The sequence below is a fragment of the Dipodomys merriami genome, unplaced genomic scaffold, assembly GCF_024711535.1.
Source record: "Dipodomys merriami isolate MVZ:Mamm:240054 unplaced genomic scaffold, mDipMer1.0.p SCAF_3, whole genome shotgun sequence".
Lineage (NCBI taxonomy): Eukaryota > Metazoa > Chordata > Mammalia > Rodentia > Heteromyidae > Dipodomys > Dipodomys merriami.
Genome location: NW_027204492.1, coordinates 17,348,075 through 17,492,253, shown reverse-complemented (window position 1 = coordinate 17,492,253; position 144,179 = coordinate 17,348,075). Strand labels below are relative to the sequence as shown.

Below are 144,179 nucleotides of genomic sequence, written 5' to 3'. Positions count from 1 at the left end.
AAGGAAAAGAGATTTGAGAAAACACATATGACAGTGAATGTAACCTTTATAAAAGACAGTTAAGTCACTAAAGAGTGAAATCACAGAAAACAAGAAATTTAGAGGAGGAGAATCTGATTTCCAGAGTTACTGCATCACAATATAATGTCCTGTTTCCAACCAAAAATTACGAAGCTTTCAAAAAAGCAAGTAATTATGACTGATTCATAGAAGCTAACAGAAAGTGTTGTGAAGAAACATATATATAGGAAGCTTATTAAACAAGGACTTTAAATCAACTGTCTTTTAAAAACTGGGCTGGCTTTGAACCAAGATCCTCAGAGCCTCTGGTGTAATTAGGATTACAGGCATGAGCCACCAGCTTCTGACTTAGAAGATTTTTTAAAAGTCTAAGACAGAAAGCAATGAGAAAATAAAAGGGAGCAACTCATGCAGACTTAGCAAATAGATAAAAAGAAGAGGGAAAACAGGATAAACTGTTGGAAACTCATCTGAATACTTCTGCAGAAGAACATATAGCAATTCAAACCCTGGAAATGAAAAAAAATTAGACTATAATTTACATCATCAGGGAAAATTTCTTCTGATCAAGTTTTCATTTATCCCCTTCTGTCCTTTATGGTTTTGTTGTCATGCCTTTTACTTGTATATATTTTAGAGTTAAATAATAAGAAAAAAGTCTTGTATATCTCCCTATTTATTTACCTTTTTGATGTTCTTCATTCCTTTGTGTAGGCCCATATTTCCATCTGGTATCATTTTTTCCTTGTGCCTAAAGGAAACCCTTTAACATTTCTTGTAGTGTCAGTTCTTTGATTGATGGATTTTCTTTTTTCCTCATTATGGGTAGTATTTTCCTGATTTCTTCACTCACCTGGTAATTTTTGATTGGATGCCAGTTCTTGTGAATTTTACCTTGTTGGGTAGTGTATATTTTTGTACTCCTATAAATATTCTTGAGCTTTGTTCTAGGAGACTGTTAAGTTACTTGGAACAGTTTCATCCTTTTGGGTCTTGCTCTTATGATTTGTTGGACAGGTTCAGAGTACTGTTTAGTCTAGTGCTAATTCTTCTCCATTACCGAGACAGGACCTTTCTAAGTACTTTACCCAATGCTTCATGAATTATGAGGTTTTCCAATCTGGTTAGTTGGGATCAAGCACCATTCTAGTCCTTTGTGACCACCAAGCATTGTTGTTTCTAACCCTTTGGGGTTACCTCTTTCCCTAGTCTTGTTATCTGCCTCTCTGTCTCTCTCTCTCTTTCTCTGTCCTGGTCTCTGTCTCTGTCTCTCTCTCTGTCTGTCTGTCTCTCTCTGTCTCTGTCTGTCTCTCTCTCTGTCTCTCTGTCTCTCTCTGCCAGGCTCTGAATATGTCCTTCCTGTTATCTCTATCTGGAAGTTCTCCCAAGACAGTGAATCAATGAAAAAATACTCATCCTCACTTACTTGCCACCTTAGGAACTCTTGTACATTTGTGCCTGATTTCGAGGACCATATGAAAATCATTATTTCATATATTATGCTTGGTCTTCTTGTTTTCTCAAGTAATAGAGTAAATACAATCCTTGTAGTGGTGCAAGTATCAATTGAGCTCAGTCATCTAAGTACAATTTTTATACATTAGCTCAGGAAAGCAATATATTCTAATGATGGCTAATTTGAACTCTTATGTGACTACTTCCTTATACTGTTTGGGCTTTTCCTTATGCATTTATTTATTTATTTATTTATTTATTTATTTATTTATTTATTTATTTATTTATTTATTTATTTATTTATTTTTGGGTCCAGTCGTGGGGCCTGAACTCTGGGCCTGGACGCTGTCCCTCAGCTCTTCAGCTCAAGTCTAGCACTCTACCACTTGAGCCACAGCACCACTTCCGGCTTTTTTCTTTTTGCTTATGTGGTGCTGAGGAATCGAACCCAGGGCCTCTGGAATGCAAGACCTTCCCAGCCCTCCTTATGCATTTTAGACAGAACTTTTGTAGGATTTTCCCATTTGCAAAATTTGCATTCCTGTTCAGAGTATATCTGTGCTGTTGGCTCTTTATTTTGATGCATAATCTCATTGTAGAAAATGGTGAACTACATTGCTTAACATGACTGAACATAATTCTTAGGGAAAATAGAAGAGCTATTGAGATTTTATGGCTTTGGGGCTTTAACCATTGGATTTATCCTTAAAACATATAAGTATTATCTGCAGTATGCTACAAACACTATAGAAAAGCGAAGGTCCAAAGGAAAAAAAAATGTGTTCTCATGTGTCAAGTTGCTTATATATTAGGAAGAATAAAGAAGAAAATGTTAATAAGTGGGGTGGGAAGGTGGCTCAGTGGTAGAGTGCTTGCCTTGCATGCCTGAGGCCCTGGGTTTGATTCCTCAGCACCATATAAGTAAAAAGAAAAAAGCCGGAAGTGGCGCTGTGGCTCAAGTGGTAGAGCGCTAGCCTTGAGCTGAAGAGCTGAGGGACAGCGCCCAGGCCCAGAGTTCAGGCCCCACGACCAGCCCCCCCAAAAAAGAAAATGTTAATAAGTAAACAAATGAGTAAAATACATAATGAATTAGATCATAAGGACTATGTAGAAATAAGAAATGGAAGGAAGTGGTGATATTTTTAGATTATGTGGCCAAAGCCGCCATAGTATTTGACATGGGAGCCAAGATCTGGAGATGAAGAAGTGAGCTATGCAGAGATTTGGATGAATAATGGTCTAAGCAAAGTGATTCTATGTACAGAAGTGAAGAGGAGAGGAACAACTTGTATGGCTGGAAAGGAATGAGCCAGGGGAAGTACAGATGGAGATAAGGGCAGAGATAGTCTTCAGTTCATAAAGAACCTGGTTCTTTTACACTGAGAGAGATGGCAAGCCACTGGAGGGTTTGAGCAGAAGAGTAAGCGCTATGACATCATCATCTTAAGTTTTAGCAAGATCATTTGGGCCACTGGTGCCTTGCCTGTAATCCTAGCTACTCAGAAGGCAGAGATCTGAGAATCTTGGTTTGAAGCCAGCCCAGGCACGAAAATCCTTGAGATTCTTTTTTTTTTTGGTCTGGTTGTGGGGCCTGAACTCTGGGCCTGGGCGCTGTCCCTCAGCTCTTCAGCTCAAGGCTAGCGCTCTACCACTGAGCCACTCTCCTTGAGAGTCTTATCTTCAGTGAACCAGCAAAACAAAAACGAGAAAAACAGCCAGAAGAGGAGCTATGACTCAAGTGGTAGAATGCTAGCCTTGAGCACCAAAGCTCAGTGACAGCAAATCCCAGGACTAGAACACACAAAAGAAAAATGCACTAACAGGCAGTTTCAATAATCCAGGAAAAGAATGACACGTCGAGCAGGATAGTCACAGTAAAAGTGGTGTGAAGTGATTGGATTATTAATATCTTAAAGGAAGCCGGGCACTGGTGGCTCACGCCTGTAATCCTAGCTACTCAGGAGGCTGAGATCTGAGGATCACGGTTCAAAGCCAGCCTGGGCAGGAGAGACCGTGAGACTCCTATCTCCAATAAACCACCAGAAAACCGGAAGTGGCACTGTAGCTCAAGTGGTAGAGCACTCGCCTTGAACTGAAGAGCTGAGGGACAGCGCTCAGGTCCAGAGTTCAAGCCCCATGACCGACCAAAAAAAAAAAAATAGTCAGTCAGGAGTTCTGGACATGTTAGATTTGAGCTTATAATTAGACATCCAGCTGGAGGTGTTTATTCAGTGGTTGGATACATGAGTGTAGAGTTCTACACAGATTTTTGGATGCAGAAAAAAATAGGAATTATCAGCATGAGTAATGGCACTTATAAAAAAGAAGAAGTCCCAGGATTGAACCCTGTGGAACTCTAATATTTAGAAGCCAGAGAGATAACAGGGGAAATTAGCGAAGGCATTTGAGAAACAATCACAAAAGAGGAACATAATGATGTTCTGTATGCCAAGTTTAGAAAGGAGAAATGAGTAAATGTTGTAAAATGCTGCAGATAGGTCAAATATAATGAAAAGGGAGAATCAATCACTTAGGGAGGTCATTGATGACTTTGATAAGTGCACTTTCAATGGAAGAACACGATGAAAAACTGATTGGCCTAAGTCCATGAGAGAATGGAAGAAAGGAATTGAAAACAAAGAATAGAGATAATTCTTTCAAAAAGTTTTGCAATAAACAGAAGAGATAAGGTAGGTGGTGGAGGGAGACAGTACATAAAGAAAGGAATTTTAGCTAAGCACAATTTCTCAGACCTCTAACCTTAGCTACTTGGGAGGTAGAAATCTGGGATTTCAGTTCAAGGCCAGCAGGGGGTTGGGAGGCGATGTGCAAGATTGTTTCAAACATAATGGCCCAATGATATGGGGCTATCATCCCTAGCAACACAAAGAAGCTCACAGAGGAGAATCAAAGCCCCAAAGAGCCCACACGTGCAGTGAAACTCTACTTCAAAAATGTCCAGTGTAAAAAGGGGCAGGAAATGTGATCAAGTGGACAGTGCCTGCCTAACAAGCTTGGAGCCCTGACTTCAATTGCCAACACTGCCAAGAAAGAAGATTACACGGAAACACAGACAGAGACAGAGAAGAGATTGGTTTCCTTTTGTTATAAGATAGGAAAAGCATTTCAATAGGGGAAATGATAACATTTTTGAGAGATAATTACTGGAGTGATACTGGAGGAAACATTGGTTCTAGTGTAGAAGGAGAAGACCTGGGCTAGACTAGCAACAGTGTTGTTCATACTAATAGGAAAAAAGCTGAACATGGTGGCCAGTAGAAGGGTATGTATAATGCAATAAGCTGCTGAAAAATCTCTTGTGAGCACTTCAACTTTCTTAGTGAAATAGCAAACAAGACAATCATAGGAGAGTGAGTGTGGAAAAAGAGATGTTGACATTTGAGAAGAGAAGAGAAAAGAAGAGATGAAATGATTGTCTAGGAGCACAGAGGAGTAAATTGACTAGCAGCAGTTAGAGCTCACTTCAGGTTGATAGTCACAAATACAGAATGAGACCAATTCCCCAATGATTATGTGTTTTCTTTAGACATATTTATTCATGTTTCACAAAATTAAGGTAAAGTTCCTAGTCACTTCTGGAAGCCATTTGCATTGCCCACTAATAATCCTAGAAGATGCCAAAGACAAGTGGTATTGGTGACCTGGCTTTGTTAAGGAGGAACTCTTGATAGGTCATTAACAAAGAGCTATATATTTTTTTGGGGGGGGGGTGGTCATGGGGCCTGAACTCTGGGCCTGGGCCCTGTCCCTCAGCTCTTCAGCTCAGGGCTAACGCTCTACCACCTGAGCCAACTTCCCAGCCCCTGGAGAGCCATATTCTTAGTAGGGGATATTTTTATGTGTATGTGTGATGGTCTTTGAGTTTGAACTCAGGGCCTGGGAGCTATCCCTGAAGGGCTTTTGTTTTTTGCTCAAGGCTATTTCTGTATCACTTGGGCCACAGCTCATCTTCCAGTGTTTTGATGGCCCAGGCTGGTCTCAAACTGCGATCCTCAGATCTCAGCTTCCTGAGTAGATAGGTTTGCAGGCATGAGCCACCAGTGCCTGGCTATATAGGGGCATCTCTCTCTCTCTCTCTCTCTCTCTCTCTCTCTCTCTCTCTCTCTCTCTCTCTCTCTCTCTCTCTCTCGCTCGCTTGCTCTCTCGCTCTCTGTATTTTTTTTTTTTTTTTTTACCAGTTCTGGGGCTTGAACTCAGACCTGGGCACTGTCCCTGAGCTTCTTTTTGCTCAAGGCAAAAAGAGCCACAGTGTCACTTCTGGTTTTTCCTGTTTATGTGGTACTGAGGAATCAAACCCAGGGCTTCATGCATGCTAGGCAAGCACTTTACCACTAAGACACATTCTCAACCCCTTGGGTATAAGTCTTAATGGTTAAGAGAACAACTGGGAAATTGGAGGACACAACCCTCTATCTTTCATGGCTCCATGTGAGAGTTTCTTAATCACTCATGGCCTGTCTCTCCATCTCTTGCTCATTGATTTTACTGCATAAGAATTTAATTAATTAGTAATGGATAAAAAACCTGAGTCTCTTGAGCCAGGTGCTGGTGGCTCATGCCTGTAATCCTAGCTATTCAGGAGGCTGAGATCTGAGGATCGTGGTTCAAAGCCAGCCCAGGCAGGAAAGTCCGTGAGACTCTTATCTCCATTAAACCACTAGACAACCAGAAGTGGCGCTGTGGCTCAAGGGGTAGAGTGCTCACCCTGAGCTGAAGAGCACAAGGACAGCGCCCAAGCCCAGAGTTCAAGCCCCACGACCAACAAAACAAACAAACAAAAACCCTCAGTCTCTTTGCCTTGGTCCCCTCCTCTCTTCCTTTTTGGGATCTGCCATGGAAGGATGTGTTCTAATCCATTCACTATCTTCCCAAGGGATTATAAGGCAAAATGTATGCCAATGGAGTAGTCTGGACATTGTTATGGGGCAGAGACATAGAATTGCCCAAGTTCTCAAACCGGAATTGTATTCTAACAACAGGGTCTTAAATGATAATGATATTGATGCAAATAACAATCCTACTCCTTAATGTTAAACCCTAACATGTATTAAGTACTTGATTTATACCAAGCATTATTTTCTATATTTTTGATGTATAATCTCATTTAAGCTTCACAACCATTATATAAGGTACATTTTTCTTATCATCTTTCTTTTATAGATGGAAATTCTCAAGTAAAGTTAATTAACCTGACAAAGATCACATAGTAAGATGATATTATAGAAATTCCAACCCAGAATGTCAGATTTCAGAGTGTGCCTTTTTATGCACTAAATAATACTCTCTAAAAATAAGTAATTAAGTAGGTAATATATAATTCCTAGTAACAGTGAAAGCACTAAAGTACATGCCATGGAAAGTTACTGAAATCCATACAAACAAGCTGTAGTTTGTATGTCGTTTCTAATGGTTTCTAATGTGTTATAAACAACAGTTCTACAGATGACATTACAATACATGTTTACACATTCAGTCTACATTTTATCATTGGTTTGACTCATACATGAAAGTTTTTGACATGGAGTTAAGAAGACTTTGACCTTTCACCTTTAGTCAACATAGGGAATCCTAATCTCTCTAATTTATGAAGCAGTAACAACCAAGAGGACCTAATGTACTATGCCTGGGAATGTGTACTGAGACAGGAATCCTAATGCTTCTTAGACCCACACCTAGATGTTCCCTGGAGCCAAGCTCCTCATTCTGCACCATCAGCACTCTAAGTCTCTAGACATTGTACATGGAGATGTATTCATCTTGTGCATTTTTAATTTTATTGTAAGGGTGATATACAGAGGGGTTACAGTTACATAAGTCAGGTAATGTATACATTTCTAGTTGAATATTTTTACCCCTTTCCTCATTTTCTCCCACTCTCCCTTCCCCCAAGACCCCTCTCCCACAAGTTGTAAAGTTCATTTCCAACACAGTGTCTTGCGACTATTGCTGTTGCATCGGCTCACCCTTTGTCTTTTGTCTCCTCATTTTGTTATTTTCCTTTTTTGTGTGCCAGTCCTGGGGCTTGAATTCAGGGCCTGTGTGCTGTCCCTGAGCTTTGTTTGTTCACAGGTAGCACTCTACCATTTGAGCTACAGCTCTACTTCCAGATTTTTCCATAGTTTATTGAAGATACAGAGTTTCACAGACATTCCTGCCTGGGCTTTTCTTTGAACCTCAATCCTTAGCTGTCAGCCTACTGCGTAGCTAGGATTACAAGTGTGAGGCACCAGTGCCTGGCTCTTCTTGCACATTTTTAATCTCCACTGACTAATTCCTGACTACTCAAGGAAAGAAAACGAAGGGAGGGAAAAGAAGACAAAATTAGTAATTGCTGGATTCTAGACTGGTACTACATATTTGTGATGTTCTCTCACTGAAGAAAATAGGCTTTACCTCCAATTTACAAATAAACATAGGCTGAAAGATGTTTATTGATTTCTTCAGAACTCACAGCTATCAGATAACAGAGATGTGCATGATATTTGCATTTATTTGTTTCAAATAAGATCACAAGTTTCACTAACTTTCCTGTGAGAAAACTTGAAGAAGCCAAGGGCTGACTCTACAGATCTCTACAGGGTCAGATGCAATAAGAAACATTGTAGTCCCTTTCAGAAAGTACAAGTCAACCTCTTTGATCACTTGGACACTGCACAAACAACACAAACTATCTGGACTTGGGAAAAAGTTGTTCATAGTATCATGATATACACTTTCCTTGGATGACTCAAACGCTGGTAGTGTTTTGCCATTTTCTGAAGAGAAAATAACACAGTAGGGTTCAAATCAAGTTTCAACCACTGAGTCCGATTTAAACAGAATCCTATGCTGTGGAGAGTTCTGAAAGATTGGACCACTGAAGTTTAGCTTGGTCTTCACTACCAGATAGAGAGAAAGGAATGAAAATGGAAGTTTATAGGGATGGCACAGAATCAGAGGGAAAAAGAGTGAGAAAGTACAGCAGTGGAGCACATTGGTTGCACTCGACATAGTTCACATTAAAGTGAAATATGAGACTCATGAGTGGAGATGGGAGGGGGACAATGGGAGAGAATGAGGCAAAAAGATGACACTATGTGAAAGGAAGTATATTTATTACCTAATGCATGCAAAGGTAACCCTGTTGTTTATCACCTCTAAAACAACAGTAAAGTAAATTAAGAAAAAAAAGGAAAACAGAAGTGTACACCCTTCCCATTTCTTACCCTGCCCCAATTCAAGAATTTCTTGCAAACAGTTGTTATGAACCTTGCTGGAATTCTTTTGGGAATTTGTGGAATTCTCTAGAAATGGATCTAGAGGAGAGATTTTGTGAATTAAAGCTAAGGACTAGCCTGGGACCCATGGCTGACCAGGGTGGCTCCTTCTAGAAATCTCAAGACTTGGGCTGAAGTGTGGTTCAGTGGTATTATGCTTGCCTAGCATTTGTGAGGTCCTGGGTTTGATCACTAGCTCTGTAGAAATTGAAAAGCAATGAAAAGAAATCTCAAGAGTTGATATTCATTTGAGGGCACAAGCAGATACAATGCAATAGTTCCCAGGGTTATTTAATAGGTTATACAGTGACAGATTTAAAATGCATTCATAAAGCCTACTTTGTGCCCGATCAGTGAAGGAAACACAGATTACATGACAGTCAATCTCACAGAGGTGGCCCTATTCTCCTAGACCTTTCTGTATTGCAACTGCATCAGCACTAAGACGACCAAAACACCTCCTTGGGAGGATGACAGAACTGAACTCAATTGAGACCTGGATAGAGAATATGCGGGGCAGATAAAGTGAGGTCATATGAAAAGATCAAAGACTTGACTCAGGCTGGAATAACTAAGGAAGCAGTGAGCTAGGTGTCAGTTCACCAAGGTCTTAAAAGAGGAAATAGTTGCTGGATGCAACTATGACCAACTGGTACAAAGCCCTCAGGAAGATGTAACCTTGGGGGTAATTTTATCTACTGGCCTAGCTATTAATCTGGACTCAAACTCAAGGATTATGGCTGAGGCTGCCCTTTAAAAGGAAGAATAGAGTGTTCCTCAAAGTCAGAGAAAGGAGCAGCCTGGTTGCATGTGCAGGAAAAGTGAGCTAGATTAAAGCATGAGCTCCAGGGAATGTTTGCTGAGCTCCTGGACGAGAAGTGAAAGAGATACTCTTGGAACTCGTTTGGATGGATTTGCTCTGAGATCCCATCCTTCTGGTTCAGGACAGCAAAAAGGATTACATTCCCTGTCATACTATAAAGCAGAAAGAGGCTGGAGAAAGAGAGAACAAGAAACAAACTCCAAATCTATTCAGTCTTTTGTAGAGGAAGTCTTAGAGGGCGGCTGGAGATGCCTAGCTGCAGGATGCGTTACATAGAAGCAATGTAGTTACATCTGTAGCTTGGCAAGGTCCCTTGCAGTAGGGTCACATATTAACCCATTTTTTCCCTTGCTCTGACCTTAATTTTGAACCACAGAACGCCACAGGTGGAGTTGGGCAGGATCATGATGGGGGTGAGGATCATTATGAATCTTCTAGAACAATGGCTTCTAAAGCTTCGTTTCAAAATTAACTCCTCCTATCATCTTGAAGAGAAAAACTCAGGAAATTCAATCCACCCATGTATGTAATTACAATAAGCAAATGAGTATATAAATAAATCAATGAACAATACATAGAGAAATACATAAATAAATTAACATACTTGTAGTCTTAGCTACTCAGGAGGTTGAGATCTGAAGATAGATTCAAAGCCAGCCTGGGCAGGGAAGTTCATGAGACTGGTATCTCTAATTAGTCATCAAAAGGTCAGAAGTGGAGCTGTGGCTTAAGTGAGAGCACATCAGCCTTGAGCAAAAATAATCTGAGACATTGCCCAGGCCTTGAATTTAAGCCTCAGGGCTGGCCCTAAAAAATGAATTGCTGGGCTACTCAGCATTTAAGTGACCCTGTGCCAGATAGTTGAACTCTCTGATTCTCTTGTATTCTCATTTAAAATGGAGATAAAAAAGTACTTTCTCTGTGAGATAGGAATAAGGAATCAAAGAGGCCTGATGCTTAGAAAATCTAAGTAAAGGGTGGTTGCTGTTAGGATTTCTGGCACTCTGCCCCTGTTTACCACACTCTGCTGGTGCAGTTGTCACCATTCTGTTTATACTATCACTGTCATCACAGTTGCTTCAGAAATCCCCTAAAGGGAGCATGTCTTCCCTTTATTGAGTAACACCCTCTTAGCCAGCCTGATGTGTTTACCTTTTATTAGGAAAGGTATTTTGACTATTTCTGTTTTGTTTGTCTTTCCTTTGCTGTAGAATAAAGTCTAAAGGATGAGGCCAGAGAACATATGAAGCACCTCAATGGATCCTGTCAAAGGTACTTCTCTCTCTCTGTCTGTCTCTCTGTCTGTCTCTGTCTCTCTCTGTCTGTCTCTTTCCCTCCCACTCCCTCTACCCCCCTCTTTCTTTCTCTCTGTTTTTGCCCAAGACTACTATTCAAACTTGGTACCTGACACTTTTCACTCATTGGCTGGTGCTCTACCAACTAAACCCCGCCTCCAACTCCAAAATTGTACTTCTCAATGCTTCTTAACTGTTGTCATAGGAAGGAGCTCAGGGGCCTCAGTTCTCTTACTTTCTTTCAAGCAAGTTCCTGTCAACTGTCACATTGGAACTTTGTCTCCCCTTCTTTGTTTCTATTTAATTTGTTATTAGTATGCATTACTCTTTCAAGTCTATTGTGATATTTCTATACATTGCATATAATATCCTTTGATCATATTTACCCCTCTATTATATCTTCTTATCACCACCTTTTTATTTTAACAATTTTAGCCAGTCTTATTATGCTGTTTTCTTATGTGACTCTAATGCTCTTCCATCCTTTATATTCACCTCATCACCCTCTTCCTCCCCACCCCCAATCTGGTTCTCCTCCAAACAGTTCCCCTTTTAATTCTGCTGTGGTGAAAGCCTTCATCTTTTATCCTCAGAGGCCTGTTTCCTTATGCAAATAAGAATCCTCATGGCCTACCCTTCTTATCACCAAGTTTCCAAAATAGGAAATTGGATTTGGCCCCCGATTGTGACCCTTGTCTCAGTAATTTGTATAAACTCTATGGCTCCTCCTGGCAACAATAGTGAACCTCTGATAGGGAGCTTAGCCAGCCTGCAAGACTGCCAGCCTTATTGTCACTGGGGTGGAGTGTCAAAACGATGGGGGTTGGGAGGTGTACATTTAGGACAGTAGGTAGAGACCCCGAACCTTGGCAAACAATGGACTCCAAGTATGCCTCTCAACTGCAATTAAGATACCTGAGCAGCATGCTTCTTCTCTAATCTTTTCTTCTTCCCCACAGGAAAGCACATTTCCCCAGCAACTACAGAAAGTCTTAGGAGGTGAATGCAAGGAGTATGTAGGGGAGAGAGGTGCTATGTCTCACCCGCTCCAGTTTATGCTAAGGCTAGATACCTGAGTGAATTTTATACTCGTCCATATGATCCCTCCCCCAAGGGGGAAATAAATTAAAAACAGGGTTTTTTGTCCAATATGATTTCTCAAGTTTCTTTTTCACAACTCTAAGAATATCACACTCCTTCTAGCCCCTAGGGTTTCTGCCAGTTTCCTGCTGGGGGCTGCTCTGTGATATTTCAATCACAGCAAAGCCCAGGGAAGAGAGGAAAGCCTGTACAAGTAAGCTCTTGCAAAAGTTCAGATGTGTGTGAACACATGCATGCACACACACACAGGTGCATGTGTGAAATCCAGTGTAAAGCCATAGTTGTAAAGCAGCTTTTCCAAACCCTTAGGAACACTCAGAGACAAAAGAACCTCAAAAGTCACTGTTTTGCATTTGGAATAGGCAAATTGCCATCATTTAGAACCCTCAAGCATGCAATATCCTTTACATTTGACTAGAATATTCTTGAGTATAACTTATCAATACAAATATGTGTAACAAACTAAGAATCACTGGGACTCAATACACAGGGCATGTGCACACACATACACACACCTTTCCCCTAAATTGTTGCCCACATTTTGTCCCAGTTGGACTCATAACTGCTTGGGAAAACTTTTTGAAACCCAAGAAGTAAACTTACTATAAATTGGGCTTGAGTGATTAAAAGGAGAACAAAACTAGAAAACCAGTGTGTTTGGTATAATCAGGAATACTGAAGAAACGAATGGCTCCTTTCTATCTGTGAAAGACACAGAACAGCACAGGTCACTGTGGGCTCAGAATTCCTATCTATTCTCACATCATTTTTTCCATGCTGTCTTCTATGCTCCATGAAGCTAGTTCTTCATCTACCCTGTAACATATAATCATTCAGTACTTCCCATTTCTTTTGAATCATGAGCACATGATTTGGTCACAACAGCTTCTCATCCTAGGTCACATTCTGTGGTCAGCTAATTTAATAATGCTCTTGTCACTACCTTGCACTCTCTTCTGTTCATGAGTTTCTGCTAAGCACATCGCAATGATTTGAATTCCTGAGCCTGAGAAGCAGCAGCCTAATATGATGTTAAAGAGTTCAAAAGTGTGGGGGGCTTGCATCTGTAATCCTAGCATTTCAGGACGATGAGAAGTGAGGAGCAAAGTTTGAAGTCAGCCCTAGCAGAAAAGTTTGTGAGACTCTTTGGAACTGTAGCTCAAGTGATTGAGCACTAGCCTTGAGTAGAAAAGGCCAAGTGATAGTGGACCAGGCCCCAAGTGCAACTGCTAGTACTGGCATACACACACACAAGAAGAGTTCAATCTTTGAAGTCAGACAGAACTGGATTAGAAACCTACTTGGTACTTATATGACCTTTGGCAAGTCACTTAACTTCTCCAAGCTTAAGTTTCCTCTTTGGAAAAAAGGAGATCATAACAGCCCTTCAATGGGTCAAGGGTAATTGTAAGGGTAATGTATCTTTCATGAGGAGTACCTTGCCCAGCACAGTAAATGTTAGTCGTCGTTGTCATCATCATCATCATCATCATCATCATCATCATCATCATCATCATCATCATCATCATCATCATCATCATCTTTGTCATTGTCATCATCATTCTGGCTTCTAGTGTGATAAAATCATGCAGATGACTCCCAGAAAACTTCTGTTTAACTCTGTAACATCTTCTTCTAATGTCTATGGGATTCAAGAATCTTCTTCTCAGGTGAACAACTGAAGCAGTGGTACTCACTGAACACGATGTTGAAAATGACAGGAGGGAAAAATTTGGAGAAAGTGAGGGAAGGGGTAACATTGTCTAAAAAGAAATGCACTCTTTATCTGACTGATGCAACTGTAACCCTTATGTACATCACCTTTACAATAGCAATAAAAAGTGAAAAAAGAAGCTTCTTCATTTCATCCTCTAATTCTAAAACTACAGATTTATCAATTCTTCCATAGTTAAACCAATTATTTTCCTCAGTGACATTCTGCCTAATAGCTTTTTACAAAGCAGGGAAAGCAAGGTTCTTGGCCCCTTAGGATACTCTAATTAAAGGTAGGTACCACCTCCCATTAAGGCCATCAACAATGGAGGAGTCCTTCAAGCGGAGGCTGGGGAATCATCAAGAAGAGGCCATTTAATGCTTTATAGAAAAGCATGGAATTAATACCTTTATTCCCTTAAGTTGGTATGGTGGGTTTGGTCATTTCCTGAGATGCTGTGAAGACATTTTTTTTTAAATAACCCATTTTCTACTCTTTATTTTTTCTTTCCATATATATAATATATGGAATATATAATATATAATATATATTATATATATAAATAAAAATACTATAGAGAGGGGTTATAGTTACATGTGTAGGGTAATGAGTACATTTCCTATAGAGCATTGTGACTTCCTCCTTTGTTTTTTCCCTATCATCCCTTCCCTCCCTACCTCCCCAATTCTTCCCTCCCTCACCCCACCCCCAACTGAAGTTGTAAAGTGTGTTTTCAACATGGTGTCTTGTACATCTCATTGTTACACTGGGTCAACCTGTATCCTTATTTCAGCATCTTGTTATATCCTTTCCCTTCCCCAAATTATAAAAAATGTATATACAGGATGCAGGATACCCCTGAAAACAGGGGTTATACTGTGGGGGAAGAACATACAAAAGAAACAACAAGAGAATCACAAAATGCCATTGTCCAAGAGGATCAGACTATTGCTTGAGGTGGTAACCCTGGTATTACTAAACGACATTCCTTACACAGGCATGTAGAATGGGAGAGTTACAGAATTACTATATGGAGGCATCCACCCAGATTTCAAAGAAAAGCCTGGAAGGCCAAGAAATATTTGATCAAGATTCCTGATCTCAGCTAGCTTCCCAAAGAGCAATGAATGAAGCCAGAGAGTAAATTCTAAACTGCATAAGAATTCCCAAAGATTTAGAAATTCCAGGATGTGAAATGTCAGTGGAGGAAAGCTACGGGTATCCATTGAAGGCAGCCCAAAGCAGATCTCTTGCAGGCAGCAACTAGAAAAGCAATAACAATAGCTCAATCTAAGCCACTTAGAACGCACTTAGATACCATGTGCTTTGGATGTCAAATAAAGGTCTACAGAAATTTAAAAAAAGAAAAGCTTGGAAAATGTATATTATTCCTTGGAATACAATGTGAAAGTACTGATCCAGACCTTAGAAAGGCAAAACTTAAATGTTGGCTAATGTCTTCATCCTTTCCACCATCAACCCTCCGCACTGAAGAAGAGAACAGCAATTTGAACCATGATTTTCCAGGACACTGTACTAATCCATTGTTCAACCAGCTCAATGGATTCTCTATTATGATCTCCTCTCCTAGCAGTCTGTCTCAATTTCACAAAGTTAGACAGGTATCAGCTCTGTTTCTCTTTGCTTTCTTCTTCTCTTTTTCTCTGGGCTTGATTCCCACTAGGAAAAGATAAGAAGGTAGGAAGAGGATGGAGTTATAGAAAGCCTGGAGCTAGTGGTCCTAACTAAAGAAGATAATTCTCTTGTTCTGACTTGCTGAAGCTCTTCCTATTATTGCCTCTAAGATCATCCTCAACTGTCAGATCTTACAACTTCTCTAACAAGACAAACAGGCCAACGGGAAGCAGATTTAAAAAAAAACTGAGGCAACAGACTAAGAGAGCCAAAAATTAGAGTCAGAGCTTGGCCCAAACCTTAGCCCAGGAATTCTGCATCCCATGAAATTAAAGGCACTCGAGCTTCTCTTGTAACAGATATTGTTAGAACATTGTTCACATTATTTAGAAACTTCTCCAGTGCTCAGACCAAGCGCTATCTTCATTGGTACCCAAAGGTTGATTTCCCAGAACCAGAGAACTCTGAGCCATCTTAACGGACAGCACTTTGCAAATGCCAGTGAAATCAATGCTGCCCACAATCAGTGACATGTAGCTCCTGAATTGGTGGACAAATACTCCAGCTTCTCAGCGGGGATAATTCTCAGATATGTGCTTTACATCATTTCCTAATTCCCTCATGTGATTACTGATCTTGCACTGTGGTAGGTAGGTAGCTTAATAGCCCACTTTTATGGACAAACTTTGTTTCTGGTACAACTCTCTTTCCCAGTCCCTTAGAGTTGTTACATGCAGTTTCTAGACAACTCACTTGCATTTGAATCCCTAAGAATGTACTCCATGGAGAACTCAGGCTAAGATTCTGTGATGATCTTTGAGTCAGTGGATCAAGAGCCCTGAATGAGATGGAATTATTTCCAAAGTGTTTTTGATACTGTCTAATGAACCCTTAGGGCTTTTTGTTTGTTTGTGGCTTTTGCTGGTATGTGGGCTTGAACTCAGGGGGCAGGGAGGGGGCTGCCCCTTAGCTTTTGTGCTCAAGATTGGCACTCAACCACTTAAGCCACACTTTCACTTCCAGCTTTTTGTTGGTTAATTGGAGATAGTATCTAGGGGATCCATAAATCTCAGTCTTGGGAATAGGTACAATTACCTGCCTTGGCCCTCTAGTTTTTAAATAACAACCAAACAGATTTAACAAATAGAACACACAATAACTATACATTGGAGATAGTAGAATATGCTTAACTATCTTCTTCTCAAAAATATCAATTATAGAAAGAAAGTAAAGGAAATCCCTGTGTACTATGAAGTACAAATATTGGGTCAGGGTCATTTGCACAAATTCGGGACAGTAATAAAACACACTTTTGATCATTGAAAAAGTATACCTCAAATATAAACTCAAATGCTTTTCACAATTTTTCTTTTCTGAGAGAGGTATTTGAAAAAAAGAAATATTTCTAGAACAAGCTGAATGTATTTTTTTACAAAAACATTAAGAACAAATAGCTTTTACAAAAACATCAAGTACAAATAGTTCTATAACAAGCTGGGTATGCTAAAAAACAAACTGAAATGTAATAATATGCTATCAGCTTCAATAACAAATGAATAAAAAATAGCAGCAAAGATAGCAAGTATCATTTTTAAAACATAATGTACAGACAATTTGTTATATAGTTTATGTGTACTACCTCACTTGAGCCATATAATGACTCTGAGGATTTTTAATCCCAATTTTCCTACCAAGAAACTAGCAGGAAAGTTTACAGTCACAAAATTTCATGCTTTCTTGACTTTCAAGCTTTGGTGTTTTTAATTTTCACACAAACTTGTATTGCTTTATTTTGTATCTCTCTTCATTTGTGCTTCTTACTTTGAATAACTGTTAAATGTCAAACTAAATGTAATTTGATGTTTCAATGACTATATGCAAATAAATTCAGTTATATGGAAAATAAGTCTCACCGATTATGCATCCAATCCAGCATTAATCAACACAGTTGCTATATTCAGAGTAAGTCAACAGCATATCATATAACCACTCAGATCTATGGGTCTCACATACTTGGCTTTATGACATCATGAAATTTGGCATGGGTTTTACTTTTTATATGGCTTTTTGATTTTCAAAATGGACACTGTTAGTATTATGCTCACCTTTGGTCCTCAGCTCCTCCCAGACCTAAGCCCCTCCCATCCCTGGAGTTCCCACCATACAGCTGGTCCCTCCCTCTCCCCATCCAGACCCACCTGAGATCCCATCTACCTCACTTCCTACATCCCTCAGACTTTGCGGCTACCTAGATGGCAGAGATTGCCATGTGCTCTCTCTCTGGGGGAAATATGGCTCCTGTAATAAACCTTGTAATAATCGTTCTCCTGTGCCTGCCTGCCTCTGCGTGGTCCCTTGGGATGAATGTGAGGGATCCTTTCAGGCACGTTTTCCTGATTTAGAATGCCTGGCAAATTGTAGACTGTCAAGATATGAAACAAAAGTAATGAACAGAGTCCCCAGATTTCCTTCTGACTGTTTTTCAGGCTCAAGATCCTCATTTAAATTTGAAACTTCAATAGAGGTCACCAAAATTTAAGGTCACTGCTTCTTCCTCCATAGTCAATAGTTAGAAACTCTTTCCTTTCTTCTCTGCTTATGTCACCAGCCTTGTATTGTTGTAAGGTAAATCATCCCTGAAGCCACATTTTAAAATATAGAATATTAGAGCCTTTATTATACAGATAACAGGGTGCAGGCTGCCAGTTGTTACAAAGGCCTTCAGCAAGAATACACACATAATACAGCTAGGAAACATGCTAGAGAGGAAAGAAATAACAAAAACAATTACCAATAAGCCATTTCAGCTCCAATGGAGAGCTGAATTGGGACTCCATGATGACTGGAGATGAGCCAGGAGACAGGACACAGGACATGATCACAGAGACACACATGGCATGGAGTCCAGTGGCTAGGCTGGTCTGGGCCTAAATAAGTCAGGGCAGGCAGGCAGATCCTCAGGAAATTCCCAGTCCCAGGCACTGGACTTACAGATTCAGTAACCTATCAGCCAAGTGCCTGTCCCTGTCTCAGGGGGTCCAGGCATGCCCACTACCTGGGAGGCAGGTGACTGGGGGGAGGAGTTTCCTTCCCCCAGCATGAAGACAAGATGCCAGACCTATAATCCACCATGTGGCCAATATGGCGCCAGTCAGACCTGACCTCCTTACTTCAGTACCATTTTCAAGGTATCCAGCTTCTGGGTTTGAAACTTTCATTTCTAGATCATCAGGTTGCAATATCTACCTATGTGCCTGGGAACTGCCAAAGGATCCTTCTTATGTCTCAGGAGTACCCCATACCTTCGTGTCACTTTGCCTTTGTTCATAGTATTCCTTTCATCTGGGATACCCCTCCCCCCTCCACTTCCCCTAGCTTTGCCTTGCTCTACTCTCAGATTCCTGGAGCTTGCCTGAAGCAGGTACAAAAGAAATGCCATTTCTGTGAATAAAAGAGTCTAATACATGACCAAATATAATCAAATGGTCAAAGGAATCAGTAACCTAACAAACAAATGATTTTCTATATAGGGGAAAAAAAAAGAGAAATGCCAATCTACCTCCACTCCCTGCACCAATTGGATGAACTTATTTTAAACTACCAGGGACTCTTACCTTGACCTGGCCCCAGTTCTGGAGACTGGCCAGTGTGAAGCTGATAAGGGAGTAGAGTGGCCCCAGAGGTCACCACCAGTCTATCTGTGTCTGCCAGAGGCCTGCTTTCTAGCATGTGCCTGCAAACGATTGAACTTATTTACTCATTCTGTCTTTTGTTTGAGTTCTTTCAACACAGCAGGTTCCTCCGAATGATTTCAGACAGCACAGGGAGAAGCCTGCAGTTCACTAGTCCATGAGTGAAATGGCAAGTCGGGCCTGTAAATAGAATTTGGGATTTTTGTGAGGCTCAGGTGCTTGTAGAGACAGGTGGCCTGGATGGAAAGTGGGATGATGAGTATTGGCATAGCTGTGTGCCTCTAATATGAAATTCTGTTTGAAGGGGACACTAGACTGTTGGTGAGAATAGAGCAATGATGTCATGTAATAAGGCTCACTACGCCTGTGACCATTTAGAAAATCCCATCAGATAGCTAGAACCATTCCAGCTCTTGGCAAAAATGGTAAACAATTTTCACACTTTCTTCATTCATTGTCTTCAGAAAACAGAGCATGCTTTCTGTACACGTCTAGAAATATATATATATATATATATATATATATATATATATATATATATATTTAAAGCAAAGCAAAAGGCTTGTAAGTTTGTCTGGGGTACATTCTTTCCTCCATAGTTAGTGAAAGATAAGTCTAAGACCCCCTTCTTGCCACAATCACACCTTTAGCTGGAAATTAGAGCTCTAGGTAATTGGAACCCTAATTCTCCTGGCTACTGGGCTGGCCTAGCCCAGCAGAGGGGCTCCTTCCCATTATTGTGGCTTTGCAGGAATACATGTCATCACTTGCCTAAAGGCTGTGGTTTTGTGATTGCTGGATCAACCATCATCCACTGCTCTCACTCCTCTTCAGCCCCCTGCAGCCCTCATCACAGTCTATATTCCCACCAATTTCGTTGAAAATAATTGTAGCTCATCTGTAACCATTGCTACGAACACATTTCTGCAGGTAAAAGGAAGAGAGCCTATTGATTTCATTGGCTTCCAATATGTTGGCATTTTTATTCAATACACTCAAATCCCATTTGTTAATGCTGCATTACCGTATTGATTGGAAGTACCAGGGGGTCTTGTTCCTTAAAGCATCCCTTCACACAGTAAAGGGCAACTCAAATTGGATTATTTAGCCAAAGTTGTCAAATCCTCTCAGATATCAGTGCTTCAGAGCCAAACTCTCCCATTTTAAGTTACCGTTCTTAAGAAAGTTTAGAACCCTTTGAATAATCTGAGATGTGTGAAATAAGGTTAGTCACAGGATTTCCTGCCACTAGAGCTCACAAACAAACTTTCCTCACTTCCTCTTTTTTAAAGTTCAATTCAGGCTCACTGATCTAGTTGCTTTTGTTCTAGTGGTTACAGTCTCCACCCTGTTAGCAATGGTTCAAAAAGGGTTGACACAATCTCAAGTAAGTTTTGTTTTTGTTTTTTCTCTCTCTCTCAAACAGATATCACACATCCATATACAGTAAAAGGACATTCTATACATTATAAACTTAGAAAGATTTAATTTCCTCCGTTTTTGGCTTTTTCCTCTTTCTTCACATGCATGGTTCCACCTTATTCCTGCTGTTGATATCCTTCTCCTACTTCCTTAGGTAGGTAGGTAGGTAGGTAGATAGATAGATAGATAGATGGATGGATGGATAGATAGATAGATAGATAGATAGATGTGTGTGTGTGTGTGTGTGTGTGTGTGTGTGTGTGTATGCACGCATGCACGCATGTGTATTGGTCATGAGGCTTGAACTCTTGGGCCTGGAAGCTATCTCTGAGCTCTTCAGCTCAAGGCAAGCGCTCTACCACATCACCACTTCCTGTTTTCTGGTGGTTAACTGGAGATAAGAATCTCACAGATTTTCTTGCCTAGACTGGCTTTGAAGGGAGATCCTCAGATCTCAGCCTCCTAAGTGGCTAGGATTATAGGCGTGTGAGCCACCAGTGTCTGGAGGGTACTTGTATTTTTAAAATGTCACCCCCCACCAAACTCTAGGCTCCCAAACTTCCCCAAAGCTGTAGAAAATTCTATCCTGTAATCTTACCTTAGCCCAACTACACCTTCTCATAAGATGAATTTACTATTGAAACCTCATCTAAGCCTTGGGTTCAGGTAAACTGCAAGGTAAGGATTATGTTTTATACAGATTTGTGTCTCCTAGAGAATAGAATTAAATCCCAAGGACTAGATACAGTGTTGTTTATTCCAGATAACAATATTTTAGTTCCACTAAAATAGGGTTTCCACAAGGCTGTGAAAGAGATTATCAAAATGGTGAGAATTTAAGGCCCTAAAGAGTGGTTTTTCTGCTATGGTATAGCTCAAATTCTTAAGACACTGTGTGTGATGGCACTGGGGATTTCTTTTTCTTTTCTTTTTTTGGGTGCCAGTCCTGGGACTTGAACTCAGCGACTGGATGCTATCGCTGAGCTTCTTTTGCTCAAGATTAGTACTTTACCACTTGGAGCCATAAGGCCACTTCTGGCTTTTTGGTGGTGAATTGGAGAAAGAGTCTCATGAATTTTCCTGCCTAGACTGGCTTTGAAGGGATATCCTCAGATCTCAGTCTCTGAGTAGCTAGGATTACAGGCATGAGCCACAGCCTGGCCTGTGTGGATTTCTTTGTTTAAGTGTGGGCTCCCCATTTTTACCTGGCTCTCTAAATTCTCAGTAGCATTCCTTTCTTTTCCTCTTGTCTACTGAGCCTCAACAAAACAAATAAAATTTCTCACTAAATCACCTAGTAATACAAAGAAACGTCAAGATGTAAACATTCTCCCAGATGCACTTTATGTGACTCACTTGACATAAACATAAGCCCTAGGTGAACCCTACTGAGAATCTATGTGCTAGCATTCCTATTTAATCACAGGCTTTAAAAATGGTGGAGATACTACCTTTGTCATTCTAGTTCTTGTAGAAATAAGGTTGTATTTTGTTTCAAGTCTAAATGGAACATATTTGCTCTGAATAGTCTATTTGTGACTATGTACTTTGCCTCCTTAATCATCTCACCACCATAGCTGGTACATTCTCACAACCTTGCTCCATAAAGTTTGCTTTTTATCTTCTTGCCCCAATGCATAATACAACTCTTGTTCTTTGCTGTGTATTGCATACTGTTGTATCTTAGAATATTCTCCCCACCCTTACCCACTGTCATGCATCTAGGACACTTTACTTTGGATCTTCCTTTTTTCCTTTCTTAGCTCTCCCTTGTAAACCTAGCTACTCAGGAGGTAGAGATCTGAGGCTCATGGTTTGAAGCCAGCCCATACAGGAGACACATCTTCAATAAACTACTCAAAAAACGCTGGAAGTGGCACTGTGGCTTAAGTGGTAGAACACTGGCCTTGAGCAAAAGAAGCTCAGGGACAGTGTCCAGGCCCCAAGTTCAAGTCCCAGGACCAGCTAAAAGAATACAATGAATCTTGATCAATATCACTTCTTTCAACGTTCTCACCCATCCCTCCCTACTTATCCCTTCCTTCACTTTTCTTAATTTTGTAGGATATACATTGAATTCCTCACTGCATTCTCTCCCCTTCTCCTCTTCATTCATCTACCCCTCTTTCCTTGACCCCATCCAGCTCTTTTCAAGTATCTGTTTTCTGGTGTATATTTTGTTGAAGTTTGACTTTGCCTTTCTAAGGAATTATACTATTTGAGTTCTCCCTTGAATCTATTATATTTCAGTTAACACATTTGTCTTAACTGCATACCACTAATATATTTACTTATATATTCATAAGCTAACTCTAGGCTTTTACATATCAGGGAAAACATGCATCCGTTGTCTCTTTAGGCCTCACTTGATTTAACATAATTTTTTCCAAGTCTTTCCACTTCTTTATAAAAGATACAGTACCATTGTTTCTAATGGATGAATAACATTCCATTGTGTATATACATCATGTTTTCCTGATTTGTTTTCATGATTTCCTGCCCCATGGAGGGGCATTTGGGCTGATTCCATACCTTACCTATAGTGAACATGGTTGTGGTAGTTGCTTTACTGTATCCTGATTTAGAATCTCTTGGGAGTAGAATTGCTGCATTGTAGGGTATTTCTATGTTTAGTTTAGTTTTTTTGTTTTTGTTTTTGTTTTTTTGAGGAATCTCTACACCACTTTCCAGAGTGGTTGAACAACTTTATATTCCCATCAACAGTGTATTAGAATTCCCCTTTGGGCAAATCCTCTTTATCATTTGTTTTGTTGATGATGGCCATTCTAACTGGGGTAAGGTGAAATCTCAGTGTTGTTTTGATTTGCATTTCCTTTATGGCCAGAGGTGTGAAGCATTTCTTCATATGCCTAATGTTTTTACTTTTCTTCTAAGAAGTCTCTCTTTAGCTCATTAGCCCATTTACTAATTATGTTGTTTGTTCTTTGAGGGTTTAATTTTTTAAGTTCTTTGTATATACTGCATACTAGGCCATTGTCTGATGCTTAGCTGGCAAAAATCTCTCATTCTGTAGGCTGCATTTTTGGTTGTTGGCTATGTCCTTTGCCATGCAGAAACCTTTTTATTTCAATACAATCCCATTTGTCTAGTCTTTCTTTGATTTGTTGTGATTCTGGATCTTTTCTCAGAAAGTTTTTACCTATTCCAAGGAGTCCTAATGTTAACCTCACTCCTTCCTGTAATAGTTTCATACATTGAAGTCTTTGATCCATTTTGAATTGATGCTGGTGCAAGCGGATTCATGATGATCTAGTTCCAGTTTTCTGCATCTGGATAGCCAGTTTTCCCAGCACCAGTTGTTAAAGAGACTATCTTTCTTCAATCCTAAACTTTTGGCTCCTTTATCAAATATTAGATGGCTATAGGTCTGTGGTTTATTCCTGAGTCTTCTGTTCCATTGGTCCTTAGGTCTGTTTTTGTGCCACTACCAAACTGCTTTTTATTAATATAGCTCTGTAGTAAAGTCTGGTATTGTTATAGCTCCAGCACTACTTTTTCTGCTCTGCTTTGCTTTTGTGTGATGGAGCCTTTTATGGCTCCATATGAATTTCTGGATTGTTTTCTCTATCTCGTTGAAGAATGATGCTGCGATGTTGATGGGTATTGCATTGAATTTGTAAATTGCTTTGGGCAGTATTGCCATTTTCCCAATATTAATCCTGCCAATCCAGGAGCCTGGAAACATCTTTTTTTTTTCTTCTCCCTCTCTGAGTCTAAAGCTGTTTGCAGCAGGTGCATGATAAAGAATTTGGAACTAATGATAATAAAAGAAGAAAGAGTGGATTCACCTCCCAGATTAATACAAAAAGCAGATCCAGATGTTATTTGATTTCTCAAGGCAGAAATTTGGGAACCAGATTCATTCATCCCTCTGTTTCTACCACATATCTAAATAGAAATATTCAGGATCAACTGTGCACATTATGACTTTCAACAGTAATTCCTCCTCCTTTGCAGCCTCAACTCTAGTACCAACATGCCATGAATTCCAGTCTTTTCTGGATAACTATAATAGTCAAGTATCTGTGCTCCTTGGAGCCATCTCCAATGGTAGTTGAAGGACTTTTTGAGAATAAAACTTAGAATGTTCTTAGACTATAGAATTATCTCTTTTTGCCTTAATAGAGATCATGTATTATAAATATTGTTTTGGATCAAGAAAAATAAAACATAAATATCAAGAAAATAGTGTGTGGTATGTGATAGGGTCGTAGTGTGAGTAATTCAATTGAATTGTGAAACTCAAATATTCTCTGTCTTAAAGTTTATAATTGCTTTAAATTGACTTTGGTTTCTGGTAACAGATATATATTTACTTCTGTATAAGAATAAGTTTATGATACATTGAAGTAGCAGAAGAAAATTTGTAATACACGGGCTGGAAAGGTGGCTCAGTGGTAGAGTGTTTGCCTTGCATGTCTGAGGCCCTGGGTTCGATTTCTCAGCACCACATAAGCAAAAAGAAAAAAGCCAGAAGTGGCACTGTGGCTCAAGTGGTAGAGCGCTAGCCTTGAGCTGAAGAGCTGAGGGACAGTGCCCAGGCCCAGAGTTCAGCCCCCACGACCGGACCCCCCCCCCCAAAAAAAGAAAATTTGTAATACAAACTTGTGTAGAAGGCAAAATACATAAGGAAATGTTTTTGTCTTTGATTTTATGTTAAGTGAATCTGCTAATACTCCCACTCTTCTCTCTTTACTCAAGATTTAGTCATTTAATAACCTTAAGACCTTAGTGACAGAACTCACCAATCCAAATGTTTGATATAAATGATATATATAAAGAAATAATAAATTATATGAAAAATAAATATGTAATTGAGTTTTTATTTCCATAGAATTTTAAACAATTATTCAAGATATTCCAAAGACGTATTAAACATTTTACTTTATGCACACATACGGAAATTGAAAAAAGATGCTGATTGAGACAGCTTCAGGAAATGGGGAAGAGGGGTAAGGAAGAGTGATGGAGAAGGTGAGACTCATCAAAGAACAGTGTTTGCATATATTGACATGCCAAAATGAAATTCCTTTATTCAACTAATTAATGCTAATAAAATGTAGAAGACAAAATCCTGACATTTCCAAAGTATTGAATGAATTTAAGTGATTAAAATAAAACTAGACCTTTCCAGTAGAATTTCAGTCTTTTAAAAGGTTAATTATTTACCACATTTTCTTTATAGATTTTCCATTGGCATTTAATTTATTTGATGCCTTGATTATTGTGACTAATGCTGCAGTTAACATGGGAATGCTAATATCTCTTGATTTCAAATCTTCTAAATAAATACCCAGAAGTGAGATGAATAGATCACATAGTAGCTCAATATAAATTTTTTTTCCACGTGCTAAGGATCAAACCTAAGCTTTGTCCATCCAAGGCAAGCACAATACTAGTGATCTACACCTCTAGTCTTATGTCTGATTTTTTGAGGACTCTAGTCTACATTGTGTCCACAGTGTTTTCACCATTTTAACTTCCCACCAACAGTGTGTAAGGGTTTAACTTTTTTCTGCATCTGCTTCCTTTTGTTTTTGGTTACTGTGACAACACCCATCCTGATAGCTATAAGCTGGTACTTTGCATGAGTGTGTGTGTGTGTGTGTGTGTGTGTGTGTGTGTGTGTGTGTGTGTGTGTTAGTGCATGCCAACACTGGAGCTTCAGCTTAGGGCCTACACACTGTCCCTTAGCTATTTTGCTCACAGCTGGTGCTCTACCATCTAAACCACACCTCCACTTCTGGCTCTTTGTTGGTTAATTGTTAATAAGAGTTGCAAGGATTTTCCTGCTTGACCTGGCTTTGAACTGTGATCCTCAGATATCAGTCTCCTGAGTAGCCAGAATTACAGGTATGAGCCATTGGCATCCAACATTTTTGTGATTTTGATTTACAAGTCTTTGATGATTAGTGATATTATACACATATGCTTTAAAGATAATTCTAAGTTACTTCAACTTTGCCAGAAAATACTCAGGGCCCCACACTTGTAAACAAAAATAAGCACTTCCAATTCTCTGTATAGGTAGGTAGTTGCTAGCTATCGATGGCTTTTGAAAGGATGGGTGCAGCTTCCCAGTTAGATACTTGATAAAGGAAGAAAGCATTACTATAGGTGGTGCTCTAGTCTTTTCTTTTTTAAAAAAGTTTTAAGGGGCTGGGAAGGTGATCCAGTGGTGGAGTGCTTGCCCTACATGCATGAGTCCCTGGGTTTGATTCCTCAGCACCACATAAGCAGAAAAAAAGCTGGAAGTGGCGCTGTGGCTCAAGTGGTAGAGCGCTAGCCTTGAGCTGAAGAGCTGAGGGACAGCACCCAGGCTCAGAGTTCAGGCCCAGTGACCGACAAAAGAAAAAAAGTTTTAAGCAAGATTTATTTATTTCAATGTAATACGGTTAAAGTAGGGAGGAATAGAAAAAGAAAGAGAAATATTTCCTGCTCCCTATGCGAGAAATGGAATGAAAAAGACTTTTGGTGTTCCATTCTTGGAGAGGATGAAAGGGAAGCAGGAAAAGCATAGGAATACATTCTGTTTGAGTGGAATGGTGCTGGAAACTTAGCAGACATAGATAAATGAGTAGGACCAAATTTCTACTGTGTTTCCTCCAAACTATCTGGTTAAATGAGAAGCAAGCATGTGTTATTGTCCTCAAGAGAAGTAGTGCATATGAACCGGTATGTTATTCTCCTCAAGAAAAGTAGTGTATATGAACCGGGTGCTGGTGGCTCATACCTGTAATCCTAGCTACTCAGGAGGCTGAGATCTGAGGATCACTGTTCAGCCAGCTCAGGCAGAAAAAGTCCATGAGACTTATCTCCAACTGACTACCAAAAATCTGGAAATGGTGCCTAACACAAGTGCTGTGGATCCCTTGAGCACAAAAGCTCAGGGACAGCATGGCCTTTCCCCTCGTGTATCACATCCCAGTCTGGTAGATTTCTGCCTCCCAACACCAGGACGCATTAAGTTTCAGTTTCTACAGACTTTCCTTGAGTCACTCTCTTGGGGGATGGTATTTTTCTCTAAATAACCCAGAACACCTTCACCCTTAAAAGGCCTTGAGTTTATTAAATCTGATTTACAATGAGTACTATGACAGTTGCCAGATGGTAAATATCCAATTGCTGTTGAACTTTCATAAGTAATCATCATTCCTAAAGGAAAGAGATGCCTCCCCAGTTTCAAATCTTCTGAACTGCTATAAACTTTTACTCAGTACCACACAAACTGTCAATTATCAAATGTTTTATGTTGTTTCTTAGCAAAATGAATTATGCAATTCTCAGTAAGGCTTGGGCCTAGTGCCTTACTAGAGTTCATAAAGCTAGACATAGAGTAGATAATTAATGACTGCTTCTGAATTTGATGTCATTAACATTTTTAAACTCCCTGCTATGTTGCAAACACTGTGCTGGGCAAAAATGCTGAGTATGCATTTCATGAGCTATGTCTGACTCTTATCTCAGTCTTGTGGGTCAGATGAATATGTAAATCAATAATCACAAATAAACCTAGTAAGTATCATAGTAAGAATTTATATGCACACAAATGGAGGCACTATATCAGGGTGAAAAACTTAATTGAAGACATTTGCTATAGGCTGTTCTTACATGATAAGGTAAGAAACAGGAAGATGAAGTTTTTCACACAGGATGAACAAAAACATAAACTTCAGGAAAAAGAGCAAGTTCTTGTACATAGGAAGGATAGGGAAAAAACAATGAAGAAGGGCCATCTCATGGACTTGGGACTTCATTCTAAAGAAGATGCTGTAGAGGCATCAAACGGGTACAAGCATGGGCCAGCATGATCTGACCTGCACTTCTAAATAGCCCACTGCAGCAGCAACTTGAAGCACAGATTGGAAGGTTGTGAGCAGACTAGCGGGCAATAATCCAGGTGAGAAACAGCAGGGCCCTGCATTGGGGACTCAGGGTAGGAATGGGAAGTTCAGTAGTAGATAGATTTGAGAATCATTGTTGGAGCAAAATGAATAGCATCTGATGAAGTGGATAATAAAAGAAGTTTGAAGGAGAGGTCAGAGAAGAAGTTTAGACTAAGAACCCTGGTAAATAGCAATAATGTGAATCAACACTAGGTATGAAGCTAAGGGCCTAGACTTTGGAATCTGGGCTAGAATGCTCACCACTTATCAGCTGTGAGGCTTGGAGCAAGTCTTTCCAATCTGGAAATTCAATTTTCTCACAGTAGAAGCAAAGGAATAAATAGCTACAACTTACCTCATGGGTCTGTTATAAGAATTGAATGTGATCATGATAAGTAAACATGTGTTTTATGTTAGAAGATGCTATAGACTAATGTTAACCATTATTCTGTTTAACTTGAAAATTTATATTTCTTTTTTTTAAAGGTGTGCCAGTCTTGGGGCTTGAACTCAAGGCCTAAGTGCCATCTCTTAGCTTTTTATTTTTTTAATTTATTTGTTCTTATTGTAAAGGTAATGTACAGAAAGGTTATGGTTATGTAAATCAGACAAAGAGTACATTTCTTTCTAAAAAATATTGCCCTTCCTTCACTTTCTTGTCCCTTAGCTTCTGAGCTCAAGGCTAGCACTCTACACTTGAGCCACAGCTCCACTTCTGGCTTTTTGGTGTGTAACTGGAGATAAGAATCTCATGGACTTTCTTGCCTGGACTGGTTTTGAACCTTAATCCTCAGATCTTATCCTCCTGACTAGTTAAGATTGCAGGTGTTTGGCACTGGAGCCTGCCTGACAACATATGTTTCTTGACTAGCTAAAGCAAATCATGACTTTGTTTCTTGGAGCCAGTTATTCATACTATGTCTCTCATAATAGGAGAACATGTTACTTGTGCAGGACAGGTAGACAGAAAGGGTTGTCAAGTCAAAAAAGAAGTCAAGATGACAAGTCAATCACCCACACTCTCCAGCCCTCTTCTAATGCTGCCAAGCAGGAAATGGCTTTCAGGGATTATTGTGCAGATGACAGTTAACAGCCATACTTTTAACATTCCATCAAATCTTGTGTTTTGGCCTGCATTAAGTCATATAGGTAAGGATTCATTGTTTATGTTTTAAACAAGCAACAGTAGTAACTCAGTGATTTGAGATTTGTTTATACCTGCTAATCAGCAGATTCATAACAAGAAAAAGGTCCTCAGTTCAAGGAAGTCATTTTTTCCTGAAGAGTTCATTGAAGTTCTACATAAATAATAGTAAACATGACCTTTGAGTTGGTCATCAGTGATATCTCTGATAAGTAGCTTTAGTTTGTCTTCAAACAACTGTCCTCAAAAAGGGTATGCCCAATATCCTTGTATTCTAAGTTGTCTTGTGAGAGACTTTCCATTGCTTTTTATAGGTTGAGCAAAGAACATACATCCTTCCTAGATGAGTAGGTGATTTCTTGCTTCCACTTTTAGCTTTGTTTCATTTGTGGATGCTACCTAAGTCTGTTCTTTGAGAATATGAACCCTTTTCTGTCACTATCTTCCATTCAAAATACACTAATCAGGTGTTTTCCTTAGGTTACTTCTTCCCAAAAGTCTCAGGTGGAAGAGATATGATAAATTAATCGAAACCGAGGTGCTAATGACTGAGGTATTTCCCTATTAAAAATGTATTCTTGCCTTGGTCAGCATGAATGAGAAGCTGAAAATTCCAGTTACCATGCTGTCTTCTTGCAATGATATCTGTATATAACTTTGAGCCTGGTGCTACCATGTTTCTGCATATGAGAAAGCTAAAGCTAGTATGGGGAATTTTGCTTTATTTATTCCAAAGAGAATGTAGAAGTTAACAAATGGAATTATTAAGGATTTATTTGAAGCTACATTAATAATTATGATTGCTGGTCACTAATAAACCTTAGCCACTCAGGAGGAGTTCAAAGCCACCCTGGTAAGAGATATCTGTGAGATTCTATTTTCAAGAACTAACCAGAAAAAGGAAGGCTGGAGGCATGGCTCAAGTGGTAGAGCACCTATGAAGTAAGTCAAGTTACCCTTCCAAAAGGAGTGTTACCAAAGTCAACAGTAGACATTATGTAGCATTATTAGACTAGAATTTTGGAACTAGAAAACCACTATTCGAATTATAGATTTATAAATTACTCTTTAAGGTCCTCACAGTACTATTTTGGAGACACATGCTATCTCTTGGCCTAAATTATTGTCACTAAAACTTCTTTGTATAACTGGATATGAAAAAGCCTATGTACCACAGAGGAGCTACTAGTTTATTTACATTTCAAGTAATAAGGATAGAGTCATGGTATAGATTTATCCAGATTCCTTTATCCAAATTCCTGTGGGACGTGCAATTGTGAAAAAGTTGAATGAGGTTATGGTTACAGACTATGTCCGTGAAACTCAATGAGGTTAACTTAAACAAATGGGAATTAAACCAGTAACTCTGACCTCAGTAATTGCATGGTTCAAATACCCAATATGTGTTGGCATCTGAGTCAGACTTAATGAATGAAATCTCTCAAGCTGAAAGTTTAAATTTTCTTTAGTTTTCTCTAATCTATTCACTTAGCCAAATAGATTCAATACAGATATAATTTTTATTTCATTTTATTTTTTGTTAGTTATGGGCCTGGATGCTGTCCCTGGGCTTTTCTGCTCAAGACTAGCACTCTACTACTTTGAGCCACAACATCACTGACAGTTTTCTGGTGATTAATTGGAGATATGAGTCTCATAGACTTTCCTGCCTGGGCTGTGAACCACAATCCTCAGAGATCAGCTTTCTGAGTAGCTAAGATTACAGGTGTGAACCACTGGCACCCAGCTCACATATAATTTTTAATATATCTATCATATATAAATAATTCACTGAAACTAAAAAGTATGCTCAAATATAACTTTATAATAGTAGAAAATACTATAAAGTGCAATATAGATGTAGTAGAACATTATTGTTGTCCTAATTAGAAAATCCTATTTTGTAGAGAATTCCAATCATTTGTATAGCAATTAGTAATATACACAGGCTAGAAAAATGTAAGAAAGGAGGCTATGGTCAGACCTGAATTTTAGAAAATTTCTTTTGGAGAATAAATTGACCAAGGATGATGGGCCTAGAACCAAGCAGGATGGGGAAGATGGAGACACTGGAACTAAGATACCAGTTATCTAGATATTGTTGGAAAAAAAAGCACTGGTAAGGAAGACGGTTTCATGGGGTTGGAGATGTGATTCAGCTTGTAGAGCACCAGCTAATGAGCAAAAGCATTAGGTACTGAGTTTGAGTCCCAGTCCCAGGGAAATATGGAGTCAAGACACACATGGAGGAAGAATTATTAAATCATGGCAATCAAACCATATATAAAGAATTATTAAGACAATCAAAGTATATATAATACATGTGTGTATAGGAGAGGGAGAAAGTTATAGCAGTTCTTCACATCTGAGACATAAGAACTAGTAACTATTATGATATTATAAATCACCACTTTCCTTCCTTTTTGTATTTTAGGCAACACAGAATTCAGTTGGCTCTTTTGCATATAGTGAATGGGTAATGACATTCTTTCCTTTCCGTTTGTTTTCTGTTCCTTCAGAGAACTACTTATCAAGGAACCACCAATCCCTCCAGTCTGAGTTTGATCCCAGGACTGAAAGCACTGGAAAGCAGTACCATTCACCTGGGGCATTCCAAGATAGGTAAGAGATGTGTGGCCAAGCAGAGACTCTAATGTTTGGCCCCAGAGACTTGCAACAGATTCAAATCAGACAATTTATACCAATTCCAGGTCCTATGGTGAGACAAGGCAGTAAGAGGAAAAATGAGTCACACAGCTAGAAATTAGAACAGACTAAGGGAGAGTTAGGAATTAGAGTATGAGATAAGCTGGGGTGAATGGTTCAGGAAAGAAGCCATGAATTCTGAAAGAATGAGGGAGGCCTGTTTTCCTGTCATGTGGGCAGGTTGGTACAGGCAAATACCTGATAGCTTAACAGCTCTGAGCAGGCCCAAACACCCTGTGTGGAATCCCTAAGCCAAAGTGTCTCTATCTCAGGAGCTGAAGAAATTTCCACTCATAATTATAGCAGTTTCATGTGTGTGTGTGTGTGTGTGTGTGTGTGTGTGTGTGTGTTTTAGTCTCTCAAGATTTGCCATTTAAATATATAACCTCATTAATAAGTAAGACTACAAGTTCTTTCAACCCCTTTGAAGTTCCTGGGTCACACCATCTTAAATTCAGAAGTCTATCCAAGGCTATTTTTCTCGTTCTACTGAGATATGAATTTCAAAGCCAACTCCTCTCATTTATAAACACAGACTGCTTCGTTAACTGTATTTAACAGGTAGCAATGGCTTAGTTACTGACAACTGCCAGGCAGAAACTTGGAACACAGCCTTTGGTTTTCAAATTTGCTGTAACGCGATACAGAGCATATGCTTTACCTCCAGAGAAATGTCTGATTTTCTTCAGCTTTTTGCTCAGATTGCCATAATCTTAGCTGCTACTCCCAGCTCCCAGGAGGTACATACTGGCCTTGTGCTGGACAAAGACTAAAATGAGAGAGTAAAAAAAAAAAGCAAAATGAAGTTACTCTTTCTTGCACACTTCACCAAATATAGTAGTTATTAAAGGACTAAATTGTTCAAGGAAGGAAAAGCTTGCAAGGCAAAATCCAAGCTAAGAAAGGATCACTAATCCCAGTTATCTGTGACTCTTTCCAGTCAGGGTGTTGATCTTTGTTCTAGTCTAAAGCCTTTCCTCAGCAGTCCAGTTGGAACAACTTTGGCCTCCTCCAGCCCTAGTTTTCAGTGGTCCACTGATTACCCTAGCTCTCCTAGCCCAGATAGGAACAATTCCCTTTGTTCTACCAAAACAGCATTGGCATTTTTCAAGTGGATTTTTTTAACTGAGGGAAGAAAATTATAAAAGCAAGGAAACACTGATGCCTAGAACTCAAGAGGACTGAAGTTCTGGGATTCTTGGTTCCAAGATAATGAACTCAAAGAGGCCTGCGTACATAGGGCCACAGAAACTTCAGGAATCTTGTTAGAAATGCAAATCCCCAGACCTTAACCCAGGCCTTCAAAATCAGAAATTCTGACACTGAGACTCATCTGCCTTTTTCACAAATCTTCCAGAAGATTCTGACATGTGCTCAAGCATGAGAACCATTTGCCTGCAAAACACAGAGCCTCATCCTCCTTTTCTTGTATCAATTAGTGTGTTGGGTTTGCCTATGGTATACTCACTGGTGAGTAGCTGTACCTCTAGGCCAGTGGCATTTATGTTCTGGAGCAAGTATTACTACTATTAATCATTCCAGTAACTGCTTATGTTTTACTGAATCTCATGTGCTGTGCATCATACTAAGTTTACTTGTTCACTGTTTCACTTGATCCACACAGCACCTCAATAAGATGACCTTTATTCACCCATCTTCAAAATGAGGAAATGGAAACTGAGAGAAGAGGACTCATCTGAAGGATCCAGGTAATATGAGGTCTACCTAAGATTCCGAGCTAGATCACTGTGCTTTCAAAGTCCATATCAGAACCCCCACTACACGCTGCCTACACACACATACACGCACACACACAAACACACACACACACACACACACACACACACACACACACACACACACACAAGGTTCCATGGTCCAGGCACATTCTGTAATTACATGTCAACTGAATTTCATGTCAAATCACTTGTCTCTTTAGGAACTGGCCTATCAGGTATTATCCCAGGACAAGTTACTTTCCCTTCAAGAGCTTCAGTTCTCTTATCTGTAAAATGGAAGAAATAATTACCTTAGAGGATAGCTTCAAAGATCAGATAAATGAGCATAGGTGAAAGCATTCCAAACTGTAAATAGCAATGAAAGGTGTTATCTACATTTTACAGAGGAGGAAATATAAACTCCAAGTAAGGGACCTGACTTAGAAACTGCCGCTTTCCACTGGGATTTGAGAGTGTGTGGAGACTTCTGTTCCCAAAACAGCTTTAGTGGGAGCTAGATGCAAAGAGCCATTTTGGGGGAGCCAGTCCTGGGGTTTGAACTCGGGACCTGGACACTGTCCCTGAGCTTCTTTTGCTGAAGGCTAGCACTCTAGCCACTTCTGGCTTTTTCTGTGTATTTGGTACTGAGGAATGGAACCCAGGGCTTCATACATGCTAGGCAAGCATTCTACTACTAAGCCACATTCCCAGCCCCAAGAGCCGTTAAAAAAAGTTATTGTTGTGCCCATTTTGGGACTTGAACTGAAAGCCTGGCATTGTCCCCAACCTTTTATTGCTAAAGACTAGCATTTTACCCAGCAATTTTAAAATGTACTTTTTTTTTTTTTTTTTTTTACTAAGCAGAAAATGTTCTCAGGCCAGGGTAACAAATGGGCAGCACACGGATACATTTTAACCTCAAGAGAAGTGAGAAGGGCCCAGAAACCAGGTCATTGCTTGGGGGATCACTGACTTCTCCAGTTTCAGCCATGGGCAGCTAAAGGATGCAGGGTCAGTGTAAAAGTCTGAGAACACTGTGATTTTTCTGTAAGAAATAAGAGAGCTCTATAATATACCATCTAGCTCCACCATTTTTCTTGTGGCACAATTACTCCTATTAGCATTTAAATATCACACTGAATTCCATCTCTCTTTTTAAACAATTTCAAAATTAAAGCACATATAAAGCCCTTTCCTATCTTTTCATTTGACCTTTTCACCTTCCTTGGTTCCTCAGCAATCCAAGTTACTTTCCTATTTTCTCCTCACTGATAAATTGCTCTATGAACTACACGGTCACTCCCAGGTTTTCTTCTACTCTCTGTTCGTTCTTATTCGTGGTGTGCCCAGAACATATACAGTGTTTCAAACAGTCTAGACTAGAGAATATAAAAGCAAGGATGCTAATGCATTTTGTACAAGCCTCCAGTGTCACACCAAGGAAGTAGAAGACATTCAGAGCAAACCTGAACGTAAGCAAGTTTTCTGAGGAGCTACCATGTAAGTTTTCATGGCAATGGGTTTTTTTTCTATGATCTTTAATGGTTATTATAAAGTGATGTATTAGAAGGGTGATAGTTACATAATTCAGGTAATGGGGACATTTCTTTTTGGAAAATGTCACCCCTCATGGCAATGTTTTTATATGGGGATTCTCTTAATTTCCTGTTGTTCCTTGAATGAAATAAATTTACTTTGAAATACATTTTCTAAAGCAATATATGCATGAAATAATCCAAAATAAATTCTGACTAAATGATAAATGCTCAAGGGGAAAAATCTTCTACTTGTTATATTTGTGGCACTTCGTTCTTCAGCAAGACATTTTTCAAAAAGATTCTATTTCTACAGGGTACAAAACTTTGCTTGAAATAGGATTCTGTGTAGTTCAAGCTATCAATTAAAACAGACTCAAGTGTAGTATAAATTACAAACATCTTGAAGTCACCATCAGGAAATTAATGTACCATTCCTCTACTTATGTCCTAATTAAAAAGGAAAAGCTATTCTTGGCCAAATTGTGGTCATCCAGCCCATAATTTTTAAAGGAGTTCTAGAGATATCTTGACAATTGGAGTGGAGAAAGTATGGCTGCCCTCCACTGTGTCAACATCACATATTAAGAAGTCACAAGAAGACATCTTGGTTTTAACTTCTACAAATATAGTCTAACTCCTTCCATCTTATGTTATCCAACTTGTACTGCTGCTTCAGATGGTGATTTCTACAAGTTTTACTGCCTACTATATAAAATATCACTTGTATTTGTTTGTCTTAGATTTGGTTCTTTTGAATTTAAACATCTGGACTGAGCTCTAGCCAGTCAATATCTTTGATCAGTAGTCATAATGCTTTCATAATAAGTGAAGTAATGGAACCAACCTTATAGGGTTAATGTACTTAATGATTCAGTGTCTATAGTATACAGGGCACAGAGTGAGTGATGAGAAAGTGATCATTATAAGCAGTATTGGCATTAGTATCATTTTTTGGCTATTGCTTATATTTTCATCTTTTGGGGGCTATTGAATACTGATACTTTGAGTTTGTTTCTGTATATCTTCTTCTCATTCCTTAATCTTTTTGTTTTCTTAGTAATCAAATGATTTTTTTTCCTGAGGGTTTTTTTTAATAGGGGTTACATTTCTTAAATTATTTACACTCTCCCTCCCCCATTTTAAAGTACCTTCCAAAGTTAGATGAAATTTCAGGAAAATGCTATATAACAGCAATTTAGGAGTTATAATTTGGCATGTCCATCTAAGTGTCTACTGCTCCTTGATCAGAGTCACGCCTTCCATCAGTATCCAATTCCATCCCCCGCCATTTCTTCATTTTTGCTGTTCTCTGTACCACCTTAAGCTCTACTTTTTCTTTCTTGACTTATGACCCATTGAATTAAACATTATGTTCCAGATGTGGATACAAAAGTTTTTCTTTTCAAAATTAAGATAACGTGTTTTTTTATTTCTAGTGTATTTTCTATTGCTGCACTGAATGGCTTTGGCCTTTCTGGCCAAAATGGCACTGTGACCCAAAATTATTTGGGAAATAACTTCAACTTCTAGATCACATTCTAAACCCAGAGGTAATAATACATTTCAATTATATAGGTTTCTTTTTCTGTAAAAAGTTGAGGTGGTGTATGCTTCTAATTTCAATACTCAGGAAGCAGAGGTAGGATGATTGCAAGATCAAGGCCAGCCTGGGCTACATAGTAAACACTTGTCTCAATTTTTTTTTTTTTTGCCTTACTGAGAAGCTCTATTGTTTTCTCACACTCCTAGTTTTTTTTTTTTTGCCATTTATATTATGTCATTTTGGCATTTCACTACTGAGAGTAGCTCAGTGCCAGCTACACATACAGAAATGCCATTATGTTTACCTTATTGTACATCATTCATAATCTTCAATAAATTGAGGCCTTTGGAGATCTCAGTATTGACATTGCTCCATCCAGAGAAGCACCCAGATTTTCATATGCTTCAATTGACTCTGTAACAATTAGCTTACCTTTTGTAGAAAAATGTTTTCCCAACTCCCAAAGGGACTCATTTAACAGCAAAAAGTCAACAATATGGAAGCTTGTCAAAGGCTTTTTTAAAGTCTTCGTAAAATGTTCCTTCGGTCCATATGTTATTTACTCCCTTGAGAAGTCTTAATATATTAGTCAGACATGATTTTTCCTCATAGAAGCCCCATGCCTCCCCCCTTTCCTTCTAAAAGGTTGTGTTTACCATGTCTTCAGATTTTATTATTTGACCATAAAATAATGGTTCAGAGATTCTCAGATTTTGCCTTTTAAGATATATTTTCATAAAACCATTAAACGTTAGCGCTGGAAAACATCTTAGAGATGGCTTAATTCTCTTCATTTTACTACCAAGGAAACTGAAGCCTAGAAATATTTCTGTCCAACTCAAATTTTCTTATATTTATCTTTTAACAATTTCAGGGAAGTGAAGGTGTGGCTCGAATGGCAGAGTGCCAACCTTGAATGAAAAAGCCGAGAGAGAATGAGACCCTTAGTTCACGTCCAGTATCAGTACACACAGAAAAGATTTGATCCCCGCTCTGGTGGCTCACTCCTGTAATCCTAGCTACTCAGGAGGCTGACATCTGATGATGGTGGTTCAAAGCCAGCCTAGGCAGAGAAGTTTGAGATATTTATTACCAATTAACCAGCAAAAGCCTGAAGTGGAAGTATGGTGGTAAACACCAGTCTTATGTAAAATAAGGCAAATGAGAGCATAAAGCCTTGAGTTCAAGTCTGGATTTGCTGAAACGTTTGGGAATATGGTTTTTTTCCCCTGATGTCTCAAATGGGAGGAATTTTTCTTCCCATGGAAATATACAATAGATACAATTTATAGGAAAAATGTCTTCAAGAATTGCAAAGTATAAAAATTGGCTTCTTAAAATTTAACTTTATTGTCATATGCTCACATACCTCACAACTAAGCTTTATTTATGTATTTTTTTTACTATTCTGTTTAAGAATTCTATCACCAAAACATGCCTACTCTCTTCTTATCCAAATCACATTGTCAAACTTATCTAGTGTTTACTATGTGCCAGGCACTGTTCTAAGCATTTCATGTCAATCCTCATGGAAAGTTCAAATGTGTGCAATGTGAATCTTCAGTGCAGGGAGATAAGGAAGTGCATACCTTTGGAGGGGGCGGGGATGACCAAATCAATACCTAGTGTTCAGGTAGTATACTTTGGCTTGTCCTGGGTGATAAATACATGAATAGATTAACTTTGTGAGAATACACTGAGCTGTTGCTCACAAGATTTTTGCAGCTTTCAGTAGTTACTTTAGAAGGAAAAATAATCACTCATTTAAGCCTTTAAATCGACTTGATTGGGTACGTATATTTACAAGAAAATTATCTAGCTGAAAATCACAGAGCTAGTGTGTGGACAAAAGTAGGATTTGGCATTATGTAGTCTGGCTCCAAGGTCTGTGTTCCTAACTACTACACTACATATTACGTCTCAGAAGAGATTGTTCTCAGCAGCAAGTTGTCTAATCTAACAACTTTCTATTTGGTCTTAACTTCATGTATTTATATCTTATTTAATATTCACCACCAGGATTTGAGGTAGATATTAATAATCTCCATTTTAGAGATAAAGAAGAGGAAATACAGTCACAGCTAATAAGTCCACAAACAGCTAATAAGGTCCATAAGACAGCAAGGCTTTTTGTGTCCTTCCCATTAAATTGGACTGTCTCTAAAATGGATGTCTTATTGCCTGCTTTAGAGATAAAATATCAAAAGAAAAGTAAATGATGTTTGTAAATATATTTTCAAATATATTTTATAGAGAGAATATATATTCTTTCTCATGTATTAAATACCATAATATAGGTATATCATATGTTAATTTTATTAACAATTACATATTATATGCTATATAAAATATACAATCTATAACATAATTCACACATTATATATGTGTGAATTATAATCTATAACATATATTCATACATTATATATAAAATGTAACATATATTATATGTTGCATATTATGTTATGTATATAATATATTGCTTATATTAATATATGCTATATATTATAGATATTAAAAAGGTCTTTCTGAATAAAAGTTCCTATTCTTTATAAACAATACAAAACTGCTTTGTGGTGGAGGGGAAATACCTCTTAAACAACAGTACTGATCAGTGCATTCCTCTCAATACCATGGACCCTTACACACATGTTTTCCTTAATCTCTACCTCAGAAAGCAGTGAAGGAAAAATTGGTTCAAAGATCTTATCATAAAATTTTGTGCTAAAAATGCTGTGATTAAATGATATTAATGATTAGATAAATGAAAATAAATTCCAGGTTTTCAGAGACCAATGGTCTTGCTGAGGAGTCTTATCTACTAGTTATGACTGTTTCCAGTACTCCAGGTTGAGATAACAAAGCATTGTCCCATCCAGGCCTTATAATCAGTGTCAGTGTAGGGATGAAAAGCATAAATTTTGATGCCAGACTCCATGGGTTCATTTCTTATAACAAATATATGACCTTGGCTTACAAAACTGTCTGATTTTATTTTATTTTATTTTTCAAATTACATTTTAATGATTTCTTTCATAATGCACCAAATTAAAATTTAAAAGCCATACACATTTTCTACTCTTGAACTTAGAGCTATAGACAAAACTGTCTGATTTTAAAACAAAAAAATATAGACCTGCTGGGTGCTAGTGGCACATAATCCTAGCTACTCGGGAGACAGAGCACTGAGTTTTGTGATTCAAAGCCAGCCCAGGCAGGAAAGTTCGTGAGACTTTCATCTCCCATTAACCACCAAAAAGTCAGATGTGGAGCTGTGACTCAAATGGTAAAGTGCTTTCTGTGAGCAGAAAAGCTCAGGGACAACCACCAGACCTTGAGTTCAAGCCTCAGGACTGGTACCAAAAACAAAACAAAACAAAACCTATCTCTCAGAGAGAGAGAGAGAGAGAGAGAGAGAGAGAGAGAGAGAGAGAGAGAGAGAGAGAGAGAGAGAGAGAGGAGAGAGGGAGAGAGGGGGAGGGAGGGAGGGGGAGGAAGGGAGGGGGAGGGAGGGAGGGAGGGGGGAGAGAGAGACTAAGCAGTTAAATTCAAATATTCAAATAACTATGTCACATGAAGAATTATACATTATTTATTGAAAATTTAAGTTGAATGGCTCATTCTATATTTCTTTTTTTTTTTGTCGGTTGTGGGTCTTGAACTCTGGGCCTGGGCGCTGTCCCTCAGCTCTTCAGCTCAAGGCGAGCGCTCTACCACTTGAGCCACGGCGCCACTTCCAGTTTTCTGGTGTTTTATTGGAGATAGGAGTCTCACGGTCTTTCTTGCCCGGGCTGGCTTTGAACCGCGATCCTCAGACCTCAGCCTCCTGAGTAGCTAGGATTACAGGCGTGAGCCACCAGCGCCCGGCTCTATATTTCATCTAGCAACCTGATCTTGGAGTTGAGTTTGCTTGTGCTTTAGTTTCTTCATCCATAAAATGACAATGATATGATAATAGTACCTAGCTCCTGGAGGTGTGGTGAGCATGCAATGGGAATGGATATAAACTGAAAAAACGTGACACAGAGGAAACACAATAAAAATAAGAGGTGTCATACCCAAATCCTTCATTTACAGTAACCCAGGTTTGACTTGAGCTTCTTTGTTTTTCTTTTTTCGTCGGTTGTGGGGCTTGAACTCTGGGCCTGGGTGCTGTCCCTCAGCTCTTCAGTTCAAGGCGAGCGCTCTACCACTTGAGCTACAGCGCCACTTCCAGTTTTCTGGTGATTTATTGGTGATTTACCACTGAGCCACCTTCCCAGCCCGGGCTTCTGCTTTTAAATAGACAAATGAAAGAATTACTTTAAACTTGACTTACTATGTGCAGATCCAAACTAAAGGAGGGTGAATGAAACTTTCTGTTAGGCATTCTCACTTCGAATCCTGCATTTTACAATGCAGACACAGTTGCTCTTTTCCTGCTGTTGTTCATACAAATGACCTTTCCATACAGAAATAACCTTTTTATGCTTTTAGAGTCTGGAGAAATAAAAAAATGTATTGGTTTAAAAAGTACATTTCATGAACTAAGTCTATCCTTCACAATTTAGGAAACATCTATTCATTTCTCTATATTTGCATAGCAGGAATCCGTATATTGTCAGACACATAAGAAACATGAAAATTTAAGAGCTGAAATATTTCAGTTTTTTGTAACACCTGAGAAAAACCCAAACACATAATAAAAATGCAGTATACAAAACATTTAAAATATAACCTATTTGTATCTGCTTTCCTGATTTCACATTGTAAATGCCTCTCCTTATTTTCACAATTTACGTAGAAAGCATGATTTATCTATGTTAATTTCAAGTTGGCATTTCGCCATTGGAATGCTTACCTTAACAGATGGTAAACTATGGGGATATATAAAGATTTACAAAAGGTCAATACCACAGGAAGAGTGAAAGAACCAGAACTGTATGGATCATTCTGAAAAAAAAGGAGAAATATTAACTAAAGTCATGGTGCACTCTCATAGCAAGGAAATATCATGATTCCGCCCGTAATCTGTGCTTTAGATCGCAATAAATTGTTCCTGTTTTTCTTTCCATTGTAGAAGACACTAACTTGGCTTCATGAAACCAGGCATGCATGTCATCTCCCACCTCATTTTCTTTTGAGTGTAGGAGGAGAAATATAATACAAACTGTTCTGGTGTACAATAATCTATTTTACAGTTGCACACAAGAAAACCATCTCAAAAAACTGGCAACAAAGTATTCAGATCACCACATCATTTCTATTCTATACTCTGTTCCTTTGTTTACTGTTACTATCATACATTCAAAGAGCAATTCATGCATGTAAGTATACAGAAGAAATAGTAATATAATCTCGTGGACATGAGATTAACAATCACTATTTTGAAGAAGACAGTTTACATTCTGCAGATAGCTATGAGGCCAACAGATATAGGCAGCATTTGACTGGCCCAAATCAAGGCTAATTATTCAAAGAGTGGCTTTCCAAATGGGACGTGAACTTGCTTTCTATTTTTTTAAATGTCCTTTATTGGCACTTTGCCATGAAGTTACAAAAGACTTATCTTGGCAATTGTCAAATCTATATTTGTAATAGGACCTCTTGCTATTTTCAGCTGCTTTCTGGACCTGTCCACTTAGCTATCATACAGGACCTTAAACTCTGGTTAGTCAGAATGAATGCCTTATCTTCCTTATCTTTCCCCCACTCCAGTCTTTCTAGAGGTCCAGCTCATTTGCAGGCATCACTTGCCTGGTTTCCTAAGCTAGAAGTCTCTAGCACTTAAACTTCACCCTCTGGTCCTGTCTACATCCAATCAACTCATTGCTGTTGATTCCACCTTCAAATTGTTTCTGCAATCTCTCCCCTCCTCTCTACCTTTTACCTTTTACCTCTTTATTGTCACAGCTATGAATTTAGTTAAATTCTCTCTCTCTCTCTCTCTCTCTCTCTCTCTCTCTCTCTCTCTCTCTGTGTCTGTGTCTGTGTGTTGGTCCTAGAGCTTGAACTGGGCCTGGGCACTGTCCTTGATCTTCTCTTTCTAGAGGTTAGCACTCTACCACTTGAGCCACATCACCACTTCCATCTTTTTCTGGGTAGTTTATAAGTCTCCCAGGCTTTCTTGCCGAGGCTGGCTTTGCATTCTGATCGTCACATCTCAGCCTCTTGAGTAGCTAGGATTACAGATGTGAGCCATCAACACCTGGCTTTCTCTTCTGTACTTTTATGATGATTGTGCTCACAGGCTCTTAATAGGGCCCTCTGTTTCTAGTCTCTCCCATATCCTATTTAGTCTTTATGGGTCAAACAGAGTTTTCTTTCAAAAACAAAGAAAGAACAACAGATATCTGGCTCAGATTTCCTCTGTTTCCTAAAACCCTTCAAGACTTATAGGATCCTATGGGATCAATTCTGAATTCGTCAGAATGGCATACAAGACTCAGAGTTTGTCCTTTACTTACCTGCTAGCTTCATTGCAGGATTTCTAATGGACTGTGTTGTGCCTGTTCAAACATAAACTTAAGGAAACCTTAGCATTTCTCTAAGCTAGTTTTTCTTTTTTTTTTTTTGTCGGCCGTGGGGCTTGAACTCTGGGCCTGGGCGCTGTCCCTCAGCTCTTCAGCTCAAGGCGAGCGCTCTACCACTTGAGCTACAGCGCCACTTCCGGTTTTCTGGTGGTTTATTGGAGATAGGAGTCTCACGGTCTCTCCTGCCCGGGCTGGCTTTGAACCGCGATCCTCAGATCTCAGCCTCCTGAGTAGCTAGGATTACAGGCGTGAGCCACCAGCGCCTGGCTCTAAGCTAGTTTTTCTTAATGAAGAGTACACATTATCATTGTTGATGTTTATTATTAAGAAAGATATTTTTTGTGTTGGTACTAGGGCTTTAACTCAGGGCCTAGGGGCTGTTTTTTAGCCTTTTGCACTCTACTACTTGAGTCATAGCTCCACTTCTGGTTGTTTTTGTTTGTTTGCTGGTTAGTTGGAGATAAGAGCCACACGGCCTTTCCTGCCTAAGCTTGCTTCAAACTGTTATCCTCAGATTAAAGGTTTGAGCTACTTTTTTTGGGGGGGGGTCCGGTCGTGGGGCCTGAACTCTGGGCCTGGATGCTGTCCATCAGCTCTTCAGCTCAAGGCTAGCACTCTACCACTTGAGCCACAGCACCACTTCTGGCTTTTGTTCTTTTTGCTTATGTGGTGCTGAGGAATCGAATCCAGGGCCTCAGGCATGCAAGGCAAGCACTCTACCACTGAGCCACCTTCCCAGCCCCGAGCTACTTTTTTAAAGAACTTAAAAATTAAAATACAAGTGCCCTTTCCACATTTGAAAACTACACAGTTGGGATGTGAATAGATAGCAAAACTGATTATTTGAACTGGGTCATGGGTGACAACCATTTTACATGCTTGGTTGTAGGTATTTATTCAAGCCATTCTTTTGGAGTGGCTTTTCTTCTCTCCCCTGTTCCCTCAATTTTCTACCTATCTCCTACTCACCTTTCAAAGCTTAGGCCAATACCACCCCTTCTAGAAAGCCTTCCAGGACCTACACAATTAAAATGAATTGCTCTCTGGTGTTTGCTGTGGGAATGTTCTTAACAGTCTGCTACCATAATCTCTTATTATCCTGAATGTTCCTTACTGTTCAGGGTGTTATCCTATGAAAAACAAACTCCTTGCATTTCTTTGCATTCCCAGCACTGAGCCCACTGCCTAGCCTTGTGAGATAGAAAGGGCTGGCAGAGATAGGAAAAGTAAAAAGGAAAGATAATGTAGTTTAAAGAGATACAGTATAGAGAAGACATTCTGTCTTGTGTGTCTCAGTAAAAATTCTGCTACACTGTACAGTTGAATTATCATGGGGGAGTTCGTCAAATAACACACTGAATGCTAACTAATCTTAAAATACAATACAGCCCAAGAAAAGGGAGTAGGTTGGGAGCTTGCCTATATTCTGTCCCTCAGAAATTTCTGGTAGTCCCTGATAACAGTTCTGTAAGCAGTGCTTGACATTCCTCTACTGTCTTCACATTCTCTAGGGTACAGCAGTAACAAGTATGGGAGCTTTCCCACAGGGTGACAGGGCTCAGTGAAGCCCGTTGATGGGTGGTCATTTTACACAACTGCCTTTCTTAGAGGTCCTGGCACCAACTTCCTTTTCCTCTGTGTGAGCTGATGGCATAGTCACTTCCTATTTGGTCTCAACTGCCAGTTGTTTTTCCTGTTTTAAACTGCCACCTTTAACTAGAACTGTGCTCTCAAGAAGTCTGTGAATTAAAGAATAAATGGTCAATTGAAGCCATTTTTAAAAGTCAAGTCAGTGGGGGGCGGGGGGGGGGGAGAATATCACCTAGATAGAGTGTAAAGCATCGTTTCATGGTAACCCAAGAAAAGGCTCTCCTGTGATTCAAAACTACACCCTGGGGAAGTCAGAAAGGTTACCTGACCTCATCACAAAGAACTAAGTCAGTCTCTCAAAGCTCTCCAGAGAAACGCCCTTCAAGCTGCTGCTCAGAAGAAAGTTTCTTCACTTACCCATGTGGCAAGACAAAACTGTCATTATGGGATGACTGATGGAGTACTTTTTTTTTCCACAGCAAGGAAGGTGAGAACAGGAGCCCAGTGTAGGCTCTGAGGGCCTTCACCTTCAGAGCTCAAACTGAAGGTCAGCAGGGTGATTGTAACAGCATTGAGGCAGGCAAGCATCCCTGGAACCAGAAAAGGAGCTGGGACCATGCTAGCTTTTCTCACCTACCTCTACATTTGTGCACGAATGCCCAGGTCACAAGAGTGCCTCTCCACTGTGGAATCAATTGATGTCAGCAAGAAATTAGGAGCTTCAGTCTTTCAGTGCCTAAATGCAGTCATTGCAAAGCAAGTACGTGTATATGTAAAGGCTTGCTATAAGCAGGAAACTGCTTAAGCAGCATCTGCTTCCACCCACCTCCTCTGGTGCTCTATTCCCCTCAGTAGTGTCAGGAAGTAAAGCTCGTGAGAAAGTTCAGTTGTGCAGTTGTAGATGCTATAGTTTCTGTTATAAATGACAGTGCGGTAGAGTAGCCTACAAACCCCAAAAGGTACAAAATTATTCCAGACAGAGAATTCAGCAATTATACAGATTTAAAGTTCCCCAACTAAGAACTGATTCAATAGGCTTTTTTGCTGGAGATGCTTTTCTGGGACCATAGCAAGGATACAACATCTGCAAGAGCTATTATTTTACAGTTTCCAATTTGATACCCACAGAGAGTAGAGATTGGAGGTATCACATATGCTTTTATTTAAAAAAAATCCTCGAATGTTGTACTTCCATGTATCAGCACAGAATCAGAATCAAGATGTTCCTGTTAGTGGATAGTATAACTCTAGAATTACCCAGATAATTTCCCTTCATTTCAAATATTCGAATAGTAAAATGAAATTCACATCATTACCTGAATTTGCCATTATATTTTACACATTATGTTTTTCAATATCACCATTAAGCTTAAAATGTGGAAGCCCAAAACGTGAACCCTTACCTTTACATTCTCTAAAGCAGGAGCAAGAGGTCACATTTATCTTGATGAGGTAACATATTTGAAGGCTCTTAGGTAATGCCTGGTACATTAGCACATACTCAGAGACTATTTGTTTAAGCCAATCAATTTCTTCCTTAAAGTTATTTTCTGTTCAATATTACTTTGAAGTAAAACATTCAAATGTCAGTTGTGTATGAGGAGGAGTGGGGGTGGATAACAAAAGCCTAGCATTTCTTGTCATTACATTCATTTGTTGGGGACACATGGTTTATGATTTAGTGCAAAAGTAGCAAAAAAATATTGCTTCATTTTCAGTAATACTTGATATGGCCCAGTGTCTTGTAGGTCTTTTTTTTTTTTTCACCATAGATACTAAATTGAGTTGAAAATCCTTAAAGAAATTATTCCCAACTCTGTTTCTGGTTTAGTAGACTGACTCTAATACAAAGAATGTAGAGCATAGTGGTCAAATGCAAGCACCATGTTATACCTTATGAAGCTACCAGAAAGCATATGATATATGGTCTTTCCTTGGATTAGGTAATGCTTTGTTGTCTGGATTGTCCTGTGCAGTATGATCGGCATTCCTGGATTCTTCTCATTAGATACTAGTAGCATCCCCTCCTCATTTGTAATACCCAAGAATGTTCTTCAGAAGGCAAAATTGCTTCTGATTGAGAACTGTGGCCTAAATATATTATCTCACCATTGTCCTTAGTGTGTGAGCATGCACATGTGTGTGTGGGTGAATGTGTGTGTGTGTGTGTGTGTGTGTGTGTGTGTGTTTCCTGGTACTAGAGTTTGAAATCAAGGCCCGGGCACTGTTTCTCAGCTCTTTTTTTTGCTCAGGGCTAGCACTCTACCGCTGGAGCCACATCTCCACTTCCAGCTTTTTGGTGATAAATTGGAGATAAGAGTCTGATGGACTTTTCTGCTTGGGCTCACTTTGAACCTTGATCCTTAGATCTCAGCCTCCTGAGTAGTGAGGATTATAGGCCTGAGCCACTGTGCCCAATTTATCATTCTCCCTATTATAGTTTGGCCATTTCCTTCTACCTACACTTTTGCTGTAAACCAATCCATTTATTAAATCTTTATAAACATGGATAAAGTTAAATATTTAATATCACAGGCATGATAAATATCAGGAAATTTAAAACATAGATGGTAAAATTAAGTTGATAAATTGTTGAGGTACTAAGAATTCACTGATTTTACTTAAACTGTGCATAATCTTTATTTATGTAGTTATTAAGTATTCATAGCCAATGAGCTCACATGAATCGAGCAAGTACCAAATTATATCCAAGATGCTATGTTATACCTTATGAGGCTCACAGAAAGAATATGATATATGGTCTTTCCTCAAGGAACTTTTTACATAAAGATGTGGAAATGTATTTTGAATGTATAGGTTGAGCATACATCTGAAATGTGATATTTTCTTAGCTCCAATATGATGCTTAAAACATTTTGGATTTTGGATTATTTTAGGAGTTTGGATTATTTTATATCTGTTATTTCATAACAGAGATGCTCAATAAATAACTTACGCAGCAAGCCTCAAATCTGGAACATTCTGAAATATGAAACATTTCTGGTCTCAAATATTTCAGCTAAGACATATTCAACTTATGTTATTAGATTCTGAGTTAGCATTTCAAAATATTCAAGTGTCATGTGTGGAATCAGAGGATACTTGCTTTTTATCATTTTATATACATTAAGAATCTGAGCTAGTGGGCTGGGAAGGTGGCTCAGTGGTAGAGTGCTTGCCTTGCATGCATGAGGCCCTGGGTTCGATTCCTCAGCACCATATAAGCAGAAAAAAAGCCGGAAGTGGTGCTGTGGCTCAAGTGGTAGAGCGCTAGCCTTGAGCTGAAGAGCTGAGGGACAGCGCCCAGGTCCAGAGTTCAGGCCCATGACCGGACCCCAAAAAACAACAACAACAACAACAACAAAAAAGAATCTGAGCTGTATGGAAGTCTAAAGGGCAGAGAGAAGAGTTCCTTCTGCTCTTGAAATTTTAATTGTGTTCAAATGCTGACAGCCTCACAAGATTTTTCACCTACATGCACAACATATATACACATATAATGATAAACCATAAGCAAACCCACAAAGAAACCCATGTAAAAATCCAAATGGTTTCTATCAATAAACAGATGGTTGGTAGTATCAGTACACTCAAATAAAGTAAGAAATTTGACTAGGCAGTGTCTTTTGGGAAAATCACATGACTGGCTCTTAAATAGTTGTAAAATTAAAATTTTCTAGAAAGAATCTAGGAGACAAAAATAAATAAGAGTATAACAGCTGGTAAAGTGACCAGTTTCAAAGGTCAGCAAGATCATTGCCTAGCAGTTCAGCCTGGCATCAATAAAACAGAATAGTTAGTGTATACCTAGTAAACCTTAGTGAAGAATTCAAAAGCTGTACATTCATTCATTCATTCAATAAATATTTATTAAGGCCTACTATATGCCACAGTGCCTAGGCTCTAGAGATACAACAATGAACAAGATGTTTGCCTTAGCCAGGCGGATGGTTCACACCTGTGATCCTAGGTACTCAGGATGTTGAGAGCTATAAGGCTGGCAGTTGGAGGCTAGTCTGGGCAGAAAAAAAAATCCCTGAGACTCTTATGTTCAATTGACAAGCTAAGAGCTAAAAGTGCTGTTGCTGAAGTGGTAGAGTACCAGTCTTCAGCAAAAAAAAGTCAAACAAAAGTTTAAGGTCCATGAGTTCAAGTCCCAGTACTAGAACAAAAGGAAAAAGAGAAGAAAACCTTGGTCTCAGAGAGGTGGTATTCTACTTGAATAGTTTTCCAACATCCGGTCTATAAGGAACTAATTATCTTGGACAAATCACATACAATGCATAAGAAAAAAGCAGCATAATGCCTCTATCTATTAGCCATAGAAGGAGCACAAAGGCAGGCTTAGAATGGCTAGTAAGACTCAGTGGACTCACTTGAGGTAGGTCTTAAATTCTGGAACTGGATTTAGATCCCTGCTAACTCAATGTAGGCCTCAAGGATGGTCAGTATATGGACCACCTGGGAGCTTGTCAGTAGTGCAGACTGTTGGCTCCCTTCAGACTTAGGAGATCAAAATCTCCACATTGTAAGACACCCTTGGAGATTTGTGTGGACATTAAAGTTTAGATGGCACTGAAGATTGTGTGTGTTGGGCTGGGGAGAGAGAAATAGAGACCATATTAGGGATTCCCACCAGGTAAGAGCAGAGTAAGGAAACTATTATATATCCTTTATAATCTTTAATATCAGACAGAGACTACTAGAAGTAGTAAGCTGATCACCAGAATGGATCTGGTTGGAATTTGTCACTCTACCGTTTAATTGTGTCAGATTTGAGTTAAATTATATACTTGGTTGAGCGTTTTTCTTTTCTTCATTTGTTAAATGGGGACAGGCAGTCCAACCCCAGAAGGCGTTCGTCAAGCTCGATCTAATAAGATAACGCATAGAAAGTACTTGGCGGCCCCTGGCCCAAAGACAATGACATCCATTAATAATATTATTGATAATAATCAGATGCTATTCTTGGAGAAACATAAAAAAGCAGTCACATTTATATAGAGTCTTCTCGAGCCACACTGAGCATATTGGGTTCACAGACCTCTAACAAACTGCAAGGTAGGGAACTTCATTCTCATTTTAATGAAGCACTTATAGTTTTTTTTTTTTCCAAAATGTAATTAACTTCTTTGGTGTTCCCTCAAGGTGCTTTCCTAATGAGATTGTTCTAACTGCTATTATAATTGTTACTGTTGTTATTAGGGGACTCTCAAAAGAGTTTGTTTCCAGGAGTGGAACTTGAAATTGTGTGGGAGGCGGAGCCTGCTCTATTCAATAAGACCTACTGCTAATGATCCAATCTCATTTCCCTCGCCTCTATTACCCTCATTAAGTTTCTGCCGACATACCATCTGTTTTCCAATTTCCCTGTGCTTTACACGTGCAGAACTTTGGAAAGAAGCCCCGAACCAGGACATTCTCTCCCTGAGGGTCCAAGAGGTAGAGGTAGCCTTAGGTTGAAGTTGCCTGAAGCATGTCTGGGCGCGACGAAGCCCCAAAGCAGGAGAGCTGGCTATGAATCTACCCAGTGGTTCGGCGTGTGGTTGGGGAGCCCGGAGAACGGGAAGGAGCTGGGATCCAACAACTTGGCGGCTCTCTGTGGCCCCACCCTCAGCCAGGTGGGGGAGCCAAGCAAAACTTCCAACACTCCCCCAGTTTCAAGTTAGGACGTCTGGGAGGTTGCACGCGCTCCAGACTCGCATGCCTGCCTGCAACGTGGCCGCTTGTGGGACGCCCTCCTAATCCCAGGCTTTCCCCAATTCTTTTCTTTCTGTTTCCAGGCCCGGCCGTTTTCCCAGTGTCTCAAACTCGGGGGGCTACTCCCCGCAGGCCAGGAGAGTGTCCCACTTGTCGGGCTCCAGAAACCCTAGCCAAAGCTCTTCGCTGCCTGGAGCCTACGCTCTTCAGACACTGCCCGGCAGCTGGGCGGGGGCAGGGCCAACGGCAAGACCGCCCCCAACCGCCTCCCAGGCAGGGCGAGCTGGCGGGTTGCTGGGGTGCCTCCACCTCCTCTTCCTAAAGCGGCGGGGCGCAGAAGAGCGGCATCACTCGAGCTCAGGTTCCAGCCGCCACCGCGCACTGAGCCCTACATTCAGGAAGAGGAGCAGCAGCGGCATCGGAAGTCACCGCGGCGGGCAGGTGACAGAAAGGTAAACTGAGTCCCACGGAGCCGCGCTGAGCCACGATCCGCTCACCTTCCCAGCCCGAGGCGGCAAGCCATCAATCAGCTCAGTAACCCCACTTCTCCGTGTTCTTTCAGGCCCCGATCGAAAAGCCTGGGAGGGCCGCCGACCTACCCCCGGAGGAGGAGCCAGTCTGAGCTCAAGGCGCCAGTGCAGGATCAGTGCCAGGGAGCCGTCGCCTCCATGGCCCACTCACCAGTGGCTGTTCAAGTGCCCGGGATGCAGGTGAGGAAGCCCAGGCCACCCCTGCCGCCCACGTGACTGCTTGGGAACTCTATCGCGCCCTGAGCTAAACAACTGGGGACCACTGGCTGGCAGCCCCAAAGATCCCCTGAAGGCAGGGCCAATACCTCTGGCCAGGTGACCCTGGAGTTGAGCTAGAGGTGTTTCCTGGCATCTAGGCTTAGATGGTGCTTTGCACGAGGAAGAAACGGAGAGGCTGGGGCGTACAACTGGATGGGGTTTATGACTCGAGGGGGGGGGGCAGGAGTATAAAAATAGTCCAGAACTACAGACACCTGCACTTCGTGATCCTAGTTAAGGTTGAAGATGGGGCGGGGTGGCGGGGGGGGGGGAGACAACCTGGAATAGACTGAGATGTCTTAGAATTTGTGGGGGTAATGTACAACTAGTACCCCCCAACAAGTTGGGGCGGAGCAACACAAGGGGTGGTGGTGGTGACAGTCACATTGAATTGGGCTCTTCCTGTGCGTGTTGAGAGAGCGCCCGAGATGACTTCTTTTCCCCTTCGGTGCTGCTGCTTCGGAGAGGAGTTACATCTCTCTCCCCGACCTGACCCAGCTCCTTAGTAGCGTGAGAAATGGAGGGTCGTGTTCTCACTGGCGGAGGAAATGACTTCCCATCCCCCTCTCCCTGCCTTTCCTATAATATGATTGCTACCTGTAGTGGAACGAAGGTGTTTTTTTGTTGTGTTTTGTTTTGTTTTTGGTCCAGTTCAAGACACTACTGTACACGACCCAACTTCTTAATCTACTCAACTCTGCCATCGTATTTTTACTTTTATTAAAGGAAAAAGGGATGTTGAGAGACATTGCGTTGTTTTTCATACCAGTATAACTTTGCAAAGCATGGATTTTTTTTCCCCTTCAGCCTAAACAACTCATTTACAAAGAGGTTAGAGATTAAAACCACGAATGCCTCAGTCCCCCATAACCTAAAAATGTGACAACAAACGTTTTCCAAGTTAAAAAAATTATATACATGGAGAGTACCATTGTTACTTCAACCAGTAATAGAACTTGATTTTCTAGTAGAAAAGCAAAAGCACCGTGCCTTAGAGCCAGAATTTATTTATTGATGCAGTCTTCATCTTTTTCCTTAAAAGTCGGTCTCATTTTATGTATTTTAAGCACAAAAGCGATTTTTAAAAATCCTTTCTGTCCCAACGGGCTATTTGTATAGGATACATATCTACCCTTCGACTCCTGGAATGTTTTTAGCTCCAGGCCTTTAAATTGTATTTATCGCAAGCCTGCTTCTAGTCCCAGGAAGTTTGTGTATATTTCACAAAAAAATTAGAGGAGCAGGAAGAAATGGAAATGTGAAATCGGAAATAGTAGGGCTTTTTGTTAAAGGTTAATCCATTCAAGTTTTGCCAAGAGCCTGATCATTCTTCTCAACCTTTTTCCCTGCTCTGCTCCCTGGCTCCCTTTCCCCCATCCACCCTGCCCCACACCCCATTCATTCAGTTCTGCCTGTGATTTTATCCAGAGAATTAGGACTTTACAATACTAACTACACTTTTGCTTCCTCTGATCTGCAAAAAAGTGCATGAGGTTGCACCACTGTGCTTTCCATTAAGTGGCAAAGAGATCGCTCCACATAGAAAGTTTGCCGCTGAAGGGAATGTCTCCATGTGTCTCCAGTTCTATTGTGTGTGCGCGCCTGGATCTGCCTGTGTGCGTGCATGCACACATCAGGGGTGCCTCCCTGTTCATCAAGTTTGTGATTCTGGGGAACACTGCGTGCTGAGGAGAAAATGGTTTCTGGTCTTTATTTCATTTGTCTTGACTTTATTTGATTTATGTGGTCTCTGGTCTTTATTTGATTTGTCTTGACTTTATTTGATTTATATGGTTTGGGAACTGCTTGCTAGTCAGTATTTCTTACTGCTCCCTGCTTTGTTTAATTATCTGATTTGGCTATCGCTTGAATTTTTAAAACTTAATGAAGTTGGGTTAGAATTTTAAAATTAGAAATTTTGCCTGGCACTTAATACTCTGAAAAGTCTGATTACTGTGTCTAACCTAATTTGCATAGGACCAGCATCTCAGTGAAAAACGGAAAGGACAGTATTTGTCATTTTCTCCAGCTTTTTTTCCCCCCACAAGGTGGCATTTGGCCTTGTTTGCTTGTTAGGCAAGCACTCTAACCACGCGAACCACACCATAGCTCTCCATCTTAATGAAATACTAAATTCTTATTCACACTTTTTTCCCCCTCTAGACATGTTTCTTAAGTACTTGTTTGTGATACAGTTTTCTCCATAGCTGAATTTGTACAATACCTTAAAAACAAACTTCACAGCATGCCATGTGGCCCTTGGGCCTCATCTATTTTGCTATTCTTTTGGGGAAATTATTGCAGATGAGATGAAGAAACATATCATTCAACCATAACAGTTATCCCAGTTTCATTAAATTTAGGAGCAAGCAACTTTTAGGCCTTAGAGAGTAGCAAGAAAACATAAATTAGCTATGTGATAAAAGTTTCGTATTTCCAAAAATCAGGGTGAAGTGACTGACTGACCTATAGCTTTTCAACTGTTTATTTTAGAGAATTATGAAGATTGCTAGAGGAAAAAGGGTTTTTACAGAAATTAAAAACAAAATGACTTTATCCACAACGTTTTTCTCCTTGTGAGGAGAGATGCTAAGTAGAAGCCTGAAGCAGAAGCTGGGCTACCTGTTCTATCACTTAAGACTTCAGCATTCCTGACCTTCAAACAAAGAAATTTCTGTTGCCACTGGTTTAAAATAGAAAAGAAACTTGGAGTGAAGAAAGAAAATCCAGGATTAGGTCCAACTCAAACTCTTCCTTATGAATTACTTACTCAAATGCATTTTGTTGATATTTCTTAATATTGTGGTAATGAACATTTTTGCCCTATTACATCACATGTTGAAGGTATGAATTTTTGTACTTAATTTGTGCTTAGTTTTGTAATGTTGAACTAAAAGGAAATTTCCATCCCAGAAGCTGAACTCATGAACAACATTTAAAGAACAGTTTTAAAAATATAATAAACCAACAACCCTTTTTCTTTTCACATAAATATTTACTTTTTTAGTGGTTTAAAACCTATTTTTGTCTTTGAGACTTTCAGTTAAAAACATACTGAAAAGTTTAAGATATTTATATTAGTGTTTGTGAGAAACATATTCTCAATTAAGTTTTAAATCTGTTATAACATAAAGGTGGAGCACTAAATGTTCTTATGTTTGTGTTTTCATTTTGTGTGCTGGTCCTAGGGCTTATACCTAGAGCCTGGGCTCTGTCCCTGGGCTTATTTTTGCTCAAGGCTAGTGCTCTACCACTTGAGCCACAGTGCCACATCTGGCTCGTTTGGGTAGTTTAGCGGAGATAAGAGTCTCACAGACTTTCCTGCTTTGGCTGACTATGAACTCTGATCCTTAGATGTCACCCTCCTGAGGAGCTAGGATTACAGGTGTGAGCCACCAGCACCAGACTCACATTTGTTGCATTTTATTCTGTGCCTCTCTTTTAAACATTAAGAATTTTTAAATTTCCTACTAAAGAATTTTTAAATTCATTTTCATCTACTTTTAAATATAGAATCAACACTTTATTGGAGATGTTTAATTAAGTGGTAGAAAACATTGCCTAACATTGGCAAACCTAGCACTGAGTTATTGGATAAATACAGAAGTACATTTATATGATCTACCTTTAGAGGTGTATCTTTTTTTTTGTCATGGGGTTTGAACTCTGGGTCTGGGCACTGCCCCTCAGCTCTTCAGCTCAAGGCTAGCACTCTACCACTTGAACCACAGCACCATTTCCAGTTTTCCTGTGGTTGATTGGAAACATGAGTCTTTAGGAGTTTCCTGCCCGGGCTGGCTTTGAACTGCAATCCTCAGATCTCAGCCTCCTGAGTAGCTAGGATTACAGGTGTGAGCCACTGGTGCCCAGCCAAAGGTTTTGTTTTTGTTTTTTTTTTTTAATATTCTTGGATTTAAAAAGGAACATGAAATATCAAATGATAAAAAAGAACTATGAAATGATTACAAATCTGTGAACTTAGTATAATAGAAGTATCTGACCTGAAGAAGTAAAAGTTTCCAAAAGATAAGTTCGCCCCAAAGTATTGTTAGGTTCTATTTGGTGGAGAGCAAATTCCTTGAGCAAAGGTATAGGTAGATAGATAGGCAGATGGCAATCTGGTAGATAGATGGGAGGCCTCCATGTTGCTGTAGGAGGATCATGGTTTAAGGCTGGCATAGGCAGACAAGAGAGACCCTACTTGAAAAATAACTTCAGTCAAATAGGCTGGGGGCATGGCTTAAGTGGTAGAGCACCTGCATGGGAAGCCTGAGGCTCTGAATTCAAATTTGAATACTGCCAAAAAAGAAAACAAGATGTATAAGGAGAATGAGAAAATGTGCTAAGAGGAATTAACTTGTGCGAATTCTTTTCGTTAGTTTTTTTTGTTTTTTTTTTCTTTAAACAATACATTTATTTTGTATTGTTATTATAAAGTTGATATACAAAGGAGTTACAGCTATATAAGTCAGATGAAAGGTACATTTCTTTTTGGACAATATTACCCCTTCCCTTGCTCTCTCAGGAAAATTTGTCTTTTCTTTTTTGTTAGTCATGGGGCTTGAACTCAGGGCCTGGGCTCTGTCCTTGAGCTCTTTTGCTCAAGACTAGTGCTCTACCACTTTGAGCCATATCACCACTTGTAGTTTTCTGGTGGTTAATTGGAGAGAAAAGTTTTATAGACTTTTCTGCCTCGGCTGACTTTGGACTGTGATCATCAGATCTCAGCCTCCTCAGTAGCTAGGATTACAGGCATGAGCCACCAGTGCCTGTCTGGGAAAGTTCTTCATTTAACTATCATCAAGAAACCTAAATTGGAAGGATTATGTGTGGTACCAGAATGTACTATATAGATTTCCATACTTGTACTAGTTTATACTATAACAGTATATGAGCATTTCCATCCCTCTCCCTGACCCCACCTCCTCACTAGCATTTATTGTTGTTTGTTTTGTTTTCTTGAAGATTGTCATTCTCATTTTAGTGTAGTTTTGCATTTCCTTCATATTTTAAGAATATTGAGCATATCTTTATGCACTTATTGACCATTCACATTTCTTTTTTTTTTTTTTTTTTTTTTTTTGCCGGTCATGGGGCCTGAACTCTGGGCCTGGGCGCTGTCTCTCAGCTCTTCAGCTCAAGGCTAGTGCTCTACCACTTGAGCCACAGCACCACTTCTGGCTTTTTCTGTTTATGTGGTGCTGAGGAATCGAACCCAGGGCCTCATGCTTGCAAGGCATGCACTCTACCGCTGAGCTACCTTCCCAGCCCCGACCATTCACATTTCTTCTGTGCACTGTTAGCTAGATCTTTATTCTAGATATTAAAATTAACAATTGAAGGACTTTACATACATATGTGGATATTGAGTGCATATATGAAACCCACCAAATGCTTTTTGAAAAGAAGGGAGAACAATGGGAATATTGGTGGTATGTGTGAATTTGTTTAAAATGCACCAATGTGCGTGTATGCAATGTCACAATAAAATTCTCTCATGCTAACAAAATGTTCAAAAATTAAAAAAATCATCAGCTATGTTTTTATTATCTCCTTTACTCCTTCCTCTAATCACATTTGCAATTGAGGTAGAAAAAGCTGAACAGCATTGCCTTGGTCAACGTAACAATTGTCCCCATTGTGGAGAGGGTAGTGCTGAGGTTTGAAGCCATAGGCTGGCACTGTGGGGGAGGGCATGTAGAATTACACATGATAGGACATGATTAGTGCAGGGGGGTGCGCTAGAAATAGCACTTGAGCCCAAAGGTCCATCGTGTACCTCCCTTACCTGAGTCACAGAAATAAAAGAATTCAATTTAGCTGCCTCTTAGGAATCATTGAACATTGCGATGTTCTATTTTTTTTTTTATTCTGCCTTTCTTTGAGTCAGAGACCTTTCAGGGATCATCTATAAAATTGGGAATAATAGAAGCTACATTTCTTTTTCCTCAATGAAAGGTTATTATGATGAATTAACTATCATCTGGGCGATGTATTTTGAGCTCCTACTACGAAACAATGTCAGGCTAATCACACAAAAACAGTCACTATCTCATCTATCTCCTGCTCCATAACCCATATTGTTTCTGTTGAAACCCAGTTCTGTGCCCAATCACATCTAAAGCCCTCTGCTCAGCTTTCCATAGTTTCTGTTATTTGGCATCTCACTTATAGATCTAAGCTTGGTTCTCACTACTTTCTCACTAGAAAATCATTTTGCTCTACCATGTTGGTTACAATTCAGTAATGATTAATTGGTCAAATCCTACATGACTTTTAAGGTTGCCATCTCATTTCCCAACAACTTCCTATGAACATTCCAGGCTATAGAAACCTCTTCCATGTTCAAGTGCTTATATCTATTATTATCAGCAGATAGCCATTGATTTTTATACCAAACGTAGACCTTCTCTAAATATGTATGATATGCATGTCTCGAAAACTAGGTTGTAAATTTCTTGAAGGCAGAAGCCACATATTTTACTTTTCTTTCTATCATTATATGTGCGTTACACATGGACAATTAAACCACAGATTGGCCAATAATGTACTATAGGCTAGATTTTCTAACTTTTTTCATCTTTCACTATTTAAATATGTTGTGTAGTAATGCTATCAACCTGTGGCACATGAAGACTAGTTTATATGTGTGCCATACAGACTTTCCATAGTTATAAAAGTGATTTTAATGCATTTTACTTAAAATGTCTAGCACAATAAGCCTGTGAATTAATCAGCTGTCCACATACTGAGGTTCTTATTGCTTTCCTAGTAACCAGGGCTGATTTTTGACAAACTTGTGTCCTTAGGAGAAATACCATCCTCTCCCTTCACATCTTCTTTTCTCTTTATATTTAAGTATAGTTTTCATTGAATCTTCAAGGGTCTCTCCTTACTGATTAAGATCAACTTGCCATTTGTCCCTTCCCTCTGTCCTCCCCTTTCCTCCTAACCAATTTTTTCAAATTTCTTTCTTAGTTCCAGCTATCACAGTTGAATCAGACAATTTCATTCATATATGGAAATCTAATGGTAGAATTTCAGCTCTCTTGACATCATGTTTTGACTGAGTTGTGTACTCTGAAAGAGTTCTAGTTTAACTGGTTTTGTGTGTTTCTAAAAAATAAAGTTGGGAGGACAAAAATTATCACTATTATTAGGTGTTATGCAACAAAGTCCTTTTCATTTCTTGTAATTAACACTCAAAAGACTTTCCATCTCCCAAACATATGAAACAATGTGTTTGGAGGAATGGCATGAAGTACCTCACATTTATTTATTCATTTAGTTTTGCAGTATTGAGGTTAGAACCCAAGCTCTGATGCATGCAAGCTAGCATTCTACCACTAAGCTACATCTCCAACCTCTCATTTTAAAGCAGAAGTCAACAAAATGCACATAATAAAAAAATCCCCATCTTAGGTACATTTCTCACTTGGTCATCTACCATTTTGACTAAGATAGTAGTAAGCACCACATTTTTGATTAAATGTTTATGTGAATAAAATATTTTGTGCTGGTACTAGAGCTTGAACTCAGAGCCTCACACTTTCCCATAGTTTTTTTTTTTGCTCAAGGCTGGTGCTCTACTACTTGAGCCATACCTCCACTTTTGGCTTTTTGCTGCCTAAGAATCTCAGGAATTTATTTTTCTGTCTGGGTTGGCTTTGACCTGTGATCCTCTGAGTAGCTAGGATTACAGATGTGAACTACTGGTGCTCAGCCATATCAAATATTTTGTTGGTATTAACTAATTCTTCTTAGCCCTCCTATAGGATAGGAAGAGTGATTATAGAATAAAATTGCTTCAAAATTGAATTAGTTCTTGATTGTTCCTCTCTAAACATTATTACTCAGGTAAATCACCTGATGTACACACTAAAAAACCCAGGAAACCTATGTATAGAGCATATCCTGCCACAATCCTCTGTTTCTTTCTAGTCCTCCCCCATCCCTTATCAATATTATCTATACTTGGGATAGAGCTACAAGCTGCTGCCCAGAACTCTTCCTCAGCTTTTTCTGGTCTTCCTCCAGCATTCCTCTGACAGCAGCCTGCTGACCTTTTATTTCATTTATCATTAGATCATGGGCCTGAGTGATTCATATCCCCAAATATCAGATTAGCCATTAGTATAGCATAGTTTTAGCTTAGTATGGCAAAATTAGAACAAAACTGTGGCCCATAATTACTGAGCCTCAGAGTAAACAAAATTGTAGACTGCTTAAGTGAAAGAATTTGTGTGTGTGTGTGTGTGTGTGTGTGTGTGTGTGTGTGTGTGTATGTGTGTGTATAGTGCTGGGGATGGAACACAAGATCTAGTACATGAGCTCTATGGCTAGCCCTTATTTTTTATTATTTATTTATTTTCTTAATTATTATTTTATGTGTTCACTTTCCTCTTGTTTGGGTCAAGTAACATGAAAAATATGTTGCTGAGAAATCTTAACACATTTGTCATTTTGCATTTTTCTCATGCAAAAAAAGGTTTACAGAATTTTCAACCTTTCAACAAAGACTGTGTGTTGGTGGTATTTTCCCCCTCTCTCTCATTCACCTATTTAACAACAACAAAAACAAATTTTGGAATAAAAAATCTATAAAGCCCTATGAATTTAAAATTCAAAAGGCTGGAAGAAGTTGGGTTCAAATCAGCCATCAGTGAATGTTTTTCAATTTATTACAGAACAATAGGGTGTCTAGCCAAAGAATAACAGTTGCTTAGGATTATAGAAACAGCTTCCTTAATGAAGTTTTACTAGATTTGAAATCCATATGACACTAGAAGTGTTAGGACATTTCCAAGCATAGGAGTGAATTACTCTACCAGATTTCAGTAGTGCCTGGTAACATAATCCTAGGAGTGAATTTTTTGGCAGGTGGAGGAAATACTTCAAGGACATCTCAAAGCGTCCAGATTTGTCTTTGAAAATGCATTTTTGAGTTGCTCTGTTAGTGCATTTGTAGTCCCCTCTCCCAGATTTCCATTAAGCCATTGGCTTTGGGACATATCACTTTACAGTATGTATATTAAGCTAGGCTTAACTATTTGATGCAGAATAATATAAATACTATAGTAGGGGGTCATGGGGGATGTGCAACACAGACAATCAGATTGGGTGTAAGTTGTTATTAATGAAAGACAACTTGTAGTACTTGGGCCAATAGAGGCTGTAAAGTTAGAATTTCTTCTCCAAACCCTGCCACATCATATTGTGGCTCCCAAGCACTGGGAAAATTTCTGGCATCCCTGCTCTCAATTTGCTTTCCACCTGCCTTAATTTTGTAAGCAGAAGCACAAAAGAATCCACTCGGTAAAGAATGCCCACCTGCTTGTAAGTATGGTGATAGAATATAGAACTTTGACCTCTTGTGGTTGAGGAGACTGTATATTCCATGTGTCTGCCAGCCTCAGAGAAAGAAGCATGCTTTAGGTGTATGCTTTTTAGTACTACTGGTCCCCTTGGGAACAGCAGTTAGCAAACTCCTTAACTAGGTCCTATTTGCTTATCTAGTTTTAGTCAAAAAATTCTTTGAACTTAGAGCTGAGCCTTCCTATGTACTGGTCAGCAAACGGTAAGCTATTGGACTTTATCAAGTTGACACTGGTGACTTAAGCTTAATGATTCTCCCCACAATGTTTTATTAGAAATTACTACTTGTACAATGTCAGGGTTCCATTGTGATATTTCCATACATGTATATAATATACTTTGATCAGATTCTCTTGTCCTCGAAATAACTGAATATGCATGTTAGAAATTTAGCAGCTGAGTTTTGAAGGCCCATTTTTTTGGTTCTATTTTACTTTGTGTGCATATGGTTGCTATGTAGTCCAGGCAAGCCTAGAATTTACCTCCTTCCATGGGTTCCACAGAACTGGGATTACAAGTGTGTACCTTCACACCCAGTTTGAAAGGTTTATTTTGGCTAGGACATAGGACCTGGTGCTTGTCTTTGAGATATAAACACAGTCTTTGATCTCTTTATATCTACCTGTAGGTCTGTCTATGTCTCTATCATCTTTTTTCCCCCTTTTATAATAAGCCCTGTAGATAACAAATTCTTACAAATAGAAATTTCTATGGAGTTCTATTACTGTGTTCAGTGTGATTGGGTGTTTACTATAGGATACAGCTCAGTAAATGCCCTTACTGTCAAATGTGAACATTTAGTAAGAACATGAAATCTAGCCCAGTGCTGTGGTTCATGTCTGTGATCCTAGCTACTTAGGAGGCTGAGATCCGAGGATCACAGTTCCATGTTAGTCTGCAGAGGGAAGTCTGAGATCCTTATCCCCAATTAACCAGCAGAAAGGTGGAAGTAGATATGTGGCTCAAGTGACAGAGTCCTAGCCTTGAGCAAAAAACTAAGGGACTGAGCTTAGACCTTGAATTCAAGCTCCAGCACTGGCTTGCGTGCGCATGCGCACGCACGCACACACACAGACATACACACAGACAAAATAAGCATGAAATCTGCTTATACGTACAGTTGAAAAACCAACTTGGGAGTGATTAACAGGCTTTGTTAGGAGGGAGCCGGTATCAGAGGAGGGGCTTGGATTTGCAAGGGAGATGAAGGAGGATGTACATGTTCAAAGGTTTTCTTTGCATAGATGTAAACAGAACAATGAAATTTGAAGAAATTGTTTTAAGAAGGGGGCAGGATGTAAGGAAGGATAATAGAGGGATTAAAATTGATTGTGACATGGTGTACACATGTTTGGAAATATCACAATGAAAATCCTCCCGTCTGTACAATTAATAAAAACTAAAACAAAGAGAAATGCAACTTGGCCTAAAGTGAATTAAAGTGTCAACATCTTAAATTCCAATAAATGGCAAAATTTGCCTCCAGTTAGTTTTTTTTTTTTTTTGTCACTCATGGGTCTTGAACTCTGGGCCTGAGCTCTTCAGCTCAAGGCAAGTGTTCTACCACTTGAGCCACAGCACCACTTCCAGTTTTCTGGTGGTTAATTGGAGATAAGAGTCTCGTGGACTTTCCTGCCCAGGTTGGCTTTGAACTGCATCCTCAGATCTCAGCCTCCTGAGTATCTAGGACTACAGTCATGAGCCAACTACAGTCATGAGCCACCCGTGCCTGGCTTCCCAGTTAGCATTCTTAAGAGTTTTTCTAAATTTGATACATCTCAGCACTTTTTCTTATTCACAATCCCTTCCCCTCCCCCTCTTCCTGCCCTCCCCCTACTACTCCTCCTCCCCTAAAATCAAACAAACTGAATTTCATATCTCTGGACTATTATATGAGAAATACTCATTCACAATCATGATATTCTGGAGCCAACTTATGATTACATATGTAAATTCCTGCAAGAGAGAGGAAGTTAATTCTGAATCATTAAGGAAATAAACTACTTCCTAAGTGCCCTCTTTGCTCTCTAAAACATTCCCTACACCTTGCAGATTAATATATTAGCATTTACCAACAGGTACCTGTAGGAAAACTCAGAGTTCAGTTCAAACAAAGGATTAGGACTGAAAATAAGAGAAGCAAATATTGAAGGAGTTTGCTAACATCAAACAATGTGAACAAACTCGATTGCTCACCTCATTTACTGGCCTAGTATTCAGATCACTATTCAAAGGCTAAAAGAACACAGAGACAACAGAAAAGGATCTATTGTTCACAAAGACTTGTTATCAATGAGAATATTCAAGAGCATGTGTAGAAATGTTCTCAATCTTTTTTAAAGTTTTAAGTTGTTTTTGTTTTATTTTGTATGCTGGTCCTGGGGTTGAACTCAGAGCCTAGGTTCTGTCTCTTAGCTTTTTCACTCATGGGTGGCATTCTGCTTCTTGAGCTACAGCTCCACTTCTGGCTTTTTGCTGGTTCATTGGAGATTAGTCTCAGATATTTTCCTGTATGAGCTGGGTTTGAATTTAGATCCTCAGATTTTAACATCCTGCTAGCAAGAATTTCAGCGTGAGGGTTTGGGAAAGTGGTTCAGTTGTAGAGCGCTTGCCTTGCATGCCTGAGGCCCTGGGTTCAATTCCTCAGCACCACATAAGCAAAAAGAAAAAACCCGAAAGTGGCGGTGTGGCTCAAGTGGTAGAGTGCTAGCCTTGAGCTGAAGAGCTGAGGGACAGTGCCCAGGCCCAGAGTTCAGGCCCCACGACCGGACCAGGTCCTCTTGAATCACAATCATCAAATCCTTCCAAGTAGCTAGGATTATAAGCGTGAGCCATCACCAGTTGATCTTTTCTTTTTCTCTTTTTCTTACCAATATTTAATCCTGAACTCAGGGTTTGGGCTCTATCCCTGAGCTTTTATGCTCTAGGCTAGTTCTCTACCACTTGAGCTTTTATGCTTAAGGCTAGCACTCTACCATTTGAGCCATAGCTGCACTTCTGGCTTATTGCTAGTTAATTGGAGAAAAGAGTCTCAGGGAGTTTCATGCATAGACTGGCCTTGAATCACAATCCTCAGATTTTAGCCTCCTCAGTAGCTAGGATTACAGGTGTAATCCACCACCTGGCACTTTTTTTTTTGTGCCAGTCCTGGGGCTTGAACTCAGAGCCTGGGCTCCATCCCTGACCTTTTTTGCTCAAGGCTAACCCTCTACCACTTGAGCTACAGCTCCACTTTGGGCTTTTTTGGTGCTTAACTAACGATAAGAGTCTCACTGACTTTCTTGCCCTAGCTAGCTTCTAACCCTTAAATCTCAGCCTTCTGAGTAGGTTGGATTATGGGTGTGAGCCATCAGCAAATGGCATAGTACTTTATTTTTTTTTAAGCTAAGATATATTTGTAATACGAGGGGGTTTATATTGATATTTCCATAATACGCACACCAGGTATTTTTAATAAACTCACTTCAACTATATTCTTACTGCTCTCCTCCTTCTTCCCTCACTTTGGTGGGTTTCATTATGTTTTGTTTTTTGAGAACGGGACCATGTTAATCTAGCCTGGCCTCAAAGTCATCATGTCCTTGCTTTCAATTCTTGAGTTATGGAATTACAGGTATTCACCACCACACTCAGCTTTTACTTTTACTTTTTATTTTTATTTTTGAAGGGGGAGTGTTACTGGGGATTGAACCTAGAGCCTTGTGCATGCTTGACCACTAAGCTACATTTTAAGCTATGTATTTATCACTAGAAAAAATCCTTAGACTCACTAGGGTAATTGATTCCTCTTCAGAGCATAACATTTGTTTGGATGTGAAAAGTTAAGTGTGCTTACCTTACACTTCAGCTTTCTTTGGTGTTTTCTGAGATATTTAGTCTTGTCACCCATTTTTCATCTTTGTGAAAACAGAAGTTTCTATTGATGAAAATGATAAATGACTGGAGGGACAGATGGATGTATGCATAATGTACACACACACAATGTGTTGCACATGAAGTACATTTTCTACTTGTAAACACATTTAATCTATTCCAAAAAACAAAGCTAAGGCTCAACCTTTGCTTGATGAGTCTTTATTTAACTGTACCAATTACAGATATAACATTTTTACAAATATGAAAATATATTGTCAAAAATTGGTGAAAGATGACCCAAAATGCAGAAAGATATGATTTTATGCAGAAAATATGCATAAAAGAAAATTTGTGTAAAAATTATATTTTCAGTAAAAAATGTAGGATTCATGAGTTGCTAAATATTTTTGTTATATGAAAAATATAGTTATATAGAATCGCTCATTGACTGTATTTGCTCTAAGGTAAAAGGTGTACATTTACCTATGTGCAAATGTATAAGAAGGTTATGAGGATTTTACATGCACTTTTATTGTGACACATGTTGCACTTTTATCAAGATTGTTCTTTCTGCCTTTGATATTTGAATTGAATCCAGAGCAGTGCATTCTATACAGGATACAAATCATGGGAAATAATTTTTAGTGGAATTCAATATTAGTATTAAACAGTTTTAGTGAACTAGAATTGATCATTACGTAGGATTACATTTATCAAGATTTCCAATGGGCTGCTTAATTTTTTCCATGGAATAAATAGTCTTATAGGGAATCACTGCATCAAAGAAACTGCCTTTGATAAATACAAATCCATTTAGCCGTTAGTAAGATCAGAGATATTGAGCAGTATACAAATGACTTCTAGTTAACAGAAACTTGCTATCATTATCTACACTCTGATTTAGAAGTGAAATTTGTTATAAGTCCTTCACACTATAGATTCTAAACTGATAGAGAATCGAAGGGACCAAGCATTGAAGTCAGTTTTAGTGACAAACAAAATCTTGCACCCAGAGAGCTGCTTTTTTCTTTTAACTATTTATCTCTTTATGAAAAATGGTGACTGTCACTGAAGATCTTTTTTACTCTGTCACAAGCTTCCCAAAGGGCACATAAAATGAAAACGTGGGATTCAAGTAGTTAAGTAATGAATCAATTTTGAGGTTTTAGCATAGGTGACACCTCCATGGTCGTCTTTTTGGACTGTGATTTCTGGTAATAGCAAGTGGGGGGAAAAACTATCACGCTGGTTGCTATGGATCTTCTATCTGCTGAGGTTCAGGCATCGTTTTTGGGAGTCTGCTGGGTAAACCGTGCTTGGGAAAGGTAGAATTTCATAATATCCAAGGATTACTGCTACCTCATGAGCAACCTGAAAATGTAGGTGAGGGAAAAAATGCTGGACTCTGGAAGAAGAGAAAGACATTATTTCCAAGAAAAGGGCAAAGTAATCCTTTTGCTTTAAAGATTGAGAATTCACTGTATTATTTTAGAATGGGAAATTTCTCTACTTTCTGCAGAGGGGAGAAAAAGCTAACAGAGAAGGAAATTGGGGAGGTAATAGTAATTCATTTCTTTCCTGTTGCTTATGACTTGTGTAATAGAACTGATTTGCATAATTAATTTGTTATGGTGACAGTTAAAAATATAAAGTGTCTTTTTGGGTTAGGAGAAGCTGGTGAAAGCTGAGAAGGCTGAATAGTGACTTAAGCATTCTAGTTTCAGTTGTTTTTCTATTTAACATGTGCAGTTTGGGTGGTATGTAAATTGTTTCTGGACACTTGGAATCCTTTGGGGTAGCCTTTTTCTCCTCCTTGGTAGCTAAAGGAATACTTTTTATTAGCAAGGAAAAATGTCAGAATATCATTGGATTTTATTTGGCTATTTCAGACTGCTTGGGTGGGGGGCGGAGGAAAGGCAAATGAGAAAGGAGATTTGCTTTCAAATGACTGGACTTAATATTATTGTTTCTTTTACAGAAGGTTCTGGCATTAAAGTTCTCCCTCGGGGAATGATTAAAATAGTTCTTTAGAGCATTCCAAGGTTGAGTAACATCTCAGATTTACTTTAAAATAAGTTTGCCTGATGACTTTTTAGCACCAATTTGATTTACGTTTTTGGCTGAGGGAAAATTTCTCAGTAGTAGTAATAGTCTAATTACTTTTTTCAAAGAACATTGATAGATTCTAAATATTGTCTGGTTTCTATTACTGATCTTAACTTTCTACTAGTTTAAAAAGTACAAATGTCTTCATACTTTGAAAAATAAAACACCTCAAAATCCACTGCTTGCTTTCTATCCAGAGATTGCAGCCCACTCCTCACGTTGTAGAATACAAGCAGCTCTGTCTCATTGTCCACCTACATGTCTGGGATCTGACTCAATCTCAATAGCAAGAAGCATTTAAATTTGATTCCTCTAATGTGTGTATTTTTAATGACAGCATGACATGCAATTATAGTATAAGGGGTGATCATGGTTGAATGATAAGGTACAGTGTTAGCCTTAAAAACTTTCTCTGAAAAGATAATATATTCATTGTGAATGAATATTGCTATTTAATATAGCCAAGTGTTTTGCAAGCAGGAGAATGTTTGCTCCCCAGGAAGGTACTAAATCATTGCCTTCTACCAATGAAGATGAAGGATGCTATGTAATATATATATATATATATATATATATATATATATATATATATATACATATTCCACTGTACTATGAAATAATGCCTCCTAAGCATGTCCTCAGCTGAAAAGTAAGAAGAATGCATAGATAACCATTAAGTTGTGACATCCGCATCAGGAATTAGGACCAGGGCATTATTTGTAAAACTAGGATATGCACAATTATTTATACATCAGAGTGATGGGCTACTCATTACAAGCAATTTTTGAATTAAACATAATTCCTTTGCTACCAAGGGAATTAATGTGCAATTTACCTTTTGACTCTGTGTAATTAATTTTCTACTAAGAGATATTAAGGCTATAATGTTTACCTTCTGCTTTGGACAAAAGGATATTTGCTTACAATTTTAGATGTCTAAATTCCCCCTGGTTAATACTTTTGAGTGTCTGTATATATTTTTATTCTTCTTTTTGTTATTATAAAGGTGATATACAGAAGGGTTGCAGTTACATAAGTCAGGTAAAATGTACATTTCTTTTTGGACAGTGTCACTCCTTCCCTCACTTTCTCCCAATTTTTCCCACCCATCTCTGCCCACAAATTATACAGTTCATTTTCAATGTAGTGTCTAGTGAGTACCACTGCTGCAGAGTGTCTTTTTAAAACATAATAATCACCCACCTTCTTTCAATAGTGTTTTTAAAGTGTGGTTAATCTAATGTAGCCTTTCTCAACTGAAGCTTTCTATATGAACTGTAACATTAAGAAAATGGTTTGAGTTCTTCTTTTCTCAATTTTCCTAAGAAAGACATATAACTAAGACTGAAGTTCCATGCAGTTGGGCTAGTTTAGTACATACAATGTGGCCCTCAGGCAACAGTTAGCAAATAGCCAAGGGCTAAATTATCTCTGCAATCTGTGTACTGGCAAACTGAAATACTTTTTACACACTTTTAAAAACTGTATTATTTGTCTTTTATTTTTTGGTACTGGGAATTGAACCCAGGACAGTGAACTTGCAAGGCAAGTACTTTTTGTCACTGAGCTACATCCCAGCCCTTTTTACATACATTTTTTGAAGAATTGAAGAAGAAAAAGAAGTGTTATTGTTAGTAGTAATAGTAGTAGTAGTAGTAGTGATGCTTAGAAACTGTAATATGTGCTTGACCCACACAGCCTAAAATATTTATTATGTGGACCTCTTCAGAAACAGTTTCCCAAATCTATCTTAGGACGTTGAACCCCATCAAGAATTGCTGATTAGACTGGTAGCTGATTAGCTGGTAGCTCATGCCTGTAATCTTAGGTACTTAGGAGGCTGAGATCTGAGGATAGTGGTTCAAAGTCAACCCAGGGAAGGAAAACCATGATACTCTTATTTACAATTAACTACCCAAACAAAAAAACCAGAAGTGGAGCTGTGGCTCAAGTGCTAGAATGCATAGCCTTGAGTGGAAACAGCTAAGGGATGTGCCCAGGCACTGAGTTTAAGCCACAGGACCAGCACACACACACACACACACACACACACACACACACACACACACACACCATGCAGGCATGGACCAGCACACACACACACACACACACACACACACACACACACACACACACACACACATACACACACACACACACACACCCCATGCAGGCATGCACATACCCAGAAGAAAGATAAAGATTTATAGTATTTTTACTGAAGTTAGGGATTTGGTATGACACCTAGGTTAGGGATTTATCAGAAAAGTTTTTCTCTTACTAAGACAACTGCATTATATATTATATAGTAGTACCATTATTATAACGCTGATTTCAAGGAAGGCCCTCACATTATGGTAAATATACAGACATTTTGTTTGCTTTTTAAAAATAAATTTACAATTATTATTATTATTATTAGGGTGATATACAGAGGGATTAATTACCATTTCATAAGTCAGATAATGAATACATTTCTTTTTGGGCAACGTCACCCATTCCTTTACTGTCTCCCAGTTTCCCTGTTGCATTCCTGTCTACAGTTGCATACATAGATCATTTTCCACATAGTGTTTACTGAGTACCATGACTGCATTTTTTCACCCTTTTTCAAAATTAATTTAATGATTAAATTATGTGGAAAGGTATATTGCTAATGATAATGGATAAGTAATTGTATAGATTTGTGTATTAGATATATTTAAATATTTCTCTTATTTTCTACAGAAAGAAAAAAAATGGGTGAATTTCATAAAGGAATAAGGGCAAGCAGGAATGTGCATTAATTGCTTTTATCATTATTTTATGCTAAATGGCCATATCTAGTACAGAAGGATATGAATGGCCAACAATAAGTGTCAGATACAATCACACTTGTTTCATCCTTGCATGGTGTAAGTGTCTTCACCCTACAATTATCATCTCAGGTACCTTGTCAGCAATAAGGAGAATAATAATCAAAAATGCACTTATATTATTAGATCATAGCATAGGAAATAATCAAGCTCTATCAAATGCCACTTAGCTCCTTGATTTAACCAGGGAGGTGCTGTCAGCTGTAAAGCATGTATTGGTAAATCACAAAATTATCAAGGCCAGCAGACATTATTTGTAACTTGGTGCTGATTTCCTTTTTTTCCACGTTTAATCATGAAGTTCTATCAGCAATTTTTCTCAGTAAGTGTCAGGCCTCAACCCTTCTTTTATCGTGTCATTCTGGCCTTTGTCACTAAGTACACTCAAGGCTATGTGCAGACATGATGGAATTACCTGAAGCACAGCATTTATTCTTTCACTCATCTGTTGAAAGCTGTCAGTGACTCCATACTAGCCTGAGTAGAAATCCTGAGGAAAGATGGATCAAGCTAGGCTGCAAAGAGATTGCCAGGAATGTACCCACTGGGTAACTGAGCAAACTTAAAAACTGGGTGTGAAAAATGGCAACAAGGGGAGGCAAAGAAATTAGCCTTGGCCAGAATGGACAAAGAGAGTTGTATTTTTCGCAATGTTTTTTTTTTTAAGTCATTTTGGATTGGGCAGTCAGGATTTCTTTGGTGAATGGTCCTTTCTCTCTAGTTAGGGCTGTAAAATGATAGGGTACAAGTCAGCTCAAGTTGTAGATCACAGACCTTTTTGAGTAGACAATGCTTACAGCATTTTAATTATGTTGAATCAGTCATCAAGCTTACTTTGGAGATAGCAGTTCAAGAACTAATTAAGAAACATTGTGATTTGTGTCTCTCCTAAGATTGCTTGTTTGTCATTGTCCTCCCCTGCTTAACCTCAGCTAGAAATCACTCACTGTAAAATCATAAAAGCCAGATGTTTTACAAGGGACATATCCAGCTCTAAAACCTTATGATTCTTAAAATTCCTAGATAGCATGTGTATGTGCATGTCTGTTTGTCTATGTGCATACATGTGCCTGTCCTGTGACTTGAACTTGGGCCTGCATGCTGTCCCTGAGCTTTTTATTTTTTTAGTTTTTTAAAGGCTAGTGCTCTACCACTAAAGCTCTAGCTTCACTTACAGCTTTAGGGTGGCTGATTGGAGATTAAAGTGTCACAAGCTGTTCTGCCTAGGCTGGGTTTGAGCTGCAGTCCTCTAATCTCAGCCTCCTGAGTAGCTAGGATTACAGGTGCCAGCCATCAGTGCAGGTTGTATAACACTTTTTGAAATTAAAAAAAAAATCCGATTTTATATGTATGCAAATTTGGCGCCAAATCTTGATTATCCTTATTGGGGAATCCTAGTTCTGTGAAATTGATGGCTATATAGACCAGGGCTGTAAATATTGACTGATAAAATGGTTTGTTTTCACACTGGTATATATTGGTCAGATGTGACTAGAAAACATAGAATCAGCTTTATGTTTATGATCATTGTTAACAATGAAATGATTCAATTCCTTGGTAGATAACTCATAATTAAGAAGCATTTCCCCTTTTATTTAGACATTTAATTTGTTAAAAGTTGCAATTGTGCTTTGGAAATATGCACAGGTGGCAGCAATGGCATCAAGATCAATGAGTGTAAAAAGTGGAGCCTGTGTACCTGTAGGGACAGCAATTAGGACATTCAGATTGCTATTGGTTATCATGGCAAGGGGTCTTGGGGAAGGTATGAAAAAGTTCAGGAAATATGAAGCTTCTAGAGAAGATTAATTCACAACAAAAAATAGAAGAGCTTTCTAAATTGTAATACTATGACAATACTTAGGGCTTAAAAAAAGGAATGGAGTCAGTTGCTGGTGGCTCACGCCTGTAAACCATGATCTGAGGATCATGGTTCAAAGCCAGTACAACCAGGTGAGTCCGTGATACCAGATAACCACTAGAAAGTTAGAAGTGGAGCTGTGGCTCAAACTGGTAGAGCACTAGCCTTTAGCACAAGAGTTTAGGGACAGCACTCAGGCCCTGAGTTCAAGCCTCAAGATCGATCGATTTGGGGAGAGGGGGAGAAGAATGGTATCTCAATTCAAAACAAAGGAAATAAAATTTAAAAAAAAGAAGAAGAAGAAAATGACAACAATAAAAAAAAAACAAAAAAACCAAAGGAAATAATAATTTTAAGTATCATCATTGAGGGTGAGATACTCCAACAAGCTCTCTAGTATCTCATACAAGTTTAAGGTATCCATTGCAGAGCTACCTTTTATGCTCATTTGTAGTAGTTCTTCTTAGCTTAGCTTTTCAGAAATAACAACACACATTCCTTTAACCCTACACATGCATGTGCACACATAAATAACACATGCTGATGACATTCCTAATGGTGGGGAAATGAAAGGAGTTTATCACATTAGAGACCATTCTTTTATAATCTCTTCTCAGCTCCATTCTTCCTGCCAGGATTATTAAAATAATTTGCTATTGATGCCAACATGCCATCAAGTATCACTTTCTTGTGATCAGAGGATGCTAAAGCCAGCAGGGCCCAAGAGATCATTTTCCTTAGTCCTAAAATTCCATTGGCTAACTCCTCAGAAATATTATTTGATTAAATTCGTTCAGAGTCTAGATTTGATTAAGGAGGGAAATGTTGGAGGGAAATTATTCTGCAGCCATTTTCTCATGAAGAATAAAAAGGTAAGTCTGTGTAAAATTCCACTTTTTCAATCAGTGTTAATTTTCTAAAAGGACTCATGGTGTTAATAATTTAGTGCTGTGCTTACCAGCTTCAGACCTATTGATTTTAATTGGACTTCTGCATCTAAAAGCAGATAGGCAGTGAGCAGATCAATTTTGTTTTAATCCAATGCATTTTAATAAGCGTGCTAAAGATTCACCATAACATTATCCGTTTTAGTTCGATATTTGCTATAATGGGTTGCTGCCTTAGATTCTCACCAAAGGTGCTTATTTCTAAGAGTACTAGAGTGGCATCCTTTTATCTTACCTCTAATATGGATAGCATAAATGAGGCTCTCACTGTCTATCATTTTAAAGTGCTCTGTGTGGGTTTGATTAAATAATAGCCTGAATAAATTAGGGTACCTGTTTCACCACTTATATATTAATAGAGTCTTTGTCTTCCTTTCATTGTATGGCCTTTTTCCCCCTTTCTGAATGAATATTTTATAGTGAGGGCTTATTCTCAATCCCAGGACATATTTATGTAACATCCTGTCTAGTCAGTAATAATCCCTCTAATTTTAACACTAATGCTCATGGTTAAATCTGACCCATTTTTGAATTGTGTGTTTCTATATGGTGTTTGATTCAACTAAATTAAAAGAAGTGGACCTGTTAGTGATAATGCACATTTGGCTCTTGGAGGCTTCTAATCTCAACATTCAAATATGAAATTTAAGACTGCCTCAGGACATTCAATAGTTATATGCTCTAGTTAATTGTGATTACAGATATACATCCAGTCACATTTGTATACCCTACTGATGGGCATCCTTGTGTATGTGGCTACTGTCAGGTTTCTTTGTGTGTATCTTTATATTATCTCAAAATCTGCTGTTTCTGAACTAAAATTATATCCATTTTGGGAAGCTTTTATTATGTTAATTGCATAGGAGAATAGGGATTGACTTAAAAATGTCTTACCTAGTTTAACATCTTTCAGTTTATTGACTATAATCTCCCTAGCACCAAAAGTCAAAAAATGGTAAATGAAAGATAATTTCAGGCCAAAGACTTCATTCTAGGTGGTTCCTCAGCTAAATACCCAGTGAATATCCAAGGTCTACAATGGATAAAATACGTACTGTGAGGGTCCCTAGTGCTGAGTAACAGAGTTTTGCCTAATGAATTTAATGTTGAAAATAGAAAGGTCATAGCAATGAAGGCTATTGCAAGCTTAATCAAAAGTGTGCTGTAATGGAGGCATAAAGAACAATGTGTGAGAGGGCAGAGAAAGAAGCAATGTATTTCTCTAGTGGATTAAGAAGGTTTTGTTATGTTGTTTTAATTAAAGATACAGGGATATCTAGAGATGGAAGAGAGGCAGGATATAATCCATTGAGAAAATTGCATGAGTCAAAGCTCAGAAATGAGGAAAAGGAGTCATTCCCTAATAGAGCATTTGTTTGGATGTCCAAGCTACTACCTACTGAAGCACTGGACTTGAGTGTGTCTTCGGACAGTCTGCTTTGTTGGGTATTTGCGTTCTATTTATGTTTTAAATATAACGATGCTACCTTCTGAATATTTAGCTTTCTAAATGAATTTACATCACAAAGCAGAGAAAGAATAAACAGACTCTTAGATCCTGTCTCTGTTGAATTCCTGGCCATCATTCAACTCTCTTAGGAATCATTACTCGTTCTAGGACATGGTCACAATGAGACACATGTGGACAGTGACTCATTCTGCTGGGCTTTTAGCTTAGTTTCATGACTTTACCAGAGTTGGGACATGCATGTGGCCTACTAGTGATTCTGATTTTTTCCCTGCCTAATGGGTTATTAAATACTCTTCATTTCAGCCACTGTGTACTGTTGTCAAATTGACTCTGTGGTCCAAGTTATTTCATCCATTAGCTTGTTTCAAAAACAAGGTTGATAAGACTAAGAGACAAAGGGAGGAGAACATAGGCACTTGGCTTCTAATACTTCAGAGTCACACAGGCTCAAAACAGTAAGGAGTTGAGAGCTCATCGAGGCCACCACTTTCTCTAATGAGACAGATGGTGAAGCTGACATTTAATCGTGTATTTCTTGTAATTTCCAGGCTAAGCAAAATTAAGCCAATTTTGCCTGACCTCTCTGCTCTCTTTACCTCTATAGTACTTATGAGAAACCAGACCTCTTTTTTTTGCTTTGGAATGGCTGGAAGGTCAGGGAGAAATAAGCTAAATGATGGAATGGAATTTACATCCAGCATTTATTGTGATGATAGCCTTGAGTTTTGGTTTATTGAGAGAAGAACGTGATTGTTTGCAGGATGTTTTCTTCCCCTTACCCATGGATATAATTAAAGGTTTAAGGGAACTTTAGATCCTAGAATTAGTAAAAAAAAAAAAAAAAGATAAAATTAGTTATTTCCTTTCATTTAAGATATCTTAGGCCCAGGATGATTTACCTGGCCAAACAAAATAATCTGAAATTTCTACCCTCAATTAAAATAACAGAAGTACAAGGACCTCCATATTTGGGAAATTTAGTTAACAAAAGTGCTGCCTCTTATGAGTTTGGTTTTTTTTTTTTTCTTAAGGATAGATATGGTTAAATTTTTCTCATTCCTTTTATATTTTATCTTACTTTAGATAAAAAGCAGTATGTGGTAAAAAATGACAATAGAATCAAAAGAAATGTCTCATTCCTTGTTACAGCACTGTGAATTGAACTGTCTTACAAACATATGTAGAGAACTTCATTCCTCACCACCCAGAATGTGTTCTGCATGCTTCATTGTTCCTTCCCTGTGATCAGAGCCTGCGGAAAGAGAAAAACTGCAAGTTAGGAGGCTCTTCTCCTATCTTCTCTTGAGTAGGAGGAATTAAGATGAAGGAATATTATCAATTATTCTTTTGTTCTTAAAGATAAAGTACAGTCACAATTGCTAATCAGAAGACACTCCTCACAGTGCTGTTATTCATGCAGTGATGTCAAAACCTTTTGTAATGATTTTAACGAAGTTATCCTTTACCAAAATATTTGCATTCTAAGTATTTGTGTTAATGAGATGCACTTAAAAAGAGATAATAGAAGGAAGATGAAAAAGCACTTATAAGTTTAATTTTATTTCTGCTTTATGAGCACATTTTTCTTGGTGCTATGTCCAATATTACTTAAAGTTTAAATGGTTGCCTTAAGAGTGCTGAACAGTATTGTGTGGGATCTTTGAGTTTTTGCTTTGCCACAGAAATACAGAGTTGCAGTGCTGACCTCATCCATCTCAAAACTGCCTTTTAAGTGCGTGGGTAATGAAAGGGACTCAACTGTGAGCTGATAAAATGCTTTCTGAAGACCATAAGGAAGACAGATTTGTTGTAATGGCATTTTGAACTACATTTCATTTATCTCATGATATATACACGCATGAAATCTCACAATTTGACTGCAATTTTATGTCCCACAGGCAAGTTATAATTACCTCTGAGAGAGACATAAAAATACAATCATATTATAAAAATAAACAAAAAACTTTTCTTTATACGTTTAGTTTAATGTAGTGAGTTCTTATAAACCTGGAAATACAAATTTGAGTGACTGACCACCTAAAGGAATCTGACCTCAAGCCAAGATTCTTTGTTTAATTTGAAACACATACAGACATACTTAATTTTTATCTTAGTTCTTATTCTGTCATCCATGAAATATAGTGAAGCTAAGTATTTTCCTTCAGAACTATAAATCACAGAGGTCTCGTAAGGATTCTATAAAAATCTTATCAGATACTTGTAATATGAGCCTGAGGTTGTGCTAAGTAGAGAAATACTCTACTAACAGCACTTTCTTCAAGAATTTAGAAGAATTTATGGGCATTTGTTTTATCTTCTTCATTAATATAATAATCTGAACATTCATATGGTCATTTCAACAATTCTCGACCTACAGAAATGATCTAACACAGACTTAACAATTGACAGCAAATATTAGTTTTTTTTTAATTTTGGGGGCACATCCATTGATTCTATTTTATGAATGGAAGTGGAAACCATACTATTAAAGGGTTACTGAAGTCAACAATAAATCACTGATGTAGCTGGAATTGGAGCTGCTGGCATGCTGACATGGGATCCTATGGGAATCATGATATGGAATACCATTGCTACTCTGCCTCCCACACTCTAGGGGACTGGCCCATTCCAGCTTTTTTACTGGCATGGAAAAAAATGGCCCAAGTATAGTGTCCTTGACAGAAAGCCAAGATTATTTACAGGGGCTGGGAAGGTGGCTCAGTGGTAGAGCGCTTGCCTTGCATGCTCAAGGCCCTGGGTTCGATTCCTCAGCACCACATAAGCAAAAAGAAAAAGCCGGAAGTGGCGCTGTGGCTCAAGTGGTAGAGCGCTAGCCTTGAGCTGAATTGCTGAGGGACAGTGCCCAGACCCAGAGTTCAGGCCCCACGACCAGACCAAAAAAAAAAAATTATTTACAGATCACTTTTATTTAAGATTCTAATATGAGATGTGTGGCTGTTGTGCATATGTATAGGTATCAGTCAATTGCATGATGGTTCAAAATGATGATATATTATTTGGACCAACTTTTCTCTGACATCCAATTGCCCCCAGCTCTGGCATCTATGAGATGAACTTTTCAAAATGTCACATATGAATGAGATCATGCAGTATGTATCGTTATATCCTTTAACTTCACTTAATTTAACTTCCTGCCAGTTTCTCCATGCTGAAACAAATGATTGGTTAAGGGACGGAAAATTTCAGTTGCATAAGAGGAAGAGGTTCAAAAGATTTGTTTTACAACATGGTGACTATAGTTAATAACAGTATATTTTAATATTAAAAAATGATGAATCAATGTTAAATATTCTACCACAATAATAAGGCAATGTGTGTTCTGTAAGAAGCATATATACTTCAAAACAGGGATAAACCTGATGAAAATGTGCAACAGTTTTCAAATTCTAGGAAGTTCAATTTTTTAACTTCTATAAACATTAGGATAAACAAAGTACACATTTTATAATTGTGTTATTTGCTTATAATGGAAATAGCTTTTGTTTTAAAGCAAAAGAGAGGTGCTTAAGTTACAAGTAGATCTAAGCTATACAAAAGGAATTTTAGACAAGAAAAATCAAGAAATTTGGGTTCAAGTTGGAGCTTTGCCACTAGTTAACTAGTTAACTAACTTGAACAATTTATTCTATTTATTTATTTGTGGTGCTGGGGATCAAACTCAAGGCCTTATGCATTCTAAACAAGAGCTTTGCTGCTGAGCTATATGCCCTCCTTCTCTGTGCTATAGTCTTCTCTACAAGAGAAAATTGAATTTGAGTAGAATTTTTGCTTAGTTCCTGTTCGTCTCAAATATTCTCCGATTCATTTTTTTTTGGTGCTGGTCTAGGTGCTTGAACTCAGGGCCTAAGCACTGTCCCTGAGCTTTTTTGTTCAAAGTTAGCACTTTCCCACTTAAGTCCACCTCACTTTTGGCTTTTCGGTGGTTAATTGGAGAGAAGAGTCTCACAGACTTTCCTGCTCAGTCTGGCTTCAAACCACAATCCTCAGATCTCAGACCCCCTGAGTAGCTAGGACTACAGGTGTGAGCCACTGGGGCCTAGCTATACTGTATTTCCTTCTTCTTCTTTTTTTTTTTTTTTTTTTTTTTTTGGTCTGGTCGGTCGTGGGGCCTGAACTCTGGGCCTGGGCGCTGTCCCTCAGCTCTTCAGCTTAAGGCTAGCGCTCTACCACTTGAGCCACAGCGCCACTTCCGGCTTTTTTTCTTTTTGCTTATGTGGTGCTGGGGAATCGAACCCAGGGCCTCAGGCATGCAAGGCAAGCGCTCTACCACTGAGCCACCTTCCCAGACCCTGTATTTCCTTCTTTTACTTATGCACTTGTACATCCTGCTTGATCCCAGTCTCCCGATAAGCTAGAATATGTCACATTTGATGGGCTGATTCAACATCTTTCCTCCTGTGACTAGCAACGTACATGGTGTGCAGGTGTGTCTTTTATATGGTTACCTAATTCCCTTCAGGTATATACACAGGAGTGGGTTACCTGGATCATACAGTAGTTCTATTTTTAGGTTCTTGAGGCACTTCTATACTGATTTCCATAGTGGCTGAACTAATTTACATTCCCACAAACACTGTAGGAGAATTCGCTTTTCTCTACACCGTAGGCAACATTTAAAAAAATAATAATGGCCATTATCTAACTGGGGTTAGATACTTGATTATGGTGGTTTCCCCCATTTCCTGGAGTTCATTTTAATAAATATTATTTTATATGATTACAGGCACATAAGCATTGCCCCTAAGAGTATCTGATTATAGTTTTTGACTTGTGTTTTCCTAAAGGCCAATGATATAATAATACTGAGAGTTTTTTCATAAACCTGTCAGCCATTTGTATTTCTTCTTTTTAGGAGTGTCTATATTCATACCCACTGCCTATTTCTAATTGAATTACTTGGTTTATGTTGTTGAGTTTTCAAGTTCCTTATATATACTGGATATTAATCCTTTGGTCTGCTGAATGGTTGCAAGTATTTTGTATTTGTTTCATTTTGCTTTTGTTTCCTCTGCTTTTATTTAAAGTATGCTCTGTCTCTCTCTCTCTGTCTCTCTTCCCCTCTGTCTCTCTCTCCCTCCTCTCTCTCCTGGTCCCACAGTCTTACTATGTAGTTCTTGAACTTGTAATATTCCTGCCTCAGCCTCCTTAATGCTGGTATGTGGCTCCATGCCCAGGCAGGTGAAAGTTCTTAATAAAGGCATACAATCTTACTTCAGCTATTGATGAGAACATTACACACAGAAAAGATCCCAATTTTAGAAAAAAATGTTTGAATCTTTGAGTATTTTGTGGGCAGATTCTAGCTGCATTTATAGTACCAAATAAACCATTGTTCAATTGAAAACCTGTATCCTGAGTCTATCCCAGTGCTCAGATGTACTGTTTTTAACATCTAAACTTTTGGGTTGATGGAAGACCAGAAGAGCAGCTGGTCTTAAGACATTGTCTCTGTCAGGGAAAAATATCCCTCTGGATTTCCAGACTATTCTCAACAGTTCAGTCTGTCTCAACCTTAAAATGGATGGCGTATATAAAGATCTAACTTACTGGGCTGGGAAGGTGGCTCAGTGGTAGAGTGCTTGCCTTGCATGCCTGAGGCCCTGGGTTCAATTCCTTAGCACCACATAAGCAAAAAGAAAAAAACCGGAAGTGGCGCTATGGCTCAAGTGGTAGAGCGCTAGCCTTGAGCTGAAGAGCTGTGGGACAGCGCCCAGGCCCAGAGTTCAGGCCCCCTGACGGGACCCAAAAAAAAAAAAAAAAAAAAAAAGATCTAACTTACTCCATTAAATAATGGTGATTATTCACACATTTCTCTCTCCATCAGATTCCAGATTGTTAGAATGGTTATTTAAAGCATAAGTAAGGTACCTGACATATCTTAGAGACAGAGAAGAAGAGTTTAAAGGTACTAGTGGAAGCATATTTGAATTTTTCAATATTTCACCTTAGCCCAAGCAATGTGTTCTTTCATTAATGCCACATTTGCATTAATGTACAAACTGTGTATAATCAGCTGTTTTATTTTTAAAGAAGTGCCCAAGCCTTTGGCAGGCCCCACCAACATTTGCTCCATGGGATTGTTTGGGCAGCAGGAACAGCTAAGCCTCCTTAGTGTGGGTGGTCCAATAGAATACAGACTAGCTGGCTTTTCAGGATCATAATTGTTCTCACAAAGCAAATGTAGGGAGTCAAAGGAATTTGTATGCTGAAAAAAACAACAACAAAGAATACATGTTTAAGCAGATGAGAATGTGAATTAATGTGATCATGGTACGTTGAATATGCATAAATCAAATGATCACATGATTCTTCATAAGTATATACAACTGAAAATAAGAATGAACTGAAAATCTGTGGAAATGTTGTCCTAAGTGATTGATTTTCTTGCCTTAAAAATGTTTTTGATTCAAACCATGTTCTTTCTCTCTTCCTTCTTCCCTCAGAATAATATAGCTGATCCTGAAGAACTGTTCACAAAATTAGAACGCATTGGGAAAGGTTCATTTGGAGAAGTTTTCAAAGGCATTGATAATCGTACTCAGCAAGTGGTTGCCATTAAAATCATAGACCTTGAGGAAGCCGAGGATGAAATAGAAGACATTCAGCAAGAAATAACAGTTCTGAGCCAGTGTGACAGTTCCTATGTAACAAAATACTATGGATCATATTTAAAGGTAATATATGTACTGTATTATCGAAATCATAAGGCATTTTCATTGTGCTTTTTTCTAGCTTTTTGAGAGGTGATGTCTTAAAAGAGGATTTGGTGGTCTTTGACCTCTAGGTAGATTCTAGCTGCATTTATAGTACCAAATAAACCATTGTTCAATTGGACACCTTTATCCTGAGTTGATCTCAATGCTCCGATGTACTGTTTTTAACATCTAAACTTTTGGGTTGATAGGAGACCAGAAGTGCAGGTGGTCTTAAGACATCGTCTCTGTCAGGGAAAAATGTCCCTCTGGATTTCCAGACTATTCTCAACAGTTCAGTCTGTCTCAACCTTAAAATGGATGGCATATATAAGGATCTAACTTACTCCATTGAATAATGGTGATTATTCACACATTTCTTTCTCCATCAGGGTGTGGAGTCCTTGATGGTAGGAGACTTAACCAGTCTTAATATTCATATTACTTAGTATATAATATGGCAGATATTTAGCACATGATAAGTACAACTGATCCACACCATCCTCAGGAGAATGGTTCCATCCCCCCTTCTTCAAATCTGCAAAACCACTGAATGAACACATATATTATATAAAATGACATAATATTTGCATCTGTAGGTTACTTACTGTAAGTAATAAAGTTTAAATGCTATGATATAGTGGTTATACTTTGTAGTATAGGGAATAATGGCAAGAAAATTGTACAGTTTAACACACATGGAATTCTTGTGAAGTATTTTTTGACCTATCATTGTGTCTATAGTTGTAGAATCCACAGCTTATAGTGAACTTAGTATTTGTTAAAATGGAATTAAGTGGAATTATATGTTTTCTCTTGAAGTTAGGCTTATATGCCTATATTTACTCATTTTGTGTTGCTCAGATTGGAAACAGGGCCTTGTGCATGCTAGGCAGGCATTCTATCCCTAAGGTACATCTCTAGCTCTCTGTGTTTTCAGACAGGCTCTTATTGTGTATCATAGGTTGGCCTTGAACTTGCTGTGTAGAGCAGACTAGCCTTGAATTTGTGATCATCCTTGACTCTGCCTCTCAAGTACTAGGATTATAAAGGCATATGCTACCATAACCAGTTTCAAAACTGTATTTGTACTGGTTCCAGAACCGTGACACCTCAAGTTGAAACCAATGGAGGCGTGTATAATAGACGAGTGTTTGGAGAGAATGTGCCAAGAGTTTTTTGGCTTTCAGGGTTCAGTGTCAGAACTTGTACGTATTAAAGTGTAGAGAATAAACAGCTTGAAGCCTTGGTTGCAGCTCACTGTGAGACAGATGATGATGGCGATACTCAAGTAGGTGTGTGAGGTGTGGTAAAAGCAGCAGCCGACACAGACAAATCCATCATACAGGCTTAGGCGCACTACACCATCCTGAACTGCTGAACATGTCTGCGCCTGTGCAGTGACATTTTGGTGCTTCTCGTGCCGGCAGGAGTGCCGAGGTTTACTAAAATGGTAAAACAGTTGGCTGAGGTATGGTAAATTACCGTGTGGTAACAGAACTTTGTCAGAGTCTGGAGTTCAAGGTGGCTCTCATTGCTCACAGAGTTGGTGTGCAGATGTTGCTTGGCCAGGGTGCAAGCTGTGTGACGTATGGATGGACATGGAACAGCTGCAGAGCTGGATTCTGAGCTGGACACACAGAATGCGGCATTCCTGCAGCAGCAGTCGGAAACTCGCCTTTCCCTGTCTTCCACAACCTAGGATTCTGGAGGGAGGCTGTCGATTTTGAGTAGCAACAGATGATAAATATTTCTGCTTGGTGCTGGAACAAGCCACTGCTCTCTGATGGCGATTACAGATGCCGCCGCCCCCCCCTCTCTCTCCCTCTCCCCCCTCGCTCTCCCTCTCCCTCCCCCTTCTCTCTCTCTCTCCCTTCTCTCTCAATCCTTCTCTCCCGCTCTCCCTCTCCCTCTCTCTACCTCTCTCTCTCTTCCCCCAAGGTCTCCTGGTGGCTCAAATTCAGGTTTACTGATCTAGCCTGAGAGCCGTTCCTCACTGTAAGGATATTCTGCATCTCTGACTCCACTGTGCTATTTCACATTCATTCTAGGGTCCATTTCCTATGAAATGGGCCCTGGACCCCTCCCTTGAGTTATTTTGGTTTGTGTATGAGTGTTTTTGCTTGTTTTTTGTTGTAGTAAATGCTGAAGATACTATCTCCCACACTTCCATCTTGCTTCTCGCTGATTTACTCTGCTTTGCTCACCCCCTTTTCCAGATATGGCCCAAGCTAGAATTCACAATTCTCCTGGCTCAGTCTCTTGAGTACTGGGATCATAGGGAGGCATGACTATGCTTGGCTATAATTGTTTTCTTGACCTGTACATATTTATAATAATACTGATATAGAAGTACATCATCAATTTCACCACCTGTTTACAAAGGGTTTAGGCTGGGAATGTGGCTTAGTGGTAGAGTGCTTGCCTAGCATGTAGGAAGCCCTGGGTTTGATTCCTCAGAACCACATATGCAGAAAAAGCCAAAGTGGCACTATGGCTCAAGTGGTAGAGTACTAGCCTTGAGCAAAAGAAGCTCAGGGACAGTGCCCAGGCCCTAAGTTCAAGCCCTAGGACTGGCAAAAAACAAAAAAACAAAAACCCACAAAAAATCAAAGGGTGGTTTATTTTATTATGGCATGAATTCAATGAATAGGGATGAATACACAGTAAAAAGATATATTTAAACAGTCAGCCACCATTTGTCATGCAGCGTGCTTGATACTAAAGATATAAAAATGAACCAAGAAGTTCTAAGCCAGGACCTCACAGCCCAGTATTGCATAAAACAAGGATAAATTTTATGATTGAAGTGTATAGAGGATACACACGTATGGAAGATATATATTTTTTTCTTAAGAAAATCCAACCAGCTTTGAGTGGCTCATGCAAGTAATCCTAGCTATTCAGGATGCTCAAATCTGAGGATTGTGGTTCAACTCAGCCTGGGACAGGAAAGTCCATGAGACTCTTGTCCAATTAACCACTAGAAAACCAGAAGTGGCACTGTGACTCCAAGTGGTACAGCACTAGTTTTGAGCAAAAGAGCTCAGGGACAGTGCCTAGACCCTGAGTTCAAGCCCCATGACTGACAAAAATAGAAAAAGAAAAGAAAAAAAAGGAGTGAGGAAGCATGTAGTCACTTGTATTCTTCTTCTTCTTTTTTTTGTTTTTGTTTTTTGTTTTTGTTTTGTTATTTCTTTTGCAAGAGTTATATGAAAGAAAGGTTCCCAAGAAGAGGTGATAATACTGATAATTTCTATTTAGTTTCACTATTTTTTCTAGATGCTATACTACTATATACTATATATTGTATACTATGGTAACATAGTATATTACAATGGATTATATAATTATTTTATTACTTTATACTATATTACTATATTTTACTAATTTTAGTGCTTTATAGTGTATTTTTTCTTAACTGTTTCTAAAACTGTAATTTAGCAGAGTTTGTTTTTTGTTTAGTTTTTTTGTCCATCCTAGGGCTTGAACTCAGGGCCTGAGCTCTGTTTCTGAGCTTTTTTGCTCAAGGCTAGTGCTCTAGCACTTGAGCCACAGCTCACTTCTGGCTTTTTGATGGTTGTTTGGAGATAGTCTCATGGAGTTTCCTGTCCCAGATTGGTTTCAAACCATGATCCTCAGATCTCAGCCTCCTGAGTAGGTAAGGTTACAAGTATGAGCCACTCACACCTGGCTAGGTTTATTTATTTTTTAATTAGATTATGTTAGCTATACAGGAAGATTGTATTCCTATGTATATTATTATATAATTATTGTGATTATAATATATATTATACAATATATATCATCTCTCAATCTCAATATTTGTATAGCACCCTCTCTGTTCTCCCAGCAGGCTTGGTAGTAGGCAATCCCAGGAAATTGCTTTTTTATGTTTGTAATGGTTGATGAGGATTATGTGTGTCTGCTCATTCAGGCTTACTTTTTATGAATTGAATACAAATAATTCTTGACTTAATCTAGAACAAACTTGAACCCTTCCAGTTTTTATGCACCTATAACAGATGAACTATTTTTGAGTGACAATTTAAAATGGGTATACACTGAGAATCAACACTAATGTAGCTTTTTTCAGTGGTTGCTTTTAGCCTTTATTTATTCCTAACCAGTATTTTCATGGAAAATATATTGCAACACTGTAGTTTTTCTTAATTTTTCAACTTAAAAAAATGCCTTCAAAGCCTAGCACAGTAGTTTGGTCATACAGTACTTAATCTTAAATAGAAACCAGATTTTTTACTTTATTTCAAAGTTTGATTATACAATATATTTAGACCAATTAGCTACATAATACATTTTCCAAGGTATTTCTTAAAAGAAGAAACTGAAATTTTATTTATTTATTTATTTTTTTTGTCGGTCATGGGGCTTGAACTCCAGGCCTGGGCGCTGTCCCTCAGCTCTTCAGCTCAAGGCGAGCGCTCTACCACTTGAGCTACAGCGCCACTTCCGGTTTTCTGGTGGTTTATTGGAGATAGGAGTCTCATGGTCTCTCCTGCCCGGGCTGGCTTTGAACCGCGATCCTCAGATCTCAGCCTCCTGAGTAGCTAGGATTACAGGCGTGAGCCACCAGCGCCCGGCGAAACTGAAATATTTTTAATCTCTATTCTTAAGATAAATTTGATCTTTTATCTTTCACTAATTGAAGTCTGAGTAAAACATTTCTTTGCAAAATATGATTTATTATAAAATTATAGTAGTATGCATCAGGTTGATATTATTTGAATTCTGAATCAATTTAAAATCAATATTATGTATGTATACTCTAATATATATGTTGATAAATGTATATACACAGAAAATGAGAAAAATCCTGTGAGTTTGTAATTTTTTAATCTTATTTATTTGAATTGTTTTCTCAAATGGACAACTCTTACTTTCCACTTACATTAAGTCATAATCTGTGTGGGCTAACATTTCTTTATCTTTCTAAACTAAAAAATTCATGTCAGATATAGCAGGACTCTGTTTAATGAAAAAAGCATAATTCTAGGGCATGTCCTGTTCGTATAAACTGAGTCTGGCTTTGTCAACTGACTTACCATACATATTGTCACCCATTCTTGTCTTTTAGATGACAGAGTCATAGTAATTGACAAATGTAGGACATGGATTTTTCTCAGGTTATCCTTACATGGGACATCTTACATAACTAAGACCTCACTGTCAGCAGAAGGAAAAGGTTATTGCATTTGAGAGAAAATTATATGCTCTCTAAAACTGTATGCAGTTGTAGTGATTTCCTTGAGACATGCAAACGTGTACAAGGTATTCATTTTGACTGAGCTCACTGTATAACTTCATTTTTAAAAACAAGAGTGAAAACCAGACAAACACATCAGTGTGACCACAGTGTTTTCCTTTCATTTGAGTTCACTGCAGATTTTCTTGACAGACAAAGTTAGTCTTTATGAAGAGGGCTAAAATAAGCAAACCCTTCCTTTCTGATCTCATAATATTGGAAGAATCTTTTATAATCTTTAAATATTTTGCTAGTTCAATGTAAATCTTAAAATGAAGTTCACTCACGCATTGAGTAGAATTTGAATCATGCCTTTATTTGCTGTTGAAACTGCCTTTAGTTTTCTGTTTATTAAGGAAATTTCACTGCCTCCCTACAACCCCTCACCACCACTACTACCAATATTTATTTTTAAAAAGTTGAATGAAGAAGTAAAACATTTCAAAATAGAGCCCGCACATTTTGTGGCTCTCTCATTACTTTTCATTGAAATGTTATATGTGTTTACATCCAGTATATGTTCAGTATCCTGGCATAGTCTTTCAAATATTTGTCTAGTGTTTTCTTATAAAACTTGAAGGAAATCGAAAATGAATTTTTTTGCCTTGCTGAAATGGTCTTTTCCCAAAGAACAGCTTTAAACTTAATGCAATACATCCCTTATAAAGCCCCATATTTTAGCACACTAGTATTTTGCAGTAAGTTCCTTATATTCTGCATATTTGCCCTGGTTTGTTCCATGTATTATATTCTGACAGCTACTAAATTGACATCTCTGGTTCCAGCCTCTCTCTTCAGTCTCAACTATGTGTTTCTAATTTGCTTCACTTACCTTTGGCTATAGTACTCCCAAGTGCATGAACACTAAAATCAGGGAGCAGCATTTGAATTAAGTCTTGAGTTTGGTGGGATAAGTATTGACAGAACATTCCACACTAGAGCAAAACAATGGAGAGGAGATAAAGGATTTAGCTACAAGCAAATTTCTTCCCTTTTGGAAGTTCTATAAATCTTTTCCTTCTTTAGCTGTGTGTGTGTGTGTGTGTGTGTGTGTGTGTGTGTGTGTGTGTGTGTGTGTGTGTGTGTGTGTGTGTGTGTGTGTGTGTATGTGTGTATGTGTGTGTGTGTGTGTGTGTGTGTGTGTGTCTGTCTGTCTGTCTGTCTGTCTGTGTGTTTATATGTGTTGGTCGGTCCTGGAGCTCAAACTCAGGGACTGGACACTGTCCCTAAGGGTTTTAAAAAATTTTTTGCTAAGGTTACTGCTCTACCCTTTGAGCCAGAGATCCACTTCTAACTTTTTGGTGGTTAATTGGAAATAAGAATCTCACAGACCTGCCTTCCTAGACTGACTTTGAACTCAGATCTCAGCCTGAGTAGCTAGAATTACAGGCTTGAGCAACTGGTACCCGTCTAGGTTCTACAAGTGTTATGTGCTATGCTTTCAGTGGTGATAGGACAGATATAACATAATTTAATATTTTAGCCATTCTTAAGTGTGTAGTTCTTGTCATTAAATACATTTACCTTATTGTACAACCATCACCACTAACCATTTCTCGAGCATTTTCACCAACTAAAACTGTAATATCAAACAATAACTCTCTAGTCCTCTCTTCTTGACAATTACCATGTGTGTATGGCTTTAATCACTTTGAACATCTCATATAAGCAGAGTTATACAGCATTGACATGGATTAATAGACTGCCTACTTAATTCAACATGAATATAATATAACCTTCTCTCAAATAGGTAGAACAAGTAATTAAGTGTTTTTTTCTATGAATATATAAATGCTAACTTCACATTAGTATTTCTCCCCCACTTTGTCTAAAGGTCTGTTTTAGGGAACAAAATATTTGGGTTCCAAGTTCTCAATAGAGTTGACATTTTAAAAACAAGTAATTTGCTAAGACAAACTTATTCCCAGTAAATAGTATACTTGTGCAGGTAATGTTTAGGTGTTTTGAATTTGGAAATAATTTCCCATTCCCTGCCTGGGCACCTATGAAATATAGTACTTTAAACTCACTCCCTATTACCATTGTTCACATGTGGAGATTCTCTAGTAAGTTGAGAAGTGGGTTTTTTTCTTCAGGGAGCTCCTGCACTTAATGTGCTAACTTTATGGTTTAGCTTATATTCCCTTGGCTCTTTTGGAATTGTAAACGAGTATGCAGAGGCCATCATTGGGTTTTAAATTATTTCAAAAACAAATGATGCTTAACTACCTTCTACTAGGCCGGAACTCTTTAATCAGAAATCAAAGCTAGAAACTATCTTACCCTAGGATTATAGTGTCTTCTTTGTTTGGATTTCTTTTGTTTGTGATGAGTGTTTTTTTCTTTGAGCCTTTGAATCCTGATGTTGACCAGCAACCAGTAGGAAGACTTTGGTTAAGCTGGGCTTGCTATTCTTATGATGCTCCCTAGGCTTTGCTTTAGGCTTATGCCTGTCCTGCAACCGTTCCCATTCTCCCTGATGCTTGTCTCTAGAAGTAGAGATCAAGAGGAGTCAGCCAGGAAAGCCATCAAGCCCATCTTATCTCACATGAGTCCTAGTTATGCTGAATAACTTGTTTACTGGTAGAGAGAAACATATTTTCAGATTTAGAAGTTGCTTACTTGGAACTAAGCAATATGTACTGCTTTCATGGTTTACATCTCAAGCTTTTTTTATATATGTAAAATTTTGGTTACTGTTGGGAGAGTTGGAAAGTATGTATTTTGAATAGGTATACACAGAAAGGCACACATTATCTTTGTAACTTGGAAAGCCAACACTTTCATTTGTGCAGAATTGTAACACAAGTTACACGATCTGCTCCTAGAATTCTTCCCTCCCCACTATCATGGGAATACTTCTTCATTCCTACTCTAGACATGTGACTCTAAGCTCTTTGTTCCTCTGTTTGAGCTGGTCTGCTAGTGTAGGACAAACGGATGTCACATGCCTGTAATCATAGCACTCAGGAGACTGAGGCAGGATTGACTCAAAACAAGAAAGATTACTAGACAGACTGAACAGAGTGCTGGAATCCTCTCCCTCTATTCTTAGTATGCACCCTACACAGTATCAGCATCTAGAAAGGAGAATCCTGTTGTCCTTTGACTGAGCTGCCCTTTCCCATCCCCCAACTCTTAAGTGGTATCTCCAGCCCCCACAATGTCAACTCAGCTCTGTGTCTTCAACTTTCTACCATGTACTGAGTACTTCATCATTATGTCACTGGAGGCCATTCACTGCCTTGATAAACTCCCAGCCCCATGAGATGCTTCGAAATTTTTAATTGAACTCCTGGGTACTTCCCCAGGGAGTTTAGAGTTTGATGGCTCAAGCAGTAGTTTGAGACTCTTCATTCCACACCTGGGGATGGAGATGTCAGAAATGTATTACTGGTGTCACAAGTTGAAACAACAGTGAATACAATTTTTCACCCTAGAAAAATTGTTAAGGTATAAAATTATAGTGATTTTTCTCTAAAACTGTATTATGGATACGTATGTTAAAATTTTCCTGAGATATATCAGGAACCTAGGCATTCTTTTCTTTTCTTTTCTTTTGGTTGGTCTTGGGGCATGAACTCTGGGCCTGGGCCTGTCCCTCAGCTCTTCAGCTCAAGGCTAGCTCTCTACCACTTGAGCCACAGTACCACTTCTGGTTTTCTGAGTGGTTTATTAGAGATAAGAATCTCACAGTCTTTCCTGCCTGGGCTAGCTTTGAACTGCGATCCTCAGACCTCAACTTCCTGAGTAGCTAGGATTACAGGCATGAGCCACTGGCGCCTGGCCTAGACATTCTTTTATAAGAAAATAATTGTTTTTAAAAAATCCAAATGTCTTCACTTACAAACGAGTCTTGGAACACAATTCATTCACAACTTGACTTTTTAGCAGTGTAGTAAAAACCAGCCTTTCCACTTCTAGTCAGCTCTGTGGTCTCATAAAATTTCAGGGAATGCCATTCATGAAATGGTATGGAGAGAGGGAGAGGTGTCTCTAGTATTTCAGCTATGGCTGTAAAAAAAAAAAAAAAAAAAAAAAAAAGGAGATTAGTGGTTTGTTGTTCCAAAGGGGAATTTTGTTGCATTTGGTTGGTTGATTGGTTGGTGTGTGTGTGTTTGTTTTATGGCCAGTTCTGGGGATCAAACCCAGGACCTCATATATGCTAGGTAACCAATCTACTACTGAGCTACATTCCGGCTCTCCAATATTTATCTTGTACAGCTATGTGTGCCCACACTTGTTTTAAAAGGTGTGTGTATGTGTCACCCCCTATGAGTTCCATTGCCTCTTGTTCAGCTTATAATGAAGTTAATTTTACTTGGAATGATCATATGGTTTTTAAACTACACACTCGTTTTCTTATCCATTTATATCAGAGAGAAAAAGCCAATATTCTTTCTGGATTGTATGTATGCACAGAAGTTTCTATTAATTATTGCTGATAAAAGTTGCAAAGTACATTAAAACTAATAGGGCTAGAAGAAGAACTCAAGTGATTGCCTATATATATATATATATACATATACATATATATGTGTATATATGTATATGTATATATATATATATGAAGCCTGAAGTTCATATCCCAGGGTTCCCCTCCTTCCCCATCCCCCCCCAAAAAACTCCTAAGAACAACAGTAATAACAGAAAAAAAGCACCCAGAAAACTACAAATTAAAATGAGGCTAAATATCTACTGTCTTCCTCAAAAATTGTTTGAAAAGCAATATGTCCACATATGTCCACTTACCTCCATATTCTCCAATGTAACTATCTTTTTCCATTCAGTGTTTCCAAGATAATAATTTAAAGTTATGGTATTGGTTTTATAAAAAATACTGTTTAATGGTAAACAGTATTTGAATATTTTTAGCTATAGCAAAGGCTAAGTAGATTTGTTGGAGTATACACTCAGAACTTTGCTTTCCAGTTTGAAAAGTTTTATGGAAAATAAATATTGGGGTTGGGAATGTGGCTTAGTGGTAGAGTGCTTGCCTTGCATGCATGAAGCCCTGGATTTGATTCCTCAGTACCACATACACAGAAAAAGCCAAAGTGGCGCTGTGGCTCAAGTGGTAGAGTGCTAGCCTTGAGCAAAAGAAGCTCAGAGGCAGTGCCCAGGCTCAGAGTTCAAGCCTGAGGACTGGCAAAAGAAATATATATGATAGATTCCAAGTTAGGTACTTGTAGCCACTTTTAAATCTATATTGTGTAATCATTGTGTTAGATTTGAGATGATCTTTCAAATATGTTATTTTGGATCAAGTTTGTAATTATTAAATTGCTTCATGGCTTTACAGGGTTCAAAATTATGGATAATAATGGAATACCTGGGTGGAGGCTCAGCACTGGATCTTGTGAGTATTTTTAAATAATTACAACACTGATTACCCCAACACACAAAGTAACATTTTTCTTTGGAGTCAGCTAAGTAATCACTTTTGTCAGGATCACTACACCATATGTACATCAGCTGTCTCACATTGCTGCTAGTCTAAAAAGGAGATGAAGCTGTGGCTCAAGTAGTAGATTGCTAGCCTTGAGGAAAGAAATTCAGGGATAGCACTCAAGCCCTGAGTTCAACCCCAAGACTGATAAAACAAAACAAAACAAAACAACATAATTGGGGTAACTGTCATTAAAGATGATTATGAACTGAATATGTTCCACCCACATTCACTGTGGAAATCTTAATCCCTAGTTTGATGGTATTCAAAGGTAAGGCCTTTGGAAAAGAATTATGATGGCAGAGCCCTCAGGAATGACATCAGTGTCCTTACCAAGTGATTTAACAAGTATCTAAGGAGCATGAAACCCTGAGTTCAAACCCTAGTACTGCCAATAAAATAGGCAAAAAGAAATCTAGAGGATAACAAAATAAGATGAAAAGGAAATTTATAAAGTTGAGCAAATTAATTGAGCACACAAACGATAAATAAGGGTTTACAAACTAAGTAGGCCATGGCTTATTTTTATAAATAAAGTTTTATGAGGACAATTGCATCAGTTCAAAGAATAAAAACATTTGTTATTCTTTTCCTCTCTACCAGCAGGCTGAAGGAAACATTTGAGCTACCAGGTTTGAGGCAATTTTCTGTGTGATACAGAATCAGAAAACCTTACTATACCACTTTCCCTGCCCTGTCACATAATCTTCCCTCCCATTGTCTTTCAGCACTTAGGGGAGATTTTATTTGGAATTTTAAACTAAAACTATAACAAGTTCAAGAATCTTCTGTGTGTGTGTGTGTGTGTGTGTGTGTGTGTGTGTGTGTGTGTGTCTGTCTGTCTGTCTGTCTGTCTGTCTGTCTGTCTGTCTGTCTGTCTGTGTCTGTGTGACTGTGTCTGTCTGTGTGTCTATGTGTTAGTGTATGTTCTAGAGCTTGAACATAGGGTATGGGCACTGTGTTTGAGCTTTTGTGCTAGGACTACAGGCGTGAGCCACCCATGTCAGCCCTTTTTGTTTGTTTTAACTTAAATATTTTAAATTTTTCTATATCAGGTAGTACATACACTGTCTTTTCCAGGCCAATTTACAAACTTTTGAGAACAAAGCTTCTTATGTGGATCTCACCCGTTTTTTTTTTTTAAGTAACCGAGGATATACCTCCTTGATCCCTGCTAACATTTGATCATCAAGTGATACTAAATCCCAGTATTAATACGATGTTTGTGCATCAGTTATTTGGTACTTCCTCAGAATTTCATTACCAGCCATCATTAACATGTCTCATTTTCACCTTTGAATGATTTTTAATCACTACTGTTTAAATAGAAACTTTTAGGGTGGAAGTTGATAGATTTGCAAGTAAATAGATAACCTTACCTAGGAAAGGGATGATTGAATTACAGATATCCCTGGAGTATACTGTATACCCAGACCACAGTTAGTATGAAATGGTGAGACTAAAATATAGTTTCTATTTTAAGCTGTTAAATTTCAACATGAAAGTGCTCTTTATTCAGTATAAATATGGCATTCATGAAAGATGAAATACACAAGGTGCCAAAGAGCCTTGAATCCCTCCCAGTGTGAGGCAGAGTGGACAGTGTTTGATTTTCAGCACCTCGTCCCTCCTTCCAGCAAACAGAACTCTAACTCTGACTTTCCCTTCCCACCCTTTCCTGTAATAATATTGTACAGTCCACTGTGTATGCTTTATGAGGTACCAGAATTTGAAAATAACCATTTATTTTAAAGAGAGATTTTCAGATATTCCATTACAAGTTCTTCTGAAACCTAATCATTGCTTTCCTTGTATTCTACTTGGAACTGTTGGCTTTGGTACAGGCAGGGTTAGGGAAAGGAAGGGAAATGTGTTAGGTTTATTTGAAAAATAATCATTCCACCATAATTTGAATTTTTACAATAAAAGTCTGAATCATTTAATTATTGCATTCCTGGGTAATTTAAAGGGTATTTCTTAAAAAGGCTCTGTTCCTCACAGTATTATTAATACATATAAAATACCAAGAACTGTTTAGTTGACCTGTCTGATCAAATCGTTGCTGATCTAAAAATCAAATCAGGGCCAGTAGCTAGTATTGGGAATTGAACTCTGGGCCTGAATGCTATTAGGTAGTTCACTCAGGGCTGCTACTGCACAACTTGAACCACAGCTCCACTTCTGGCTTTTTGGTGGTTAATTAGAAGTAAGAGTCATATGGACTTTTTTTGTCTGAGCTGGCTTTAAATCATGATTCTCAGAGCTCAGTTTTCTGAGTAACTAGGGTTATAGGTGTGAGCCACTAACAACAGACTAATAGGTAGTGACTTTTAATAGCAAATCCCAGAATTTAACTAGCTGCTTTTTTGTTTTCCACCTAAAACAAAGATATGTAAATTGATCATCATTTACCATATTTCTTCACTCTTTGGTGAAAATAAAATGGTTTGTATGATCTTTTATTAACTTTTAAGTTTAATCCCTGAGATCCTCATTCACTTAGCCCATTGATAAAACTGTTTTGCTTTGTTTTCTACCTTAAACAATTTTCCTCATTTGTTCAAATGGTAGCTTAATAAACAACGATTTTATTTATCTAAGTGATGCCCTCATTGTAAAACTATCAGTTTGCAATTTTATTTCTGCAATTTTTTCAGTGTATCTGAAATATAAGTGTGTTTTTCTCTTCAAGCTGCGAGCTGGTCCATTTGATGAGTTCCAGATTGCTACCATGCTAAAAGAGATTTTGAAAGGTCTGGACTATCTGCATTCTGAAAAGAAAATTCACCGCGACATAAAAGGTACACAGCAGTCAAATGCAAACGTGAGAAAAACAGATGCAATGGAGGAAACTGAAGGTTCTTTTTTCTTTGTACTTTGCTCTCTAGCTGCCAATGTCTTGCTCTCAGAACAAGGAGATGTGAAACTTGCTGACTTTGGAGTGGCTGGCCAGCTGACTGATACACAAATTAAAAGAAACACCTTTGTGGGAACTCCATTTTGGATGGCTCCTGAAGTTATTCAACAGTCAGCTTATGACTCAAAGGTAATGTATCACGTGGAAAAATGATTTTATTCTTATCGGTGCAATCATCTGCTATCCGAGTTAATAACCTGCTCTATTTTCCCTTGCTTTTTGAGTGTGTCTTTAAGGAAGAATTTTTGTCATATGTTGCTGATTCATCATAAATTCCCTTCATGCTCATAATATTTGAACCTTATTCATTCCAGTGGCTTTCTATCCCACTTGGATAATATCCAAACTCCTTCTTGGGATGTACAAAGATCTACATGGTGTGACCATAGTCTCCTCTCCAACTTTATCTCTTAGCAAGTTCTTCTGTACTTTTCTGCTTCAGCCATAATGGCCTTGTTGGTCCCCAAACAGGACATTTGTTCTTGTCTTTCTTTGTCTGAAATAACCTTCCACTCGATTAAGTCTCTGCTTGTACATTGTCTACGCAGAGATATCTTTCACAACCATCCTATGTAAATGTATAGCTCTCTTAATCCTAGTCTTCATTCTCCCCTTGCTGTATTTATTGTTTCCTTTATAGAACTTAGCCATTGGACATTCTAATATTTATTAATCAGTCTGCCTTATTTACTACTTGAATCTTCCTTGCCTAGAATAGTGTCTGGCACAAAGTACAAAAGTCAATCTTTTGTGTACCAATCAGGCTGAAACGTAGGGCCTTACATACTTGCTTGGCTTTTTAACTCAAGGCTAGAACTCTACTACTTGAGCCAGATTTCCACTTCCAGGTTTTTTTCTGGTTACTTGGAGATAAGTGTCTTTTGGAGTTTTCTGCCCAGCCTGGCTGTGAACTATGATCTTCAGATCTTAGCATCCTAGGTAGCTATGATTACAGGTGTGAGCCACCAGAACCTAGGTCAACCATTTTTATAAGTAAATTGTGTTAATATTATTATTATTATTATTATTATTATTATTATTATTATTATTATCAGTCATGGGGCCTGAACTCTGGGCCTGGGCATTGTCCCTCAGCTCTTCAGCTCAAGGCTAGCAGTCTACCACTTGAGCCACAGCGCCACTTCTGGCTTTTTCTGCTTATGTGGTGAGGAATCGAACCCAGGGCCTCATGCATGCGAGGCAAGCACTCTACTACTGAGCCACCTTCCCGGCCCGTTTTAAAAATTATTAACACTACATTTTTACAGACCTTCTTTTGCCAGTATGCTGGAATAGAATTTCAAAGTAATGTACTTCTCTTTCTTTTACTGTAGGCTGACATTTGGTCATTGGGAATTACTGCCATTGAGCTCGCCAAAGGAGAGCCACCAAACTCTGATATGCATCCAATGAGAGTTCTGTTTCTTATCCCCAAAAACAATCCTCCAACTCTTGTTGGAGACTTTAGTAAGTCCTTTAAGGAGTTCATTGATGCTTGCCTGAATAAAGATCCATCATTTGTGAGTATATATTACGACCACTATTTCTTTTCTATTATTAGATCTGCTTATAATAAAAGTGGCTTTTCCTACAGGGCATGTGAAAATCAGCCAAGATCCATCCACAAACCTGCTCTTCCCTTCTGTATTCCTATTGACACGGTTTTTTTTTTTTTTGCCAGTCCTGGGACTTGAACTCAGGGCCTGAGCACTGTCCTTGAGCTTTTGCTCAAGGATTGCACTCTACCACTTGAGTCATAGCACCACTTCTGGCCTTTTCTGTTTATGTGGTATTAAGGAATTGAACCCAGGGCTTTATGCATATTAGGCAAGCACTCTACCACTAAGCTACATTCCCAACCCTCCTATTGACTTCTTAAACAAATCCTTAGTTGCTTTTCTCCTTCCCCTCAGGAAAGGGGTCTTTTAAGTCAATTTTTTTGCTCCTTAGATTCCTGTTTGATCTATTAATCATTTCTTTTTTTTCTTTCAAGGAGAAAAGGTTGAAGAAATTTATTTTATATTATTTAAAGTACCTGTATAAATATTCACAATGACTTTTTTCAAATCCCTTTTCAGTGGTAGAGCGCTTGCTTTGCATGCCTGAGGCCCTGGGTTCGATTCCTCAGCACCACATAAGCAAAATGAAAAAAGCCGGAAGTGGCGGTGTGGCTCAAGTGGTAGAGTGCTAGCCTTGAGCTGAAGAGCTGAGGGACAGTGTCCAGGCCCAGAGTTCAGGCCCCACAACCAGACCCCCCCAAAAAAATCAAATCCCTTTTTATTTTTCATATAAGTTTATATTTAACTATTTTATTTATTGTTTCGAAGCTCCAACATGAAGTTTTATACATTGGGTAGTTTAGTAAGCTTATTTATTTATTTATTTATTTATTTATTTGGGAACTTTTATCCTTATTTTACTATAGTTAAAATGATGGTGCATTATGACTTTCTAGAGACTACAAATATTTGTGAATTGTTTAAGCTTAATATAAGTATTTTTAAGTTGAAAATCAACACTCTGATAATAATAAAATACTGGAGGAAATGATATCACCCCACAAAGTCTGCTATTTATAATTAAATGCTTGATAAAGTAGGATTTGTAAGACATAGGAACATAATACTGAAAGCAGGGGATCATAAAATGGTCCAAATGATACCAAACTACAGTCTTACTGGGTTTTGTGATATTTCTCAATTTATATTAAATGCACTAAAATTGTTTAAGTATTGAGATATTTTTACATGTTTATCTCTGCTTTTGAGAAAGCTTGATCTGCTGATTTGCTGGCAGGTAGGCTCTCTTCTGCCCATTGGACTTTAACAAATTGGGGTACCAAAGTAGTAAATTTAAATGTGATTGCCTTGAGACACTTTGAAGATAGAAGTAGCTATTTTCTTATAGCATTTTACTTATTCCCATTCCTTTAGGTATACTTTTCTATTTTGCAGTTTAATAATTCAAATGTCTTTTAAACCCATCCTTTGCAATCACAGCCTTGAAATAGTCATATAACCTTCATTTTGCTTTGCCTTAGCGTCCCACAGCTAAAGAACTTTTGAAACACAAATTCATTGTAAAAAATTCCAAGAAGACTTCTTATCTGACTGAACTGATAGATCGATTTAAGAGATGGAAGGCAGAAGGACACAGTGATGATGAATCTGATTCTGAGGGTTCTGATTCGTATGTATAAATTACTTCTCTCTCTTTTTTTAAACATAAGAAGCCCATTTTAATGTGCTACACTTTTAAACAATGATCCAGCCTGCTTAATCTAGCATAAAATGCAAAGCACACTGTTTCAGAATCTGTAAAAGTCCTTTTCAGTCACCGTTTGTGGAATACAATGAATTTGAAAACTGAATGGCTCCAGTTTTAAATGGTCTTGGTCTAACCCCTAGTGGATACTTGAGTATATTACAAAATTTTGGAATAAGATTTGATTAAAGGTGTTATATTAGTCTGCAATGAATAATGAGGAGCTATATTTTCATATACTTTTGTGGCAACTGCATAATCCCTCTGGAGAATAGACCTACAGGCTTTTCCTACCTCTTGGCCATGTATCAAACTGTGAATAGACTGGTACACTAAAAAATATTCACTTATATGTATTTATCACCTGAAAAAGTTAGTGTTGTTTTAATGGCAGCATTTATAGCAATAATTCAACCTCTCAGTCCCTATCTTAATTTTGACCAGAAGAGTTTGTAGGCTATGCCAGATTTTATTCTTCTAGTAAATGAACTGGAACAAAGATAATAAATAACAAATTTGTTTAGCTAATACACTCAGATTCCTGCATATATTAAAACAATTGCCCAACATTTCTCTGGATAAAATATATTAGGGTCATTTATACATGTTCTACTCATAGTTAGCTATAGCTACCTATGAAAGCCATCCAATAAAGCCAGACTCAGCCCTGGGAATTGGTAGTGGTGAGGTATTTCTATATGTAGGGATCTCCATATGGGATTAGCATTGACCAGTGCAGTGCAGCTACTCTTTGGAAAAATGCAGTTTCCCCCTGAAACTGAGATCAAAGCTTTTTAAAAATTATACTGTGAGATTTTAACCATTGAGATAATCATCCCTTCAGATACTGCCTGCGTTGATTTGGTGCTTTTAGCTTGCTGAATTATTTAGGAATCTATAAAGATATCGCTGGAAATCTCTTTAGGGAATCCACCAGCAAGGAAAGTAATGTTCATCCTGAATGGAGTTTCACCACTGTGCGAAAGAAGCCTGATCCAAAGAAACTGCAGAATGGGGCGGTATGGACCTGATTACTTCCTCTTGATAGACTCTTGCAAACTATGTAATATTATCTGGTGGTGGTGGTGGTAGTTGTGTTGGTTGTTTTGGTCCAGTACTAGGGCTTGAAATCTGGGCCTCACTCTCTTGCTTCACTTTTTCATTCAAGGCTGGTGCTCTATCACTTGAGCCATACCTCCCTTTCTGCTTTTTGCTGGCTAATTAGAGATAAGATTCTCTTCAATTTGTCTGCCCAAGCTGCCTTCAAACTAGAATGCTTTGATCTTAGCTCTCTGAGTAGCTAAGATTACAGGTGGCTGCCCAACTATAGTGGGATTGTGATACATGAAATTATTAGAATTTAATACCTCTACCTGTCCAACTTACTCAGTATGTAGATAGCATGCTTCATTTATCATTAGTTTTGAACTAATTAAGAAAAGATAAGAGAAGTCATTTTTTACCAGTCTTGGGGCTTGAACTCAGGGCTTGGGCACTGTCCCTGAGCTTCTTTTGCTCAGGGCTAGCAATCTACCACTTGAGCCACAATACCACTTCTGGCTTCTTCTGTGTACGTGGTAGTTAGGAACTGAACCTGGGGCTTCATGCCTGCTAGGCAAGCACTCTACTACTAAGCACATTCCCAGCCCCAGCTGAAGTCATTTGAATGGTCATTGATATTGTCAAAGTACATTTTGTACAGAGATAAATAGGCCCAAGTAATCATAGATAATCTATTCATGAAGTTAGAGGCCCTGCTGGATGATGGATGGGAGTTAGTGACAGGAAGAAAGAATGGGGACTTGCCTTATCTTGGGTCTTTGAAGAGGGAAATTCAAATTAGTTCACATTTGTTACAGAATAACTAAGAAAAACATGAATGATTATTTTAATTTCATGGGTGTAATCTGTGTTATTTATTTAAAGGAGCAAGATTTTGTGCAGACTCTGAGCTGTTTGTCCATGATAATCACACCTGCGTTTGCTGAAGTAAGTGTAGCTTCTTTAACATTGGCTATGCATTTTAAGTTGTATAATATATTAAATGTTATGCAATCAATCTTTCTTAGCTTAAACAGCAGGATGAGAATAATGCAACCAGGAATCAGGCAATTGAAGAACTTGAGAAAAGTATTGCTGTAGCTGAAGCCACCTGTCCTGGGATCACAGATAAAATGGTGAAGAAATTAATTGAAAAATTTCAAAAGTAAGTTTGAAGTGTCATTTATTTATTTATTTATTTATTTATTTATTTATTTATTTATTTATTTATTTATTTATTTATTTATTTACATAATTATTTTGTTGGTTGTGGGGCCTGAACTCTGGGCCTGGGCACTGTCCCTCAGCTCTTCAGCTCAAGGATAGTGCCCTACCATGTGAACCACAGTGCCACTTCTGGCTTTTTCTGCTTATGTGGTGCTGAGTAATCAAACTTAGGGCCTCATGCATGCAAGGCAACACTCTACCATTGATTCACCTTCCTAGACCCTGAAGTGTCATTTTTTTTAAAAGAAAAAGTATATTGGTATTATAAAACTTTAAAAACTTGAAAAAGGAAATCAAAACAGAACTTAGAAAGTGGCAAGAAAAAGTATATTGGTATATATCAGCTGTGAATTTATCGTCCTTTGTAATTTAATACAATCATTTCAGTTATTTGTACAAACTCATTTCCTAAGAGTTGTGTGCTTGGGCTGGGAAGGTGGCTCAGTGGTAGAGTGCTTGCCTTGCATGCAAGAGGCTCTGGGTTCGATTCCTCAGCACCACATAAGCAGAAAAAAGCCGGAAGTGGTGCTATGGCTCAAGTGGTAGAGAACTAGCCTTGAACTGAAGAGCTAAGGGACAGTGCCCAGGCCCAGAATTCAGGTCCCGTGACCGACAAAAAAACCAACCAAACAAAAAAAAAAAAAAAGGAAAAAAAAGAGTTGTGTGCTTGAAAATGGCTTTATGTCTGCCTTAATCATTAGTTTTTGAATTTTGATGTTCCTACATAACACGTAGATTTGCATAATATAGAATGGCCTGGCTTTTCTCTTTCTCTGCTAGTAGGGGAATGGATCACATCCTTACTCTAACTTTTGTAAGCTTAATTTAGGAATACTTACATTCTTGCTAATGTCTTCACAAGTATAGAAATGCCACTATTTGTATAGCTGAGGTATGCATATAAAAAGTTAACCACACATGTTAGTACATGCTTATAATTCTAACATTCAGAGGTGGAGGGAGGAGGATCTTGAGTTCTAGACTAGCCTGGGTTATGTAACTGACATTATCTCAATTGTCTTTTAAATTTTTAGGTCCTTATATATAATTTCAATTTCTATGCTGTCTCGAACTATTTCGTTTGGTTTTATTTTGCTGGGCAGTGGTGGCTCACACCTGTGATTCTAGCTGCTCAGGAGGCTGAGATCTTAGGATTGCAGTTTGAAGCCATCCTGGGCAGCAAGTCCATGAGACACTTACCTGCAATTAACCAACAAAATCCCAGAAGTAAAGCTTTGGCTTAAGTGGTACAGCCCCATCCTTGAGCAAAGAAAGCCAAGTGAGACTACAAGGTCCTGAGTTCAAGCCTCAGTATTGGCACCAAAAGAAAACCCCATTCTCACATATAATTTTAAAATTATTTTCCTACACTTGATTTGTATTTAAATGTACATATTCAATCTATACCTTAGTAGTTATGAAGTGATCATCTTAGTGCACCTTTAGGTTTCATTGTATTCATGATGCCAACTGGGATCAAGATGAATAAACTATATAGCATATAAAATCAAACACTGAAAAAACCCCAAAACTTTCCATCCAATAAAGCCCCTTGCGTTCATAAGCTAAAGCCCTCTGAAAATCCCTATGTTTGAACAGGAAACTACCATCTGTTATCCAGTTTGCAGACCAAATCCATTGGAAGATGTGAAATCAGACACTAAAGGGACTTCAGTAAAAGAACTTCATTTGCTAACTCTCATTGCAGAGTTCTTTTTTTGTAAGGGGGGGAGGTCGGGGGATCAGTTGTGGGGCTTGAACTCTGGGCCTGGGCACTGTCTGAGCTCCTCAAGTCAAAACTAGTACTCTACAACTTTAAGCCACAGCAACACTTCCGATTTTCTGGTGGCTAGTTGGAGATAAGACTCTCAGGTACTTCCTTGCCCAGGCTGGCTTTGAGCCATAATCCTCAGCTCTCAGCCTCCAGAGTAGCTAGGATTACAGATGTGAGCCACTGGTGCCTGACTGCAGAGTTCTTTTAAGTGATGAATATGAACATACACAACTAATTGAAGTATTTCATTTCATAGGTGTTCTGCAGAAGATTCCTCCTAAGAAATTTCTTGTAGCTGGCTTCTGTTTCATATGAAATCAGAGAATCCCACCAAAGTTACTTCAAGCTTAATGATGTTTAACTCATGAGTTCCATGTGCCTTTGCAACATTCAAGATTTAGAAGTCATTCAACTATTTTGTGATGGTGTTTATCATTTTATATTTTAAAGAGATTATTTTGTAAGGAATAACTTTTAATACTATAGTTTCACCTGTAATGTAGTAAATTTTGAGATACAGTTTGGCTATTAGGTATTATTTCTTCAGTTACTAGGATGAATACCTTTTGTGCTTTAAATTTCAGTTAACTGTATACTCGTGACACATACAGGTCTTTCAAAGTCATCATTAATATTCATCTTTTATAAACCATAAAACTTCAAACAGCATTTTTTACACAAGCATGTTCTTAAAGTGACTATTTGTAGGGAGGTAGAAATAAGTCATACCTTCTAAAAACAGAAGCTTTTACTACACTCTTAGAAATGAAATCTAGAAAAGTGTTGACTTCTACCCAGGCAGCTCACCTCAGTGAGTATCACATCAATACAAGTACCTCTTCGTGCACAGTATTTATCTTCACTTTTAGAGGAAGAGGCAACTATTATTTAATATGCTGTGAGACACTTAAAGCAATATCATTTAGCCAAGGATGAATTTTCAGTTATACTACAGGAGTTAGTCTGGCTTCATTCTTTAAATCTTCAACTTCAACTCAACAGATTGGAGCCTCATAGTTCTTGAAGAAACCATAACATTTTTTATATGCTGGGATTCTCAGAGCTTTAGATTGTCATGTAATTAGATACCTGACCAACAGGTATGAATATAATTTCAACACCAGCATCTTTTTTTTTTTTTTTTTTTTGCCAGTCTTGGGGCTTGAACTCAGGGCCTGGATATGTCCCTGAGCTGCTTCTGCTCAGCACTAGTACTCTATCACTTGAGACAGAGCTCCACTTCCGGCCATTTCTGAGTAGTTTAGTGGAGATGAAAGTCTCACGGGCTTCCCTGCCTGGGTTGGCTTTGAACCACAATCCTCAGATCTCAGCCTCCTGAGTAGCTAGGATTACAGGCGTGAGCCACCAGTGCCTGGCTCACCAGCATCTTTTTGATATGGCAGTTAATTCTCCTATGAGCTATTTATACATTTTTTTGTTCTTCATAATTATCAGCACATAAGCATTGTTTTTAACCTTTGAAAGGGTATTTAAATGAGCATTGTCCAGTACATATGAGAATAAACATAGTACAGGAGGATTTCTGTCCACTCAAAGGTAAGTTAGACTGTACAGTCAATTTTCAGTTGTATTTATGGTACTGTTAAGTGGGTAATACTGTTTTCTTTAAGAGCAGTATATATATATATATATGTATGTATATGTATATATATATATATATATATATATATATATATATAATGCCTGCCTAAGTGCTCAGCTGGTGTTATACTTTAGTAGATGTAGAATTATTGATACTAATTAATTTTGATAGTTCATATTTTATCATTTGGATCTGCACATTTGGTTTTTGCACAAGTTATTTTTAAGAGATCTGAGTAGTTGCCAATTACTAGAAGATGTTCTAGAAGTGTATAGTTTTTAGTCAAAGTGGCCATTGCATCTTCTTTTTTCAAATAGAAACACTTGAGAAAGTTGCAGTGTCATATGCTATTTTTTTTTATTGGTGCCTATACTGTAACAATTACTGGTAATGCATTCTATTTTGAATTAATGGTTCAGTTAAAATTTTTCACCTTCTTGATAGTTTCAATAGCAGTTATCTGTAGAGTTCTGGAAATAATTTCACAACTCATACCATGGATTATATGGCTATTTTTGTAGAAGTAAGAGCAACAAGTTTGTAAATTAATTACATGAAACTTTGCAACATAAGCCCTGCATCACAAAAAGAAATTGTAATGCTTATTCATTATAGTTATTAATCCTGTAAACTGTTTTTAGGTAAAGCATATTCTACTGTTTTTCAGGTTTTACGAATAAATATTTAAATTTTGTGATCAGTGTTTTCTTCAGCTGGAGGTAGTATGGGGTAGTGTGCGATGGTATGGTATATTATTTTAATTGTTTCAAAATACTTTCTCTTTTCCTTTTTATTATTAGAACACTATAAACAAAGTTTCTGTTGTAAACTAAAGATATCACATACATTAATAGTTATACCTATAATGACTATATGGCCTGCCTCCTATCTTGACAAAATCCTTTTTTTTTTTCCGGTCGTGGGGCTTGAACTCTAGGCCTGGGTGCTATCCCTCAGCTCTTCAGCTCAAGGCAAGCACTCTACCACTTGAGCCACAGTGCTATTCCAGTTTAATGAGTAGTTTATTGGAGATAAGAGTCTTGTGGACTTTCCTGCCCAGGCTGGCTTTGAACCACAATCCTCAGATCTCAGACTACTGAGTAACTAGGATGACAGGTGTGAACCACTGACACCCAGCTTTGACAAAATCTTTAATGTACCTTCCTTTCAAAAATACCTACAAACATTATATGATCTCCCAAATTACCATGTTATTTTTTTAAAAACTGCATATAGATTTGAACCCTATAGTTCCTATAGGAAACTATACATTTCACTAAGGTTTTTCAAAAACTGAGATGAGAAAGAAAAGAAAAACAGAACATAAAGGAATTTGAATTTTCCTAGAGATAGGTTATATAGAATTAATAATAGAGGTGACCTTGATTCGCTATGTTCTCAGTGTTACATAACTACTCTGTAGACTTGTGAGTTACTGTATATATATGTCCTGGAGAAGAAAAGAGCAAAATGAGGTCTATGAAAAGGAAATTTCCTGATGTTAGGACTAGGAAACTGGGGAAACTTCTGATAGACTGAGAACAGTATTTTGGATCATGAATAAGGTTTGCTGTCGGTACTATCATTTGCTTTTCAGCTATCCCTCAGTTCCACTTCTGCACCCATTACCATGTTCACTTGTCTTCCTCCTTTTCCTCGTCCTCTAAATTGACCTGTTTCTTAGTAATAGGCCATAACCCATCAATTCTGAAATGGATTAAAACAAAAAGAAGACCATAGTTATAACTTCTGTTTTTTTAATTGAATGCATTTTCCATCACTCTTTATTAAAGTAGCATCTCACTTCCTTACCAATATGCATGCAACATAGACATGGCAAAAAAATTAACTTTCTGCAGGAGATACCCAGCAAACAAAGTTATCTATGAATGTTTATCTCATTACATAAAATAAATAGTTAAGAATTGAGAAATTAAAAGTCGAACATCATACCATCCTCATCAGGCATATATCTGGCTTTAGAAATGAGCATAATTGATGAAATTCGTGGGCTTAAAATTTTGCCAAGTCCTATATTAACTCTAAGAATGTGTTTTGTTGAGAAGAGCTCTGTTACCCTCTTATTTCTGATTTGGTAGGAGGGTCTTGTGCAACTGGATTCCACTGAAACATTGAGGGCTGAAACTTTTGTTTAGTATTATTTTAGTACAAAATGATCAACATAGTCATAGTTTACTAAATCAGAAAACGACATTAGAAGCCAGTTGCATATGCCCACCCACGTTCTCCCCATTTTTCAGTGTTGAAGAGTATGTCTTTCATTCATGTTTGTATGAAGAAGTGCATAATACTCCCTTCAGCCTACCACAATTCCCAGAGAAAGCTTGTTCCAGATGTTGAGAGGAAATTAAAGAGAAAAGCTCCAGGAGTGAGGCAACAGCTGGATCTTCCATACATTAGGTGGTCACAATTAGAAGATTCCCTTAATGTCAAATTAAATGTGACTAAGAAAATGGCTGATTAAAAAGTTTATTTCTTACCTGTCGGGCCTAGAAATGGTCATCGAGTTGATATTTTTTAAGCTAAGAAATAATTGCATGGTTTTAGCAAAGTCCTGTCTTCAGTAGCTGAAGTGGTGAAAGAAACGCCTTCATCTTCCTCATCTAGTTGTAGACTACCAGAAGATAAGCGAATCCTGGCCATAGGTGACTTTATTCCTTTACCATACAACGAGTAGTAGTCTGGCTTAAGAATCTCTGATTCTGAATCACTGGACTCGCTAGCTATATACCTCTCTGCTGTAGTCTGATCCACCACAACTGCTGGGAACTCCTGTTCTGCAAACATACCTGGGAACAGGTCTGCTTTACGACTCAGAGCAGGACATGGCCCTAACGGTCTAAATTCTGATCCAAAAGGAAAACGAATCATTTTCATGTCTGATTGACTCTGGGACCGTTTAGGGGTTTGCTCTTGAATGTTATATGCAAACGCATCTTCTAAATTGGGGTCTTCCTCTTCTAGATCTACATTGATATTGCCCCTACCACTAGTCCTGGCCATAGCTTCTTGGAGTTCTTGAAGATCTTGCTGAATGTTCTTCATTCTGATATTCCTTGGGCTTCTTTTGGCTGGCTTTATTGCAGTGGGTTCTCTATAGCTATCTGGTCTTACCCTTTCATCTGCCATGATTGGAGACCTCCTGGGCACCTGGGGTGGTTTGTCCACATAAAAAAAGACTTGGGGAGGCATAATATCAACCTGCTGCGTAGTATAAGGAACATAGGGCACATCTGTGTACATTAGCTGCCTTGCTGGACTCACTTTGCTTGTGAGGCCTGAGGATATGCTTATGTGATTGTCAGCAAACTTAGAACTTGTTTGGAAGGAGCTTAGAGGAGTCCTCTCCTCAAAGAAGTCTCTGGGATCAGGTTCAGGGTCAGTGCTAAAGACAGAGTCTGAATAAATAAAGGAGAAAGAGGAACTGCTTTGGGATTGGTGTAATGATGTGGGGTCTGCCTCTGGTTTGGAACGTTCCAGCTCAGCTGCAAAGGTCACCTCCACTGCAGAGTTCCTCCTCCTGCTATCTAACAGGGGCTCAGATGCATGCACACCATTCACATTTCGGTAGTACCCGCTGCCATAAGCCAGTCTCAAATCGTCCACCTTGAAAGAAAGGACAAGATGAAAAAGGGGGGGAAAAACATTAGTGTGGGGACATGGTCTTAAGTTAGAGACAAATTTCGAAAGGAAGATTTTAAGAATGGATAAGGGAGAGTAATTAGGCGAGTACTTTGTAGACTACATGAAAATCCCACAACAAAACCCTCCCCTGTATTGGACAACTAATATACAAATTAAAAACCATTTTTTGGTGTGTTCTGGTCCTAGTAGGAATTGAATTCGTGGCCTAGGCACTGTCCCTTAGCTTTTTCGCTCAAGGCACCCTACCACTTGAGCCACAATTACACTTCAGGCTTTTTGCTGATTAATCAGAAATAAGAGTCTCACAAACTTTCCTGCCCATGCTGGCTTTGAACCTCGAACCTCAGATCTGTCTCCTGGGTAGTTAGGATTACAGGCCTGAGCCACTGGCACCTAGCTTTTAAAAATCTTTAAAAGATTTCACAAATCATTTCAATCTATGTTCTAATCCATGATGGACAGCTATTGAAGAAAGAATAATAATTTGTACCATATCCTGGGGGGAGGGGGGAGGCTGGGAAGGGAGGTGAAGGGTAAACAAAGGAGGAGGCTGCAATGCTTGGTAAGAAATGTATGCATTATCCTGCCCATGTAATTGTAGCCCCTCTGTACAGTATGTTCTCAAATAAAATAAAATAAAATAAAAACAATGGACAAGGAAAGAGAAAAAAAAAGAATGTACAATAGTTTTTGTCTATAGCATCTCATTTCCAGCCTCCAAGTTTTATAGATACTTCAGGTTTCCTTGTGTCTAAAAAAGTTTAGTAGCTATATCAGTGAACCATGAATCTTGCATGGTCTGACTTTCCTTTGCTGTGTGACATCAGGTAAACATTCTCCTCTTCCTATTCCAGGCTCTTTCCTATTTTCTGTAGTAGGAGGTGAGGAGAGCATGAGAGTGTCATATACTTAGATGTACCATTCATCATACCTGAGACCTTTCAGATAAAAATTACGACTTGAATGAAGTCATGTGAGTTTATCATATCATAATTTTTCTCCATAGAAAAATTAGCCAGTGGCTCACGCCTATAATCCTGGCTACTAAGGAGGTTGAAATCTGTGGATTGTAGTTCAAAGCCAATTTACCACCAAAACGCTGGAAGTGGAGCTGTGCTTCAAGTAGTAGAGCAATAGCTTTGAGGCAAAAAGCTAAGGGACAGCACCCAGGCCATGAGTTCAAGCCCTAGTAGGTCAACAAAGGAAACATGATTAACAAAGTTTATACTACAGAATTCAAATGAAGACATTTCTGGGTTCTAGGCAAACAATACTTTCTCTTGAAATTAAGTTATACATTCAACAACAAAAAAAAACCCTAAAATATTAAAACCTCTACACAAAATCTAATGCCCTTCTACAGGTTATTTTCTCTCTTTCCATTAATGAGTATTAATTATAAAAGGGGTTCACTGTGGTATTTCCTAATGCACATATTGCACAATGATCAGATTAGCCTCCTCTATTGCTCCAAACATTTAATTTAAAAAAATATATAAAGCTATAGAAACATCTTTGTATCTGCTTTCTGCAAGAGGATAACAATACAGGTTGCAACTGGAAGGTATTCCAGTTCCTTGCAGTCTCGAAGCTACACACCAGTGGTAGTTTACGAAATGGCTTATTGGCAAGAAACATTGAGCCAGCAGACCTCCCTGGGAGGCTAGTCTACTCCAACAGAGTAACCTTTATGCACACTGGGAGATTGTCACAGAATCAATTCTTGAACCATTTGCAATTAGGACAGATTACATTTATCCAAAGAATTGTCAGAAACCTTACTTGTTTTGACACATCAGAGAGAATATCTGGCGATGACCTGCACTGTCGTTCATGGTACTGAGATGGGTAATGTTTCCTAAAGTCACCCAAACAGAGAAGTCATTGAAATGGCCATCCAGGGAATATGAGGAAACACATTCATCTTAAAATTCAACTTAAAACCAGTATAACAGAGAAGCAAAACATGTTACCTTTCAAATGGCAAGCTCTTCAACCTTCCTTTTTTCCCATATTCTAGAAGTTGCCTTTGGGTTCTTCCACTGTTATAACAATGAAAAGAAAAAACATGAATACTATCACAAGCTAATAGGCTACTAAAACTTGAAAGCCTCATTCATTTATTATTGAAACCAAAAGCATCTGGATTGTGACATAACAGCAAATCTCTGGCTATCCCATGAATAATAACACCTCCTATTCATGAACCAATAATATCACAATTTCAACTAAACAACCCCAAATAAGAATTTTTTCATTTAAAAAAACCCAACTGACTCTTAAGTGACACACTATTTCTTATTAAGATATTTATCTGGCTTTCCAATCCATAGTGGAAGAAAAGCAGCTAACTAAACTGTGGAAGAGGATTGCTCCAGTCAGGCATACACTAGCAAAGAAATCCAGCTGACTGCTGGGAGAAATACAAGAGCCAACAAAGAAATCACAAGAATAATAAAACCCCCAAAGTCTGGGCCATTTATCACTGTAGTGCGAGGCCTGACATGCCTCCTCCTCCCTCAGGCCAATGCTGCACTACAGCTGCCTGCAGAGGGTAATAAGTGCTGTTTATAATAACTCAGGTCATTAAGAAAAGGGCAAAATATGCTCCGTATCATCTGTTTAAGAAGGCAGAGATTTGCAGCATACACGTTGAAAAGATTCCATCCAAAATAAGGTGGTGTGTGTGTGTGTGTGTGTGTGTGTGTGTGTGTGTGTGTGTGTGTGTGTGTGTGTGTGTGTGTCTGTGTGTGTGTGTGTGTGTGTGTGTGTGTGTGTGTTTTAACATCTCAATTCTTATTGGGGCAGGCTTCCTTGCTTTGAAAAATCCCTTATGTGGAAGTATTAGCTTAGGGTGTTTTGGTCTTAGCTAAGACTTCTGAAAGCTTCTCCCAATGAACTCCTAGGCTCATGTGTTCAAGTAAAAACAAGATCTTAATCCCCCTCCCAGTCCTTCCTCCCTTGCCTCTGAGGTGTGACCTGTGGTGAGGAACTGCCAATGTACTATTGCTCATTCATTATTAATCCCCTATCCCCTTCCAGTGCTTTCTCCACTCTACCCACCACCAAAAGGATGCTGCTGAGCTTTCCTTTCCATGGCCTATGTTAAAACTGCATATAGGAAGTGGCGCTGTGACACAAGTGGTAGAGTGCTAGCCTTGAGCTGAAGAGCTGAGGGACAGTGCCCAGGCCCAGAGTTCAAGCCCCATGACAGACAAAAACAAAAAAACAAAAAAACAAAAAAACAACCCTGCATTTAAGGAAACAGTAGGTCTATTGAACATCTCTCTCTCTCTCTCTCTCTCTCTCTCTCTCTCTCTCTCTCTCTCTCTCTCTCTCTCTCTCTCTCTCTCTCTCTGTCTCTCTCTCTGTCTCTCTCTCTCTTTTTGGCCAGTCCTGGGACTTGAACTCAGGGCTTGGGCACTGTCCCTGAGCTTCTTTTTGCTAAAGGCTAGCACTCTACCACTTGAGCCCTAGACCCACTCTTTCCAACTTTTTCTGTTTATATGATACTGAGGACTCCAACTCAGGGCTTCATGCTTCCTAGGCAAGCACTCTACCACTAGGCCACATTCCCAGCCTGACACACACATCTTTTTTTTTCAAGCTGCTTGTTGCAATTCTGTTGTAATCTGTTAGGTAGAATGCCCTTCCACCTGCCTCCTAGTAGGAAGTACTAACTATGGCATACCTCAAATGAGCAATTTATGGTATAATCTTTCAAATGTCTCAGATGAATTCTCTATTGCTTCTGGAATTCACACTCCTCTTATTGCTGTCCATGTTACTGAAAAGAAGTAGTGTGTGTAGTATATAATTCATTACCTATAACGGAAACTAGAGCCCTTGCTGCAGAGGAGAGTTTTGGGCTTTGATTTTGGCTCTTCCGAAAGTCTGAAGAAAGCATGATACTCCACACAAGACTTCCAGAAAGCCTTACAGGCATCTCGGCTGGCCATGGTGAACTCCAACGTATCCTTGCACAACACCTGTGTAAACCAATTTCCATCAAGCAAAACATCCTCCAAGAATATCAAAGACCTTCAAATCTTAAAGCCTTTCAACTCTTGGGCCAGTGGCTGAGGCAGCTTCTGGTTTTCCACTTTGCTCCCCATAGACTTCACAGTTACTGAAACCAAATGATTGGCAACCTTCTGAAAAGCAGACAGGGACTACTGCTCACAAATAGAACCTTGTGTAAAGTTCTTGTATACTCCCCTTACCTTAAATGCTTTCTTTTACCTTGTCTCTTCTCTGCCAGGGATGTTTCTATGAAGTTGTAAATTAGGTGAAAATGAACCCTCAAAAGGTACACTTTTGTGATAACAAGAAGTTAAGAAGTTATAAATGATCATCAGGAAAGAGGCAGCAGATTTCCTTGTAGATGTCAGGGTTTTTATAGGATGATTACATGTACCACATGATTACATGTGCCTTTTTAATGTACCAGCTAGAAACACTTCCTCTTTTGTGCTTTCATTCCGTAATGTATGTGCTGTTTTCCTTTTTTTTTTAAAGCATATTTGAATCTGTCCTAGGGGAGTGTGGCTTTCTAGACCTACCATTCAAGTTTGTCTCATTCTACCAACCCAAGACCACATGCCATTCTCATAATCTCATTTGCAACTGCCCCACCTACCTGTTGTACTGTTCTCCCCCACATTCTTTTCCAGGTTCCTACCAGTAGTCCCTGGCACTTTCTCCATTAGTTTTCCACTGCATCTGATTCCCTCAACTGCAAATACATACTTTCATAAAACACCAGGTTCCAGAGAATGAAGCCCATACTGAACCTTCTGCAGGACAAAATTTTAGTTGATGTGCATGTTTCTTTTCTCTCATAATCCTCAAATAGCATCTTTCCTGGCACCTTTATCTCACCATAGACAACACAAATGCCCAATCATTTCTGTTTTACTTTTACCCATACTGAGACTTGAATGCAAGGACGTGTGCCCTTGCTCACCTTTTTTTCCACTCAAAGCTGGCACTCTACCACTTTGAGCCACACTTCCACTACTGGTTTTCTGGTGGTTCATTGGAAATGAGAGTCTGATGGACTTTTCTTGCCTGGGCTGGCTTTGAACTGTGATGTTCAGATCTCAGCCTCCAGAGTAGCTAGGATTACAGAAATGAGCCACTAGCACCTGGTTATATTATATTTCCCTCTTTTGCTTAAATGTGTATGAACTGCACCTCCTGCTTGGCTGGCACATAAGATTAGGAGTTAAATAATTTTTAAGGGAATTAGGTGATGATGTTTTGTAAAATGGAGAAGAGAACAACAAATGGTTATTTCCATAGACGGAGATCTAGTCACTCCCATCTGACTCATGAAATCCCTCCACAGTAGTTTCCATGGAGACTTGCCTTTCAGTCCAGCTGCCCCATGTTTCTATTACTTTATTTATTCAGAACTGAAAATCATATTCCTTAGTGGTTTATATTAAGCTAAAATGCGACTAAAGCTCTAGCTGATGTATGTAGAGGCAAGAGAAGAGGCATCTCACCTCCCCAGGGCCAGTCAACTGTCACTACTCATAACCACTTGCAGAAACAATCAAGGAATTCTAAGTGAACAGGAAGCAAAAATAATTTATTAGAACCTTACTTACCAAAATATTGGCATGAAGTTTGATGAGGAAATGTTTTCGCTTAAAACTCAACTTACGGATTTTAGCCCAGTTGAAAGTATTAATCTTTGTATTTCCCTATAATGAAACAGATAATTTCAGAATGTGTGAACATGAGTGACTTTGTAACCTAGTACAAATATGATAGAAAATGTACTGCATAAACAGGACCATTATGACCTATCTCTTGCAATGACTGATCTTATTGAACTAAGAAGCTATAGCTAAGCATTCCAGATAGGACACAAGCTGTTCTAGAATGTAAGCAAGAGAGGAAATGCCAGGGGAAAGCATAAGCCAGGATCCTAAGATTACAATAGGAAAGATTGATATTTTAGTTTCTTTAGTTTCCTCTCTGTTTTTCCAAGTTTAACTGCTAATTGAAAAGGTTGTTTGCACTATTGACACATTTTTCTCATATACCTTCAATAACTCCTCACTTCCTGCATCATGAAATCTGGGTAAGATTTTTCTTCTATGTTAAAAACAGTCATCTCTCTCTCACATTAGTGCTCCAAAACACCTTTTTGGCTTTCTCTCCTGTGGTCTCGCCATTCTCCTTACCCTGAATGCTTTCCACACAGTAAAACATCTCTCTCTCTCTCTCTCTCTCTCTCTCTCTCTCTCTCTCTCTCTCTCTCTCTCTCTCTCTCTCTCTCTCTCTCTCTCTCTCTCTCTCTCTCTCTCTCTCTGTCTCTCTGTCTCTCTCTCTGTCTCTCTCTCTCTCCTTCTTTCTTTTCTATGTCTGAGACTGGGAGTCAAACTAGGTACCTGATGCTTTCACTCATTGGCTGGCATTTTACCAACTGAGCCACATCTCCAATCCCAATAAAGCCCTCTTGTCCACTCTGATACACCTTCCATAGGAGATTCTAATTTCTTTAGTCTACTCATATTTCGTAGCTTTCCTGGTCTTCCAAATAGCTGCGCATGTTTCTTCATTCGTTTTGGTTTGTTTTGCTTTCTTGTTCATCAGGTAATCTACTCACATAATCCAAAAAGGTAAAACTATACACAAAGACACATATTATTGAGATGTCTGGTCCCACTGCCATTATCTCTACCTTTGTCCCCATCTACCCATTCCCTACAAATAACCACACTTACTAGTTTCTCATGTGTATCTGTTATACAGATAGATTAGCTACTGCTATGTGTAAGTCTGGTATTGAGCACTATTTCTATGGATCTTCACAGTAAGTTATAAGTAACTCTTTTGTCTCTTTCATGTTTAATGTGTTTCTATTTTTTATTAGTACATTTATTAGTACAAAGGAGCTTCCTTGGGATATTACCACATGAGGCAGGATAGGTAGAAGAGAAAATGGGGAAATTAAAAATAATAAATAGAAAACAGGCCAGACCCAAAAGTTAGAACCAGAATTAAACTGAGGAACCAGAGTAGCAAGTTCCCCTCTCACCACCGTATTTTAGATGCTAAATTGTAAGAATAGGAAGAGATAAAGGTGCTGAGTGTATCTTCCTTCTCCTTTGAGAACATAAGAAGCTGCTGGGTGCCAGTTGCTTGCACCTGTAGTCCTAGCTACTCGGGAGGCTGAGATCTGAGGATCATGGTTTGAAGGTAGCCTAGGCAGAAAAGTCCCTGTGAGACTCAATTAACCACTCCAATTAACCGGAAGTGGAGCTCTACGTCAAAGTGGTAGAGTACTTGCCTTGAGCAAAAGAGCTCAGGGACAGCACTCAAGCCCTGAGTTCCAGCCCTAAAACTGATAAGGAAGAGGAGGAGGAGAAGGAGAAGGACGAGGACGAGGACCAAGATGAGGACGAGGAGGAGGAAACTTCAAACTTGATAAATTAAGGTAAAGACAAAAAACTGGAATGCATGTCTGGCAAAGGGAACTCCTGAAACTCACCTAGTAGCTCTGCATTTTGGACCAGCCTGTATCACATCTCCATGTTGAAGAATAATAAATAGCATCCATTTGGACCATTTGGAACCACTGTCTAATGATTAAGGGTTACTAATCTAGATGAACTCAGCTCAGAAAGTATAAAGGCCTCAGAGAATAGCCACCATTTTCAGTCTTTACTGCCATTCCTTGTATGAGGAACTGAAAATATTTCTCCATTTTTCTATCTCTCCCTACTTATCCCATCGTACTAAAATAAATCCTTGCTAAAACTTCTACCTTATAAGGTTCTCCTTTTTGAGACACCCCTTGGAATTCTTTTCATGTGTAGATCAGAAGTTCCTGTCATTTTGATTATAAATTAGGAAGCTGAGGGTACCCCCTCATCCCTTATCCCTTATTCTTCATCCAGGGACAAATGCATGTGTATAATATAACTTTAGCTTCTTGACTGTGTCATGCTTTATTCTTTTCAGTGCCTTTGTATGTTTACTCTTTCTTTGGAACATCTTTCCTCATCTCCCAACCTATTTTGTTGGCCTGGGTAACTGCCACATGTCATAGCTTAAATGTTAAGCCCCTTTCATCTGTATTACCTTAGCACACCATACTTTCATACTTTATATGTAATTACCTATTGTTTGTCTTCTCTCTATTAGAATGTAAGTTCCAGGAACTCAGAATTACTCTTATTTACCTCTATAGCTCTAATACCAGGCATAGTACAGATGCATAATTAATACATGGTGGGGGGGGGGAAGGGATGACTTAATAGATGGCTGCCCAACTGTGCAAATACAGTAAGAATTATTGAATCATTGTGTAATCTAAAACAGGTGAATTTCATGATATGCAAATTATATCTCCAGAGATCTGTTTTTATAAAGCAATATACAATGAAAGAACACACACACACACACACACACACACACACACACACACACACACACACACACACACACAGAAAAGGCATTTAATAAAAGAATATCTTTGTGGTTGAATTTGTGCTAGAGAAAACAGAGCTAATTAACATCTATACTTTTTTTTTTTTTTTTTTTTTGTCGGTTGTGGGGCCTGAACTTTGGACCTGGGCGCTGTCCCTCAGTTCTTCAGCTCAAGCCTACCACTTTACCACTTGAGCCAAAGTGCCACCTCCGGCTTTTTCTGCTTATGTGGTGCTGAGGAATTGAACCTAGGGCCTCATGCATGCAAGGCAAGCGCTCTACCACTGAGCCACCTTCCCAGCCCAACATCTATACTATTATTAACTAACCAGGAAAGGATACAACATGATGGCCTTGCTCTCTTCCTTCCCCATCCTGTCCTATATAGGATGAAATAGGAAGGTCAGAAGTTAAAGTGAATGGTTAAGTACTCCTTCCTAGGACTGAACTCCTGGGTATGTTGCCCATCAGTGTAACTTTTGTGGTGAATAGTTTACAATCAACCAAATGGAAATGCCAAGATTCCCTTAGCTGAGACCTTGCCCATCCTGCTTTGTGACTTCAGTGTTTTAACTTGGTCTTGTGGTCAATGCACCTGAGGTCAATTCCTGCTTTCTCACAAATGATATATTTTGAACTTACATAGATATCTACCTGTAATTCTTTTCTATCATTTTGAAGGTTAGGCAAGTACCCTTGTGGTATGAGCTACGAGCACCTGGTTCTAGAAAGAGGTTTTTGTTTGTTTGTTTGTTTGTTTTAGTAGATTGAAAATGTGCTGAAAAACTTCTGGTAATGCTCCTTGGAGTGAGAATTAATGATAGTGGAAGACCAGAGAGCTAACAGGTGGCCAAATCTGAATAAACTATCAACTATTGCTAGTAGGGCAGGGCACTAAGTCCCTACCAGCTGGCATCAGAGGTGTCTTCCAATTAAAACAATAGTGGACTGGGCACCAGTGGATCATGCGTTTAATCCTAGCTACTCCAGAGACTGAGATCTGAGAATCCTTGTTCAAAACCAGCCGAAATAGAAAAGTCCATGCGATTCTTATCCCCAGTTCACCACCAAAAAGCCAAAAGTGGAGCTGTGGTTTGAGTAAGATAGCACTAGCCTTAGCAAAAAATAAAGACCAAGCCCCGAGTTCAACTCCAAGTATAAGTGTACACACACACACACACACACACACACACACACACACACACACACACACACACACACACATACACACACAATCTACCAATGAAAAACAATTCACCATATTTGGGAGCACCTCAGGGTGCCTCTGGAGGATCTGGACAGTGTCACAGCCTCCGTTTCTCAGATGTTCAAGCCCACTGGTCTTGAATTCCAAAATAGCCTCTTGACTTCATCTCCCTACCATCCTGGCATCGAATCGAATCAACATTGGTCAACTATGGGTTGCATATAAAAGAAAAATATACTCAGTGGAGACAGAGCTTACCCAAAACATTTCCAAGCCTTACTCCCTCTTCTAGCATTGGAAACTGACACTCCAATTTGAATGCAGATAACCACCCTGCAGTCAGGTAAAGGACCGGAAAGGAAAGAGTTGTTACCCGTAACACCAGTACTCCCATGTGAGCAACAGCCAGGTGAATCTGCATGCCTTCACCATCACTGGCAGGCTGAGGTCGGATGCCATACATATCCAGCTTTCTCGCTACGTCCAGTAGCAGGATGTCTGATTCGGCTGGGCTCCTGCCACTGCAAAGGGAGAGGAATTATGAGCCTAATAAATGCAGTAAGAATGATGCTTCCTGCCTGGGAGCACCATGAGGAGTCAGCATTTTCCTGAGCCTCGGGGTTCTCAAGGCTTAGGGGCTTACTTTTAAGAGTCTGCCCCCTGTTTTACTGTCCTGCACTGGAGAAACAGATACCAGTGAAAGTACTTACGAGTGTTGCTGATGAAAGTGAATGATCTTGCTCTCTAAACAGTCTTGGTTTGGTAAGTACCGAGTTTGTGCCAGATGCTTCCTAACTGTTTCTTCATGAAAGTCTCCCAGTTCTGCTGCATGACAGAAAAGTGACATTGTTCACATTTACACTAAAATGTTTAGCAATGGAGCACTTGGCAAACCTTCTGCTTTCTCCCCCAAGCCGACCTTTCTTTTTTATTGTGAGAATACCATACAGAGGCCAAGCAGACCTTTCTCTACAGTCACGATAGCCCCATGGCTCCCATCACAAGCTTTCCATATATTCATATTACTATGGGAATGAAACAACTGGCTGGTTTTCAAATCAGAAGCAACGAGTTGCTATAACATTTCAGTACGGTAACTATGAGACTCATTAACCACATACTAAAGGACCAAGATTAGAATTAAATATTTTGTTAGAAGTTTTTTCTTCTCCCACCTTTTTTTTTTAAAAAAAGAATCTCTCCTTCTTCCAACCAGCACATGTTATAAATTGAATTTTGTCTTCCCAATGTGTATATATTGAAATTCTAACCTGCAGTACCACCAAAAGCAACTGTATTTGGACAGAGAACCTTTAAAAGGTATTAAATTGCAATTAAGAATATTAGCCAGACCCTGGTGTCTCATACCTAGCTACTCAGAAGGCTAAGATCTGAGGTGTGCAGTTCAAAGCCAACCCAGGTAGGAAAGTCTGTGAGACTCTTCAATTAACCATCAGAAAACAGGAAGTGGTGCTGTGGCTCAAAGTAGTAGAACACTAGCCTTGAGCAGGAAAGCTCAGGGACAGTGCCCAAGCCCTGAGTTCAAGCCCCAGAACTAGAAAAAAAAAGAATATTAATCCACTCTGACTAGTGTCCACATAAGACAGAGAGAATTTGGACATACAGAGAGATGCTACAAATGTAATAAACACACAGAAAAAGGACTCTGGTGATATAACAAGAAGATAGCCATGTACAAACCAAGGAGAGAGGCCTAAGCACAAACCTCACCTGCCAACACTTTGATCTCTTGGATTTCCAGCCTCCACAATGGAGAAAGAAAAATAAAACTTCTGTCATTTCAATTTGCTCCAGGAAAGTTAGAATGAACTTGTGACTTTAAATGAGCATCATTATTCCACAATACTGTGAAATTTGGGAAATTATGTAATCACTTAATCACAATTAAAAAAAAAGAACCTCGGGGAAGGTAGAGAGGGAAGGGATGGTAAGGGGAAAACAATGGAGGGGGTAACAATGCTCAGTAGGCAGTGTACTCATTACCTTGCTCATGTAACTGTAACCCTCTGTATAGTATCTTTACAATAAAAAGTTACAAAAAAAAGAAAGTAAAAAAAAACAAAACTTCTGTCATTTAAGCCACACAGTCCATGGTACTTTCTTGTGACAACCCTTGTGAACTATCTCCCTAATCCCCCCACACACTGATTATCCATTATCAAAAACAGGGGGCTGATAAAAATGCTAAGTACCTCGCAAGCCAGGCACAGCTAAGTCTTCACTCTGTACATTGAGAGTCTAGTAAATCCCCAGCTATCAGAAATCCCCAGCATATGAATCATTCTGAAAATAATGTTGCCCTTTCCAAACAGCTAGCAGTGTATCCAAGATCATAATTTACTCTTTTCTAGATGCTTCCAGCTTATTGTTATAAATATCTATTGCAGCATTGTGCCTATACAGGTTACAGTGGCATTTAGGGTTATCTGTCTCTTAGTTTAAATGATTTCAGACTGTTTTGACTTTTGAATTCCTTTGTCTTCTTTGTGATTGTTATACTTCTCTATCAGATTTATAGTTACTTCCTGGTCATTGACTTCCCTCTGAAGGCAAAGTTTAGAATACTTTGTTCTCAATAGTGACTTTTAATCTAAGATAAAATGAGAACAGAGATAACCACACCTGTTAGCAGTATATGTTCTATGGGAGTATATAAATTCTCCATGGAATCCTGTGGTGTTTTCCGATTGAGTAAAATATGCAGACAATGGGAACAACATTCACCAAACAAGAAATTGGAGGAAACTTCTCCAACCTGTTGAAGGTTATCTATGAAAAACCTGTAGCTAACATCATAATCATACCACATAGTCAGAGACTAAATGCTTTCCCTTAAAACCAGAAAGTAAACAAAGATATCTGCTCTTTCCACTTCACTCAACATTCTAAGTATAATCAAGCAACAAGAAGATATGTAAAGAATTTGCACTAAAAAGGAAGAGATAAAAATGTCTTTACTTGGAGTCAACATGATCCCACATGTGAAAAATCTTAAGAAACCCCCTCCTCCCCCCACGCAAGAAAACTATCAAGAATGAATAAATTCATTCACGGGATTCAGGAAGGTAGCAAGGTAAAAGATTAATATATAAAAAGTAAACATATTTGAGTATACTAGCAATAAGCTAGCTCCATTTATAGTAACATTACAAAGAAATAAATGCCACAAAAATTCAATAAAATAAATATAAGACTTATTTACTGAAAATTATCAAATGTGGCAGAGAGAAATGTTTCAAATATCTATGTAGGTGGAAAGCGATTTCAGGTTCATGGACTTGAAGATTCAGTATGATTAAGATGGCAATATTTTCCAAAAGTGATCTATATACAGTTCTGATCAAAATTCTAGCAGAAATTTTTGAAAAATTGACTTGTACTCTTAAATTTTACATGAAAATACACAGTATGCAGAACAAACAAAATAACTGGGAAAAGGCAAAATAAAGTTGGTGTATATACACTTCCCTATTTCAAAACTTACATCAAAGCTAAGTACTAAACAGTGCATAACTGAAAGTCTTGGCTTGAGCCCTTAAATTGGTTTTGGACAAAAGTGACAAGACAATTCAATGAGGAAATCACAGTCTTTTCAACAAATGGCTTGAGTATAAATGAACATCGACATGCAAAAATATGAAGTTGGGGCGTGGGAAGGTGGCTTAGTGGTAGAGTGCTTGCCTAGCATGCATGAAGCCCTGGGTTTTATTCCTCAGTACCACATAAACAGAAAAAGCCAGAAGGGGTGCTGTGGCTAAGGTAGTAGAGTGCTAGCCTTGAGCAAAACAAGCTCAGGGACAGAGCCCAGGCCCTGAGTTCAAGCCCCAGGACTGGGGAAAAAAATAAAGTTGGACCACTGCTGCAACATGCCATACAGACAAGAATGAACTCAAAATGGATTATGGCTCAGAAACTAAGAGATAAACCTGTAAGATGTAAATAAAAACTAGGGTAATATTTTATAATCTTAAGTTAGGCAAAGAGTTCCTAGATACAGTACCAAAAACAAGATCCACTAAAAATAAAGTAGGATTACATGAAAATAACAAAAAATGTACTTCAAAAGACAATCTAGAAGTGAAAAGACATGATTCTAAAATGAAAAGCATAGTTTGTGAGAGAAATTTGCAAATCACCTATCTTATAAATCAGGCTTTGTGTGAAAACACAATCCTAAGATAACTCATTTTAAAATGGACAAAAGTTTTAAGTGTATATTTTTTTCCAGAAAATATAGAAATAAACACATGAAAAGGTATTCATCATGATTTACCTACTAGGGAAGTACTAACTACAATTGCAGTAAGATGTTTCTCTATCTGTATCAGAATAGCCATAATAAAAAGGTAGGCAATACCAAATGTGATTCTAAATCTGCCTCTGAAATTGCGCCCTGGTGACTCATACCTATAATCCTAGCTACTCAGGAGGTCGAGATCTGAGGATTGTTGTTTGAAGTCAGCCCGGGCAGGAAAGTCCATGAGACTCTTATCTCCAATAAATTCCTCAGAAAAAGCCAGACGTGGCACTGTGGCTCAAGTGGTAGGGAGCTAGCCTTGAGCCCAAGAAACTCAGGAACAGTGCTCTGGCCCTGAGTTGAAATCCCAGGACTGGCACAAAAAAATTATATATATATAAAATAAATAAATGTGCCTCAGAGATCTGTTTTGATGTTATAGAAATGTTCTAAAACCTGGATCGTGGTAATGATTACATGAGTTGGTAAATTTGGTAGAAAACATTATGCTGTGTAGTTTAAATGGATGAATTTCATAGTATATAAATTCTATGTCAATTGAGCCATTTTTAAATTTACACAAGCATATACACATGCATACCCCAATCTTTCAGATTATTGAGTGCAAGATTCTATGTTGACCCTAAGGAAAACCTAAGAATACTTAAGGCTGTGTTAATTTTTCTGAGTGTAATGCTATAACAATCTAGCTCTATAACTATGAATACGTATCAACAGTGACAGAGTATGACAAATTTCTCTGTCCTGCAAACTCTTCTTTATCTGGGCTTCCTACTTCTTCCATTTCCCTTCTGCTTCAATGGCTTCCCATATCATTAGAGTCATGTTCAAGGTCTTAATATATTTTTTTTTCTCTTTGGTCAGTCTTAGGGCTTGAACTCAGGGCCTGGGCACTGTCCCTGAGCTCTTTCACTAAAGGCTATTGCACTACTACTTTGAGCCACAGCTCCACTTCTGGTTTTTGAGTGGTTCATTGGAGATCAGAGTTTTATGGAGATTTTTTTGGGTGGGCTAGCTTTGAATTGCGATCTTCAGATCTCAGCCTCCTGAATAGCTAGGCTTACAAGTGTGAGTCACCAGCACCTGGCTTAATATTAAGTCCACCATGATTCCACTCCCTTTCTCACTCAGCCCAAGCCATTTATCAAAGCCTTTTTGTTGTTTCTGGAACATGAGGGCAGGTTCCCACCTCAGGCATTTTGCTCTGGGTGCTGTCTGGAACTTTCTTCCACTGGGTTTTCTGAAAGACTTACTCTGTTGCCTCCTTCAAGTCTTTGCTCATACATAAGCTCACCCTCACTGTCTTATTTACATATTCAGTAAGGGGGAAGAAGACAGTCAAGAATTTATTGTATGTACCACAAAATTAAGAAAAATAAGGGAAGGGGAGAATCAAAGGGAAATGAAAATATTGAAGGGGTGACACAGATGCACTGTTTACACAAACTGCTTTGTTAAATGACAAAAATTCAATAAATATCCTACAAAACTAAGAAAAGTGAGGGAAGGGGTGGGTAGAGGAGGGATGGGTGAGTATGTTGAAAAGGGTGATGTTGATCACACTGTATTCATAAACTGCTTTGTTGAATGACAACTCATTTGTACAACAACTTAAAGACAGTACAAATATTTTTAATTAAATATTCAGTTCCTCCTCCCCAAATTCCCATCTCCTTTCCATGTTTTCTTTTTCTCTAATTGGTCTTAGCACCTTTTAACATTCATGACATAATTCATCTTTTAAAGTTTGCAAAAGTAAGAATTTGCATTTATTTTTATTGTTAATATTAAGTACTTGTATGAAAGGGTTATAATTCTGTAAGTCAGGTTATAAATACAATGCTTCTTGTACAATGTTACCCCTTCTAAAGAAAGGGTATTTTTTGTGCTGGTCCTGGGGCTTGAACTCAGGGACTGGGATCTGTTCCTGAACTTTTATGCTCAAGGCTAGTGCTCTACCATTTAAACAGCAACTCCACTTCTGGTTTTTGGGGGGATGGTTATTTGGAAATAAGAGTCTTGTAGACTTGGGTTTTCCTGACTCGGCTGGCTTTGAAGTATGATTCTCAGATCTCAGCCTCCTAAGTATCTAGGATTACAGATGTGAGCCACCAGCACATAGCCTAAAGGAAGGATTTTTTACTTAGTTCACACCCAGTGCTTTTAATAGTATCCAACACACGGTAGCTATTCAATAAATTTGGGGCGAATGAATAACAATATATTACAAAGGAGGAGACTTCACTTGAAATGTACTAATTGGGTTTAGGAGGGAGTACCTATCTGGCTTGAATAGGCCTCGTTCTGCTTTTGACAGTGGGATGTGTAAAATGAGAAGGTCACAAGGTGGAGCTTTCTGAATGTCTAGAATACAACAGGCATTCAAGAAATACTGGAGGAAAGAGTAAATGAACAGATAAACATTCTGTTTTCTGCACACAATCATAAAGTATAAGTTTGAATGGGATTAATTGTGAAAAGCTCACTCTTGGAAACTTCAGCTGTTTTGCTATGGAAAGAGCTATTAAAGTCTGCTATGCCTGGAATGGCCACTAGGGAATGCCCAACCCCATATGGCAGAACTGTTAATAATGAAATTGGGATTTCCCCCAAAAGAGGCCACCTAGGAGTCCTACTCCCTTGATGATTACTTTAACAGGAGCTAGTAGAGGAGGATGTTTTCTCTATCTCCTTCACCCCCACACCCCACAAATATAATACTGGACATATGTTTAGTGACTCTGGCATTCAAAATAATGCTTCATTTTCCACTGTTCCCTAAACAATCACTATGTTTGAACAATGCATCATTTGGCAGTCTATATGCCCACAATTTCCTTCATGCTGTTTTCTTTACCTATCATTACCCACTCAATCTGTGTATGTCCCTTTAAGGCTCAGTACAAAAGGCAGCTTCTTCACCAGTGCTCTCTGATTTCTACCGCTCTTACTGCCTACTGCCTTTTGGACATTTGTCCCACCTGGGAGTCGCTTGACCAACACTGATTCAGACACTGACCCTATCCAAGCAATTCATTCTGAAGCTCCCTATGAAATCAGAAATTTACCATTTATGGACTGGTAGGAAGGTAGGGGACAGAGGTCAAAAATGAATTTATGAGACTAACAAAAAAAAAAATCGAAGCTGTGATCTTGCTGGATTAGCAAGGAACACTGTATTCTTGGGGAGGTCTCTCTAAAAGACCGAGCAAGTCCAGCTGGCCTTAGAAGAGATATTATCTCTAGCTACCCAGACCCTACCCTCAGGACTTCTGGAGCAGCCTGGTCTTCTCCACGTGTGCTTTCTTCCTAGGCAGGCCGCTCTGTTCCCCAGGCCTATTTCTGCCATCCTTCCTTATTTTTTTTTCTAGTCTAACTACTTGGCTGTTGGAATATGAGGAACTCTAACAGAGGCCTGAGGCCTTTTTCCCTTTTAGCCTCTTTCTACCTGCTACATTGTTTGCTTTGTTCTCTACCACTATGATAGAGAGCAACCAAGAAATCATACTGAGCGAGACACTATGTTGCAGAGAGCACGTAGCAGATATATATCCTGGGGCAAACCGGGGGAATTGAGGCCTGTCTAGCCATTTCCATGCCCAGATTTGTCCAGACCAGCTCCTGGCCAGCAAGCCTAACAGCAGTAGTATGCAGGTGGACTGAGGTAGAAGAAATCAGCATTTGCTTTTCATCTTCAAAACCACCCCATGAGAAGCTGTGTCAATATTTTATTTTCTAAAACCTTTTATTGTTTAGTCTAAGGGTGATGGACAGAGGGGTTACAGTTACATAAGTCCCATGATGGGTACATTTCTTTTTGGACAGTGTCACCCCTTTTTGTCACTATTTTAAAGACAAGGACATTCAGAGAAGTAAGTAGACTTGTCGTGCAATTAGGAAATAGTAGAGGTAGGATTTGATTTATACCCCAAATGGCTGAAATGAAGCAAGATTGTCCTACTACCTCATGTCATTCAGCTATACCTCTGCCTAGCCTTCTCATCTTAACCACAGCGTAGAGCCAGGCACATAGAAGATGCTCAGCTTCATTCTCTATCTGGCTAATAAGCCCCTACATAGAATTTACTTACATTGTAAGATGTGAGACACCATCAATGCTGTGCAGTTGTCACTGCATGGAAGCTTTTCCAAAGCCAAATCCTTCTTTATTTGAAGAGTAAAAAGATACCTTCAAAGAAATTAGAGGGAAAAAGAATCTCCTGAGAAATAGAAATAAGAAAGATACAAGATGATTTAAAAAAAAAAAAAAACAAGAAAAAAAGGAACAGTGCCCTGGTTAGTCAGATGTCCTTTGGGGATGTTGAGTAAGACACAGGCATTGGATCAGCTGAGTTGGTGGCTAGGACTGGTTTGGGTATAAAGCAACTAACTTGAGGGACTTGGCTAATCATTCTCTGGTGGTTTTTGCCATGGAGCAAGCCATATCTCTAGCTAAAGAGAATGGGAGTTCCACAAAGTATGAGTGCTCAAGCGGTCAGCGCCTTACTGTTCACAAAGTACAGTTGAGTATGCATCACAAAACAACCACGGAGGCTGGTGGAGCAGAAGTCATTTTCATTTTACACTTATTCTGCCAGGGGTTAAGTGTTTGGGGGACAGGTCCTATTACCCAAAGATACTGAAACTGTGACTACAACTCAGGCCCTGCCAAACTGAATCCAGGCTACCATCAATCCAAGAGTATATTTCAGAAATCAAGGCCTCGTGTCTCTGTGATCAAGGTCCAGCCCAGCACTTTATACCCAGTAGGTATGGAACTAACAGCTTCTAAATGCAGCCACACCACCATTTTTTTCCCATGGAAGCCTTACCAGGAACCCATAAAATGCAGGTTGGCACAAAGGCTCTGCCAGATCGAGAGCATTTGTACCATATGTGTAAGGCCATAAGAAAAGAGAATCAACTTTTGGGGGAAAATTTATAAAACAAAGATTCTACTGCTGAGTGCTTTCTTTCACTATGCAAAGAATGGTTCTGTATAAAATATGTTATTTTATACATAAAAACATTAACTATCAGCCAGGAACCTTTGGTTTATGCCTGTAATCCTAGCTACTCACGAGGCTGAGATCTGAGGATTGCAGTGCAAAGCCAGCCCAGGCAGAAAACTCTGTGAGATTCTTATCTCCAGTTAACCACCAGAAAACTAGAAATGGTGCTGTGTGGTTCAAGTGGTAGAGTAGGCCTAGAGTTCAAGCCCAGGACTGATACCAAAAAAAAGCTGGAAGTGGAGCCATGACTCAACTGGTAGAGCACTAGTCTTTAGCAAAACAGTTCAAGGACAGTGTCCAGGCCTTGAGTTCAAGCCCCAGAATCTGAGCACACACACACACACACACACACACACACACACACACACACACACACACACACACAAACACACACGGTAATCAACTATTGCACATCTCCCTTGTTAAATGTGGTTTTCTAAATAAAGTTCTATATGGGATGTTTGAGTCACTAATGCCTTGAAGGCAAGATGGTGGATCAAAATTAATTGCAGATGATGGATGAAAATCTACATTGAAAAAAATTTTATCAGGTGGCTTTTCAGGTTACAGAAACATTCATCACTATAACTCTTCAAATTGTAAACATTCTTAATGGATCAGAAATGTTTCAATTAAAATTTGTGTTTGCAAACCATTCTCAGATGTCCATGTATTAGCCTTAAACAAAGCATCTTCATGACGTCAACTACAGGTAAAGATTCTCGAATGACCATTAAGGGAAAATTTAGGAGAGCCCTAACCTTTGCCATTGATTGTTTTTAATTATAGATGTAAATGTGAATCATCAGTGCAGTTGCAAATAGAACGTGCATTTTATTTGCTTTTAGGAAAATAAAAGGAAACTTCTTATCATTTGACACATTCCTCGCTGTTAAGAAGGCAGCTAGCTCGCTGCTACAAATACCAAATTCTTGCTCTGAACAGCTAATGAATCATTTATCATTCACAGTGATATTTTTCATATTTTTGAGTTTTATCTTCACCAAAATTGGTCCCAATTTAAAACTCAATTGAAATAAGTTAATACTGCAGGCTAATATAGATGCAGAGTTATCAAGTGATCTGAGATAGTGGCCTACAACTCACAAATGTGGAGAGAACCAAGAGAAAGTAGGGGAGAGGCTCTGAAAAGTAAGTTCTGCAAAGACCTCTCAGCAAAGCTCCACACCCCTCCATGCCAAAGGAGGTGAGGTTGAACTGGCCCTGAACCATGTAGGAGGGGAGATGTCAGGAAGAATAATTGCCAACATCCTGTGATCTTGACCAAGTCACTTTACCTCCCAAGAGATATTTCCTCATTTGTAAACTGAAAGGGCTGGGCTAGATTATTTACTAGATCCGGTCTATGTGAAAGAATCTAAATGTGAATAAGGTCGGGGGGCCGGGGGGGGGGGGGAGTGATATTCACAATACATCCCTGTAGATGTAGGCTTGTGTTGTAGTGGTAAAGAGCATTTTTCATAAGAACATAGCCACAATGCAAAATACAATCTACCTATAGGACACACACACACACACACACACACACACACACACACACACACACACACACACACACACACACACACACACACACACCATTTCCAATGGCCAAGGAAATCTCTCGCCATCTTACCTATGCTGATTGAAATAGCCTCATGAAGAACATGCCTATAATGGCAACAGTCCATGACATAACCACCAAGGAGCCACCCAGATTTGCTTCTACTTCTAGAACACCATCCCTCCTTCTCCCTAAAGGCCTAATCTTTTGGAAAATTTAACATCTTGGGACCCAGTCAGGTCTTACTTCTAGAATGACTTAAGGCTTCTCTCAACAGAGAGCCAGTCTATTCCTTGTTACACAGAGAAGAGGATTCTCACATTAGGTCATGCAGCAGATACACATGTAACACTCTACCTTGTAAGCTCTTCTCGAAGATGTCCAGGGTCCACTGGGAAAAATTTCACCATAAACTTGAAAACAACTTCCTTAGGATCTTAAAACACAATATCCCCATAAGTTTTATTTAAATGTCCATCACAACAGTTACAAGTCTTTACAATCACACACAAACACACACAAACACACCCCTCCACTTCCCTCCCCTCTCCATTACTCCTTTCTACAGCTTCGCATAGATTTCCATTTTTCATATGTCCAATGTTGATAGTTCAGGATTGTCTGAGGATGAACATAGCACTTGGGAAAGTTCTCCTATGCCTCTCCTCGCCTTTCCTCCCTCTGAGTAAAGATGTTTCCCTTTGGGGCCTCCTGTGTCCTCTGTTAAGAAGTGTCTCACCTAGGAAGGTAAACCACTTGCTACTTGGGATGCTGCCTTCCTGCCTGAGAGAAGGCCAACTTCAGTGGAGCAGATCACTATCACCTGGCCTATGGAGCTCATAAATGGAACTAGACACACAACAGGACATCCCTTTCTATCTGAAAGCATACTTCTGAAAAATCACACCTGCTGATTCTCATACCTACTTGCATTTGAAAAGCAGAAATTTGGGGCTGTAGATGAAATCGAATGACAGAATACTTGCCCAGGCATGCATAAAGCACTGGGTTCTCTGCTCAACATGGCAAAAATGAACAAGAAGACATTGTTAATATCCCAAATCACCACATATAGCAACATTCACCAAATAAATAGTTGCTGGGTGTCTATCATGCCCAAATATGATGCGAGGCAGACATTGGAGAGTACAAAAAAACCCACAAATGATTAAGAATTCCCAGACCAGTCTGGTAAGAAAGAAAGTCACCCAGTCCTCACTAACCCCCCCCCCCCCCGCAAGAAAAAAGCACTGTGGAGAGCACAAGATTCACAAAGGAGTTTGGAAACATCCAAGGCAGTCTTCCTAGAGGAGTCAACACCTGAGTAGTAAAAACGCAGGATTCTCAGTTCAATCTGAGTTTCAGTTAATAATTGCCTGAGAGGTACTTCCATAAAAAATATTCTCTGTTTATCTGAAATTCCAGTTTGCTAGGGTATGCTATAATTGTCTGTGAGGCCTACCCTTAAGATTCATTTTGCCAATGTAGAAGTGGAAGAATACAATTGGTTAGTGGCAAGGGGAAAGCTGGACAGGTAACTGGACCCCATGAAAACAAAAGATTAAACTTCCAGGGTAGTAGGGAGTCATGGAGACATTTCAAGCATGAAGGAGAGGAGGTCAAGCATATATTTTCAATAGCTCCCTCTGATAGTAATGTAGTTCAGAAGATGATACAATAATATGATAGATCATCATTACACAGTGGGAACAAAGAACTGTGGGAAATATCCACGTGTAAAGAGCAGAAGGACAAAAGAACCAGCAAGAGACACTGAGAATGTTATCTCAAACCAGCTCAGGATACATGGTGAAAGTCTGTCTCAATCAAACAAAAGTGTTCACCAAAACCCACTTGGGTCAGAAACAACTGTGGAACCTGTGACACATTCAACCTAAAAATGTGGCCCAGGAATCTCCATTTATCCAGAAGTACCAGTGATGGTCATGCACACTGCAAATTGAAAAACATCCCCACTACATTGTGAAGCATTGGGGCAATCTTTCATCCATAGTAGGTATTTGCAACGTGGACTGACACAAAGGAGCAATGTGTGTGATGGGATAAAACTAAGGGATGTTCAGGCAAGAGGTGAAGGGCACTGCACATTGTCATTATGGATGTTAGGGGATGTGCAGTGTCAGTGAGCTGTCTTGCTAGGGCCAATCCTCTGCCATAATTATCCTCCTTCTTCAGATCTACTCGAAGATTCAGCGGTGTGAACTGCTTCATCTCAGGCAAAATTAAGACAATTTTCTCAATTGCTAAATCTCCTGGATGTGTGAAGAATTGAAATCATATTATCCAACTCCCTTCCGCCCTTAATATTAAGAGGAGTTGAAATCTTTTTCAAGTAGGAAATGAGGCCTATATTCCTTAAAGGCTTTTTTTTCAGTACTTACTTTTTACTTGTTTTGTTATAGGCTTCAGAAGTTCCAACCAAACCTGCAATCACATTAATGAAAAAATTGGTAGAACCTGGCACTGTCTGCAGCTTGCTTTCTCTTTTTGGTACCCGATAAAGGTCAACATGAAATGAGCAAATGCCAGGACTATTTAGACTTCTAATGACAGACAAACAGGGCCATCATAAAGATGATGCACCTTCCTCACACTCAATCGTCCCCCTCATATTTTCTGCCAATAACAGTGGACATTGTTGATCTATAAACTCTTTGTTGTTGACATTTGAATTATTGCTCCTCTGCCTCAGTGTGATGACAGAGGTGTCACAGACGAGGCTCATTAGTGCCTACAAAGACTAATGAAGGCATTTGGCTCCACATTTGAATCCTGCAGTCCCCAAATGCCAGCTTAATAGACCTAATGAACTTTTATGGAAAGGTGCCAGATTACACATATGCCAAGGCAGGTCATAGCAGAAGAACACTATGAAAACAAAAGCCTAAGACATGGCAGGAAATGTCTCCTGCATATGCTCCTGTGAGGTTCATAGTCTTAATTCTGGGGACTGAGGATCTGCCTCTAGACAATCAAACTACAGAACATGTGATGAACTGTTCAGACTGACAAAATAGAAGCACAAGGCAGAAGAGTTTGGTTTGGCACAATGAGGAAACGGAAATAAACACTGAGGGAAAAGGTAAAACTTCGTGATTTTGTCACAAGGTAAATTTTTTCAAAATCTTCCATCAGGGAGTAAAGCTGTACATACCTGGATACAAACTATATTTAAAAGCAATTCAGGGCACCAAAACCTAGCAAGGTGCTGGGTGGTTCACACCTGTAATCCTTGCTACTCTGGAGGCTCAGATCTGTAGGTTGGGGTACAAAAACCAGCTTGGGCAGACAAAATTCTAAGAGACTCTTATCTCCAATTACCCAGCAAAAAAGCTAGAAGTGGAGGTGTGGCTCAAATGGTAGACTGGTAGCTCTGAGTGAAAAAGCCAAGTGAGAGCTTAAGGCCCTGGATTCAAGCCCTACTACTGGCACAAACATAAAAGACACCAAAACCTTGGAATAAAATCGAACTTACATTATTTCCAGAATGACTGCAGAATTCTAATCCAAAATATTCCTTTTCAGCAAGATTGAGGTGGCTGCAACTCAGGTTAAACAGTGCTTTCCCAGAGGACTTTTGCTAAACAAAACAAAGAGATCAGAGTATACACAACCTGTTATTGTCACTACACTGTGGACTAAAGACACAAGGAGACTCCAAGTCCACATCTTTTAAGTACAGTTTAGAGAACCTTTAGTCTCCTAAATGCTGTGGAGACCTTTACAAATACAGATGTGTCTCTCTACCCATGGCCTTAGCAATATTTCTAAAACATCTTCAGACAAATGACAGACCTCAGAAAAACAAGAACTGTGCATTAAACTATGGCTAGATGTGCAAATTTACCATTTTAATGGAAATCCTGCCTGCATTCATATCCCAGGCAATTTGATTTTCTCCAAATTGACAAATGGTTTGATTGAGATATAAATCTGACCCTTTACTGCCCTGCTTCAAATCCTTCAGTGGGGCTCTCTCTCTCACTCTCTCTCCCTTTCTTTCTCTCCAGCCTGACGCTTCCCCCGGTAATAATCACAGCCAGCTCCCAGTTCCCTGTGCACCTCAAATCAAGTCACTTCATGCCTCTGTGCCTCTAGTCCTGTCATTTCGTTGCCGCAGTGTGCCTTTCCCACCTTCCTTTGGCTTGTCTTTCTCCAGCTCTTCTCAGATGTCATCTTCCCAGGAGAGCTTTCCTTGATGTTATGGGGGGGGGCAGACCTGGCGCTCTTGAATGTCCTGGCTTACCTCAAACATGTCACTTGTTACACTGCACTATCTCCCTTCCTCACAGTGAATTCTCCCCTAGCTAGGACAGGCCTTGCTTTTTTTTTTCTTGTTACTTTTCAGGTTTGAGAACCGGATGGACTCTCAAATGTCTGTCAATCTCCCAGGAAAATGAACCAAATGAATCCTATGAGTTCCTTGCACAGATTCCATTTTGTAGCTTGGCCCACTAAATCTACATGTGAAGATACTCTGTTTACATAAGCCACACATTTTTTTTCTTGTTCCTAAAACACCCTCCCTCCCTCCCCCCCCCCCCACACACACTGTGAGCACAAAGCAAATGCCTTCCGTAGGATTCTCTGACAACAAGAGCTTTGTCGAACACTGTGCAAACTCTGTTTGAGCTCCGTGTGGCTGGGGCAGATCTTCAGCCACCACTATTGCCTAACCCCAAGAGCTGTTGCGGGGCGGCGGGGCGGGGGAGGGGGGGGAGGTGGTGATGGGAAAATTGGGCCCTGGCTGATAGGCATAAAGACATACTGCTGAAAAACCCCTAGTTAAAGAGTCACGAGGTCCTCAGAGTGCTGCAAAGGAAGCCTGGTGCAAGGAAAGGGAGCTGGAAATCACCGACCCTTAGAATTAACGGCAACCTTGAGAGGTCACAAGAGTCCATCCGCCTCCCCCCCCCCCCCCCGCCCCCACCAAGGCAGCACCACACTGCACAGAGCTCACATCTGGGATTTAATAGCTTCCAGGAAGGCGGCCCACCTCCCCACTTCCCTCATGGACCAAAAATACGCCCCTTCTCCCCACCCCACCCCCCTCCGGACTTCCCTCCACTTGCTTACACTGCCCAGGGCTCGACCAAATCGAGATCCATTTGGGTTAACCATTGTTCTATTTTTAAACGCAAATAGCCCACAAAGGGTGAAATCTATTGCACCCCAGCACCTGGAGAGCGAGTTGCTGCATTGAGGGACCAGAGGTTTGGATTGATGTGGGAGATTGCGTTTTGGAGCTGCAGTCCAGGAAAAGGGAGAGAGCACTGGAAGAGGAGGTGGAGCCTGGAAGAGGGGGCGCCTGGCTGGGGGGGCGGGGGGGGGGGAGAAGGTGTGTGTGTGTGTGTGTGTGTGTGTGTGTGTGTGTGTGTGTGTGTGTGTGTGTGTGCCTATGTGGCAACCTTGCCTAGGGCAAGTGCTGACACAGACCATTCCAGACAGATGAAATCGCTCCTATTTTTAAAGTCCTCCAGACAAGGAGCTGCCACGGGATTTTTATTATGAAAAAAGAAAGAAAGGAAAGGAAGGAAGAAAGGAAAAAAGAAAGAAAGGAAGAAAGAAAGAAAGAAAGAAGAAAGAAAGAAAGAAAGAAAGAAAGAAAGAAAGAAAGAAAGAAAGAAAGAAAGAAAGAAAGAGAAAGTAAGAAAGAAAAGAAAGAAAGAAGGAAAGAAAGAAAGAAAAGAAAGAAAGAGAAAAGACTTCTACAAAGAGAGGGATGACAGCAATGCTTTTCTCCAACAGCAAAGAAACATTTCAGTCACGATGACCACATTCCATCACAGACTGTAGTTTCTTTACAAAGGATTTCAGAAACTCAAGCTTTCCCTTTTCTTCTGTATTTTCCTTCTGATTTTTCCATGGAAGCGCTTCATCCTTCCTATCAAGAAGGCTGGGTTCCATGTGTTCTGTGCATGTAAAAGTTTCTGTAATCACACAAACTATTTTAGCCAATCTTGGAAGGTTTAACATTGCCTCTCTTTTTGCTCCCTTCCATGAAGTCTCATACTATGTTTATTTAGAAATAATCCCAATTCTTCCATTCCTGTAAATGTTGCCAAATGGCTCTCAAGATCTCTAGCATTTGTGCAGTTGGAGGTCAGGCACTCACATGGTTCAAACTTTCCACCCCTGTCTCCCGGGCAGGCATTTCCCTTCAGTTCTCCATATGTACATAGGAATTGGCCCGCCTTGTGGAATGTATTGCATAATAGGTACTGCCTTAGTTTGTCTCAACATGCAGCCTTCATTTTTTTTTTCTACTATTACGATCTGATTCTTCCATTTTTAATGTTATGGTTATCATCCTTGTGATTTCTCTTTATACACAACTTTCTTGATTTTTTTTCTTTCTCTACTTGTGATTCTTTGTACACTTGCCTGCTCTTTTTCAAATTCGCATCTGTGAACACTGTAATCAATTAGCTTCCTGATGGACCTGAAATTTGTATAACCAGTCTTCCTACTCAAGAAGTTAAAACTGAAATCCCAAATTCTGCCCTGCCCTGTTCCCCTTGCATTACAGTAGAGCAGTATCTGCTCTCGCTCTCTCTCTCTCTCTCTCTCTCTCTCTCTCTCTCTCTCTCTCTCTCTCTCTCTCTCTCTCTCTCTCTCTCTCTCTCTCTCTCTCTCTCTCTCTCTCTCTCTCTCTCTCTCTCTGTTGCTGTTCTGGGGCACTCAAGGTCTGGGCACTGTAGCTGAGATTCTTTTGCTCAAGGCTAGTACTCTGCCACTTGAGCCACAGCTCCATTTCTGGAGTTTTTGTTTTGAGTATTTTATTGGAGATATAAGTCTTGCAGACTTTCCTGTCTGGGCTGGCTTCGAACTGTAATCCTCACATCTCAGTCTCCTGGGAAGCTAGGATTACAGGCATGAGCCACCAGTGCATGGCAGCAGTGTCTACTTTAAATAAATTATATATATATATATACATATATGTGTATATATATATGTGTGTATATATATTTTTTATTCTTGTGCCAGCAATGGGACTTGAACTCTGGGCCTGTGTGCTGGCCACTAGCTGGTTTGTTAATTTATTTTTCACTGAAAGCTGGTTCTCTACCACTTGAGCTATAGCTCCACTTTTGGCTTTTTGGTGGTTAATTCGAGATACAAATATAACTAACTTTTCCTGCCTGGGCTGGCTTCAAATTGTGATTCTCAGATATCAGTCTCCAGAGTAGCTAGGATGACAGGTGTAAGCCTTTGGTACTGGCTATATATGTAATTTTATAGTGCTTAAGTTCCAAAATAGGGTTTTGTGCATGTTACACGAGCTCTTTACCACTGGGATACATCTTTAGCCTTTGTATTATCTTGTCTTTTCGAACTTGTGTTTATAATATCCTATTTATTAGGTCATAACCAAACTCCTTTTCTTATGCAAAGAATAATATTCAAAATAGCTAGTTCTAGAAACTAATCTGCCAGGCACCAGTGGCTGATGCTTGTAATCCTAGATACCCAGGAAGCTGAGATCTGAAGATCACACCTCAAATCCTACCTGGACAGGAAAGTTGGTGACTCTTTTTTTTTTTGCATTTTTTAATTTAATTTAATTTTATTTTATTTGTGAACATATTGTACAGAGGGGTTACAATTACATGGGCAGGATAATGCATACATTTCTTACTAAGCATTGCAGCCTCCTCCTTTGTTTACCCTTCACATCCCTTCCCAGCCTCCCCCCTCTCCCCCCAATCCTTCCCCCAAGTTGGTGACTCTTATCTCCAATTAACCACCCAAAAACCAGAAGTGGAGCAAAAAAATCTCAAGGACTGCATACACCCAGGTCCTGAGTTCCAACCCCAGTATCAGGACACACACACACACACACACACACACACACACACACACACACACACACACACACACACAATCTGCCCAAATTTCTATGCACCTACAGCTGTCATACACCAATTTGTTAAAGTCAACCTGGATTTTAGTCTTTCTCTACTGAGTTTCTGGTGGGATGAATTGAGACAAACCAAGTATCTCACAGATTGATCTAGCTGGTGTCAGTTACCTGAAAACAAAACCCATGTGTTTCAATACCTGGCATTATGCATAGTGCCTAGAAGTCAGTAGACATTCAATAAATGTTTACTGAATAAACAGATGAACTGACCCAAACATTTTACTTGATTCATGAACATTAGTATAATAGATGATAGCTCTCTCAAGAGGAAAACAATCATTGTATGACTTTGAGAATATTATGCAGTCTTCCCAAGTCTTAATTTATTCATACATGAAGTGAAGATAATAGTGGTATTATCTCATCATACTGTTGGAATAAACAAGAGATTTCACATTAAAATCTTAGTCTGGCACATCCAAAGATATTGGTAATGCATGCAAATAGATAAATATGATGGCATAAATCTGGAATTACTCACACCGAACTATTAACAGTATCATTCTTAAAAAGGAGATAGGAGTTGTGCTGTGGCTCAAGTGGTAGAGTGATAGCCTTGAGCTGAAGTGCTCAGGAACAATACTTAGGCCCTGAGTTCAAGCCTCCTGACTGACCGCCCCCCCCCCCAAAAAAAGGAGATAGGGCCAGGTTCATGCCTACAATCTTAGCTGCTGAGGAAGCCAAGATTGGAGGATTGTGGTTCAAAGCCAGCTGTGGCAGAAATCTGAAAGACTTTATTTCCATCTAATGAGCAAAAAGCCAGATAATTGAGTCTCATGTTTGCGGATAACTAGTGTGTATGTGTGTGTGTGTGTGGGGGGGGGTGTTCCAGGGCTTGTACTCAGGGTTTCATGTTCTTGCTCAACTTTCTTGCTCACAGCTGGTACTCTACCACTTAAGCCACATTTGTAGTCCAGCATTTTGCTGGTTAATTGGAGATGGAGTCTTGCAGATTTCTCCACCTGGTGCATGTATTGAACCTTATGATCCTCTAGGTTTCATCCTTCTGAGTCACTAGGATTACAGGCATGATACACTAGCACTCAGCTCTTAAATATACTTGTGATGGTTCTACTTGTCATTATTACACAATTTAATTAAATTATATGGATATCAAACATTATTATGAACAATAAAATCCAGAGTTGTTTCTAAGAAGATTAATTTGAACTCTTTATAAAGTCTCAGTGAGGGAAAAATCTCCCAATTGTGCTGACGGATTAATTTTCAATATAACAGCCACATGCCAGGAAAGTGAACATCAAAATCTGAAATGATTCTATACTAAAATTGCATCAGAAGCAACTATGTTTTTTCATGTTAAATAAGCAAATATTAGAAATAATATATGATGCACTATGGGTGTGATCTATGAAAAAAAAGACGAAGGGGGTACGACCAAAAGTCCATACTTTAAAAAATAATCTTGGCCTTATATAATCAGATTGGCATATAAATGTTTTGTTTGGGAAGATGTAATGAATTTTCATTTTTTGACACAATATCCAACTGAGCCACATACACTTGGAAAAACAAAAAATACAAGCATGATCTTTTGTTTCCTAGTTTACATTTTGCAGCCACATTTTTCATAATCCTTTTATTTGGGTATTTGTTTGGTAGTTTACTTCTTTATTTCATTTTATTGTAAAGGTGACATACAGAGGGTTTACAGTTACATAAGTCAGGTAATGATTATATTTCTTTTCTTTTTCGTTTTCTTTCTTTCTTTCTTTCTTTTTTTTTGCCAGTCTTGGGGCTTGAAGTCAAGGCCTTGGCACTGTCCCAGAGCTTCTCTTGCTCAAGGCAAGGACTTTGCCACTTGAGCCATAGTGCCACTTCCAGCTTTTTCTTTTGATGTGGTACTGAGGAATCAAACCCAGGGCTTCATGCATGCTAGGCAAGCACTCTACCACTAAGCCACCTTCCAAGCCCTCATTTTCGCCTAGTTTTTCCCTTCCAAACTCCCCTTCAAATTGTATAGTTCATTTTCTTTCTTTTTCTGTTTTTGGTCAGTTGTGGGCTTGAACTCTGGGCCTGGGCACTGTCCCTCAGCTCTTCAGATCAAGGTCAGCTCTCTACCACTTGAGCCAGAGCACCACTTCTGGTTTTCTGAGTGGTTTTATTGGAGATAAGAGTCTTGCAGATTTTCTTACCCAGGCTGGCTTTGAACAGTGATCCTCAGATCTCAGCTTCCTGAATAGCTAGGATTATAGGCCTGAGCCACCATGCCCAGCTTTCAACATATTGTCTAGTATCACTGCTGCATTTGCTCACCCTTTGTCTCACCATTTCCATGTGCACCATTTGTCCCAGACACTCCCCAAAACATATAAACTAACATACAAGACAAAAGGTACAGAAATTTAAAACAGCAACAAAGGAGAAAAAAACAAGAAGCAAAATAACATAGAACCTCTTATTTCTATTATTGTAGTTCATTTTGATAAACACCATTTTATGTGATCAGGCATATAAATGTTAATGTATATATTGATGTTAAAATAAATTATTTGAAGTATTTATGTGTCTATGTATATGATTTATTATGATACCTGCTTCTGCAAATTTTATCAGTTTACTGGCCAATAAACACCATGGTCAACTTTAGGAAAGCCATTCTACTGTATCTCCATGTTTAGCACATACTGTTAAAATATAGACTATATATTTAATGGTTCAGAAAGGGATAGACAAAATATAGCATGCTAACAGCAGCAAAATACATTATTCTCATTTTTCCTATGACACTCACAAAAGCGAAAACATAATTGTCATACAAAGTGTCTTATAGATAATTCTCCTATTTCCATAGTTGAGACTAGCATTCAAAATATTATGCTCTGCTTAGTAGATTATTCTTGATGTCACAAATGATAATCACTCATTCTCCTTCCTTATGGTATGTTTCCTTTTTTAATCCCAAAATATAATCTCAATCAACTCAGGTTGTCATAACAAAGTGCCACAGGCTGAGAAGGTCAAACAATAGGAATCAATTTTCTCACAGTTCTAGAGGCTGGAGATATAGCATGATGTCAATATGGTATCAGCATGGTCAAGTTTTGGTAAAGGCACTTCTCTTAGCTTATAGACAACTATTTTCTCACTATGTCTTCCTAAGCAGAAGAGAGAGAAAGAGGAACATCTCATCCTCTCCTTATACTAATTGGATTGAATATGGACCCTATCCTTATGATCTCAACCTTAATTACCTTCTAAAAGTTTTATCTCTATGGTTACATTGAGGGTGAGTTTCCTTACGAAGTTTAGAAGGTCAGTCCATAGCAATAATCCAGCTTGGTCATCTACTTTAGTTATTCTATTTGCTCATCATTTGAGGCTTTCTTTGTTTGCTTATTTTTTGAGACAGCTAAGATTGGCCACAAATTTTCAATCCTCCTCCCTCAGACTCCCAAGTGCTGGGATTACAGGTGTGTGCCACCATTCCCAGTGTCATTTTTTTTTACCTTTTTCCCACATCAAATCAAATGTAAAATAATGAAGACTTCCGAGGAATTTTGAAAAGAATGCATCCAGCTACAGAAGGTCAAAGAGGAGTCCCAAGAATGCACTGAACACCTGCAACAAATATAAAGCAGTACCTGGGGGTGGTTAAGAATGTGAGGTCTGCAGCCAGACTCACCTGAATCTAGAGGGAGGGGATTTGGAGCAAGCCACTTTATCTCTGTGAATCTCAGTTTCTTCAATTGTAAAACAGGATGGCCCAGAAGCTAGTCATAAATGGCCACATATTATATAATAACGTTTATATGAAATGTCCACAATAGATAAATCCATATAAATAGAAAGCAAACTAATGCTTTCTAAGGGCTGGGAGCAGGACGGAGGAGAGGGGAGTGATTGTTAGTCAGTACAGAGTTGACAAAAATAGTGATCATTGCACAGCATAATGAAATACTGCAAACAATTGAGTTGTATATGGAAAAGAATGAAAATTTAAATATGTGAATAATATCTCAATGTCAGAATCGTCAAGAGTATCTAATGAGAATATTCAACTAAAGCATGTTACATGGCATCTGGGCACAAAGGAAGAACATAGTTGACAAGTTATACATTAGCCATATATTTTAATCAACCAAACCCAGACACTTTTGGAGGTGACATGTGACCTTAATAATTATATTGTCACTACAGATATACTCCAGGGCTGCTTGGGACAAATCCTAGTGTGTGGTCATCTAGCTATCAGCATGTGGACCACCTTCAGGGTCTATTTTCACAAGGTAACTATGTCTTTGAGTAATCAAGATCTTGGACATTAGGAATCACATATGTGATGATTAGCTTCTCCTCAGTGCCTGCCAATCACATTTCCAATATCAATTTAACCTTTGGTCTTTTTTTTAACCATCTTGATTCCGCTTTCATTGGTCAAACCCATAACTGCCCCCACAAAAAGGCAGAGAGTGAGAACTACTTCAGCCTGCATCTTGGTTTCTGGTATGTTTGTTTTTGCTGGTTGTGGGGCTTAAACTCAGGGCCTGGGCACTGCCCCTGAGCTTTTCAGCTCAAGGCTGGCACTCTACCAGCCACAAGGGTTTTCTGGTGGTTAATTGGAGAGAGAATATCATGGACTTTCCTCCCCAGGCTGGCTTTGAGCCACGATCCTCAGATCTCAGCCTCCTGAGTAGCTAGGATTACAGGCATGAGCTACTGGCACTCAGGTTAATCTTCTTAATAAACACTTTGAAAGTTTAACTTTGCCTCTCTCAGGATGTTTTTCCTCAATTCTTTGTTTTGTTTTCTTGGATCTTTTTCTTTTCCTGATGTGATCATCATCCTTTAGGTTTCATGTTGCTATTTTTGCCTTTGTTTTTCTGTTTATAACATTACCCTTTCTGAACATATGAGATGTCATCTAAAGAGCACCTAAGCCCAAAAGATGATAAGGGTTTTAGTACAAGGGATTCCTAATGTAAAGGACACCTACTCAGGCATGAAAAAGGAGTTTGGAGTTAGCCAGGTAAAGCAAAAGAAAGAAAGGATCAGAGGCAGGAAAGATTAGAAAATGTGATATGAACAATGAACCTGCAACCATGTTGCTGAAGGAGAAAATGAGACAGTAACTGGAAAGGTGGGCAAGGGGTATACTTAACACGGAGGGCACTTTGTAACATATGAGGCCATATGTTCAAAGTTGGGGGGTAAAATGGGGCTGAAGTATCTGACTGATCACTTTAATTTTTTTTTGGTCAGTCTTGGGGCTTGAACTCTGGGCCTCAGCACCCTCTCTGAGCTCTTCAGCTCAAGGAGAGCACTCTACCTCTTGAGCCACAGCACCACTTAGCTGATTGATTTTAAGCAGGGAGTTGACATTATCAGAGATTGTGTTTTAGAACCCCTAGGCTGGAAGATAAGGCAGTTTCCCATAGTATAAGGGGGTCTTGTTAAAATTCAGCCAGATTCAGCCAGGCACTGGTGGCTCATGGCTGTAATCTTAGCAACTCAGGGGGCTGAAATCTAAAGATCACAGTTCAAAGCCAGCCCAGCAGGAAAATCCATGAGACTCTGATCTCCAACTACCATAAAGCTAGAAATGGGGCTATAGCTCAGGGACAGCACTCAGTCCCTGAGTTCAAGTCCCATGACTAGAACAAAATAGTGTAGATTCAGATTGAATAGGATCTGTATTTCCTACTGCTCTTCAGGCTCCCAAATGAAACCCTTGCTGCTTTGAAGAACAGGGGTAGAAGAGGTGAGTGGAGAAAGGGGCAAAACAGATGACAAGCAGACAGACTTTGACTACTCTGCACAAGTCTGCAAAGAAAGCTACAGTTTACCTTATCGACAGTCCTCTACTGGCTTACAATGATAAAACAACATTTTAACACTGGACCTCCAAAGTGTTCATTTTACCTTTTAAAGTCATCTGCCTGACATTTTCTTTCTCATCTTTAGTGGTGAACCTCAGAGTTGCTTTATGTATTGTCTGTCTTGCCACTGGCCCCAATTACCCTGTTGGAACTGGCCCAGAATCTATTTTCTCCGCAATAGTATTAAACACAATGCCATTCCACAGTTATTGTGTACATGTTTATGTGGCTATACTTCTCCATAATTTCCATCCCTCCTTTTACTCTTCAAATCCTGAATTATAAATGACAATTTGGGGAGCCCCCAAACCAAGCAGAGCACCCAAAAACTTGAGCTAAGTTGCTCAGAAAGTCTGAAGATTATTTCTGCACTTTTGGTCTAAGCATGTTTTTATTTTTATTTTTATTTTTTTAAGCAATTTGTTTTTTCCCTTCCCCTCAACATCAAATACAGTGAAAGCAGGGCTTATACCCTGGGGGAGGGACATACAAAGCAACAAAGAAATATCTTATAAATATGTTAGAAACAACAGCAAGAAAGAAAAAAAAAACCATATGAGTCCTCATCTTGGGGTTCATTTCGCTTAACATCAACTTATCTGACCTTTTCTACTTGTCTCAGACATATACTAGTTATTGCAAATAAAGGAAACCATGGGACCTATGTTTCTTTGGGCCTGGCTTACTTCACTTAATATAATTTTTTCCAAGTCTTTCCATTTCCTAACAAATGGGGCAATGTCATTCTTTCTGATGGAGACATAGAATTCCATTGTGTATATATACCACATTTTCTTGATCCATTCATCTACTGACAGGCATCTGGATTGATTCCATATCTTAGGTATGGTAAATAATGCTGCAATAAACATAGTTGTGCTGGTAGCTTTAGTATGGTCTTGTTTGTGATCATTCAGGTAAATGCCCCAAATTGGGATTGCTGGGTCATAGGGGAGCTCTATGTGGAGTCTTTTGAGGAACCTCCATACTACTTTCCAAAGTGGTTGAACAAGTTTACACTCCCACCAACAATGCAGTAAAGTTCCCTTCTGTCCACATCCCCTCCAGCATCTGTTGTTATTAGAGTTCTTGATTCTAGCCATTCTAACTGGGTGAGGTGGTATCTCAATGTTGTTTTGATTTGCATTTCTTTTATGGCTAGGGAGGTTGAGCATTTCTTCATGTGTCTATTGGCCATCCTTCTTTCCTCTTCAGAGAAGTTTCTCTTTCTAAGCATGTTTTTAATAACATACACTGAACTTTGGCCTTTAGTGTCTGAAGTGAAATTGGCTAACATCTTTTTTTAAAATTTAGATCAAAATGCAATTCTGTCTTTTTTAAAGGCAATCACAGAAGACAGAAAAGTAGTGATACAATCTGTAGCATCGAGTGTCTGTTCACTGTCCAGTTATGCCTATTTTATCAATGTAACCTCTAAAAGAAGACCTTTTGAATGGGTTTGGAAAAGGAATGTGTTCACACTGTTTTACTGTTGAGGATCCTTCAACACAAAGAAAAAAATCTTTGATAATAATGATGAATGTTTTCTTCATGGCTATGTGGTTTACGTTTTTTAGTTTCCAAAAGAACATTTATACACTGAATTTTTAAAAATTCTCTTAAACCACTTTTGAAATGGATGTTGTATTGTTTTCCATTTTATAGATAAGAAAGCTGTCTCTAACAGCACTACTCACAAAGAAATATGTTGGAAATGATCTGTACAACGGGGGGGGACATTGGGAGGGAGAGAAAGTGGGAGAAAAATGAGGGAGGGGGTAACAAGTAATGTACTCACTACCTTACTTATGTAACTGTAACTCCTCTGTATGTCACCCTGAAAATAAAATTAAAAAATAAATGAAAAATTTTAAATAATTAAAAAAGAAAGGTGCATCTTAGAGAAATAAAGTTTATCTTCTTCAATCCAGCTCTCTGCTTATAAGTAGCAATAGGAATATGCAACATTCAGAGATCTGGGAGTCCACTAAAGGCAAACCTTTCTCCTTCATTCCGGGTCATGTCCAGTAATCCAGGAATCCAGGAACCTCTTAGGGTTTAAACCTCAGGATAACATGTGTGTGTGTGCGTGTGTGTGTGTGTGTGTGTGTGTGTGTGTGTGCGCGCACATGCACACACGCGCACCAGTTTTGAGTCTTGAACTTACCTAAGCTTTTGTGCTCAAGGCTAGTGCTCTACCACTTTGAGCCACAGCACCATATCGGGCTTTTTCATAGTTAGTTGGAGCTTAGAGTCTCACAGACTTTCCTGCCTTGCAACTGCAGTACTCAGATATCAGCTTCCTGAGTAGCTAACGACCAACACGTGGTTAGTGGCTTGTTTATAAAGACTGCTTTAACTTTTCACAAAAAGGCAAAGATTCTGACATTGCAAAAAAAAATTTAAATGTACACATCTTGTACATTTGTCTATAATTGAGTCAGATATTGAACATCATTGACAGAGACTGTGTATGGCCCCTGGACAATCAGTAAAGGCCGTACAGAAATTCACTGAGCAGGCTGCTTCTAGGCTTAGTTCCTGGTAAGCAAAAAACTGGACAGAGAGGGAACTTTCTCTGTGGATACAGTCTAGTCTTTTAGCATCTGGGGAAGAGCAGAACAAGGTGCAGTTACACATAAAACAACAAAGTCTAAGTAGGAAATCAAGGGATGCCCTTTTTCTACAACTCAGGGGACTCAGCCATAAACCCTGGAGAGAAGCATGGTTTCTGAGTACTTTCCTGGTGAGGGTAAGCAAAGCGAACAACCTCGCCAGTTGCTTGTGCATGTGTGAAATTCACACCACATTACAACTGGGTTTTATTCGATTTCTGAAAGCATAAAACAGTTCAAAGTGCTGCATGTGTGAAAGATGGGAGCCTTAAAGTTGCTTGAAATGAACTGCTGAGAAAGATTT

The 144,179-nt window shown here is 38.9% G+C and overlaps 2 protein-coding genes across 2 annotated transcripts; one reads left to right on the top strand and one right to left on the bottom strand.

Moving 5' to 3' along the window:
- Positions 1-35,339: 35,339 nt before the first annotated feature.
- On the top strand, positions 35,340-102,457 carry Stk26 (serine/threonine kinase 26). The gene is made up of 13 exons (XM_070039719.1): positions 35,340-35,410; positions 50,874-51,242; positions 51,353-51,500; positions 80,513-80,743; positions 91,327-91,383; positions 94,166-94,274; positions 94,362-94,519; positions 95,725-95,910; positions 97,431-97,579; positions 98,580-98,673; positions 99,581-99,643; positions 99,724-99,860; positions 101,953-102,457. Coding segments are annotated over exons 1-13 (1,728 nt in total). The 5' UTR covers positions 35,340-35,408; the 3' UTR covers positions 101,978-102,457.
- Positions 102,458-105,815: 3,358 nt separating this feature from the next.
- On the bottom strand, positions 105,816-132,617 carry Frmd7 (FERM domain containing 7). The gene is made up of 12 exons (XM_070039308.1): positions 132,573-132,617; positions 130,972-131,076; positions 129,878-129,920; positions 127,833-127,911; positions 124,991-125,088; positions 117,331-117,445; positions 116,994-117,141; positions 112,581-112,676; positions 110,791-110,954; positions 108,939-109,007; positions 108,748-108,823; positions 105,816-106,926 (listed from the first exon to the last, which is right to left on the bottom strand). Exons 1-12 carry the CDS (start codon positions 132,615-132,617, stop codon positions 105,838-105,840), a joined length of 2,127 nt encoding a protein of 708 aa, XP_069895409.1. The 3' UTR covers positions 105,816-105,837.
- Positions 132,618-144,179: the final 11,562 nt, after the last annotated feature.

Coding starts and splice junctions, on each gene's coding strand:
- Stk26 (XM_070039719.1), top strand. Junction 95,911..97,430: donor TGAATAAAGATCCATCATTT/GTGAGTATATAT, acceptor GCTTTGCCTTAG/CGTCCCACAGCTAAAGAACT. Junction 99,861..101,952: donor TTAATTGAAAAATTTCAAAA/GTAAGTTTGAAG, acceptor TTCATTTCATAG/GTGTTCTGCAGAAGATTCCT.
- Frmd7 (XM_070039308.1), bottom strand. CDS start 132,617: ATGGTTAACCCAAATGGATCTCGATTTGGTCGAGCCCTGGGCAGT. Junction 127,912..129,877: donor TATAACAAAACAAGTAAAAA/GTAAGTACTGAA, acceptor TTGTGTTTTAAG/ATCCTAAGGAAGTTGTTTTC. Junction 117,142..117,330: donor CACTTTCATCAGCAACACTC/GTAAGTACTTTC, acceptor CTCCCTTTGCAG/TGGCAGGAGCCCAGCCGAAT.